At 46.1% G+C, this 105,678-nt stretch overlaps 4 protein-coding genes across 6 annotated transcripts; all 4 read right to left on the reverse strand.

Moving 5' to 3' along the window:
- Window positions 1-13,965: 13,965 nt before the first annotated feature.
- On the reverse strand, window positions 13,966-73,558 carry col12a1b (collagen, type XII, alpha 1b). Its single transcript, XM_067241012.1, has 78 exons — window positions 73,467-73,558; window positions 72,524-72,637; window positions 69,757-69,873; window positions 69,289-69,432; window positions 68,750-68,806; window positions 67,519-67,782; window positions 67,230-67,394; window positions 66,525-66,698; window positions 66,061-66,351; window positions 65,369-65,971; window positions 64,119-64,397; window positions 63,734-64,009; window positions 62,663-62,935; window positions 58,092-58,361; window positions 56,773-57,039; window positions 56,287-56,479; window positions 56,031-56,155; window positions 53,699-53,848; window positions 53,431-53,550; window positions 52,945-53,256; window positions 51,962-52,104; window positions 51,049-51,178; window positions 49,656-49,801; window positions 48,775-48,904; window positions 48,454-48,590; window positions 47,418-47,547; window positions 46,671-46,810; window positions 46,124-46,256; window positions 45,260-45,399; window positions 43,232-43,361; window positions 42,734-42,873; window positions 42,421-42,550; window positions 41,921-42,060; window positions 41,619-41,748; window positions 41,294-41,433; window positions 40,961-41,090; window positions 40,694-40,833; window positions 39,986-40,115; window positions 39,539-39,678; window positions 39,279-39,408; window positions 38,927-39,066; window positions 38,570-38,699; window positions 38,196-38,335; window positions 37,681-37,810; window positions 37,422-37,561; window positions 37,179-37,308; window positions 35,892-36,034; window positions 34,775-34,904; window positions 34,463-34,605; window positions 33,500-33,629; window positions 32,696-32,815; window positions 32,303-32,449; window positions 32,071-32,187; window positions 30,920-31,072; window positions 30,736-30,810; window positions 29,853-29,992; window positions 29,590-29,713; window positions 29,332-29,475; window positions 29,020-29,184; window positions 28,814-28,852; window positions 28,568-28,706; window positions 27,078-27,220; window positions 26,395-26,504; window positions 22,651-22,809; window positions 22,229-22,306; window positions 20,608-20,694; window positions 20,196-20,249; window positions 19,661-19,756; window positions 19,019-19,072; window positions 17,761-17,814; window positions 17,616-17,669; window positions 17,398-17,469; window positions 17,252-17,287; window positions 17,035-17,101; window positions 16,699-16,884; window positions 16,231-16,299; window positions 14,613-14,783; window positions 13,966-14,273 (listed from the first exon to the last, which is right to left on the reverse strand). Exons 2-78 carry the CDS (start codon window positions 72,594-72,596, stop codon window positions 14,263-14,265), a joined length of 11,082 nt encoding a protein of 3,693 aa, XP_067097113.1. The 5' UTR covers window positions 72,597-72,637; window positions 73,467-73,558; the 3' UTR covers window positions 13,966-14,262.
- Window positions 73,559-74,723: 1,165 nt separating this feature from the next.
- Window positions 74,724-76,571, reverse strand: cox7a2b (cytochrome c oxidase subunit 7A2b). The gene is made up of 4 exons (XM_067242040.1): window positions 76,501-76,571; window positions 76,059-76,148; window positions 75,096-75,180; window positions 74,724-74,942 (listed from the first exon to the last, which is right to left on the reverse strand). The coding sequence occupies exons 1-4, from the start codon at window positions 76,516-76,518 to the stop codon at window positions 74,884-74,886; spliced, it is 252 nt and encodes an 83-aa protein (XP_067098141.1). The 5' UTR covers window positions 76,519-76,571; the 3' UTR covers window positions 74,724-74,883.
- Window positions 76,572-76,759: 188 nt separating this feature from the next.
- LOC136947395 (cell cycle control protein 50A-like) lies at window positions 76,760-79,711 on the reverse strand. Its single transcript, XM_067241459.1, has 7 exons — window positions 79,175-79,711; window positions 78,902-79,021; window positions 78,714-78,821; window positions 78,524-78,611; window positions 78,280-78,426; window positions 77,986-78,192; window positions 76,760-77,797 (listed from the first exon to the last, which is right to left on the reverse strand). The coding sequence occupies exons 1-7, from the start codon at window positions 79,415-79,417 to the stop codon at window positions 77,604-77,606; spliced, it is 1,107 nt and encodes a 368-aa protein (XP_067097560.1). The 5' UTR covers window positions 79,418-79,711; the 3' UTR covers window positions 76,760-77,603.
- A 71-nt stretch (window positions 79,712-79,782) lies between these two features.
- Window positions 79,783-103,219, reverse strand: filip1b (filamin A interacting protein 1b). Of its 3 annotated transcripts, XM_067241593.1 has the most exons (8): window positions 102,955-103,219; window positions 95,241-95,525; window positions 93,698-93,871; window positions 93,312-93,490; window positions 85,248-88,059; window positions 84,990-85,054; window positions 84,299-84,356; window positions 79,783-80,728 (listed from the first exon to the last, which is right to left on the reverse strand). In XM_067241593.1, the coding sequence occupies exons 2-8, from the start codon at window positions 95,511-95,513 to the stop codon at window positions 80,708-80,710; spliced, it is 3,582 nt and encodes a 1,193-aa protein (XP_067097694.1). In that variant the 5' UTR covers window positions 95,514-95,525; window positions 102,955-103,219; the 3' UTR covers window positions 79,783-80,707. The 3 variants fall into 3 exon arrangements, with proteins under 3 accessions (XP_067097694.1, XP_067097695.1, XP_067097693.1); XM_067241594.1 differs by lacking the exon at window positions 84,990-85,054; XM_067241592.1 differs by lacking the exons at window positions 79,783-80,728; window positions 84,990-85,054 and having other exon boundaries at window positions 83,509-84,356.
- Between the last annotated feature and the right edge of the window lie 2,459 nt (window positions 103,220-105,678).

The raw sequence follows: 105,678 nt of genomic DNA on the forward strand, positions 1-105,678 counted from the left end.
GCTGTAAATCTTTTTATCTCCTTCTTTTTCTGTTAGATCAGTGGTCTGTGTAAAAAACAGAGGATGTGGTTTGACTGAGTACTCATTACACAGTATTCAAAGAGTGCCAAAAATGTAGATGCGGTAAAAAATAAAACAAGACTAGAAGTGCTAGATAGAATTTAGAACATCTGCTATTGCGGCTCAATTAATAATGTCTGCTTAGAAAAACAGCTGTGTTGTTTTCCGCTGGCATTAAAACTAAACAAATGGGTTGGGCGTGAAAAGCAGCAGTGGAGGTATTCAAACCAAATGTCAGGAGAAGGAAAATCAACAAAAACATTTGGGGATAACTGCACAATACCAGTTTTCGATCAAATGCCAGAAGGATGTGTGCACGGAACCAACGATTGATTGAATACCAATACACAGTCAGAGGTTGATACCAAGATACCATTTGTCTGCCTTCACTTAGAAGAAAGCCAAGCACAAACTCTTGGGAGGTCTGAGGCTTTTGGCAAGACTGTGAGAGAGGAAATTGGGACTATATGGAGGCATTTAGTGTTTTCCTTCTATATTAAGCTGCTAAACGCACATACCAAAAACACAATTTAGTACATGGTGGGCTTTAAAGTGCTTTGTTTGCAGCTTGATAATTTGCTTCCTTGACGACCATATTTTTGTTGAGACAAGATGTCTGACTCTTTGGACGGTGGGAGGGCCGCTAGGAGGCGGAATACTGCAGATCCCAACAAAGATTGCGACACTAAAACACATTGGATGAAAGCCAGTAGACCCCAACGTCCAATGGACGTGTTCAGCTGTGACTCCACGGATGAAGACGTGCAAGTGTGGGACTCCTGCATGAACTCTGTCCTCCTTGGAGAAGACACTGAGTTATTGATAGAATATTCTGGATATTTCTAGGACAATTCCACATGCTCACGTTTAAATAAGAAACTGCACCGTAGCTGACTTGGGGACAGTTGTCTTCTCAACCCACCCGCCTTCGTGACCAGTGTTCAAGGACAATGTGACAGGGCAGCCTGTAAACAATGCCTGCCTATGGGCGGAGAAAGTAACACGACGTATCACGCAAACATGAGTGAAAACAGAGCTGGGGATGCTGTAAGGCTCAATTGTGCCATGTCTGTTATTTCTAATCTGCACAGAGAGAGAGAGAGAGAGAGAGAGAGAGAGAGAGAGAGAGAGAGCCTGCAGGTTCAGATGAAAAGTTTGGATGAAACCAAAGACATCTGCTTAAACCTGTCCCCCCCCCCCGCTCCTCCCCTTCCCTCTCTGCAGTCCCCCTCTCCCCTAAAGGCTGCGTGGTTCAAAGACGAAGACAGCTATTCTTTGGGAGATGGTGTGCGTCTGTTTTGCAGGTTGGCCTGTGTCTGTTTCTACTCCAAAGCATTGACAAACGGGGGATTCTGCCGATGTCAGTGAAAACGGCGCCGTTCGGCCAATATTTATGTTCGGAAGACAACGTTGTAATAATATTGTCCTAAGAGGAGCATCCGTGAAACTAGGATTCTGATATGGGTGTGTTCTGGGGTCAGCGTTTAAAACCTCGTCCCTGGCACTAGCACTCTGATTTCTGCACTCTAAGAAGCACCGCCCTATCGTGCAAGTGAAAGGTTTGTGGCTGCAGGGGTCAATTCCTTCCAAGCTGTTTTAAGAAAATTGATGTGTATGTATTTATTTGCCGGCTTAATGAAAAAGAAGTCCTCTCGACTTTAACAAACAGAAGGTTTAGCACTGCACACGCTACCAATCCCAGCTGTGGATACTTTTGCACAGCTGTCTCCATGTAAGACATTGACGTGTACTTCTTCGAATTAAAACCTTGATCCTTATTTGTGTTTGTATATCATTTATTCTGTGTGCTGTTTATTTATTTTAATCTGTGTATCTGAACCCTGAGTCTGTACTGAAGTTTGAATTGAATTGATATCACTAATGTTGATATGATGAGAGTGTGCCAAGAAGACAAATGTCATACCTCTCATCTATTCCAGGAATCAGCGCTTAGTAATGTTGTGAGTCAGAAAGCTGGTCACTTCTTGTAGTAGTGATTCTCTAATGAGCCTTTGAAAGACTTTCCTCCACTCATGAGTCAACAGACATACTGTTAATTGGGCCCCAGTACAGGATCCCTAGCTACAGGTTCTATGGTTTAGGGTGTAGGTAAGACACAGTACGCTGGAACCTTGGCGTTCAGGGTTAGGATGATCAATGTCCTGAAAAGCCCAAACCATAAAAACGTCTGTCAGATGTTAAGCATATGGTTCTCTCACTAAAGTAAAGAAAATACCTCACCCAAAAGACAGATCAATATGAATCCTACCTTGACTCCAGTGTACTGCTCCAAACTGGATTATTCTTAAGGAAATCATGAAAACAATCTAGATTTTTTATAATACATAAGTTGGAAAATCTATTTTTTTTCTACATGAGTGGATTTTAATAACACACAATGTGTACTTCTATGCAATATTAATATAAATCAAATCAAATATCCACCAGTTTGGTGCTGGTTTTCAGGTACTGCTAATGCTGAGATGGAAAGGCTTGGGTTCCATGCAGCAAAACAAGTAAATGCATTTCAGCAAAATTGTGTTTTCATGGTTTGTTAAATTATGAGGCTGTTAATGGTGTACAGCAGTTCCACATCCCCACTGTGAAATTGTAACAAGTAACAATAACACATGGTGTCATTTGAAGATAGGCTTATCCACAAAGTCTATTGCATGGAAGCTTACAAAACAATAGTAATAAAACAAGCAGAAAGGGATTTTAGCATTGAAAGTGTCTTGCTTGGTCGATGAATCATCCAAACCACTTATCTAAACCGTTTGAAATCCGCCTTATCGTTCTTGAAACATTTCACTTAAGTTTGAACTTTGCTAGAATTGAAAGGAATTCTAATAAAAGTGACAGGAGACCAGATCACATTCTCTAAAATTGTGTCCAGGTTCATAACAACATAACATTTTTCTGTAGAGGCAATGGAGTATAATATGCTACTGATTGCATACATTTACTTTCTCTTTAAAGACACAGAATGAACACATTGGTTTGAATGCATTGGCAGTGGTCTGGTATGGAGGTCTTGGAAAAGCAAGCCTAATGATAAAAAAAACTATCCCTAATCTGGAACTAAACAGAGTTTATGAGGGAAATAAATACGAGGTGCTTACCTTCAGTTTATGTACTGTAACGTCTGTGCAGAGTAATCGCTTAGGAATGCAGTGTTTGAAAATGTTCCATCTACAGGTAAGTACTGTATGTCGAGGCAATAAATGGTAACAGACAAAATACACAGCCATTTAACAATGGAGTGTCTGGTTTTGTATGTGTTTAATATCCACATTTACTCAAGCGGCTGTGTCACCCCTTGATCTGCAGTAAACCTAAACTCATAAAGCTCCGAAACTCCAAACCTCCAAAGAAGAGAGTCCAGAGCCAGTTACTGGTCTTCATTAACTCTTATTGTCTCAGACTGGAAGTATTGTTCTCTCAGATAAATGAAGACATGGGGACAGAAGCACCGTCATCAGGCTCAGAACGGCTACAGTTACCAAAGCTATTAAAGAAGCACAATTACCATCGGCCTGGTCTGCCAGTGTTTCATTTCAGACTCCATTTGATGGATGATTAGGCAGGGGTGATGTTTCATGATTGTGCTCTATAAGATTGACTTCATCAACTCGCCATGTACCCTCCTCCAAACCCCTGTAGACTATGTTACAATTTTTCAAGAGCAGTTTAAGGAATCAGAAGAATCATACAAAAACGACTTGAAAAGTCACATTATTCTTTCCACATAGACGAAAGACAGCTCTCCTGAATAATGTGTTGCTCCAAAGATCTTTTTATCGCTTAACTGCTTGTTGACAGATGCACTTGGCACGTCAAGGCCTAAGTCTTGTCCAGGACAGGAGTATGATTGATTTGGTTTAGGGTTGTGGCAGACTGTTTCCTAAGCTTCTTTCAAACCACTCGGTCTTACAGTACATCTCTGTGAAAATGGACAGGTCACCACTCCCTGTTAAGGCCCTAACCCTCTGGACAGGCTAGTCGGTTTGCTTCTTCAGTAGTGGGCTTGCAAAGCTGAAATTGATGTGGCCCCTTAAGCGCGCTCTCTCTCTCCTTTTTTCTTTCTCACACAAACACACACGCACACTTCTCTCTCTTCTCTCCCTTTCACTCATCCACTCTCTCTCTCTCTCTCTTCTCTCCCTTTCACTCATCCACTCTCTCTCTCTCTCTCTCTCTCTCTCTCTCTCTCAATGTCTCTAATTTACTGTCCTGTGGTTTTCATCGGCAGTTGAACACAGAAATGTGTTAAAAATAAAGAAGTGTCGCTGTGTAATGCCTTTTTGAAATGTATACACAGCTCTGCACGTAAGAAAGTTTGCTATACTGTAGTTTGGCAGAGCATTCTAACATAGTAGTAGCCTTTATCAGGACAAGGTTGTTAGAACATAAGCCATTACCTGTAAAAGGAAATGATTCATGGCTGTCAAGTCCAGGTTGCTACGTGTCACCTGATTGAAAACCATTGAATACTTGAAGGCATATGCAGACTACATCAGGAGCATGGCCATGGCAGGGACATCTCTTTCCCATACTTCCCACAACTGATTTATAGTTTACAGGCTTGGGTTTCCTGCACTAAACCTTAAGCTAGGATAGGGTGCTGATTTGTTTACAGATTGAAATTCAATAAAGATAAAGTTAAAACGTGATCTTACTTTTGGGCTATGGAAGAGGAGCATGTTTAAAGGGGGGATTGTTGAAACATTTCATGCGTGTCTGTCTCTGGTTTAAATGTGCACGCAGGGCTGTGATGTTTAAACCAAAAGTAGAAAGAGGGATATCATTTCTATGGTGTTGTTTACAGACCATGTACGATAGATGCACTGCACGTCATTGAGAACCAGATCATCTCGTTCACCATGCAACTTTTTTTCATTCCTTAGTAAATCAATCATCACAATCAAAGGGTGCTACCATTTATAGATAAGACAGACATTTTTTCACTCACTAAACTTGGAGACAAAACAACATACATGTCTGAAATAAAAACCGACATTGGGAAGGGAGGATTTCTCGAGGGCATTGTAAAAGTCGTTCAGGAATGGAGGCCGAATCCTAAAAATATTGGCTGATGAAGTGGCCCCAGAGATCCTGTAGAGAGAAGATGGCGGTTGAATATCTTGTAATCCCAGGCCTCTGAGGTGACTTCAAGAATTGCAATCAGAGCTTGTCCTGAACTTGCATTGGAGGAACGCTTTTTAGTTCCTATAACCTTTAATGGGGAAAAATGGTTTCTTCCCTGTTATCCTAGAAGTAGGCCAAATAACAGTCAGACATTTTCTTCTCATCCAACTCAATGTCCCATGAATAATGTAATAAAAGAACTAACTTGACAAATTTACAATATATCTGGTCAGGATTTAACTTAGAAATTAATTCAATTTTCCAATGTGATTACTCAAGACCAGAAGGTTCCTCTAAATGATAAAAGAAGGCATAGTTCCCCAATTGTTTCTTGCCATATCAAACTTTCTACAAAGTTTGCATGACGCAAAGGTATTAAAGCAAATGTTCCATTACAGTTCATGTTTGTGTCAACTGACCTCTATCTGCTCCCTGCTTAACATGACCTAACAAGAGTAATTAAGCCTCAATGCTAATACAGTGCTAATGAGGAAAGTGTGTCTTGTGAGAACATTGCTTCAGACCAAAGTCAACTCCAAGATCTACATCAATCAGCCTGTGTCTCTTTTGGGGAGAAAAAGTTGTTCTTTCTTAGTCACTTCGGGAAGTGTTGGAAATGGAACTTCTTCACTCAGAGCTTAAACATGTCAAACTTTGCCTGAAATTAGCCAATGTCATTCTCTCACCATGACAACCCAAGCTGTTGTTAATGTGAAACTCACAGAAGTCTGCGTCCCATGTCTTTTTTGGATGAAGGTCAGAACTCCAGATGAGCCGGGCTGTATCTGCTTGCACTCAGGGGGGAAAGGGAAACACACTAACGGTCTTTTCCAATTCGGCCACTTAAATTAGAACATGCCGAAAAGTGAGTTGCCTGTCTACCATCATTGAAGTTCAGGGAAACAAAGAAAGCTTGGATAACTTGGACATTGGCTAAAGAGGTCCAGTAGGAAATAACTTCCCACAGTAAAAAGAAAAAAAAACTTATTTCTCTCGCAGCTGGTGAAGATTCGCCGGTAGACAGGGAAGCTTGCAGGCTCAGTGTGAGCTTGGTGATGTAGACAGAAGAGCATGATGCCCAGGAGACGCTTGTGAAACGGCTATTACATTAAGTCTGCATTCATTGTATGAAAAATGACCTCACTGTCTCTTTATGCTTTTGAGGGCTTTACAATGATGTCCATCCTTACTGGGCAGGGTTATTTAGCAATTAGTGGTCACAAGAGTGTAACAATCTTAATTGGAAATGACAATTTCCTTATTGGGTGATAATTTCGAACCCAGAAAATTCCTTTATGGAGGATGACTATTCCAGAACTAAAACAACAATCTAATTGAAAAAAAATCCAGTTATTTGCTCACGAATGAGACACTTACCGATACTCTAATTTCTTGGCAAATCATAGGGCCATCTTCGCAAGGCAAGGGGTGCGGATAAATCATTTTCTTTATTGTAAGAAATGTTTTTAACAAACCAGCTCATTGTATGACACACAGATGGCATTCATTTCATTTGTTTGTTTACATGGTGCCCTCTGATGTGGCGGATTTGTTATTATTTACAGAATTAATTTGTATCATTATTTTTAAATAAGGCATTTTTGATTATGACTTGATTCAGTAATGACAAAAGGTTACAAAGGTTTTATGCCGTATCTGGTTTAAAGGTCTGTTAGATGTTACACACTGACTTGGCCCTCAACCTGTACTTAGAAACGACCCTCCCCACACCAGGACAATTGGCTTTTTTCGACAATCTGAAACCACTTTGTACGGCTCATTTCATCATAGTTTAATAGAGTTTATTATTGGTCATTAATATGTTTAATCACAAGGAAACATTTGCTTTGGGTTGGTCTTAATTGGAAATAAATGTCCCTGTAGTGCTGATGAAGGCTAATACTGTCATTTGATAATGATTATAAACTATTGTGGCCTTTAGATAATGTATCAAAGCCTAATAAATGTTAATAAAAAACATCTCAGTTTCACATCTCATCTCAGTAATTCTTTTCCTTGATTGCCACAATTAACTTTAATAGTCGGGTCCTCATTAAACCAATAGAGTAGATATTAATGGATTGAGAACATTCATTTTCCTTGGCCCTCTGAGTAAGCCTGAACAATTGTCAAAAATGACTGAGGCATTCAGATCTACATTTCAAATTAAATTAATTCATAAATCAATCAATGAATATATATTTATTTATAGAGCACAAAGAAGAAGAGTGAATACAAATAATTGACAAGTTGAAAGCATCATTAATTGATTGTCTATGTCGATCTACCCATCAATGTAAACTTTTCTTGTGGTGGGAGTAAGAAGAGTTCCCTTTCGGCTGTTAAAGGGATAGTTCCCAAAAATTCAGAGTTAACTCATGTGTATGTACACTGTCCTCTTCAATGTAGCAAGCTCAATGTTCTAGTTGTAGTATCTCTTTAAGATTGTCTAAGTGCTATTACATAATTCGGATACTGTAAAGGATGAGCTGTTTTCAATTTGCCATTTCATTGGACAACAAGGCCTTTTTGAATGCTCGGGTTGAGAACTATCATCCAAGTATTTTGATCCTATAGTATCAGCTGGCTTTTAAATCACGTTTTATGACCATTGGACAACAGATTTTCACAAGAAAAACTGCAACAGATGTGCCTTCACACAGCTGAGGTGCATTCTTCTCTAGCCATCGACATTAGGCTTGTTACACACACAAACACAAGCCCCACATGCGGTCATCTGCTATGTACCCCACAAACAAACGAGTGTTCCGCCTATGCATTGGTCTTTTCCTCGAGGGACTAAGTAAACACTGACTTTGATTTGCATGTGCGACTCATCCATTACCATGACAGCGATTTAGTTCCAAGACTTACGGTGCCACCTTGAGGGATCGTGACCCCCACACAGAGAGGAGGAGACACGCTTAGGCTGAACAGAGACGTGTTCCAACAGTACGTCCACACCATCCTTGGATTCGAAGACAGTGCATGTGCAGCAGACACAGCCATAGAGAACACAGGGAAGCCTCCATGTCGGATGATGCAGATACAACCTGGCAGAGGTTTCACTGGCTGGTCATCAAAGCAGCGGCGCTGTTGTTTTGTTTTCAAACAAGCTCGTCTGAATCTACAGATGCCGAGCACGGTCTCGTTTTTGTCCGATTCAAATTGCGGACTTCTGAAAGCATGCTGGAGTCGTGCTTTGTACAGTATTGCATCAACAGATCACAGCCACCATTGGTGTAGATTTGTGAACAGTACAAGTTGTTGGGGGGGGGGGGGGGGACCCATCGAATCATAACTGCTTTTTGTGGCTTAACCTCTACAGTGCAAGAACAGCACTCTGGTTAGACCAATGAGGTAAACGTACTGTTGGTACGTGTAGTCTTGGTCAGTGTAGTCTTGAGTGAGAAACGTTTTTGAGAGGAATGAAATAGCAACCCAGATGCTTAGTGTAGACAATGTCTCTCACACTATGTTAAATTGTTGGCTTCTGGTGTCTATGTTCACAATATTTACTATAATGTTGCTGGACGATGGGAACATGATTATATTTAAATCTTCCATCTTGTCAAACATAGACATTCATGAAATATAAGAGTAAATTCTCGAAATGAAAGTTTATATGAGGTCATTATTGAAGTTTATTGCAATGACTTAATGCTTACAAAATATCAAACAGAGTTAGCCTATACTGTAGAAGTATGTTTAAACACAGAGATAATCACAGAGATTGGTTTTTACTTTGTTGTTCAGTACTCATGAGCTAAGCACACACTCCAGCTAACAGTAATGGCCAGTCATTGTGCTATGTCTGTTAAAGATCACAAGTGAGACTTCCCAAAGAAAGCTTTTTATGTGACAGGCATAAGTGGGTCAGCATGCAACTGTGACACTTTGCACACAAACAATCATTCTAAGTAGAAGGGGGGGATTCACTTTTCTCCAGTTCCACGGCAAAGATGCAACATTGAAGCCAGGGTTCTAAAATACAAGAGTGAAACATAGTTTTATTGAAAGACAGTACAATAGCCTCCAAAAGCAATTTACAATCTGTTGTTGTAAGGTTGGCTAAACACAAAAGGAGTGATATATTTTGGGAATTTGGGGAATTTGCTGAGCAATTATTTTGTGCTTATGTTTCTCAATAATAGGACTCTAGAGATATCGTTCAAGCTGTGAGGATAGTTTTTCACGTCTAAAAAACAGTTCAAGCATGTAACATTGTCAATGTTCCATTAATCTATCACATGTGTTTTGGGTACCATAAAATGTACCTGTGTAGGATAAATCTCATAGTGTCATGCAATGAAGTCCTTTAAAAACGTTATTCTTTGGAGAGCTTCAAAGCTGACAGTGCTTCATATTGCACAGACATTGTGTGACCAGAAATAAAACATTGTTTTGTTAACTAGACATGGGCCTACATTATGAAACTCAAACATGATGGATTCAAAGTGCTCAAAGATTGTGTAACAAGAGGTCTGATGATAGAGTTCATCTTATTACTGTGAAAAGTATGTATGAGTATTGGTAATTGCACTATAGAGTTTCCCCTTGGCTTTCTCTGAAAAACATCTGCTTACGTTTTACTGGCACATCTCATTTCAACGTTATTGATGAATTCTTCGATATTAAATATGCATCATAATATTCTTCTAACCAACAATATTGTATGGGATGATGTCATTTATGAGGTGTTTTGTAAGGTACATACTGTTGAAAGGAAACGGGGCAAAATCCTTTTCATTCTTTCTTTTTCTCCCGAGTTTTTATTATGACTCTCTTTCCACTCTTTTCCAGGAAAAGCCCCAGTTAAATCCTGTAAACTCCAGGTGTTCATTCATCAAAAGGGGGAGAGGATACCACCTCCGAAACGCTATCTGCCGTAATCGTTTGTGTCAAGTGTTGACAGAGCAGCTATCAGGTTATGGAGTGTCCGCTCACGGAACACCTCGGGTTGTCCAGACGAGCCCCTCAGCCAGACTCTGCCTGCCTCCCTCTTTCCATGAGGTCACCTCTGGCCACGGAGAATCTTGCGTTTAGAGTTCTGCTAAGTGCCTCAAAAAACCTCAAGACAGAGGATGAGCTTTTATTGCGCTTCACAGCAACTTATAAACACGAGTCTATACTGTGTTGAAAGCTGCTCTCCTGTGGCTCTCCATAGCTTGCCTCGAAACATTAACGTTTTCTTAAAAGCAAGAGGCTGTAATTGCATGAATGAAACATTAGTCACACGCATGCCAACTGAAGAGAGCGAGGCGCTCCATAATGAGCACTGCCGTGTGTGATATGAAGGTGTTCATCAATACTAAGTAGTCCCGTGTGTGTTTTGCAGTGGTGGAGGAGCCGAGGCCCATTAATCAAAGCCTTTCTCCCTGACAAACGAGGCTTCACAATAAAGTGTTTGATTATGTTCCGCAGATGGAAGAGGTGGCGGAGCCAGGCGAGCTGCAGTTGCGGACCCCTGCCTCACAGTCCCGCAGACGGAAACCGTTTGCAAATGTATGGAGGCTCATCCCTCTGTCAGCGGCTACACCACATGTAGCTCCACCCCTTTTTGGACCAGACGGGGCAAATAGCCTCTGACTCTGCGAGTGAACCACCCGCTGGCTGGATGCTAGAGACTGACTCAGACATATTGGACTTTTTCTGTGGCAATATTGTACTAAAGGCATCCTAGTTGTCTGTCAAGTCCCACACACAGAACTTTGACAGGCTTTCAACACGTTGTGACAAACTGTAGGAACCACCCGACCCTTTGAGTGTACCACCTGTATTTGACTCCGAGAGACTGACTCCAAGATATTAGACTTGGAATTCATCATGTGTGCCAATATTAAATATCCTTTCCTTTCTATTATGTCTGACACACAGCACATTGACAGGCTTATGGTGAAAGGATAGTGGTCTGAAAAGGGATGTGACATCCCTTTGATCAGACCTTTATTGACGAGGGGTCAAGAGAAGTGCACACAATATTGGTTTCAGGCCCAATGGTCCTCCATCATCTAAAAGAAGAACAAGGAGAGAGAAAAAACGGACATCTGAAATATTTCAACCAGGGTGTTTTGAATTTGGCCACCATCAAAGAGAGAGTAACTTAATCTGGTTAGCTCTCCTTGAGAGCTCCAGATTACAGTGGGAGTTCAAAGGCAAGGTATCGATAAGAGTTGTACACCCAAAAGAGAAGGATTGTTCCAACCCCTGGGTTATCTTTTTCCAATTTATCTCCAGAATGGTGCCGCTGAAAAATACCAGAACTGTACATAATGTAGATATAGTGTTGGAACAGGAGAAATCCTTATAGGCATCCATGGGCATTGTGTTTTTACTGGCAGTGTGCTTGCACTGTCTGTGTTTTTAAACTGCAAAACAAACATGGTAATTCATTATTTCCCGGGCATGGTTTAATCGGAAAAGAATGCTCTCAATGTCTTTGTGAGGCACACAGCATTAACATTTTCAAATAGGCACCTTCATGTTTCAGTTCGTAGTAGCAACAAGTAGCTGACATGATTCATACTCAGCAGAAATGAACTCATCACTAAGGCAGTCGGACTAACCCGTGTGATGATGAGGTGTTTCCATTAGTACTAAATAAATTGTGACCCGATGATTGGTCTTATACAGATTTGTGAGTCTGACTTGTGTACTTAGCAATTAAGCTTTTTATGTCTGGCTCAGGGGAATGATTCAGGAGGAAACTATCTGAAGGGAAAAAAGAAATGGGTTCGCTGGGTTCTCCATTGTCCACGATGTTAAGAGCCTTGTAAAAGTGAGTACTAGGTAGCATTCTTTATTTTTTTTATTTTTTTTCAGCATACGTCTCAACTGTTGACAAGTGAAGTGTCTTTCCAGACGTTCTTATCTACTCCCAGTCCTCCCCAGCATGTGTCTAGTCCAAGAGCAAATATATTATCATCTGTTAAGTCCATTTCCCCCAAAAACTAAGATCTGGGTGTTGTATTACAACAAAAATACAACACAAGTCAAAATGATGGAATCAAGCCAAGGCACCAGGTTCAAATTTTCAGTAGTTTTATTGAAAAATGCCTCTTTTGTTTCAGAAATAAATAAGAAAATAAGGCTGTGGAATTCACGATCTGCAGTTAAAACATGACGCAGCAATACCATATCCATAGTTTTGCATACAAATTCAAACTGCATTAGATATTGATAAAACAACAATGCCAACAACTATATTCTGATTAAAACATTTACTAAATATACACCACAGACATGCAATTCCACCTTTGGTAAAATCAGCTGTGACTTGATATAGGAAACTGATAAATATTTTGTCTAGAGATAAAAAATGGAAGCCATGTTTAACTGCAGTACTCAATTGGAAACATCTTGGTAGACGCTGAACAATAGGCCATTATTTAAGTTAGAATGAAGGCAAAACTATGAAAAAAATTATAAAAAGACTTGTAGTTATAATCAGACATACTGGATGAAATGGGATTGATAACACATTGGTTTCACGTTGGATATCCCAATACTATGAATTAAACAAACCTTTTCTTTTCTCCAATGCTTACAAAGAGTTGGAATTAGTCAGGAAGAGTGCATTGTCTGACACTGGGAGTGGATGAACAGTTAACGCTGATATGTTACAAGCAAAAGGCACAATAGGAAGAAAGAAAGCAAGATCACAGATTCCTGTGGACTAGTCTAAGCTTTTTGTTTGGTCCCTCTCCCGCCACAAAAGAATGAACTCGCATATGCTCTAAGGTACTTCCTAATAAAGAAGAGGTATCAAACCCCTTTTAAGTGTGAGAATGTGCACGGCCCTTAATTGTATGCATATGTGAACACAGCAACAACAAACAAATCAAGAAAAAAAAGAAAGAACATCCTTTCTTATGATGCTATCCGTTTGGACTCCTTTCTTGATAGTGACCTCTTTCGACGCTCATTTTGTGAGAACTCCTCTTCCTCTTGGATTGGGACTACGTGGGTTTCGGGTTCAGATGGGTATGGGTCTGGTTGGAAATAGTTGTTGGCCAATTGAACATGAATGTATGTTTCACCATGCACAAGATGACCTTTGTAATTACAACCTATCAAACTTGAAAAATATGGCTGAATGGTAATGATAAAACAGATGACACTGATAGAAAGGGTTTGTAAACAGTTCAGTGCATTTTCCATCTCTGTTTGATGCATGTATTACTATGTGAAAAACACTGGTGACATTATTGTGAGGTGGCAACCCATTCAACTATTGAAGAAATGCACACATAAATGCAACCACCAGCCTAGGACAGTGGTGTTCATCCTCTCAACATACAGAGGTGCAGCTGGTATTGGGAGATGAATACTACTACTGCTATAGCATAACACGAGAACTGAGACAAAAAGAAAGCCAACCTTCTGGTTCTTCTACCATGTAAAAACAACAAGGGACAAGGAAACAAGGGAAAACATGTGGTTCTAAATGGCCCTGAGTGGTCTGTGGTCTAACCCTTTTGGGGGAAACAAGGTATGGTCACACTTATGGTATGGTTCCACTCAGAAGGAAAAGAGGCATTCGTGTTGGCATTCAGCAAGCAGTAGGTTACAAGGCACAAGCGTACTACAGGTGTTAAACTAAATTTAGTGGATGTGACTCAAATATCATTTACAAGGCACCATTAGTTTATTTACAGGTAAAAACACCTCAGAGGAAACTAAGTCAACTATGGAAAGAAAGTTGCCGGTGCTGTCGCTGTTGTTGTTTTGTTCCACCTTGTTAGTATTGGTTGTTTGTGTGTTTGTTTTTTACATGCTCCTCCACCCCCATAGAAGGTCTTTTGTTGGTTCTTTGGCGTCAAGATGCAAACAGGCCACTACTTTTGCTGCCATCACCGTTGCTTGTGTGTTCTAGATGCTCTAAGTTGGTGTTAGTACCAGTCCTCTGATGGAGTTTGTTTCAACATAGTTTGTTAATCATTTCCGTGGTGGTTATCCTCAAACAGCTTTAGAGCGTGTGAGCAAGCCTCTCAGTAACAGGAACTTGTCTCAGGAATTCAAAGTGAAAGCATCACAGGCCATTTAGAAAGTTTACTACGGTGAACCTGAAACAGGTCAAACAGGATGTTAGTTTTCCACTCAAGCATCCTTTCCCCCCCCCCCCCTCCAACAAAATGATAATTTGAAATTGTTGATCAATTCGCTGTCACACGTCAAAGTATGTTACGTAACAGCTGGTTATCAAACTATGTTACCTAATAGCTGGTTATCAAACTATGTTACCTAATAGCTGGTTATCAAACTATGTTACCTAATAGCTGGTTATCAAACGATGTTATCTCATACGTTGTTTTCCAGACTACCAATGGCATGCTTTTTCGGCTGTTTTGGTTTTCTTTCATGCTTAAGTGTCATGCAGTCATGCCACCTGTCTGCCTACATACCTCTGTATCCTTGTCCGTTGTAAGGGATGCCGACACACTGAGAGGAATCACAGTAACCAGAGGGGCCAGGGGGCCCCCTAATCCCAGCAAAGCCCTGGCGGCCAGGGGGCCCTCGGGCCCCAGAGGGACCTGCGGGGCCCGGAGGTCCTGTCCGAGACTCGCCTTGTGGGCCTGGGGGAGGAAAAAAACAAACCACAGTTGGACGATTATTGTCACCGCCGTCATAAACATTGTCATCTTAGTCATCACAAATGTCATCCCCCCTCCATAGGATCCCAACAGGAACTGTAAGTGTGGGAACTGGTGACTGGTTTCTGCCACGGTGAGAAAACATTCAATTTAAAAAAGAAAAGGGAAAAACTCCTAGAGTTTGTTGATCCTTTTTCCCCTTTCCCCGTTGTGTCTAGACGTTCATAAAGCCAGCTTGGAAACGTTCCCTCGCCGTGTCGTATGTCCTCCACTAAGCCCTTGGACCATGTGTTGCGAACCAAGCCAAAGACGTCCAGAGGAGGAAGACCCGAGCACACCAGGCAGATTATCCCCTCAACAATGACTCGCCATCTCTAGCCACCCCCTCCTCGGTTTTGACCTTTTCAGGTCTCTGGATAAGGGCGGGCCATGTGTTTCACCGTCTGCTTCTCTTGTTTGAACCAGGGGGCGCTCATGGAAGACTCTGGCTTCAGCTGGGTCACGTGACTGTGTTGCTGTAGGTCTTACGGACCAGCTGGACTGCTGAGTCAGCTAAGCTGCTCGATAGTCCCAGACTGACGTTAGTGTTTGGATGAACTGAACAAGTATCCTGGCTGCAATAGAGGAGTTCATGCCACTGGGCTTCCTGTCAGTCCTGTTCCACAACTCCATTTAGCGAAGAGCACCATTTTGACAAAAGCACTCAGGACACTCGAGTGTTTTGCAGGAAGAGAACCCGTCTGTTAGGGTTACTTCCTATCCTGTCTCTCATCCCAGCTCCGTCTAACTCGAGTTTCAAATGTATTTGTCGGTTGTAACAAGTACGGTTGCGGTTCCATCGGAATCTCCAGGCAATATCCGTGTATCCGATTAGTACATGAAATCTGTGATAACCCTAACCCTCTCTGCTTCACTGGGAGCTCTACATCAGTGTCTGCTCCGCTTAGCTTCCCTCCTCAACCGTTGCTGACCGGAGGCCATGGAGTTCAGAAGTGGCTTACAACAGCGCATTGATGTTCAGCAATTAATGTTCAGTCCGGTTGGGGATATAAATTTGGTTTCAACATCTGTGTGTGTGTGTGTGTGTGTGCGTGTATGTGTGTGTGTGAGCACCTAAAACACAAAAGCAACATAAATCCCCTGGAAAGGCCGGGTGTTTAACACGGGGGACTGTAGAAGGGAGAGCCGGTGGTAATTTATTAAGCACAGCTGCCTGAACACAGCCTCGGGCTCCGCGTCAGAGATGAGCTGGGTCTAGCCTACAGCGCTGGCAGCGGAGGTCTCAAACAGGGATGAGTAGAGAGATCAATTCTGATAGAGCCTGGGTCAAATAATGTGGAGACCCACAACCCTTATCTGGATCGCGGGTACGATACCAAAGGAGAAAGAACAGAGTTTTTTCGGAATGCAACGTTTGCGTCAAACGTACCAGGTGGTCCTCTCTGTCCTCGCTGTCCAGCTCCTGGGGTTCCTCGGTCACCCTTTTCTCCTGCGGAGCCTGCAAGGAAACGCATAATAATTTACAGGCCTGGAAAGGATGAAGAAACTCTACGAATGCCTCTTGTGCCACAAAATAAACCTTTGCTGGCAGCTTGAAAGAAAAAAAATGCAAGCCTCCCAGAGCCACAGAAAATAATGGGAGACATACGGAAAAACACCAAGAGGTGTAGAACCACACAGACAAGGAGGAGAGAGAGAGAGGAGATGAGAAGCTGGAAAACTTCATGGAGCACTTCTATTGATATTTTCAGACAAAAACTCATGTCCAATTTCACGGAAAGAACCATGACACTTCTAGCTATGCCCCACTGATCAACAAATGGGCGAGACCTGCAATGTTCTCCTACAACATACTTCAGATAAGAACAATTGTGGTTGTTGGGCTAGCATACAGTACCTCTCTCTCCCATTAGGCCAGGTTGACCGGGACTTCCAGGGAAGCCGTTCCGGCCCGTTTGTCCTGGTTCTCCACGGGGCCCCTGACCGCCGGAGGGGCCAGGGGGTCCAGGGGGACCTGGGTTGTTTCTGCTGCTGTAACCGTTGGGAATCTGGTTCAGCATTTGATTGACTCGACTCATTTGCCCTGCAACACAAGGAGGAAATTACAATTGAGAAAAGAGAAGATTGTTCTGGAAAGACTGAGCGAGCTCTGTTAGGAGTCTGGTTTTCCAAGCGATTGCCAGAACTACTTCTGCCTGCAGTGCATGAAAAGGAGAAAAAAGGAGGCGCGAACCATTCACTAGCTGCTCGCAGACTTGTCTGGCGATGGACCGCATCATGTTCTGAGGAGCAAAGTCGCCCTGGAAACAAAGAGGTGGTCGTGGTGATGAATATCCAGTTGATGAAAGTTACGTAAAGGAACATCGTAACTTCCTAATGATGGATTCCCAGTACAGTAAACTCTGTATGTTGAGGTTTTAGCTCTTGAAACAAAAGACGAATGTACTTACTCTCTCTCCTTTGTCTCCCTTTGCACCTACGCCCCCCTGTCACAACAGAAAAGGCGAACCAAAAAAACGTTACAATTGGACAGCTTGAACATTGGATGAGTGTGCTGGGTGATTGCATGTGACGGGACCAGCGGGTGACGACTCACGGAGGGTCCAGCGTCCCCAGGTTGTCCGGGTTGGCCTGCAGTCCCAGTGTTTCCAGGAGATCCGGGAGGTCCCTGGATAACAGCAAACACACCAGGCCGCTTAACAATGGCTTCTTGTCATGTATTCCCTGTGTTAGATAGGCTTGGCATCTGATGTGCATTATGGCGGTTCACATTGATTAAGGAAAGACCTCAGGGGATTGTGGGTTTTGACATACCATCGGTCCTGTTTGGCCTCTCGGTCCTGTGGATCCCTCTTTTCCTTGGGGTCCCTGCATGAATAGTTCCAGGGAGTTTAGCACAATACGGAGCTTGTAAAAGTGTAGAGCTCATGATCATTACAACAAAGTATGTTTTACTCACCCTTGGTCCAGCTGGTCCAATTGGGCCTATCGCACCAGCAGGCCCAGGTGGACCCTGGGAAACATAAGAAAAAAAATGCCAATTCAGTGCTGGGAAACCTTTTTTCCCCCTCACTAGCCACATTAACCAAGGTCAACTACCTTTGACCAACGAACTAAAACCAGTTTGTTTCACTAGCAGTTTTCCGCGTGTCAAACAGTAAATCTCCCTTTACTTCTCATTTGCTCCGAAAGCCTGCTCACTTTTTTATTATCAATCCTCTCTCGCCTTTGATGCTTTGGCATAAGATTTACAGGGAACATAATATATTCCAGATCCGTTTTATTGGCTATTATAAACCAGGGCTGCGTATTCTGCAAGTCATTAAATGCATGTTGCTATAGCATCTGCTCCAACATGGTCACCTGCAAGCTACCCACAATTCCCTTGGAGATGGGTAAGCCAAGGCTGGTAAATTGGAATCGATACTCCCAAGATCTTACTCTTACTTATTCATGATGTTGAGGGGCATCAACTCAGAAACATGAACTAAGACCTCTAAATTGGGTTCAGAGAGCACGGCCCTCAGCAAAGCCTATAGCTCGTTTTTTCATCTCAGACCATAAAGGCTGGTGAAGTAAACATATGCCCTTCAATGAGTCTGGAGGGGGGCTTCACAGGGCTCTGCGTTAGTCAGCGTCTGTGTCTATAAACAGATTTAATGGAGACCATCTCTGGTGATCTCTCAAGTACAGAAGTTCCTGATTGGGGACATATGCAAGTGCAATGCTTTTGAGTTCAAAGTAAACAGCGATTGCCTGGAAACCATTGTGCACACTGTTGTCAATGGGACGGTTGTCATTCGGTGCGAACGCGGTTTGAATCACCCACCACAGCGACCGGTTCAGCCACGCCATCAATCATAAAGACATGGTAGGAGAAAGTTAAGAGGCTTAAAACAATATAAAACATTCCTATCTATTTTTCACCAGTTTATCAGCTGAGACAATAACTCCCAGAAATTACTTCAGTACATCCCTCTTATCCCCCCGAATCCCTCTTAACTCCAAGAGCAATTCGACCTGCAACTCGAAACAAAACTCAACCGGGTACTGGTAACGGCTTCTTCACAAGTCCTCCTCAGGGTGATATATGTCGTCTGTGGCCTCGCTACATGGAGGGACGCCAGAGCAGTAGCATAACCCAACGCTGTGAATTATTCCCCTAGTTTCCTGTTCAAAAACCACAAGCCGGGGCTCCCGGCCAAAGAAACACTCACTTTTTGCCCAGGTAGGCCTGAGTCACCAGCCTCTCCCTTCGGCCCGGGTCGACCCTGAGACGGAGAGAGAAGATGGAGGGGGGAAAGGAGGAAAACACAATCAGAGGAGACCCAAATTGTTCTTCTTTTTTTGCACATTTAAATCTCATCAATCTCGCGGTGTCAACCTGATAAAATGTTCAGCCAATATGTCACTGTGTCGGTCCAAGACAAATAGTGACTTTGCAATGTGATACGTGGATCTCGAATGGTAGTGCTCTGTGTTGTGAATTCAGTTTGAGTTTCTCAACTTCAGTTGAGTGCACGCGATGGTGGAAATCCCTGCGAGGATTTATGCTGAAGTATTGAGATGAGGTGGTTTTTGAAAAGCCGTAGCTTTTCTAGTTTATCTCCAGACGTGATGGAACGCAGGCTCAACAAGGCCTCCGCCACAATGACTCCACAGGCCTTGTAAATTCCCGACACGAGAAATGGCCGCTGCGGCCCCTATTTGCTGCGTTGAGGCATGGTGGGATTTGCGTGCGACCGCTGAAAAGTAGCACAGAGGTGCCTGTGGCTGGTGCACGGCAGTGTGTATGTGTGTATGCGAGGACATTTTTTGTTGTTGTTGTTGTTGTAAATATGTGTGTGTATGAGACTCACAATTTCTCCAGGAATAGACATGCCGCTTGGCCCTTGAGGGCCCGGCAGACCCAGAGGTCCTGGTTGTCCCACATCCCCACGCGGCCCCATTGGACCCTACCAGACAACGAAGAGAGACCAGAGATAAGCCATACACATCAATTAGACCTGGAAAGAAGTCAATATTGTTATCTCTCGAACACGGCGGTGCCTCAGAACCGCTACCGGTTGAAATCTCTCGAAACAGACACCAGAGCCTGTGGAATGCATCTGCACTGTCGAACCTCGTTCAATATCAAGAAGGAGACTAACACTCTCTCGGTAAGTGAATTCAGATGGGCTTCTTCCCTTCAAAGCTACTTAGACTGTAAACAGATCTTGGTTTTCATCAAGGGAAGATCGTTTTTACTGGAGACAATATCCACATTCCCCATTCGGTGTCATGCGTCACATTCAACGTCGACGATCGTTTTTACGACTCGACTCATATTTCCTTACTTTAAAAGGTAAACATGCAGAGGGGGGATTGGAGAAAGGAGGTTAGCGAGGGACTCACCACAGCGCCAGAATCTCCTCTTTCACCCCGAGGACCTTTGCTACCGGGTGAGCCCTATCGAGGGAACGAAGAGCATTTGACATCAATTAACTTAATTAAGTGTGTGTGTGTGTGTGCGAGAGAGGGAAAGAGAGAGAGTGAGGGGAAACAGAGAGAGAGAGAGGGGAGACAGAGAAAGAGAGAGACGGAGAAAGAGAGAGGAGAACGACAAGGGAGATCAAATAAAGAGAGGTTGAATGGAAAGACCCAAAGAAACAAAGAAGGGAGAGAACGAGAGAGTGAGAAAGAGGGAGAAATAGAGAGGCAGAAAGGACAGACGGACAGAGATGAGCATCCAGAACAATAACATCCATCGGCTGTCAGAATGGATGACCGACTGGGGGGTTTGGAAGGAGGGTGTTGCGGCCCTTACCACTGGTCCCATGGGGCCTGGGGGTCCTGCGCTGTCTACGGTGCAGGTGCAGGAATTGGGGAGGGAGGGGCACTTGGCCTCATCTCTCTGTGGAGCGTGGACACACACACACACAGAGTAGTGGTGAGCTGAGATAACAGTGAAGATTTGGGACTCAGCCAGAAGTCCTCCTTACATTTCAGAATCCTTTCAAGGGTGACAAGTAACCCTTGCAACAGACACACACAGGAGGTTGGGCTACAGTAAAACAGTCTAGCATTACGATGGTCCACAAGTACAGCTCAAACAGACAAAACAACAGTGTACTGCTGTGTAATGCTCACTCATTAGGAATGGCAAAAAAAGACCCAAAAGACAATAGAACAGCTCAATCTAGACAGCTGTCCTTGCATGCAGTAACTCAGAAGCTGGAGTTGCGATGGAAACACCCACAAGAGTTGAAGCACGGTGAAAGCCTTTGGGTGATCAACACCAGCGATCCTGTCCTGGGTGATCAACACTGGCTATGTCCCCCCATACCGGGTGACATAGCCATGGAACACCAGATTGTGAAAAACAGTGCAAAGCTCAGTGTTGAAAGCGCCCGAGGCTACACTTGTACAGTAAAAAATGAACAAAAAAAAAACGATGAACGGTGTCATTAAGTTGTTGGTGAAGATGTCCTGACAGAATTACATTGTTTGTTTTGGATTTATATAGTGAACCCTGTGTTGGTCTGTGCATCTGACAATGAGGACTTGAACTTGAAACCTATTGGTATTTCTGGTTGGCCTTGGTTTTTCCCAGAACACTTTCCCCTGGCTCCTGACTGCAAGTCTCCAGGCGCTGTTCGAACATGCAGCTGGGCGATATAAACACAATGATTGTCCTTGAACTGTCAAGAGTCTATAATTACATCCAACCAGGTCTATAACTTAATGTGTCCCGAAAACATTCACTTGGACCATTCCAAGTGCTGTCAAATACTGTCAAGAAACAGGTGTCTCAAAGATTTCCTGTCAAATATATAGCCCCAATGACTTTACCCTTTCCTAAATGCCAAAAATGCACATCTAGCTTTTTTATTCTGCTTTGCCTGACATATCGGAGGACATCTGCATAGGGGTATTCAGAGCATGTTGTATGAAATGTTGCTCTCCAATCACTTTGACAGAGCTTGAGTGAAAAATGCTGAGCTCTCGGTCCACACAGAATGTAACTATTGGAAAAGTGGGATTTGTAGTGGGAGAAGTAGAGTTTTTTTTACTGCAGCTGTGATACATGTTACCAATCACAGGACCACTGGCGTCAAGGACAGGGCAACAAATATATTTTTTGTTTTTCCATTGTTCTTCATGTGTCTGGATGATGTGAGCATGTCCTCAAGCAAAGATGTGGGATGGATATGAATTTGTTTACAGCTTTGTCAAGAGATGAGACAAACTGCACCGATTTATCCGGCATGCCAGGCCAGGCCCACACAGGCCCCTCACTGAGAGGCTGGGTCCAGCGGATGCCAGGAGGTTGTTGGATACAGATGAGCGGACATCCTCATGCCCTCCTTGCGCCGACCCTGTCGGGTGGATGGTTAACGTGCTAAGCCCCACCCCTGCAGGACGGCCCGGCGACGTTCCCCTCTTACCATGGAGGGGAGATCACAACATCTGTCTCTGCTAGTCCAGCCCAAAGTGCAGACAATATCGAACATCTGGAGCTGGAACTGTGGAGAGAGAAGAAGAGAAAAAAAAAGGAAACAGGGTTACAGAGGACATGTGTCAATGATACATCCTCCTCACCCCCCACCCTCCCACCACCCCCCCACCCATCCCCAAAACACATTCAAAAGACAAGGCAGGGCAGACTAACCATGAGGCATCAGATAAGAATAATTGCGCTCCAATAAACACGCTCCAATGAGGAGTGCGGGCGTCAGAACGACTCCTAGACGTTCCTGCTTCCCGTCCTCCAGATACACAGAATGCACACGCTCTCTTCACAGAAATACAATTTCATGTCCAGGACATAAACAGCATGAAGCTTTTCCAGTCCCAGGTTTTGACTTACAGTTGCAGATTCGCCTTTGGACCCAATGGACTTGGACATTTTGCCCAGAACTTGATAACCATCAGCAGACGTGTTTCCGGCTTCCTTAATCTCTTTGGTGGCCACCTCTTGACAGTCGAGGTTGAGCTTGACGCTGGTGGGGGAGACCAGGATGTGGACCTGAGAGAAGAGGATGATAGAGACTGATTAATGAGTCGGACTCTCGACTGGGGCTAAGTCTTCTGTCTGCTTTGCATCCTGACGCTCTGCTATTAATTAAATGCTTCTCTCAATCCAACTTTGGCGTGGAAATAGATAGGCTACAGTACAGTATATCCTCTGAGTGGTTGCTCCCGCCAGCTCAGATGGAACGCAGACGATAGTCAGGAGCGCGCACATTGGAGGAAAGTAGACGCACGGAAGGAAGGAAGCGGCTCTAAAAATGGAGAGAGAGAGAGAGAAAAAAGAAACGGCAAGCTCGGCCATGTGGATCAGCTGCAGTTTGGCTCCAAAACACACAGCTCTTCATCCTCTACAAACCTCATTATAGCGCAGTTAGCTGATAATTACATATGATTCATGGCATGTCACATCGTCCACGCTGCTTAGATGGATCTGGTGGTGGATGATAAACGGTAGGAAAAGTCTGGATCGGCTGTGGGGTTAGGCCGCTGGTTTTCGCAACGCTACCCTTCATCTGTTACCTCGTCTTGCGGTGACGGGCGAGAGAGAGAGAGATAGAGAGTGAGAGAGAGAAAGTGAGAGAGAGAGAAAGAGAGAGAGAGAGCGTGCCGCTACAGGAGGATGAGTCTTCCCATCGATCGGTGGCACGGCCGTGTCGGCTGCGTGTAGCCCGTCGAGGCTTGCGCGATTGCCCGTCATCAATCAGACGCTCTCGCTCGCCGCAAAAAGATGAGACGATGACGTCGTGCCCTCAGGCATGCTCCCTCGCGACGAGGGGCAGCGGTCGCGCCGTTCCGTTTGAACCACAGGGATCACGTTCGCTCTCAGAAGGAACATTTTACTGTACAATGTCATGCCCAGACTCTAGGAAACCAACCCTAACCCTAACCGCAAAGAACACTGCGGTCAGCGTCCCAGAAAATGGGAAGGCAGCCGACCACGGGGCTGAGAAGAACAAACTCCTCGCTCTGGACCCGGCGACAGCCGACCAACAGTGAAGCCTTCTCAGCAATTTGTGGAAAGAGCAGGCAGGAGCCCGCCGATGAGGAGATGTTTTTGGTAAATAAGCTAAACATGCACTTTCCTGAAGCAAACACAGAAGACTTGTAAGAGTCGTTCTGCTGGATGGAAATGACTAAATGTGACCGTTTTCCTCTTTTAGACCTCTGAGACAGTGAGACAGTGTCTGACCAACTGGCCGTGATAAACCAAGCAAATGTAGCCAATCCCAGTTTCCTGATAGAATATTCCGTTGGAACATGGCTAACGATAGGTCGAGATGATAGTAACGAACAATACCATGGATGTGTTGTCTACAACAGTAAGGGTGAAGACTGCAGCCACTCTAGGGACATTCAATTGATAAAAGTCATTATCCACACACATATAACGTGGGGTTTTCCCTCCATGAGAGGTCACTTAGAAGACTCCTCAACTCTTTACACCATAACGACAGTCACTACCCACCACCTCTCCTCTCCCCTCCTCCCCTGTCTGAATGTTTTAATTCAATTTTATTCGACTTAGACTTCTGTGCTATCTACCTTGAATATACTACTGTATGGGGGAATCCGATGTTTCCCAGAATGGGTAAAAGAATCAATGATAAAAGGTTCCTGAGACGCATCAAGAACATAACTCAGTCTTTGCTATTCTCAGAATTAGGGGAATAATATAGGACAGGACTTGACGGACACATCTGGCGGATCCCTCACCGACTGATTGGATGGGTTTCTACTCATCTCAATCTATACTCACGGGAGTCTCCACATTCTTTTGAGATCCTGCTGCAGAACTCATCAGATGGACTTTGGCTGCTCTGCTACGGGGATCCGGTAAAAGCTGAGTTGGCTTGGTTGGACAGGAACAAAGGTGGCTAGACTGGATGTTGCTAAGTTGATAGCGCTCACCACATAGCACTTTCATTGTGCTGCCAGGGGTGGCTAAAACAATAAACGGCCACACCAATCAAAATGGAGAGTGAGAGTTTTGGCCGAAGAACACTTGGCTTTGTGTTCGATACTGGTAGAAGGGAGTTGGTTCTGTAACTCACAGAGGAAACCCTCTGCCAGAACAGCACTAGAACTGTCAACCTTGACGCTTTTTGTAAAAATGGCTAGTTTACAAGGCGTGTGCGGGGGGGGGGGGACTCCATCGTGTTCCATTAGTGTGTGTCACAGTGAGATGCGTGACCGACGTTCTATCCCCCATTCAGCGATGGTAAAGATCATGCCGCCTGTCGAGAACCATTGGGGAGAGGTGATATGACACAGAGGCACTGCCAGGAGTTATGGTCTGTAGCTAGAATCCATTTGATCTGGCATGAACTCAAAATCTCACCCAGGTCCATATCGGTACATCCAACCATGCTGGGAGGTAAACCGCAAAACAGATTCACTGCTACTAAGGCAACAGAGTGAATTCCCCTGCGGTCAGCTACCAGAGGCTACAGAGGAGGGACAAGGCTCTGATCCAGACAGCAAAAGTGCAGCGAAGCCAAGGGGAGGAATGGAGGGGAGGAGGAGAAAGAGGCGGAAGGGTGGGAGGAAAGGAGGGAATAGAGCCATGAGAGGGATGAAGGAGAAGGAGGGCGTTTATGGGAGGGAGGGAGAGAGAGAGGAAGAGAGAGAGAGAGAAAGAGAGAGAGGGGGAGAGAGAGAGGAAGAGAGAGAGAAAGAGAGAGGGAGAGAGGGAGAGAGAGAGAGAGAGACAGAGAAAGAGAGGGATGAAGGAGAAGGAGGGCGTTTATGGCAGAGAGAGAGAGAGAGAGAGACAGGAAGAGATAGGGAGATGGGTTGAAAGAGAGAGAGATATAACAAGGTAGAGAGATAGGGGGGGGGGAGATAAAAACAGTTGAAGGGAGGGACACCTCCCTGAGGTTGGCATCCGGCTCCTGTCTGATGTCATTCTTTAACAGCTTGAGGAGTGACCCAATATTTCCAGACAAGCGCTCCAACGAGCGACAGCAGTACATATTTATTGGCCTCCCCCAAAATAACTTATATATTCTTGTGAAAAAGTACCATACTGGTGTACTAGAGCGCTAGTCTTCGCCCATTACGTTTGCACTCCTCCACTTTGTCTTACTTGCTGAAGCAGCTTATCTAGAAACCTACATGAGGGAACTGAACCTCCCATCAGAATTGAACCTTGTGCATCCAACCATGGACCACAACTTCTAACACTCCCTTATTGGCAGTGATGATAGGTCTTGATTTGCACAAAAGACCAAATGTTCCTTCTCTCTCTCTTACCAATAACCCCGATCCCCACTTACTGGAGCCCAGCGTTACAGTACTGTAACACAGTCTTTTACAGCAGTCAGAGACCATCTGTTGCATGTGCCAACAGAACTCTCTGCAGAGCACATGTCCGAAGAGGCGTCGCAAAGCGCACCTTCTGTAATGTACAACACATTTGGAATGCCAGGCATTCTCCATGGGATCTATATATCCTCGGGACATGCAGCGAGAACATTGGAGCCAGATGTGATGGATGTGCCACACCTCCACCTGCCAAGCCCTTCCAGAACATTCTGCGATCCATCCATGCCACCGTCCCTCCGTTTAGGGCCGTATTTACCTTGTGGAAGCTTCCATGGAAGATCCTCTTCACAGGGTCGCTGTCAAACGTGACCCTCTGGATCTCACCACGCGTGTCCTTGTTATAGAACGATACTGTTTGGCTTCCAGCTGGGAAGTGAGGAAAGACACAAAGAGGGAGAGAGATTGAGAGTGGCGGGGTCCAGACACTTCTCTCCCACATTGCATAAATACTTGCTGTCGTGCGAGATCTAAAGTAGAAACAGGACTTGCGTCTTCGCTGTTCGTGTCTGTTTGTGTGTCTGTTTGTGTGTGCGTGCTGGTGGTATGTGTGTGTGTGGAGGGGGGGGGGGTGGTGCACATGGAGAGGGCCCAAGTAGTTATGCTTTGTGAAAGCTGCTCCACAAAACACAGGCAGGGCAACGAGGCGTTGTGAGGCCCCCAGCTGAAGCTAGTTGAAGGCAGGATGCCGGGGCTGGAGGAGGGACTGTGGTTACACTGATGAAGGCCAAAGCAGACCCTCCAGGGCTCTGGATCCTGTTAGGGGGCTATTCACTTGAAATTATGTCTGCACAAAAGGTGCACAGCTGCTTGACATGACTTCTAACCCCGCTCGCCACCCCCCCCCCCCCCCCGCATACAGTACAGTGTCTACCGATTAAAATGACATTTTTAGCTACACATGGACTCCCACACACACATAAACAGAGGAGTATGCCTCACGATTGATGGTGACACCGGTCTCGGGTTTATGGTCCTTGCTCGACACCTGCCAGATGTCGAAGGCCTCGGTGGGCGTGTCCGGCAGCAGGCGGAACATCATGATGATGGTGTAGGAGTGAGGTAGTCCGTCTGGGTGGATCTCCCTGTTCCGACGGCACAACCAACCCCCCCCCCACACACACACAGAATAAGTCAGGTGGAACCTCCGCAAGGCCTGCGCCCTGTCTCGATCTGCCGGTTCCTCTCCCAAAACGTAACTCACGACAGGACATCGTAAATCCATTGACCTACTTTGAAGGGGAGAGCGTCTCTTTGCGAAACATAGCAGAGCAAGACCTTTCTTGTTAACTGCTCCACGGCTCCCCATATGAAACCAGCAATGGGCGATGTTAAAGCTCTGCCTTTATGCACTGTGTCAACTACCCCACAGGGACTCTTTCGGGAGTGCGTTTAGGATTGAGTCAATCCCCAACTTCTATGCACCTGACATCGCTGACCTTCTGAACAACAGGGGCTCTAATGAGCGCTTTGCCGCAACACACACCTGCTCAGCCCTGTGGCACCCAGGCACCAGAGCAGTAAAAATGCTGCAGTCATATCGAGAAACCGAGACCATTTTCAGTCATTTTTTCACGAGACATGTGAACCCCAGCTGCCATGGTTTCATGTCGGGGGTATATCCTTGTAAAACCATGAACATTTCAGACAGTAACCCAATTTAAAAGTAAATATACAGAAATAAACTAATCATGCTTGTCTAAGTTGGGCTGGCAATTGATGTCGTTCAGCACAGTTGCCTGAGGATATTTTAACGACTGTCATTAAGCATGAATTTACAGTAGGTTTAGACAGGGCTTATTCTGCAATTAAACAGACCTTCACTCTATTACCACCCAACAGCAAAGCAGAGACAGGCTTTTCACATATGAAAATGAACGTCATCTTGTAAGTATCAGCAAGCAGACAATTTATTACTCTAAAAAAGAAGAAGAGAAAAAGCAGCTCTGGCTAGCTAAACTAGCTTGGTCAGAGCCTCGCACACTTATATTCCATTTCATAAATTATATCAGTTTCATTCATTAGAGGTTGATCCCATAGTTTGTGACAGCGGTTGGGAAAGCCTTTTGGCTGAGGTGATTTCAATCCTCAGAGTTCCAGACTGCTGATTAAATTAAAAAGAAAATGTAAGCGAAGATATTGTTCTGGTTAATCAGGCCTTTAACATGAAAAGATGGACCGGGGCCCAAGGCAAAAGCACACGGCATAGCGCCACCATTTCAAATACAGCAGATGCTGCCGCGTCACAGACTAAAACCATTGACCGGAGCTCTGTGCTGATTATCGGTCGACCGCCAGATTGCACAGTCCCCTGTGCTTGACTCGGTTTGAAAACATTGAAAAATGGATGTCTCCTAAAGCAATTGGAACATCTCATTGAGAATGAACGTGGACACACTGACCCATCTTTTAGCTTTGGGGTTTAGACTTACGTTGTGGGCTGGTTGAGGAAAGCGTTCTTGTGGAGTCTGTAGGCCGTGTAGCTGTTGAAAGAGCCAGGCTCCATGGACACTCCCTGGATAAAGCCATAGGTCTTCTCTGTCAGGTTAAACGCCTCCAGCATTCTGAAGCCTGCGCGCACATGATCAAACACAGGGTCAGACACCTGATGCTTCCAACGTTGACAGACAGTATGCACTGCGGCTGGTCCCACGGTTGAATCTGGCAAGAGTTCTTACCTGGCGATGTGAATCCATTCAGGTAAATCAATGGACAAGCTACGGAACAATAAATAACAGATGTTAGAAAATACAACAAAACAAAGTCTTAAAGGTTATGAAGACATATGTTTCAGTAAAAGAAATCATCAAAAAAGACGCTTTTAGAGTTCTAAAGAGATATGTCTCTTGGTGAGAGAGCGAGAGCGCGTAAAAAATGCACATACTCGATGTTGCGGTTTCGCAGATGAAAGTCACCAGGTTGTCCTGGATGGTGGCGAAGGCGTCAAAGTCATCCACCACGAAGATGTGTCTGTCACTTGGCTTGCTGCCAATGTTCTGCAGTTCGGCGTAATCCACATCAGCCACTCCGACCACAAACACGCTGTACCCTGGGGGGAAGAACACACGGCCCGCGGAACGGACGCGTCAGTGACAGCTGCTCGGATGCACATCCCATTAGCCGAACGATGTCATCTCCTGCAGAGAGACGGGAGGAACGGAGCGTTTGACGGACAGGTCGGCGTGGTTGGGCTTACCGGCGTGCTGCAGCTTGGCGGCGTTCTTCTTCACCTCGTCTTGGGAGCGGCCGTCCGTGATGGCGACGACCACCTTAGGAACGTTCCTTCTCATGCCGTTGTTCGGGGCGAACACCCTCTCATGGACGTGCTTCAGGGCGACACCTGATTGACGACAACGAAAACCCAGTCAAGCGACGGCACTGGATGCGCGACAGGTGAATTTCGAGACGCAATCATTCAGTGCGAGAGCTGAATTCAGAGTTTCGATTGGCTCACCTGTTTTGGTGTTTCCTCCTTTGTAGCGAATGAGCTGCAGCGCAGCGAGGGCGTTGCCCTTGTCCTGGTAGGAGTTCAGCCTGAACTCTGTCTGAGAGTCATCACTGTACTGCACAAATGACACCTGTTTCCAAAGTCAAGGACACCAGCATTACAAGGAGTTATGGTGTGATTTAACAGTGCACCACCTCTGTCGAGGCAGATCTAGGACTAAAACGAACAATCCTCCAAGTCATTAACCACTATTTTCCCGGACCACGGACCTGCATTCCTGAGGGCCCGATGACATCGAAAGCTCCAATCATGCTGAAGACGAACTGCACCACCTTGCTGAAGCTCTCGTCACCGATGCTCCACGAGCCGTCGATGACGAACACCACGTCTGCCTTGGCACCTTTGCACACTGAAGCAGGAAAACATACCAGTGAACCGCTGTGCACCCCCCCCCCCCCCCCCCAAACCGGAGCCCCAACACCGAGACCAACACACTGAATGGCTCTTCGTAATTAGGGTTGGCATCCTCGCAAATAAAAAGGTCTGCCAGATGACATCATTGAGCTATACATAGCAATTATCGGGTTTAATTGATCACACTTTTTTGGTGGAAATACTAAGAAAACGAGGAACATTTGGTCACCAGAAGGACTGGAAAAGAACTGCCTTTAATGACTTTCTGTAGTACAAAAAGAAGTTGGTAAAATGATGGATAATGTCTGCCTTATGTGCTCGCCGCACGCTTTGAGCTCTCTCCTCCATTCTTTCCTCTTTATTCGAGGTCCATAAACAAGTTTAGCAGACAGACAGTTACGTTTCCTTTCTTAACACCTATGTCAGTATTGCATAAAAAGTGCTCCCACTGAACTGAACTTTTTCAGACTTTTAGCCAAATGTGTAGTTTATTGGAACTCTTTTGGATTATGGTGCCGGACTTCGTAAATTAAGACCCATTTACATGTCAGATTGCAGCTGTGAAACTCGGTCTGCTAAAAGGTGTTAGAGGGCATTTAGCAGACGCTTTCATCCAAAGCGACACACAATTAGGGTCAGAAAAATAATCAAGGGTCAAAAAGTGCACAGCTCCAACAGTCAATGTGCTCTGGTTTCGACCGGCGTGTTGGAGACAGTACTGGTGACGTTGGTCCTTACCAGCCCATCCTGGGGGGATGGTGGGAGGAGGAGGAGGAGTTGGTGGGGTAGTTGGGGACGGGGTAGGCTGGACCACTGAGGGGGGAAGAAGAGAGACCGGAAAAAGTCACCCTCGAGTACATCCGTGCACCTTAACTCATTCTCAGCAGCTCTTTGTCATGCCTTGATCCAAAAGCACACTCACGTGTTCTCTCCTTGATGCTGACCCCGGGGCCCTCCAGGTTGGGAGTCTGGACGAAGACGGCGGCGCTGTAAAGGGCGTCGGGCGAGAGGCCCTCGAAGCAGTAGTGGCTCTGGGCTGCGGTGATGGTGATCTCCTGCTGGCCCTTGCTGGAGGCTAGACAAGGACACAGAATTGGGGAAGTTCACGTGTGAGCTGAGAGCTCGGGGCAGAATGTAAACATGTCTGCTGCTCCGGAGATTTGTCAGTCTTTCACCGTCGTAACGCCATGCAGCTGGACACTTACAGACTTCTAGCTAAGAGACTCCTGGAAAAAGAGATCCAGGACGTGCAGAATATCTTGCTGTGCACGTAACTGAATTTGAAATGTTTGGGGAAAATGTTGAGATTTTCCAAATGTGGCTCTTCTTGTCAGGCTTACCACAACAACCACGACTGTGGCCTTATATGGTTGACTCATCTCTCCATCTTCTTCTTCTGAGTTGGCCTGTATATCATTTGACTTAGCTTTGTTAGCATTCTAATTCCTGAGGAATGTCGGTGAGGACAGCAAACCACAGTTTGAATTCCTCTTGGAGAACAAACATTTTACTTATTACTTATTGTTGACTTCAAAGCGCTGTCTGCTCTTGAAAAGGTTTGCCTACAGTCCTCCCAAACCCCTGTGATTATTTATCTACTGGGATAGTTTTTCCACAGCAGCTGTCTTCTCACACAAGCAAGAGCCTACTTCACTTGGCAACCTGTCACCGCCCGGATGAGTAATAATGACAAGCACAGACAGTATTTAAATACTCCGATAATGCCTCCTGTTTTTTCACGGGCTCCCCAGAGCCAGTGTGCCAATATGAAACAGATGGATTCAAAGCCTCGCGGTAGTTAGGAGGATGTAATCTTTTCAGACAGAGACACAATTAAAAGCTTGGTGGTCGAAACGCTTTCAACAACATCCAGCTCACGCATCCTGCTTCGAAGTGTAAACACGGGGAGGGGAAGGGTTTGGGATAAACAGCGCAGCGGATCGTCTCTGACAGGAACGTGCCAGAAGAAGTAGAGGGGCCAGTAGCTGGATCCTGCACAGGTAGCCACTGTGGTTCGTCAAGACGGAGAGACCCTCAGTGGAACGGACTCGAAGGTGGGAGACGGGGACTCACCGAGCAGAGGGTTGAGCTTGATCCTGTAGGACGTAGCAGCCCGGTGGGGATTCCACTTGATGCAGAACTTGTCGAAGCCCACGTCGTACGTCTCCAGGTTGGTCACGTTGAGGTAGACTGCGGGGGGAAGGGGGGGGGGGGGCGAGAGAGCGCGGAGAGAGACCGCGTCAGACTGGAGCGGACGAAGCGCGCGAGACAGAGGAGACGCGCTTCCGCTCGTTCGGATACGTACGTGTCGTGCCCTGTCCGATGAGAGCCCCGCTCGTGCCGCCCGTGTACTGGGCCGTCACCTTGACGTCGTAGGGGGTGCCTGGGAGCAGGTTCTGCAGGGTGTAGGACGTCACGTCGCCCACAAACACGTCCAGGCTCTCGTCCTTATCTGCAAAGTCAACCAACGCAAATTACGCTTTTCAATAGGGCTCCTATAAATGCACTGTGGTTGAGCTATATTACATGAATAATTATAAACATGCCTCTAAAATAGGAAAACGATAAAAAAAAAACGAAGAAACGATGAGAGATTCAGCTTGACGGAGCTAGTCAGAGGAGGATGTTTCAGGGTTCGAGACAATCCTGTACAGTGGTAGACACATGGCCTGGTGTTAGCGACAGGACATCTCCAAACCTGCGGGCTGGTAGGACAGCCTGTATCCGAGCACGGGCGCCGGCACGGCGTCCCAGGCCACGCGGAAGCGGGTGTACCACTCGTCCGAGACGCGCAGGTTCCTGGGATCCAGCAGGCCCACTGGAACCAAGGTCGGAGTAAAACACACGTCAACACACAATCAGTCACGCTAATTAGCCGGTAATGACATGTAGGGGCATGACCCCTGTTTCCAGGCCTCACACACCCCCTCCCCCCCACCCCCCCCCCTTCCCCCCCCTCCCACCCCCATAGTGAAAGTAGGCATCAGCCGTCGCCTCAGTCGGCTCGTGTGCTTTTGCTGCCGTGGCTGTTTCTCCTCCTGCCTGTGTTTATCAAGGCTATTATGAGTAATGCAAAATGTTTCGATTGGGTTTATTTTTCCACGGTCTTGCGGAGGGAGCCGGGCACTGTGGGTAGCTGCGGTAGCTCCAGGCTCCTTGGTTGGAAGGAGGCCAGCTAAAAACCGCCTGGCAACAGGAGCTGCACTCTCCCAGCCAAGAAATAAAGTTTCTTTTGTTTGTGTAACTCAGACTAATGTTCGCCAGTCACAGAGCTCTGCCGCTCCTTCTACCGTGTTTTCCCAATCCTCCAAACTCTTCAAAACAAATTTGGGTTTGGTTGGCTCAATTATTCATACTGTATGTCTATTGTGAGCTTTTCCCCCCCCCCCCCCATTGTGCAGACTGCCATTGTTCGTTCCAGCTAGCTTAGCCTGGGAAATGTCTCCAAAGGAGAGTATCGTACACTAGAAACGAACTGGTCTGGTCCAAAACGTTTGATTACCTGTGTGTCCGTTTCCATTCAGCGAACCGCCCGGGCCCTCAGCGTAGATGGCCTCCACAGTGATGTTGTAGGGGGTGTCTGGGAGCAGATTCGGGAGCAAGGCGTTGTTCCTGTTCCCGGGGACGAAGGTCTGTGTGACAAAGCACCAAAGAGAGCTCCCCTCGGTCATTAAGTATCACATGCAAACACACAAAGGAAGAAGTGATGACGGAAGCTACTTGCTAATGCTAGCTCCCAGAGTAGTGAATCATCCCTCAGAGGACAATGAGGATCGGTTAAAAGGATGCTTGGTGACCCCACACACAGAGTTATAGCCTCGGTGGGTGACCATGTGTCCAAACGTCAACACGGAGCCATGCCTTCATTTTTCTCTCTTAAGTAGTCTACTCTAAGTCTTCGTGCCCAAGCTCCTTGCTCTGGTGAAAGACAACAGCTGGCCTTCCGCGACTGTTGGTGAAACACGGTGTTTACGACCATTCATAATGCAACACCGTCTCAGAGGCTCTAACTGAGACATGAATTAATCTCACAACTCAGACAAGAATGACAACACATTAAGATCTCAGGATGACTTCATTCAAGATCTTGGCTGGAACGCCACATTGAACATGAGAGCTGATATGAGAGTTAACATTGATACGTCTGATTACTTGTTGCCCGTGGGAGGTCAATGTTTTTGCTACTTGCAATCTTTTTTTGCAATTGTTCTCGATAACATAAACATGAAAGTTTTTCAATAGAGCATATTTGACATCTTTTGTAAAGAAGAGACAGGTTGAGCTTTGCTCCCTTGTGCTCCACAAATAATGTGAATATTACAAAACCTCAGTCATACAGAAATGTCAGCATGTTTAGTACCTTGTTTTGTAAATGCAAACATAGGAACCCTTCAAACTATGTAACCTATCCATCGAAGGGTGTTTTTGTGATGTCTTACAACAGACAATCAGGTGGTGTACTCACAAACTCAGTGATGGGGTCTCCCGTCATGGGGGCGTAGCCTATCTTATACTGCTGCACGGGGCCCTCTGCGTGGTCCCAGCCGATGGTCAGGGTGCTGGTGGTGGCATCGAACACACGCAGGTTCCGAGGGCCACCACGGGGCACTGCGACACACACACAGACGCCACACCGCCCCCCATTAGTTACCCACACACACACCTCTACTGCAGTGGACATGCTGGAGCTAAGAGCCGGGGGGGCACGCTGGTCTGTGTACTGCGTGGGTCGGAGGGTGAAAACCAAGCAGGCACATGATCCAATGGGGACACTCACGGGTCTTGCCGCTGTCTTTCACCGGGTGCCCCTCCCCGTCCGAGTACAGAGCCAGCACGCTGACGGAATAGGGGGTGTCCGGAATGAGCAAGTCCAAGAATGCGTTGTTGATGTTCCCAGGAACCAGGACCTTTTGAGAGGGGTCACGGGGGGGGGGGGGGGGGGGGGTCATAAACATCACCAAAACAACCCGAGAGAATCTCCCTATTCAAATGAACCCTCTGTGGATTACACACCAATCTGGAACTACTAATGTATATAATGAGCTCACTGTTACTCTTTACCGGTGTCATTTTTGATGCATGGGGTTGCCGAAAAAACAACGAAATACTAACAAAGCCTTAGGAGGTTAAATGTTAAACAAAGTCATCCGTTATGGGGGACTGGTAAACAGTTAGTGCTACGATGCGGCTGTTATTACAGAACACACTTTCGGCTTTAATCTCAATGCGGTGTCTAACAACAGCGGGGATTACAGTGTCCGTAACACCACAATCAGCACGACACCCAGCCCCTATTACTTATTGAGGGAGTCATTACATCATGGTAAATACAGCTGCCTCCGGACCCTTCTATCAGGCTTGTTTCCAGACTGAACTGGCCGTGTCGCGACCAAAGGAGCCATGGAGAGGCCATGCAGGTGTAGGACACGTGTATTAAAACAGCCTGCCGTTCTCAAACGGAACGATCCTACATCGAAATGGAATGTGTAATCTTTGGAGTGGGCCCCATTATCCTTTATCTGAGGCCGCGGGACTTCAAACACATCTGACTTTCATCGAGGCTTCCCACAGATGTGCTCGGACATATTTCCCGCCCTTTGGTGCGAAATGGGGCATCCAGAAATAGTCATCTCGAGACAGAAAGTCTTTATTTTTGGGGGTGAATCGACACTGACCCTTCTGGACTACGACGTAACAGACGACTACCACAGGAAACCTTCCGAGATGGAGCCTTCAGAGGAACGCTCCCTCCATTTTGCTGCGTGACTTTCCCGTGAGTGGAGGAAGGAGACTGTACACGACCCCCCTCCCCCCCTCACTCTTGTTCTCCAGCCCCCCGGGGGCTCAAGTTGTGTAATGACAGGCCCCATTTCACAGCGGAGAAAGTGACTTACAGACTCGGCGGGTTTGGCTCCTGTCAGGGGGGCGTAGATGACCCGGTACTGCTGCACCTGCCCCGAGGCGGGCTCCCAGCGCACGTTCAGGCTGTTGGGGGTGGGGTTGTACACCTGGATGTTCTTGGGCGGCGTGCGTGGAACTGCAGGGTCAAGGAGGGTAGGAGAAAGTCAGAGGGGAAAGTGCAAGTGCTACGTACAGCTTCCACTCGACTTAGCCGGGGGGGGAGGGGTCGCAACACAAAGCAGAGACAACTGTGGAATTCACTCCGGGCACACGCAGCTCAAAATGAGAGGGAAGATGCCACTCGAGGAAGGTCAAGGGTAGACGTCCGCTGAGGTGTCTTTCAGCGGGAAACAGCTCAGTAAAAACCAGAAAAGGTACTCACAACTGCTGAGGGAAGCAAAGTGTCCTGTGGCAATGCCATTTTTCTTTTTTTTTATAGCATCTGTGTGGAGAGAAGCTGCACCGTTTTGGGTTTAGGCAAAAGCCTCTTAACTTCCTTTTTAAACTGAAACAGATGTGCATATTCCTCTGGCATTCAGCATGTGTGCTCCATAAAGATAGATGTAGTAGGTAGCATGAGGCTTAGCCACCTTTTTCATAAGAGAAAAAAGCTACAAAGTCTATTTTATCTAAACGAGAAGGAGACTTACTCTATACTATAAACGCCCGCATGTTTCAGAGCCCTAGACTGTATGACGTGTCTTCGGGGAGATCGGTCAGCCATAAATATACGTGCTCATCTGGTCCAGCATCACCACAGGACTTCAGATAACAATGCCAGTAAACGAGTGTCTTAATACAGATGAAATGACAAGGAACTAGTAAGCTCACATAAAAATGTCCCTCCAAACCTTTTCACAGCGTTGCACATAACTGGAACTTTCGATGGAATCATTATGCACCCTCAGCTCTGTAATACTGACATGCTCTGCTGGAATCACAACGTTCCAATTAACTTCCCTGAGATGGATTCTGCTGACTGGGCATGGCAAGCCGTTTGAGCACAAAGAAAACCGTGGCACACAACAGGGTATTACACCACCCTGACACGGGGCAACCAGCTATCCTCTTGGCTGTGTTAAGTCTATCTGGTTTAGGCATTTGATTTGAAGCCTGTTCAATTCTACAGTTGTTTGAGGTTAACCTGAGGGACACTTCCCACAAGGCTGTTTGCGACTTGAGATAGGACTTCAAACTCCAGAGGAAAAAAACATCAAAGACGAAAACATGAAAACATTGAGGGGAGGATTTGAGTCAGAGGCAGCTGTCCAAAAACTTACGGGTCTTTCCGTTATCAGACTGGCGCAGGCCTTCTCCCTCAGGGTAGACCGGTACCACGGTGACCGTGTAGGGCGTGTTCGACAACAGATTCCTCAAGATGGTGCTAGTAGTGCCCCCAGACACTTGTTCCTGTGACCGGACAGGAACGACACATTACTGGACACAGGATGTGCCGACGTGACCAGGTTATAATGAACGGTACAGTGCAGCCGGAGGAGAAGCGACCACAGCGACAGTCTTACCATTTCCTCCGCGCCGCCAGAGGACACCACGTAGAAGAGGCGGTACTGGCGCACGTTCCCCTCGGCGGGCTCCCAGCGCACCTTCAGGGAGCTGGTGGTGGGGTCGGTCACCTTCAGGTTCTTCACCCCGCCCAAGGCCTCTGCCGGGACGAAACGGGAGAGGAGATGAGCTCAGCGAGGAGGTCGTTCAGTGACAGGGAAACACTGAGAGGAGTCACTGTAGAGCTCCGTGCGTTCCGAATGCTGATTCGCCACTTACTCGTCTTTCCGTTTTCCGACTGGCGTTTTCCTTCCAAGTCCGCATACACGGGGACAACCGTCACCTTGTACTCTGTGTCTGGCTGCAGGTTCCTCAGAACGGTGTTGGTGGACATCCCAGAGACTTGGGTCTGGGAGAAAAGAGTTAACCCAATACACAGCATTATAATTCATTTATGATCTACCAGATCCCTGACGACATGCCCGTGTGCAGGCATGTACATTAGTGGATTGTAAATGTCAATGTGTTTTAGGTGTTAGCATAGGCCTAGGTTTAGGGGTGGACAGTAGGGATATGTACCTCCTCCCTACCAGTGGCAAGAGACCAGATCACCAGTAATTAGAGGCAGGGGTATTGCTAGCATGTAAGGTAATGAAATCATGTTTTCTGTCCCCCATCAACGTTCAAACCAAACCCACGCCCTTCGGGTGTTCGGTTTTGAACTCTGCCGTGAATGAGTCCCTCGGGAGTGCCAAAAATCTATTGAACTGCGCCGGACAGAGACTGAGGCGTACCGTCAACTCCGCTCCGCCTGCAGCAGGGACGTAGAGGACGTTGTACTGCCTGACGTCCCCCTCGGCGGGCTCCCAGCGCACTCTCAGGGAGTTGGTGGTGGGGTCGGTCACCTGCAGGTTCTTCACTCCACCCAGCGGCTCTGAAAAAAAGCCCCGATTACATCACTCTCTCGCCCCCCCCTCTCCCAAACGAGCCTGGGCTTAAATAACCTGTCTAGGGAGTACAGCTGAGGACTAGCTGTCCGTCATGTTTGAGCAGCGAGAGCTCTCTGTAGTTACCACTGTGTGGTACGCTTTTAGCAAGTAGAAGCGTGCCGGGTGCGTCGAACACCGTGAGGTTGTTTTGGGTGTGTCGTGGATCTAAGATCACTCACTCGTCTTCCCGTTCTCGGATGCCCGTATGCCCACTACGTCGGGGTAGATGGGCACCACCGACACGTTGTAGACGGTGTTGGCGTCCAGGTTACGCAGCACGGTACTGGTCGTGCCTGCCGACACCACTTCCTGTTCGGGAAGATTGACAGAGCTCTGTCAGAGTTCTACGGTCCAATCGAATGAAACGGACCTGACCTCCAGGGGTGTGTCTAAATACTTCACATGATCAACTCACTGACACAAAATATAAACAATGGACTTTTTCCCCTCTCCAAATGCAAGCCCCACCCATATAAAAAGGGTTTTCCAGTAGGGTAGTACACAGGTAGTTAGCATCGTGGCTGTCAGAGTCCTACCGTTAGCTCCTCCCCTCCTGGCTGAGCGGCGTAGAAGACCTTGTACTCGCGCACATTGCCCACAGCAGGTTCCCAGCGCACGTTCAGGGTGCTGATGGTGGGGTCGATGACCTGCAGGTTCTTCACCCCACCCATGGGCACTGCGGTGGACAAGACAACGTTAGGACGTTTTGCCAGTCGGAAAACGACAAAGAATATGGCTGGGTAGCATTTCTGCAATGATATCCGAGACTCTTGGGTCGACGACTTGTTTTTTTTCGTAACCAAGCACCGTAGACAGACAGTAGACAGACTTTAGGCCGCGTAAGTGAAAGAGCTTTTTGTTTGGTCACCGAACTCGTTTGGAACTCACGTGTCTTTCCGTTCTTGGACTGGGACTTGCCCTCCATCTCGTGGTACACTGGAACCACAGTCACCGTGTACTCCGTGTTGGGCTCCAGGTTCTTCAGAAGCATGGTGGTGGTGGTTCCGCTCACCTGGTCCTGGGCAGAACAGAACAAAACAACCTCAGAAAGCGCTCCGGCTCCAGGCTGTGTCCTGGTCTAGAGGAAAAATCCTGAACACCAGACATTCTCTGGGGCGGTGAGTCTGGTGCTGGCGAGACGGCCTTACCACATCCTGTTCTCCTCCTGCAGCTGGGACCCAGATGACGATGTACTCGCGCACGGTGCCCTCCGCCGGGTCCCAGCGCACGTTCAGAGTGCTGGTGGTGGGCTCCACCACCTGCAGGTTCTTGGCAAAGCCCAGGGGCTCTTATCAGAGGAGAGACACAAAGGGCCTTGTCATTTCATCACCTGTACGGTACATCTATGGTGTACAGTCAGTTGACATGTTTGTTTTTATCACATAAAGAAAATCACACAGCAATACAGTATGATTTGATATTTACTAAACTAGCATGCTGCTTTTTTGCTGTACAGTCATGGTCAAAGGATATATATTGTCAAAATGACTAGTTTGTCGGGAGTTGTCGACCTGAGTTGTTGACACTTTCGACTGGTCATCAACCACGATGTCGGAGGTATTTTTTCATGATATAAAAAAAATTCAAACACTTACTTGTCTTTCCGTCGTCAGAGGAGATGGGTCCATCCCCCTCCGCATACACTGGGATGACAGACACACTGTACACCGTGTTTGGTAGGAGCTTCTGTAGGACTGTCGAGGTGGTGCTCTCTGACACGTGATCCTACAGAGGAGAGGCAGTGTGAGCAACAAGCCTTCTAAAACCACGAAAGGGACCGTTCCAAAATGACAACAGCAAGCAGGGTTGCAAAACAATGTAAAACAAGCAGTCCAATGAATGACTTTCGCCACCTTCAGGGGAGATTATTTTGACGAGTCGTTCGATTGAGAGTGAAAGCAGTGTCGTAGGCCACGGTGAACGCGCCAATTGCAAACAGATAAGTAATGCTTAACGGATTGCATTACACGTTTGCCAGCCAAGTCCCTACCGTCAATTACATTACGATCACGGAGCTGTTCACGCTTTGCTTGCACCCACCCAGGCTGAAAACCCCCTCCCCCCAGATTCCTGTCAAGACTTCCTGTCATCGCCGCGTTCCGCTCCCACAACAGGGTTGACGACACGCCAAGTTGTGTACGCCAGTGGAGGAGTACTGTGTTTCCCCCAGAGGACCAGGAAGCCGTTGGGCCACATGTGGTGCTACGAGTGGGGATGACATAGCCGGCATGTGTGACCACACTACGTTGGTGTTGAGTTGTGTGGAGACAGGAGGGGCGCTGGGGGAGGGGTCGGATTCTCACCACAATCTCCAGGCCCCCCGCGGCAGGAACATAGACCACTTTGTAGCCCTGGACGTTCCCGTCAGCCGCATCCCAGTTCACGGTCAGCGATGTGATGGTGGGGTTGGTCACCTGCAGTTTGCCGACTCCCCCCAAAGGCACTGGGTACGCAAAAAAAAAAGAAAAGAAAAGGAAAGTTCCGGATGGTTTCAGTTTCAAATCTCTCCGGATGTTTCCTCTGTTCTCTATGTAGCTGCTTGGGGCAGGTTTTGGGCGCTACACACTTACATGTCTTCCCGTTCTCTGCCTGGCGTTTGCCCTCCCTGGCTGGGTACACAGGGAGCACGTTCACGGTGTAGAGGGTGTTTGGCTTCAGGTTCCTTAGGACAATGGTGGTGGTGCCTCCAGGAACTTGCTCCTGTTCAACAGCAGGGAGGAAAACTCTCTGTTTAGAGAACCTTGTGCAAATCAAACACTCCAAGTAAGAACAAGTGGAAAGTGTTTGAGAGAGAGAAAGAGGGAGAGAGAGAGAGGTACCTGTTAGAAGAGAAGGAGGGAGATAAAGAGAGGGAGGAAGGAAGAAAGAAAGAAAAGAAAGAAACAACCAGAGTTGAGTCTCACCATTTCCTCAGTGCCGCCTTCAGCCGGGACAAAGAAGATCTTGTACTGGCGCACAGCACCATCAGCTGGGTCCCAGGCCACGTTCAGGGAGGTCATGGTGGGGTCGGTCACCTTTAGATTCTTCACTCCACCCAACGGTCCTGGACAACCACACAAAATTCATTGTGTTATGATCAATGAATTGGCCCTCTGGGTCAATAGGTCTTTTCTAAATGAAAAGTCCAAATGAAAACATACAATAAATAAGAACTAAATGTATTTTATCTAAGGTTTTTCGTTGGTGTCTGAGAGAATGCTTGAGTCCAGGGAGGCCAGCCAGACTTACTGGTCTTCCCGTTCTCTGACATCTGCTTGCCATCTCCTTCTGCGTACACCGGCACCAGGGACACAGTGTAGAGGGTCTCTGGCTGCAAAGCTTTCAGGACCGTGTTGGTTGTGCTCCCAGACACTGACACCTGAAAGTCACAACATTCAGACACCATGAAATAGCCAGCCCACAACTACACACTGTCCCTAACCCGCAAGTACACCCTAATCACATATTTCCATCAAATAACGCATGGATTCACTGGCCTCTAACTACTACCAGCTAAGACAGGCAGCTGACGGTGCTCCTACCAGTCCTACCATTGCATCAGCTCCTCCAGCAGCAGGGACGTAGATGACTTTGTACTCTTTGACCTTCCCCTCGGCGGGCTCCCAGCGCACGTTCAGGGTGGTCATAGTGGGGTTCAGCACCTGCAGGTTCTTCACTGCACCCAGGGGCTCTGGAGAAAACAAACAGGACTTTAGTCTGTGTCTTTCTTCTAGAATCCAGGGTGTTTACCACTGTGCATATTGAGGAATTAGAGCCAAAGGGAGTTAAGTACCATGTTGGGTGAACATGAGTATTATATATCACATGAAAGCCCTCAGTGAGATCCTTTCAGTGCCAAAAGGACACAACTGAAAATATGACCCATATGTTGTAATTAAAAGAAAGGCCCTCGAGATATAGTTGATATAAAGTGATATTTGCTTGTCTAAATGGGACCTCAATCAAATGAACTGAACACGAGCCAAATGTGATTGATCCGTGGTTCGAAGTTGAGAGAATGCTTGAGTCCGGGGAGGCCAGCCAGACTTACTGGTCTTTCCATCCTCTGACATCTGCTTGCCATCTCCTTCTGCGTACACCGGCACCAGGGACACAGTGTAGAGGGTGTCTGGCTGCAAAGCTTTCAGGACCGTGTTGGTTGTGCTCCCAGACACTTGCTCCTGATGGATCACACAAAGTACAGACACTGTGAAATAGCCAAACCCTGTCAATGACATAATAAAAACGTTCAAAAGAACTAACAGCCATATCAACTGTTGACTCATCTTTCCATCAAACGGAGCTCAGGCCTCTAACCACTACCAGCTAAGACAGGCAGCTGACGGTGCTCCTACCAGTCCTACCATTGCCTCAGCTCCTCCAGCAGCAGGGACGTAGATGACTTTGTACTCTTTGACCTTCCCCTCGGCGGGCTCCCAGCGCACGTTCAGGGTGGTCATGGTGGGGTCCAGCACCTGCAGATTCTTGACTCCACCCAGGGGCTCTGGAGAACACAAACGAGACCTGTTTAGCTGCACAGATAACGAGAACTTCACTCTTTAAACCTGGGCTGGGTTTAGCTCAGTGGTAGAACACATGACCATGAGGTCACAGGCTCAAATCCCCCCTGTGCTGTACATTGCTTTGGAGACTTTCATGTGACATGACATATCTAGAATGTTCCAATGTGTGTGCTAGTGGATGCTATATCCTGGCAATAATGTCACAATGCCTGTACAAGTACGGTGGGCTTACTCCACTCTGTGAAGTCTATTGACCGTGACTGACTGAGCGTGTGTGGTGCCAGCTGTGGCCTTGGCTAAGTCTTGTGTCAAGAGATCCTGTCATCGGGGGCCACTTACTGGTCTTTCCTCTGCCCGAGATGTCTTTGCTCTCTCCGCTGGGGTAGACGGCTGCCACGGTAACCGAGTAGGGAGTGTCTGGGATGAGCTTCTGGAGAAGAACACTGTTCTTCTTCCCTCCAACCTGGGTCTGTCAGGGGGGGTTAAGGTGTCAAGAATCTATCAGTCTCCACTTTGTTTTGGGGAAGTCAACGGACCTCTTGCTTCAAAGTAAGAGCGTAATTTGTTTAGGAGAAGTGAGGTTCGGATTACAAGTACTGCAAAGTGGCTTTGACGGTTACGAGATGTTGTCAGCTTGGAGAACTCCCCCCCCACACACACACACGCACCCACACACGCACCCACACACGCACCCACACCTGTCTGAACACACAAGCTTAGTAAAAAGGCCAAGCTTCTTCTCCACTAAGTCAGGGGAGAAGTCATTCAAACATGACAGACGTAAACCCAGAGCTCCTGCATCAGGTTTGGACTTTAACAAAGTGGCGGAGCTAGGAACACGGCTTCGGCTACCTCCTGGTGTGCCGAGGGAAAACTGTTGAAACAGGCTTACTGGATTTCCTCAAATCTGCCAATGTTTTATCACTGCTCCTGCAGCAGTCCAATAGTGAGAGAACTCCCAAAGGCTAGTGCCATTTGATGGCTTCTAGGAGAGAACAATGCCCTTTTACACAGTTTAGTTCATGAATAAAATGTTTGAACAGACCAAGTGGGCCTGTGGGACGTCAGACATCATACACAAACAATGCTTCAGTCTGTAATCCAATTTATGAAACGTATCATGGCGCTTAATAAAAACTAAGCACATAAAGTAAGAAGGCCAAGCTATGAAACCCCATTTAAGTGGCGCTACCCCAAATCTGTTTATTTAATGGAGCACATCAACAGTACATTATGTTGATCCTTTCTTATCCTCTTAAGCTGTTATCACCAGCAGGCCATTCAGTGCCGTCATCTCATGGACAGATATGATATGTAGATTAAATCTAGATTAGTTTAAATCAACAAGGCCATGGACAACGAGGTCGAGACAGCTTTCCACACTCGGCTGGAAGTCGTCATGTCACTAAAACACTCCAAGTGAATCAAAAGGATGACAGGCCTTTCCTGTGGCGTCGTGTTGAGATCACAGCTTCAGAAACAGATACACTGTTTGGAGAACACTTGTCATAACTTTTCACAGACACAATAAAAATGGTAACTGGTGCACTACATTTTGGACATATAACAACATCATCCCAAGACAACATTTTCTTAAGGTATTTCATCCCTGATCACAATCAAGTAACCAGTTTGGAATGTAGTCTTGGCAGCTATGCAGTGATACTCTAGGAATAAAAAAAAATGTTTAGGAGAGACTGTCCAAAGGTCGAACTAACGATGAGAGAGCAGACCGACAGCTTACTATCCCTGACTGTCTGTGATTTGGACATCCAACATGCTTTTTAAAGAGAACTATAAACCAATTCGACCATTTCTACTGAACCGATTTGAAACAGCTTTTATATCGCTCAGCATGGCACGAGGGATATTTCTGGAGGTTGTCTTCTCTTTTATTATTGTAAGATTCCCTGTTACATCACAACGGTTATGAAAGGGTTATCAAACTCACTAGCTTGGGCTTGCCGAGGAATCCCCAAGTTAGAGACCATTACTGTGATAACTAATGTCTCCACTCCCAGCTCAAACAGCTCCAAGAAATTAGGTGGGGAAAGGGGGGGGTGGGGCAGAGAGCGAGAACAATACCACTGCACATTACAAGCGAAGAAAAAGTTTTAAAAAAAACATTACATGATAAAGTCTTAAGAAATCATGTTGGGATTTTAAAGGATTACTGTGTTTGCTTAACTGCAGATTTTTCAGGGCAAGGGGTGGCCCGGTTGGCCATGACAACCAGCTGATAAACACATCTTGTTAACACACTGGACAAATTCCATCAAGTGACTCAGTTAAAGGGACAGTCTAGCCAAATCACAACCCTAACATATCCCCTGCTTGAGACTGGAGCTTGAGACGTCTTGAACTTACCGAGTGAGTCTTGCCTCCGGCCACAGGCTGGTAGGTGAGCTTGTAGTTTTGGACAGGGCCAGGGGCGTGGTCCCACTTCACGGACAGGGTGGTGGTGGTGGCGTTGAACACCTGCAAGTTCTGGGGCGGCCCCGTGGGGGCTACAGACACACAAACACACATGTTTCCAATGAACAAATAGCTCCATGACTTCCTCGTGCAAGGTGACTTGACCGAGCCAGAGGATAGTGGGGGTGGGGGGGGGGGGTCGAGGCATGGGACAGCTGTAACCCTGCCCCTGGATGAAGCTGGATGAAGCGATGATTAGGATGATGAGGTGAGGACACAGTGATGATGTCGTCGGCGACACAACGGAAGGCGAAGAAGCGTGGATGGACCCCCCCCAAAACAATATGTCTATGCACATGCAAACGACCCCATTCACTGGCTGACTGGCGGAGACAGATCATTAACAACACGATGATGAAGGCATGTTACGGCATGAGGGAGATGGAGAGACAACACGATGGATGACGTCATGACAAAATGGTCGACAATGGAGTTTGGCAGGTGGGCCGTCGGTTTAGGTACGTAAATGCACATGCGGATGGGTGGGAGGCAAAGTGAAGTACATCTCCGTCGACACGTTCGTTACCGTCGGCATCACCATTATAATCATCGACGTGGACATTATAATGATGATGTCCTTTGTTCTTCTCAAACAACCTACCCGGTGTAATCATCTTTGACACTGGAAAGAGACGTCGGGAGAACCACACGTTATTCCGGTTCTGCTCGGCGTGTGCGAGCCACAGAGTGAATGTCAAACACTCGAATGTGTGTCGAGGGAGGGGAGGGGGAGGGTGTGGCGCGCGGCCGGCTTACACGTGCGCTGGCTGCCCATCAAGTCTTCGCTCTCCGACTCGTCGGGGTAGATGGCGGTGACGGTGACGTCGTACAGTGTGTCTGGGTCCAGGTTCTCCAGGACGTGGCTGATTTCATCGCTGTTCAGGATGGCCTGGAACGAGAGAGAGAGAGAGAGAGAGAGAGAGGGAGTGAGAGAGGGAGAGAGAGAGAGACAGAGAGAGAGAGAGAGAGAGAGTGAGTGAGGGAGAGAGATAGAGAGAGAGGTAGTCAGATGGCTGAGCGGTGAGGGAGTCGGGCTAGTAATCTGAAGGTTGCCAGTTCGATTCCCGGCCGTGTCAATTGACATTGTGTCCTTGGGCAAGGCACTTCACCCAACTTGCCTCAGGGGGGCATGTCCCTGTACTTACTGTAAGTCGCTCTGGATAAGAGCGTCTGCTAAATGACTAAATGTAAATGTAAATGAGAGAGAGAGAGTGTGAATCGGCGTCATCCGTTTTTTTTGTGTGTGCGTGTGTTTGTGGAACGAGGCCGCGTCGACAAAAGGCTACCGACTCGACGGACGTACATATTGGAAGTTGTTCTCTCCTTTCTTGGTCCAGCCAATGCGGTACAGGGCCACATCGGGGGCCCCGTGTTCCCAGGTGGCCCGGAACGAGGTCTGGGTCACCTCCGAGAACTTGAGGTTTTTGGGCGCCGGAACCACATCTGTTCACATGGATAGGAGAGGAGAGGCAGAGAGGGGGTGATTATGAGGAAGTCCTGAGAGATGAGGCAAAGCTATTTCGTCAGAGGAAGTCTGGTCACCATGTGAGCTCGTCCCGCCGTGTAATCGCCAGAGCGAGGGAGAGTGTATTGAAAACAACATTTCCGCAAGTCATCTGGGATTAATTTCGTGATGGATGATGCCCCATGCGGTGACAGATAACACACAAATACATGCATGAACACACACAGGCAAACAAACAAGCACACGCACGCACACACACAAACGGTTTGCCATGGCCCATGCCAAATTGCAGCAGAATAATGCAGTTTATCCCCTGAGGGATTGGATCCCTCATGTTTGGGCTCGATCCAGGGGGAGAGGTTCAGAAGAGGCAGAAGCCCAGTCAGAGGCAGAAGCCCAGTTATACTGTTGGAATTTGATATATAGTATTGTATCTAGGACAGTTGACAAGAAATGCGTGCAAAGCACATCAATTATTTTGAATTTGAGTTTGCAAACTGTGAGTTTGGGGCTTCCATATTAGCTCGAGCACTCAAAATGTTGCCATCCTTTGTCTAGTCTGTTTAGTTCTGAGTAGTTGTGTACCTGTGATGGCTTGTCCAGGCATGGTGTTCCCTGGTCCTTCGTCATAGACTGGTGTGACAGACAGGTCATACTCAGTTTGAGAGATTAGGCTGGCAAGGTCTAGTGTTGTGATGTCACCATTGACGTCAACCTGCAAGGTGAAAAAAGAAAAGTTTAGCAAGATGAAACTACAATAAAAAGTGTTTGACTTGGAGACATTTTTTTATAAAAGATACAGTATAAAGGCAAAATTAAGAATAATGTTGCAGTGTTTATTGCTTAGCATGGCTAGTTTTACTGCAATGGTGTGTAACTTCATTTTTGTACAATAGCCTAACCACTAAAACCTCACAGTGGAAACAATTTCTTCTCTCAATAACTGAATTTCAGTTTGAAGTCATCACACTCTTTGAGGAAAGCCATTTGTACAGGAGGAAAAAAACTAAGCTAAGAAAAGACTTGCACAAGTCATTCGTTTACATATATATTTATATATTTGTAATTCCAGAGAGTGTTAGGTGGTCGGAAAAAGTTACAACTTCCAGCAGAAAAGTGGTTGAAAAATGTCTCTTTCAGGTTATTTTCCACTTCGACTTCAAGAGAAGCACAGGAAAAGCTCTTTAAAAGCAATATAGGAAGGAAAATCCTCTGGACCCTGAAGACTTTTGAAGATAAATCTGTAGAGGTCTTCTTGGGAGACGGGCCGACTTCAGATGTTCTCCAGGAAGCAGGGCTTCCAGAGGAGGCCTCTGTCCTATCCATCAGCTGCTTTTAGAGTCTTCTTGCAGGGGACCACGGAGACACCTTCGGATGTGTGCTGCCTGCCGTTCCCTACCTTTGACCCTCGCTCCGATCCAAGTGAGATTTGACTGCAGAAGGCGCTGTGATATAGTGGCTGCTCTCTGGAATTTTTATCCCATTAGCCTTCATTTCCCATAAGTCCCAGCTCAACCGCAACATATCTAAAGGTCGGTGCTACAACGGCCTCTGTTGCGTGGAGGTTGCGAGTGACCGTGACAGGGACAGGAAGGAGGAGAGACGGTGACGCGAGTGTTACCTCTTTGAGCTCCCCGTCCTCAGGCTTGTAGGTGATGACGTACTTGAGGACGTTTCCGGGGGAGGCGTCCCAGGTGAGCTTCAAGGTGCTGTGGGTGACATCGGTGACCCTCAGTTTACCCGCCGGTGGTGGCGGCACTGACGGAGCGACGAAGACGGACAGGAACGCCGGGGGAGGGGCAAGAAGAGAGGGAGACGGAGGGGAGAAGGGGAGATTAGCCGCGTCTCGACAGCGATCTTTACCGTGATGTGATACATGAGATCTGGGGGGTCATCGCTAAGGTTAGCGCTGGGTAAGGGACATGCACGGGGGGGAACGTACGGGTGACTCCTTGGTCCATGAGGGGGTCGCTGGCCGCCTCGCCGTGCAGGGCGAACAGGGAGAGGCTGTACGCCGTGTTGGGAACGAGCTGTTGCAGCTGGACATCACTTGCATCTGCCCCGGCTCGAATCTGCACAGCAGGGAAGAGAGGGAAGGAGAGACAGAGAGAGAGAGAGAGAGACAGAGAGAGAGAGAGAGAGAGAGAGAGAGAGAGAGAGAGAGAGAGAGAGAGAGAGAGAGAGAGAGAGAGAGAGAGAAAGAGAGCAGGCCGGACAAAGAGGGAGAAACAGGAATGCAAGACAGGACTTGTCACCAGGACATTTCTGAACACCTGGAGTTCTTCACTAATCCCCAACCGATCCCTGAGCGAGTGTCCTAGAAGAGATCTGCTCAACTTGGACTTCCTTTCAGAAAGCCTATGGAGTCAGCCTGGCCAGCACGACAGAAGCCTTACAGCTCTAAAAGACATAGCATCTGTTCAAATTCTGTTTGGTTAATATCATCTCAATGACTTCATTGGCAAAATAACTTGTACAGGGCCAACATGAGCTAGTCCTTCCCATTACCCTCTGTGTCCAAAGGGTCTGTTTTTTTGTGGACCTTGCCTGAACACCACTGTAAAAGTCCACTTCCTGTGCTCTGTGCAGACATCATCACATTGCCATCTGGAATGAGTAAGGCACCACTAGCGAGGCCCTGGCTAGCCCACCTTATAAACTGGATGTGGAAATGCTGAGCTCGCAAATGGAGGTCCTATTTAACCTCTTCCATGAGCGTGTGTGCGTCTGTGCGTGTGTGCGTGTAGCGAGGACTACGTTCTTGTGCGCGCGGGTGCGTGTGTGTCTGTGTGTGCGTGTAGTGAAGCCTACAGTAGGGCTCACCTCTTTCTCCGTGGTGGGCACAGTTGCGTTGATGGCACTGTACAGCAGCATGTACCCTGTCGCTCCCTCCACTTGCTGCCACCTCACCCTGAACGTGGTCATGGTCGCGTCATACACATTCAGGCTCTTCACCGCTGCCAGGGGCACTGGAGGGCGGGAGCAAAGAGGACCGAAAAGGTTACAGGGTGCCTCGAACTCAAACCATCAAGCGTGCTGTCGTTCGGAAGTTATTCGGAAATAAAAATACGGTCTCATGTTCCCCCAAATCTTTTTGGTTGTTGGTATAAACAGTACCAAACATGTGGCACGCAATTGCTGACGTTTGAGCCCATCGGGGCAGCTTTTCGATTCGATTCTTTTCGATTCTGTTGTAGGTAAGTAGGGTTTTCAACAGCAACATACTTCAGGCTCCACAGACTCTCCACGGACATACCACGCCAGCACACCACACCCAGCCTGTGTTTATGGCTGAGCCACACTGAGAGTTACAAGGCTTCCTCACACAGGAGAATGATGGCCTAGCCCAGTGTTAGTTTAGAAATGACCACAAAAGAAGACCGCAGTGATCTAACGCTTCTGGCGGCGTTTACTTTGCGGACGACCAAACAATAAGTGTCGTTTATGACAGTGAGAAATATTTTACGAGATTACTGTAAAATGTTTAAAGTGACAAATTGAAAAAACTGAACAAAGTCAATGTTAAAATACAAATGAGAAATGAAAGCACTCAGTGCTGTGTACTTAACAGCGTATTAAATTAAGTCCCTTTTCTTGGGAGACACTAATGAGGACAAGAATGAGAGAACCATCAGTTATTCTCAACATCATTAAGCCCTTTCTCTTAATCCCGTTTCCCAGCTTGGCTATCCCATTGACCTAATCATAAGACAAATATATTCAACACTTTGGCAACAACATTTTGGAAAACACGGATGCTAATCAAGACACACAAAATAAATTCTCGGTTCAGTAAACAGCGTGATTTAAGAATAACAAGTAAACAGCGAATAAACAAGTTCCATCCGTACGCTTTAAGCTGGGTAACGAGCATGGCAGCACCGGGCTGTTGTTGATTTACAAATGTCCTGAACCATTTACCACAACAGTGGAATTGCCGAGAGCAGTTTGTTATCCATTTTTACGTTTCTTTTGATCATTGATCCCACCCTCATCCTTGCCCCTTGGGGTTTATCTTGTGCTGTGAGCAAACTCATTTTAATCATCTGTATCAGTGCCTTGTTCTACAATAACTAAACTGAATTGTCTGGAATACCTTGAAGGGAATTCATTTGAAGGTTTAGCCTATGCGAATTAGCAGTAAAGTAAAAGTAAAAAGCATTGGGGAAATACTGGATGCAGCTGGAGGATACGGTCATGCAGTTGAGGTACTTACAGGTGGTTTCGGTTCCCTTCAGTGGCTCGCTGCTCATCTCGCCGACCACGGAATACACGTTGACCAGGTACTCGGTCAGAGCGGACAGCTTGACCAGGACCACGGTGTTCACGGTCCCATCGACGATAATCTGAGCGGATTGAAAAGGACAATCGTGTTACATGTCGTACACTCGAACAGCTATCCCAATGTTGCCATGGAGTTCATTACAAAGCCTGACACATGTGACCTGAAGCCACCCGATGTCCTCTCTCTGCCTCTCCAAGAGTTACAAACTCGTCACGGGATAGTGCTGGAATTACAGCAGGTCGAAATCGAACGACAGAGGAAACCCAAAAGCAAAACAAACGTCTTTCTGCACACTAACTCCTCTCTCCAGGTCAGAGTATTGGCCCAAAGGAGCCAGTCGCATATCAACCAATCGAAAGTGAAATACGATTCATTTGTGTGAATATATGCGTTTTGTATTCGAATGCGAGCGATTTCCACGAGGCGGAACGCATCACCGGCCATGATGCGATCTCCCAGTGGGGGGGCCCTGGCGGCTAGGCACGAAGGCATGGCAACCGGGAGTCTTGAGAGAGAGAGAGAGAGAGAGAGAGAGAGAGAGAGAGAGAGAGAGGGAGAGGCTGCATATAGGGCAGCAACTCCCCCCCCCCCCCCCCAAAAAAAAGCTGCATGGATAGACAGACTGCACGAGCCTGCTGCCAAAATAACCGGATCACCTCTGGCAGGAGAGAACGACAGAGGTCTGAGAAGGAATTCCGATGAAAGCGAGGATCAGGCCGGCCATATCTCCTTCATATCCAAACCAGGTGGGATGAACACATTCACCAATGACGACAGCCGGGAGGGTGAGAGGGAGAGGTCGGGTGGAGGGGAGAAGAAGAGAGGAGCGCAGAGGAGAGCCCACCTGTTCCGTCGGACCTCCAGCAGCCAGCATGTACTCGATGCGATACTGTTCCACCGTGCCGTCAGGTGGCGTCCAGGTGGCACGGAACGAGTGGTGGGTCACCTCAGAGGTCACCAAGTTAGTAGCCGGCTCCAGGCCTCCTCCTAGGGGTAGGGCCACAGGGAACATGAGCTGACATGTCAAGTATTTCACATGCTGAACTCCCCAACCACAAATCTGTCCCCATCACACTAGCTGGTCTGACAGACGGGGGGCTTGTTGCCTGGTGTACATTTCACCGCTTTGACAAAGGGCTTTTTCAGAGAAATATGTTCTCTTGCTGTGTAGTAAATCAATATTGCACTTACTCTTCAAATTAGATTTAAGGACAAGGCACAGTACGTCCAAAGCAAAAGTTTCCATCAACCGTTTGAGTCTGTTGTAACCATATTCAGGCAAGCATATTTATCAAGTCAGTCAGGCCAAATAAAGACAGTCTAAATCATATTCACAAACGTAGGTTTTTCCTTTCAATGTGGCTCGAGTCATGAATATCTTACTGGAATCTTCTTGCTCCTACGCTAATCTGTTTATACCACTGAAGGGCAGTCACAGTATAACTTGTGCTAGGATCAGACGACAATGCCGATTCCGTGGCACTTTCATCCCATGCTGTCAGTGCTGCCTCCACCATCTTTGAGACAAATAGATAACATAAGCTGGACAGCAGCACACTGGTTGCACGGTATTTAGAAGGCTGTCTTAACAGGGGATGGTTGGAGGTCCAAGTCTCTCTCAGAGACAGGGACAGAGAGAGAGTTGCCTACTCCCAAATGTGGCTTGTGACCGATGTTTTGGCCGATCTCACAGTCACTTCACATCAAATGGAAGTCACCTGTCTATAGTGTCTGTAGAGTGTGCGGTAGAATGACACATGGATGGGAATATGAAAACACACATTCACACAGAAAGTGAGCGACCTCCTAGATGTTCGTGTTTGGTACCTGGGCCCTTCACGCTGTTGCACAGGTTGACGGTGAGCTCGTCGACGATGTCCAGGAGGAAGGAGAAGTCGTTCACGTTGTACATGTGGATCTCGTCCGGGTCGGTGGCGATGGACCTCAGCTCGTTCTCGTCAGCGTTTTTCACCCCGATGGCGTACAGCTCGATGTTCTGGTCCCTCAGCCTCTGGGAGTTGGTGACGATCTCATCCTGGGACTTGCCGTCGGTGATGAGGACGCCGATCTTGCGAGCGTCCTCGCGGAGTCCCACGTTGGGCCGGAAGTTGTTCTCGAGGATGTAGTTCAGGGCCATACCTATGAGGGAGAGCTTTACGTGAGGCGTGTTCGTGCAAAGCACATGCTGGCGAAATGATTTGTAGCAAGGATAATATATTTGTGGGAATGAATCGTTTACTTTGGTCTGAAAGCCATAGTCGGTTTAGTCGCAGCCAGTAATAATAGAACTCGAGTTGGTTGTGTCACAGTCACCTGTCATGGTGTTTCCCCCTTTGTAGGGGAGGTTGGCCACAGCGTTCAGCAGGGATTCCCTGGTAGGGTGGGCGTTCAAGTGCCATTCTGTTTTGGGGTCCCCACTATACTGGGCCAGACCTGGAGAGAACAAACAGTGTTGAGTGACGAAAAATCCGATGAAGGCAATTTGTTCAAGCCCAACTTTAAGTACAGTGTGTGTGAAAGGGCTTCAAATCACGCCATGGCAGAAGGCGCAGTGCAGCGTGGAACGTCAAACCAAACGCACCAATCTGGACCCTCTCTGGACGGACGTCGAACACCCCGACCATGCGAGCGATGAAGGAACGGATGGTTTTGAAGTTCAGACGGCCGATACTCCATGAGCCGTCCACCAGGAGGATGATGTCGGCCTTGGCCGTGGACTTGCATTCGGGGCCTGCGAGGTAGGAAGACAGCGAGATGAAAAGCGGGTGCGACATCTTGGACACACCTCGCATGTGTCTGCGTGGGAGGACGTGTGTGTGTCGTGACGATCATGAGCGAACGTGCGCGGAGAGGGGGTGGATGGAGAAGGCGGAAGACAACAAAGAATCGGTTCGACACAAACACAAACACACAGTACCGCCGTTGCCGGTACCACAGTAGCAGAGTCCTACACATTTGACACACTTTATGAATACAAACATTTCAAGCTCCGAGACAACATTTTCTAACAGCACATTGATCCATTCGCGAGGTCATTTGTCAATTCCTCTCGTTTTCTTTGGGGTTTTCTCCTCCACGTCGGTCTTGCTGTACACATCCACAGCCTTCCACGGGCCTTCCGGGCGTTTCTGAGGCTGTCAGGACGATTTGTCCCCGCAGAAACAACAGGCGTGAGCCTCCTGACAGGTGATATACGACGCACCGCTCTGCCAGAGTTATTGCACATTCCTGGGGTGCTCCGTACTTGCCACCCCCTCCTCCCCCCCCCAGACACCTGTGTGGGTGAGAGGGCTATGGTGGGGTTCGTCCGAGGTGCACCAGAGGTGCCGACGCACCCCGCCGGACACCGGAGCTAGGAAATGGAAACGGAAATCTGCCACCGTGCCTGCAATTGAAAACAGGTTAGAAGACAATTGATTTACCCCCATGGGGGTTATTTGCGAGAGGTAGGAAACAGATGAGGAGTGTGAGGGGACAGAGAGGGGATGGATGTTTAGCAGAATGTGTTCGCGGGGCGTTTGGGAGATATACCCCCCCTGATACGCGAAGCCCTCATGAGAACGATGCTGACTCCCTGAGACGTTCATCAGCAAAACCAGATGTCGCACACTAAGACTGTAAAACACCCAGACAAGTAACACAAAGCAGATGACACCGGCTTTGAACGGTCGACGCATCGGATCATGAGAAAGCATCGAAGCAAATGAATCGCAAACGCTAGTGCACATGTGTACACATGAATGGGATTGTAGCTCGTGTCTTTGTTTTGCCTGTTGTTCGGGCAATGCTCCAGTTCCCAAACCTAAGTCATGGCGTTGCTAATACACGGTGTGTAAAACAATATATCTGATATCACGCTATTCCAAAAAGGGGTCTTTTCTCTCTTGCGGCGCTACAGACAAACCACCCGCGCCCGATGCTGCAGTAATTGGACAGTGCAGGCGCCCTGATGGCGTCCGACTGGGTAGTCTCTCAGTTTGCATGCATGTGTGTGGAACCTGTGTGTGTGCGTGTGTGTGTGTGTGTGTGTGGAACATCCTCGCCTGCTCAGTGGGCAGCTAGTCACTGTGTCTGCTCTCCATTACAGCAGGAATTTCTGCCCAGGGTCAGCAGCTCTCTGGGGTCTTATATGAGAAACACAACATTTTCCTAGCCGCGTGCGTCTCTGCGGCAGCGCGGTACGGCTCCCCCTCCCCGGGTTGTAAAACATCTGTAATTGCTTGCAGAGTGGCTAGTTTTCCACAAAGGTCTTCTTTTTTTTTACTTTTGTGTGTGTGTGTGTGGGGGGGGGGGGGGGGGGGGGGGGGGGGTCAACGTTAAAACGGGGAAATATCCATTGTACATTAAAAAGCTTAGACGTCTACAAGATATGGACTGAACGAGTTAACTAAGAGGTTTTTCTTTGCTGCGACACAATTGGGACTGGCGTGTCAGACTACAGAGGGAGGAGGTGTGGATAGTACAAAACTGCCAATGGATGAAGCAGCAACGAAGAAATATTCCTATAAGTGTTAGTCGTAAATGCAACCTAACTGTCAACCTTCTCTCTATGGGCTTGCAAAATGGAACTTCAATTTACACCAGGGCTTCGACCGATGGTGATAAGGAGGACAAGGTTTATCCCAGCCAAGCAGCCCAAAGCCATTAGTACTCGTCATAATCAAGGGCTTTTAAAGCCAATGCAACTGGGATTCGGATTCCATTTGACGGCACATACTTCACTCTTCTGGTGCTAATCAGAGTCATATTGTAGCGCTCTTTTCTATTGGATCCCAGTCTAGGCAGCTCTACACGGTAGGAATCCAAGGGAAGGGGCCAAGCTTTGGTTGGATTGTTTAGTTTGCGTTGTTATGTCTGGGTGCGAGCGTGTGTGCGGCTCAGCTGCGCGAGGCTGTGCCGTCGTCAGGTTTTACCCGTGGGGGCGGGGGCGGGGGCTTCAGGTTCATCAGAGAGAGTGGTCTTCTCCTCTCCGGCCAATGGCATGCTCTGGCCTCCGTCGAACATCCCAAACACTGCCACCGAGTATTTGGTTCCAGCCCTGATGGGGGAAAAAATGGTATTAAAGGAATCATCTGTCGCAATAGCAAATTGTGTGCCGATACTGTTGCACCATATCAGCGTTTTATCTGATCTTTCCGTGGCTAAGGAGGGGAACATGTAAGATCTCACCTGAGCTCCTCTAGGACCACTGTGTTGTCATAGGGGCCGACAACCAACTCTCCCAGGTCAATGTCATTACCGCTGGGGTAGAAGGTGACTTTATAGGCACGCACTTCCCCAGGGGCGGGGTCCCAAGACACCCGGAAACTGGTCTTGGAGGGCTCGGACGTCTGCAGGTTCCTGGGAGCTTTGTACGGTGACACTAAGAAGAGTAATACAGAAGGGACCATATCAATACACAGTTTTGCGTGAGCACATCCAAGTTCAAAACAGGCCGGCGAGTTCGCGGTGACGTCAGCACGCCCGCGTTCCAATCGCTTTCTGGAACCGCGGCGTTAGTCCATTACACAATGTCTCAAACCCAGAGCCACCGTTTCATCGCCCAGGGTCATGCCATCATACATGTGTTGGTAAGGTGCGTGTGTGTGTGTTACATCCCACAGTGTGCCAGTACTCTACTGTCCCCTCGTGGGGTTGAATCATGGACCAACGTACGTGTAGTTCCTACTCCTTGCCTTGCTTTTCCTTCTCCGCGCTTGTAGATGGGGTGCACGGTGATGTCATAAGAGGTCATGGGCTGCAGCTTTTTCAACACGGCGGAGGTGGCTGTGCCGGCGAACTTCGCGACCATTTGTTTCCCGCCGGCGGAGGGCGCGTAGGTCACCCGGTAGTTGACCACCTTGCCCGGCGCGGGCTGCCACGTCACCTTCATGGAGCGCTCGGTCTCGTCTGAGACGCTCAGCGTCTTGGCAGCGTCCGAGGCTGAGGAGAAACAGAATAAGGATTCAACCTGGAGTGGTTGAGGTAGTAGGAGGGTGCATGTTAAACATAACCTTCCCCAACTTTAAGCTCCATAGACCATGTGATGAGCTAGATATATTCAACAGGAGTAGCATGCATGTGAAATGAACGACCCGTTGCCAAGCCATCCCACGGGAAAGGAACATGTTCAGACCACTATAAGGTTTGGGAGGATATTCTTTTATTGGCAAGGGGGGGGGGGAACCCAAACCCAATTGGCTGAGCACGAGTAGGGAAGATTTGAGTTCTCCTGAGGTGAGTTCCCCTCTAAAGTTTGTTTTCTGTCAACAATATGTCTGACTGCCTAGCCAGTGTCAACCAATGCACTGGTTTTCAATATCCACACGTGTCTAGTGAAGCCAGTGCAGAAATGTCCTGTTTGAGAGCATTTTTCCATCAATTTAATTTCCCCATGTGTGGATATGGTAAGATGGAGGATGTTTGGTCATTCTTAGCCAGGGAGTCCTGATTTTACTCCTACGCATCAGTGCTATAGCACATGTCCACCACACATATGCCTCATTTAAAAAAAAACATTTGTCCCTCGACAAGAGTGACGTTATCTCTGAACACACACTGCATCAAGACTGTCATCACCTCTGTTTTCCGCTGCAGACCACAGCTAAGAAAAAAAGGCCGAGTGAAACGGCTGCTTTAAGTCAAGCTTTCCAATGAAACACCAGACACCAAAGACCAAAGACCATCTTCAGAGCATGACAATGGTGAACACATGGGCAGTGATATCAGTTTTCATATTTTTCCCCCCCCAATCATTTTGTCTGGAGAAAATTACAGACATGTAGCAGTTGGTCAGCCTGTTTTCCACTTTCATCGATGAAAATAATGAGCCTTTGACCACTATAATCTGGGATGTCTCTACCTGCACTAGCCTGACCATAGAGCAGAAAACTGCCTGGAACCCTTCGACCACAGAGGAGTGAGTGAAGCTGTGTTTAAACCCCAGGCTTTGGCAACAGCAAACAGGAATCCAAACAAACAAGAAGTAGCCATACCGTCCGTGGTCTCCGTTCCGGTGAGCGGCTCGCCATCGCCACGCCCGTAGGAGGCGAACACCGACACCTGGTAGAGGGTCTCGGGGGTTAGGCCCTCCAGGACGGTGTTGGTCGTGGGCCCGGGTACGGTCTTCTCCCCGGACTCCTCGGAGAACAGGGACCTCCAGCGGACCCTGTACATCTTCACGTTCCCCGGCGCGGCGGTCCAGGAGACGGCGAAGCTAGTGTCGGTCACGTCACTTGTGACGAGGTCTTTCGGGGAGCCCAACTCTAAAACGAGATGAAGAGGACAACACCTGTCTTGGGAGTTTGTGTGAACAATGGATGGAAACACCAACAGATGAATCGACATGAATTGACATGCCGCTCCAATTTTAGAGATGATTAAATATCAAAGAAACGGAGGTTTGTTGTGACTAAAATACCCCGTTCTCTTGCAGCAGCTGAGAGGCCATTCTAAGAGTGTTCTGCTGGCTGACCTAATTATTCGAAATGGAAACTATTAAGTCGGCGTCCAGAGCACGGCATAGTTGAGCACCCTGTCACAGCTATAAACTCGACGGAGGAACACACACAGATGCACACATCTGCACCCTGGCGTCCAGCTCCAACTTCGGAAAACGACGCAGTAAACCTGCCTCCAGTCCATCAGAGGTGAAATGACCGAGTCGGATTACTGGATCTCTTGGAAATCCCCAAAAACCGGGTTAGGTTCCTTTCATTCGGACTGTATATCTGGGATTACGTAAACCTGTGACATATCAGGTGACGTATAGGAGACTCCCTATAAAGTTTCTTAAACATCTGCTCTACACACACTGTGAGGACACAGAAGGGGAGGAGGGGTTGACAGGAGCTGGACTTTTGAGAAAGTGCGGTCATGTTTTCTGACCTCAATCCTGTCCTGCCTGATGAGGCGGCCTCCTCGGAAGCCTGTCTGCCAAAACATATAGATGTGGTTTCATCAAAACTAAACCTGCACTGAATTTCCATGCATATGGATCACATTGCTCTAAAGCACACGCAGAGACCTTGGGCCAAAGCTCTGGGCCTTGTGGAGTTAAATATTTGCAAACAAGGATGAGGATTGGCTATCTTAGTCCAAGACTTTTGTCTCTCTCAGGAGCGAAGAGGAGCAAAGACTGGGCTGAAAAGAACGAATGTTCAATAGCTGTTGTGAAAATCATGATTAATTTCCCTAGGCGAGATCCAGCTAAATTATAGGACTAACAGAGTTGAAACAAAACCTTTTTGTTTAAACCAATTTATATTTGGATACTGGAATGGATATTCCTTAGCAGAATTCCCTGAGTATATTGAGCCCGGTCAAAACAGGACCCCCAGATATTTATTTTAATGCAGTTATCAAATCCTTAGTTTCATCCACCTCACAGGCAGCAGGGTCTTGTTTTTATAAAAGTCGAAAAGCTGAAAAACTGAAATATTGAGTAACTGAAAGCAAATAACTGACACAGCACACTGATAAACCCTGGACCTTTCATGAACTCCTACACGTAGACAAATAGAAGCCCAAAGGAAACACCGTAGACTACAGTAGGAAAAAACATATTTCAAAACTGCCTGAAAAAGATGGGCCGTAGGCATGTGTTTAATTTTATAGATCAACAACTTAGCTGTGTCTGATTTCAGGGCAAGTCTTTCCAAATGTCATGCCAAAAATAATCTATCAAACATTATATTCCTCTGAAGCAACCATTCCAGTCCTGGCTAAAATCTCATTTCCTTAATTTTACAGCACATGTGCTCCTTCCACAAGTCGTCTGCTAGTCTCCACCACAGAGACACAGCAGTGGCCATTAGCTGGGCCCTCTCCACCTCCATTTTTTATCTCTTCAAGGAGCTCTCATTTGCAGGGCGGGGAGTGTGTCTCGGGCCTTTTCAGAATAACAGCCCGCAGACTGCACGTAGGGAATCTGGCAGTCGGCAGACCTGCCTGAAAGTCACTCAAGCCCATTTTTTCCACAGCCCATCATGTGGCAAAACTGAACGAAACCACAATAAATTCAACACCCTCTCCTCTTCGTTTTTGACACACTCCCTCACCTTTTTTCTCTCCTTGTGCCTCCCAATTTTCTCGCTCTGTCCCACAACTTTTCCTCTCAGGCACTGAGTATACTGTAACTTCAGACAATCAGTCAGACTGGTAAGAAACTCTGCCTCCCGTCTACAGCAGGGATTGTTTTACACAGGCCTTTGAAATCTCAAATTGCCTTAAAATTCGGAACGTGTGACAAACTCAGAAACCTTATCCAAAGAAGAAATCTGCCCTGCATTTGCATCTTGTTACAATTAAAACGGGGGGGGGGGGGGGGGGGGGACTGTCTTAAGTTCAATGCTTCAGCTGTATGTTTGAAGTGAAATCCTTTTTTTTGTTGCTTTTTTTCTTCATTGTCTGGACCTGGCTGTTCAGATGAAGGGAGAGGGCAGGTGGCAAGAAGACGTGCACATCGGCCGCCTGGTGCTCCTTGGTCTTAATCACATCCCTGGAGTCAGGAGCATGGCAGATCTTAGACGCTGCCTTTCACTTGCCAGATAGGGGAGGAGGAGGAGGAGGCAGGCCTCTCCGGGACTCCCAGATACAGCTCCACCACCTGAACCACAGGAGCTCTTCAGCCTTTAGCCTGTGCTCCCTCATGTTTCTAGCTGAATTGACTGATTTCCACACTCTTTTATCTCCCTCCTTTCAGCTCCCCCCCCCCCCCCCCCCCCCCCTCCCCCATAGCAAGAGGAAACTGGTCAGTGCTAACTAACGGCTAGTACACTGTACATAACTTGGAGGTAAGGCTTTCCATGTGTCTCTTTAAAGTTCATTATCTCATCCCATTTCATCTTCCTCCCACGTTGTTGTGATTACCGGGGCCACGTCACGCGGAGGTAACGGATTGCATTAGAGGGGGGAGAGACGACCACTCTGCTTCTTCAATTCATCACCTCGATGTGAGAACTGAAGGAGCACGAACTCTGGACAGAAGTGTATCGCAGCTCTGTCACCATCCTGTCCAATTGGAGAATCAATCTGTGTGAAGGAGAGTGTTGCTGGCTAGTCTCTAGAGGCTACAGATAATAGGCCACTACCATAGGCAAGACTAAGCAGGGCTTGGATCCAGGACCCCCAAGGGCAACCAGGCATGCTGCCTGACAAATAATCAAAACACTGACTCCCTGTGCAATATCCTTCTAAATCCCCACAAGCTTAATTCCTTAAACAGTTGTGAAGGACTGTTTGTGAGGAAGCACACTTTCCAAAGATTCTGAAATATATTAATATTCTTTTTTTTATAAACGTCAGCAGGGAATTCACACAAACTGTGGCTTATTTATCTCACTGGTTGAGCCTCCAAGAGGATTTCTGCACAAAGTGTTCTGTCTATGTCAACTTGGTGGAGTGAGTGAAACCAGAGCACGCAGCCCAGCGGAACACTGTGTCTGTGAGCTGCAGCGAAGAGGAGGCCGTCGGCCCTGGAGTTCCCTGGAGAGACTTCAGCTGGGACCGCCCTCCAGACGGCCACCATCCCAGGCCCCGCACCCGGTCACGCCACCAGAACCAGCCAAGGGGGCTGCTGCACTCCCGAAGAATGGGGGAGGTTCTGTCCTGCGCAATGTCCAGCTATTGGACAACGCCATGGAGTTCTACTATGTTCCTGGGAATGTATGGGACCCTCTTCAAAAGGAAAAGAAAAGGCCTTGAGTCTTGAATACTTCTGTGACCAGCGCGTTGCCTTGGGTGGTTTCACTTTGCCCTATCCTGTTGTACGGAGATCGTGGACGAGGCTTTTCAGTTCCAGGCAAGCCCTCACAAGGTAGACGGACAGAGAGATGACTCACTAACGCTCCCTCCCTCCCCCCACACCCCTTCTTCTCTCTTCTAAACTCCCAGCCCCAACACCCAGCTCAAGTCACATTCCTGACCCACCCATGCCCAGTCTTGCTTCCCATTATTTCCACCTCTCAGGTTTTATACAATAGAGTCCCTTGACCAATGTAGTAAAAAAAAAGAGAGAGGTGAATGATGGTGGTTTGGTGTGGTGGGGGATGAGGGATGAGGGGTGATCAAAGCACAATGGAAATTCCGTTTGGACTCCATTGCCTGACACGGGCCTGTGACGGGTTGTGGTAAATGCCACATGACAGACTGGAGGTCCTGGGTTGCATTTCACGAGATGACTCGGTAGCAGTGTTATTGTGGTGTTCTCTGGGGGCAGATGGCTTGACCTCCAGCCAAAACACAATCACTGGACATGATCTGAGCTACGTCTCCAGAGGATCGGAGAAGCCTGCTCGAGCAGTTACAGGAGAACCAGATGGCCTAACTTTTCGTGTTTATTATGGTCTATCTTAAGGTTCCTGCCTTTGAAGCAACCACTTGAGTATTGAAAGGGGGGGTGGGTAACTTGTAAGCTCAGCAAATGAATGGCACGTGAGATAAAGTCGTTGAGTTTGGCGTGTCTGTTTGAAGTGCCGGTCATTCGTTTCGTCACAGACCCAAAGCATGGCATGTCCCTGCTAAGGCTGTCGTGGCACCAGCCGTGAGGACGTCGTTATTCCCTTACCTTCCAGGGTGGTTCCCTGCCCCTCCAGAGGGTTTCCTTGGCCGGACGCGTAGCGGGCGCTGACAGCCAACTCGTACTCGGTGCCGGGCCGCAGGTTCTTCAGGAGGGTGGCGGTGTTCTCCCCCTTCACCGTCACCACCTTCATCTCCCCGCCTGCGACCGGGCGGAACGCCACGCGGTACTGGAGCACGCGGCCCGGCGCCGCCTCCCAGGACAGCTTCATGGTCGACACGGTCTCGTCGAAGACGCGGAGGTCGCGAGGAGACCCCAGAGCTGAAAGGGATAAGGCGGGATTGTTGTCGTTCGTGCTGTTCACGGGGTCAAAGTATGAGTCGATCTACTCAGATGACTAGATATTCCTGGGGGCGAAATCCAAGTGAACTGTATGCCTATTGATACTAATCTGCTGCTATATCTGCTGTTTACATCTGTACTATATGTTGAAGCCAACAAAGAATAGCTCAAAGTTAGCGGCATCGTAAACAAAGCATTACAAAAATCATTGAAAATGAGATTAAAGGAAAAAAAACATAAATTCATAGAGACAGCTGGATGATTGATGCCAAAGAGGCACAAGTTGGGATATGCTCTCCACTTTTAACTACCCTTGAAACAAACAGCTGCTTCATTTAAAGGAGCTGGAATGTCCACAGACACACTAACTGCTCCAAACACAGATAATCACTGCAAAGAATGTGGTTGCCTTAGTGAAGATAATTCACTTTTGTTTGTTTCCGTCCACCTCCCTCTGTGCTTTGGCTTCATCCGTGAAAACTCAAGCTTATCACTGGGCAATATTTCACCACCTATGCTCACACACACACACACACACACGCGCACACACACACAGACCTTACAGTCCCTGGTATGTACCAAAAAATTCCCCCACTAAGCTCAACCCACACTCATGTCTTCCATTGACTCCCTTCCAAATTCTAATGACACAGTAGATGGAGCGGAATATTAGTGTTTGGAATAACAGACATACTGTGTAGGAGGCGGGGGGGGGGGGGGGAGGGCAGACAGAAGATCCATTCCTTGTTAGCGCAGGCTTGGCATCGCCACGGTTACCTTCTTTGGTGGTGCCGTCAATTTGCTTCTCTCCCCCGGGGCCAGACTGGTACTCTGGAGTCACCGTCACCCGGTAGGTGGTTTGAGGAAACAGCTGCTGCAGAACAAGGGTGGTCTCGTCCCCAACGGTTGCGGTCTCCAGCCTGGCGCTGTCCCCCCTAACCGGCTCGTAGGTCAGCAGGTAGCGTACCACTGCCCCAGGAGCGGCAGTCCACGACACGCGGAAGCTGTCTGTGGTCTCCTCAGACACCCTCAGGTGCCCTGCCGATCCTCGTTCTGCACGAGCACAGTGTTGTACACGAGTGAGCATCGACTTTGAACGAAACACTCACCTAACGTTGTTTTTCAACATTGAATCGTAAGAACTGTTCTTAGGCGTACCCACCCTCGAGAGTAGTCTCGAATCCCGTCAGAGGAAGGCTGTCCCCTTTATCATACTGTGCGAAGACGTTGACCTCGTACTTGGTGACGGGGGTGAGGTGAGGAAGCACAGCAGTGAAGGTGTCCCCAGGCACGGACATGGACACAAATTCTCCACCGGCTTCTGCGGCCGGTCTGAACTTGAGCAGGTAGGACTCCACGTTGGTGACGTCGATGTCCCAGGCGGCTCTGAAGCTCCTCGACGACACCTCGGAGAAGGTCAGGGACTTTGGCGCGGCAAGATCTGGAGGGGAACAGAAGAGCAAGCCAAGGTTCATCCTCGATGTCACAATGGAGAGGAGAGGAAGGAGAGGATAATGGATAATGGTTCCTAATGGAGAAATGGGCCAGAGTGAAGCGAAGCCTCACGTGGAGTAAAATGTATGTTTTCAATCAATATTATTAAACAAGAATCAACATTTTGGTAATCCAATGTATAGTCAGTGACACAATTCACTGACAGGGCTGAATACCTTTCAGCGATGTCATTTGGAGTGACTAATATTTCAAATTATTTTTCCACATGCAAGCCCTGTCTCTGCCCCTATGAGGTTGTACATGTGTGTAACACATTGTTACAAAAAAGCTACACTTTAGAAGACAGCGTTGGAAAGTTGTATGATGACACAGACAATTGCAAGCATATGTTGTAAGACTGTGTCTTCTTAGGACACTTTGAAGGTCAGGTGAATCAAAATGTGGTAGGAGTGTGGTCTCAAGACGTTTCTAAAATGGAGATGCTTCATTTTACCGTCCCTAGCTTCACATTCAACTGCAAGCCAAATGGTATGCCTTGTATTCCACTGCGGGAAAATGGTCACGAGTGATAAGCCAGACAAATTGTATACAGCTCAACCAGCACTGACTAGCACTTGTTCTAAAACATACTTTATCAAACTGTTCTGTAAACACCTTAAAGAAAGATCATAGGCTTCTCATAACACACGTGGAGAAATATCCCGTTTGGGAGTTTGGGAGTTTGTGGACACGGACTATATCAACACACACACAAGGCAAGTACTCGGTGAGGGAGTCGGGCTAGTAATCCGAAGGTTGCCAGTTCGATTCCCGGACATGCTAACTGACGTTGTGTCCTTGGGCAAGGCACTTCACCCTACTTGCCTCGGGGGAATGTCCCTGTACTTACTGTAAGTCGCTCTGGATAAGAGCGTCTGCTAAATGACTAAATGTAAATGTACTCAGGGAAGTACTCACTCCTCTGCTTGATGTTGTGAAGTTCCTGTTCGATCCTCAGGCAGATGGACTGGGTGAGCTCGTTGGAGATCCTCTGGAAGGCATCAAAGTCGTCCACGGTGTACACGTGGGTCTCCACCGGGGTGTTGGCGATGGCCTCCAGCTCTGATCGCACGGCATCCTTCACGCCCACCGCAAAGATCTCCACGTCCGTATTCCTCAGCTTCGTGGCCGGGTCCTTGAAAGCGTCGGAAGATTTCCCGTCGGTGATGAGGATGGTCATGTGCGGCACGTTGTCGCGCGCCCCTTTGCTTTTCAAAAACACTTTCTCCCTGACGTAGGTCATGGCCCTGCCCGTGTTTGTGGAGCCGCCGCGGTAAGGGAACGTCCTCACGGCCTTGACCACAGCGCTCAGGTCGTGGTGGGTGTTGAGGAAGAACTCGGTGTGGGGGTCCCTGCTGTACTGGACCAAGCTGATCTGAATCTTGTCTGGACCAATGTCAAAGGTGTTGACCAGCACTTCTAGGAAAGCCCTGACCTTAGCAAAGTTGGATAGTCCTATACTGTACGAACCGTCAACCAGGAGCACAAGATCCGCCTGTACCTCCACTCCGAGTGAACATTCTGGAAGAAGAATGCAGAATTAGCTGTCACGCCACGGGCAAAATCGATCAGAGGATTTGAACTCACTGGATGCTGCACCGGTTACTCACCCAATGAGATCTTGACTGACTCAGTCTTCTGCATGGCCATGGTTGGCTCGCTGGGAGTCAGACCCTTGAGGGCGTACAGGTTGATCTGGTATTCAGTGTCTGGGGAAAGGTCTCTGACCATCACTGAAGTCTGTTTGGGGCCTACATACAGCTCCTGGCGTTTTCTATCAGGCATCATGGGGATGAGTTGCAGCTTGTATCCGGAAACATCTCCAAAGGAAGCGTCCCACGAGACCTTCATTGACTTGGAAGCCACCTCAACAACAAAGAGGTTGGAGGCTGGCTCGACAACTACGAAAAGAACATTCAGGAAATCTTAGAAGACACTCAATTATCAACCCACCTGCGAACATCCTCTGGGTTTGCCTAGCTCAGTTTGCAAACAGTCCACAAGTATCTCCTTGTGGCATACACATGACAAATTCGACTTCTGAATAAAGTAGATACTCAAAAGCACATTTTACCTTCTTCGCCACTGACAAGTGAGTTGAGTTGATCGTCAACGCCTGAACACACATGAGTGATGAGCTCTTTCTGGACATTCTTGACCAGGTTAAAGTCGGCCACATTGTAGACATGGGTCTGGTAGGGGGTTGAAGCAATCCGTTTAAGCTCCTCCTCATCTGCTCCCTTGATCCCTACATTGAATGAAAAAAGAATGAAAATGGTGATGTAAATATCTACGGTTCCCCATTAAAATGGGGAAATGTTCCATACAGTCGTCATCATTCTGATCACACACCAAATTCAGGAGGTTTAATTATTCATAGTTAAGAGACAACACCAATAAACCCAAAACAGTCCTTGTAAAGTCCATGGCGGCTCATAAAAATCCTTCACAATCGGAAATAAACCGATGCATTCTTCTTCACGTCTGAGAGTTATAAATACTGGGTGAAACAAGTGATCTATAAAGACAGGAAATTAAGTACTACTTTTCCACACGTTTCCTCTTTTAAAGATATCCAGCTGGATTTCCTATGTGATAATCCTCACTTTTTCATTGACCAAAGTACCAGAGGCTGGGTTCGTTGTTTTATTTCCCTTTCGGTTGGAAAGTATGACCACATGGGGAGTATCATTGAAACCATTGCAGCAGAGACAGAGGGAAAACCTATGGAGAACCCCGGGGCGTGAGATGCCAGAGGAGTAGAGCTGTGACCACGTACCTAAGACAAAGATCTCTACTCCCATGTTCCTCAGCTTTTTGGCAAAGTTCTCCACGGGGCCCTGAGACCTCCCATCGGTGATGATCATGGCCACTTTGGGGAAGCTTTTCCTGGCCCCGGAAGCCTCTGTGAATGTGTTCTTCAAAAGGTAGTCCATGGATTCACCTATAGGCACAACGTACGACACCTGATCAACGGCCTCTTCGTAATAGAACCAATCAAAGAATGATAGACTTCAAATAACCACATACAGCCTGTAGCCATATTAAGTAGGATGTCTTGTCGGTACCTGTCATGGTGTTTCCACCGTTGTAAGTTAAGGTGTTGATGGCCCGGAGGAGATCTCCACGTTTGTGGTATTGGTTCAGGTTGAACTCGGTTTTGGAGTCAGTGCTGTACTGTACCACGGCCACCCTGGTCTTGTCCTCGCCAATCTCAAAGGCGCCCGCCATGGCTGATATGAAGCTACGGATGGACTTGAAGTTTTCCCTTCCAGCACTCCATGAGCCATCCACCAGAAACACCAGGTCAGTGATGGCACTGAAAGAGCACTCTGGGTGGGAAGGAGAGTGGGGAGGTGGGAAGGAAGGAGGTATGGGGGATAAAAAAGGAGCATAGGTCAATCTACAGTGGAAATGTGGAGTAAGCAAATGCTTTGACCTGAAGACACGTTTCTAGAAGGAACCATGTCCCGTTTCCGTATCCTTATAAGTCCCAAAAGCAAAATCGCTGACCAAAAACAACAACATAAAGAGCGCTGAGGGGGAAATACCTTACAATGAAACAGTGAAAAGAGCCTCTAGAGGCTAAATATGATCCAACATTTTTTCCCCCTTTCCAAAATGCATAATGTTAACGTATGAAGAAAACAGACCCCTTGGCCCTCATCTTCTACACAGGAACTACGGAGATTCTATTCTCTGTTACTCTGTATACACGCCATATCGCTAGATATCACAGTTGAGATGAGGCCCCGTAGTGGAGCTGGTCTTTGGGAAAGCAACAAAAGATTTTAGGAAGTACATTTGCTCAGGATTATTCCCTCTGCTTTCTTTCCCAAATCGTATGATATGGAGGTACTAAACCAGTGAGGTTTTCCCCAGCAACAGCAGCCTACATCATCGGGGGGAGGCCACGGAGCTCTTGTAAACTCGAGTCTGTAATGGTTTCCACTTCTCTCCCTGCCTTCAGGGTTGGGCTTCTATTCAGCTCCCGCACCAGTGGCCTTGACACAGCTTCTAACTCCACACCCTTCACTGTGCGTCCCGACACTGAGCATGTGCAAACTCCCCCATACTGGCGCGATTGACCGGCCTGACCAAGTTAATGATTACCCATTTTTTTCTTCTTCTAGATTTATGTGGTTTTAAAAAATGTATTAGTCTTTACAATGGGGCATTGAATCCGTGGAAACTCCCCTCTGTTGCTGACCACACAGCAATGGAAAGAACACAGAAGCAGTAAGTAGAAATGAAAAACTGGAAAGCTCATAACATAAATCCTGTATGTATTGGACTTACTGACTGCATCTGTGACCAGCGGTTTCCTGGGACCTCCATTTGTACCACTTGATTGGACTGAAACACAAGCAATGGGACAATGCAAACATCAGACACTGGAACACATCATTCTCTACCATGGAAACGGATCATTGTATAGCATTAAGAACAGACTAAACATGTTACTCGGTCTGAGCACAAAAGATTTGTCGATGGTATCAACAACACGTTATTTGATGTGGTCGTCTCGTACAAGATAAAGTCTTGTGGTTTCAGTGAGCAGGCTAAACAAAGCTCTCAGATTGTACGGTAAAATGCCAATCAGTTCCGCCCCGTTGTCCTCTGTAATCTCTAAAGACTCTGAGTTGCTTAGGTTTGTCTAATCAGCCCTGTGTGGGGAAGCCAAAGAAGCCTCCCCACACAGGCAGTTCACATTAAGTTACAACAGACTCCATTTCTGCTAGGACTTGGATGTCGGGGGTTCCCTCTGTGCGGGGAACCATTTACCGTGTTCCTTAGTCATTCCTCTAAATTGTCAACTCCCAAAGTATGTGACTCACTTGTGATCTGGCCAGATAGGGGCAGACTTTCATCTGATCCGTAATATGAGGAGATGGTCACTGTGTAGTCCACGTCTGGAGTCAAATCTGTGATTGACGTCTTGGTAGCAGAGGCAGGGAGGTTTATTTCTCGTGATGGTTCATCTGAACATCAAAAAAGTCAACACCATGTCAGGAATAGGTGACTCGGTTGAAGATGGTTACAGGGTCATTCAGGAAAGCAATGCCAGTATGGCCCCTAATATCAGCCCATCTTCATTTTGATCCTAAGTCACTCAAATGACTGTGGATATACATGCACAGGTCGCAATTTGGCCCAATGAAGCAATACATGTGTTCTTCTGTTTGCAAAGGCATTGGTGAGCCATTTGTTGATTTCAGTCGCTGGGCGGTTGTTAATATGTGTGTGTGTACTGAGTAATGCAGACATGTTGGCTTGAGTGAACCTGCAGCTGTAAGGTCACTCACCTGTGTCTGAGACAACTTGTAGTCGGAAGCCCTCTATCCTACTTGAGGGCAGCCCCCATGTCATTTGCACTGTGTTCTCATTTAAAATCTTAAACCTCAAGTCTGAAGGTGCATCAACTGTGAAAAGAAGAGTCGGCCATGTTAATGCCAACGTTTGTGGAAAAGAGTGTATTGATCAATGAGAAAATGTTGTACAACACAAACAGCACAAGGGTGTACCCAACAATCAACACTTCAGAACTGAAGTTGTCATGTTCATTGTTGGGGCAAACAAGACATGGTGACACATGGTGACACAGCTTAAGGACATTACAGACAGGAGAAGCCATTTTGGATAAAAATGACATTAGTTTGAGCTGTCCCAACAACTCAAGCATGTAGTGAGGGGAAAAAACACTGCGCTCATAAAGTGCCAAAGGCCAAAGTGGTAGAACATGGCTGTCTAAGCATACATAAAAAATGATTTTGTAACTATGTAACATCTTGCATGCTGCCCATGAAGTCAATCCAACGCATGCCATCTAGTTAACTGTTAAATTGACAAAGAGGAACATTGAAACATTTGGCATTGGTTTTTACAATGGAGTCAAGATAGGATACTCGTACATTTGTTGTTTGGATTCACCTATTTCTACAACTGCCATCCATTGCAAACCTCTTAAAAGAATACACCGTCATTGAAGACACGTGTACATCTTTTCTCAAAGAATTGCACACACAGTGAAAGAAAAGAAGTAACACAAGGCACATACAAATTCAGTTTCAAAACCATCACGGGGACTGTTTGCATTGTTTTATAGTCATGCACATGTACATGAAAAGTTGTTGGACACAACTTGTAGCACCGGACATAAGTTTTCATGTACAAGACGGACTACAGAATATTTTGTAATATTTTAAAATGATATTCTTCGGTTGGGAGAGGGGAACATTAGAATCCATGCTGTCTGCTCATGATCTGAAAGTCGAGCTCTGTCATGTCTAGCTTTAAAAGCAACCAGTGTGAATAAGGAATCTACAGTACGTGTACATTCAAATGTATAAAGCAAAACAACACAGTGTATACGTTCAAGATATATATACAATGCACTGTGCTCAAATATACTGCGTTAGTTGGAGGCATACTGTACTAGCTAAATAAAAGAAACCCTAGGAAACGAGAATGAAGGGAGGAAGAATACCATTCTAAAATATTGTTGAAAAGCCATGACTCATATAACCTGAGCAAAGCTTGACCAGTACAGGACAGCAAAAATGAGAACCACCAACCTGTCAAATCAACTCAAGCCCCACGGTCTGCTGCATCCGTTTCCGATTGGGACATTTATGATCGTACAGTTACTACACACATGATCATCACATAGCAGTGCTTCAGGAGTACACGCATACAAACGTGCACACACGTAGCCACAAGGTTTCAGGTGGTTAAACTGTGGCGGTGTGTGCAGGTCTAAAATGCGATCCAGGACAACCAGCTGTAACTCTGTCTTTCAAGCATTTTATTTTTGTCCGTTTGAAACCTGGTCTCAACATGTCAAACACTTTTACAGAAACCTAACCCTAGTACAGAAAATACCACTTTGTCTTAGCTAACACCCCGAAGGGTAAGGTTATAGGCTCTTGTTCATGGGTTATGACTTCTTCTTGTGACCATAACTTAAGTTTAGCTAATACAAAGTCGTTTCTAATATGGGAAAATATGTTTTATATGCAAATCTTTGTTCTGAAGGAACGCTGAAGGGAGTCATATGAGCGTTTTAGCCTGAGAGTCTTTGGAAAATAATGTGAAACTCCTATTTTGTCTTTCCGTTCCATCAGAACAGACAAGGAGAGGAAACTTGGCCACAAGCTCATTTTTTTTTCCAAAATGAAACTAGAGAGGCGCTCAGTTCCTTTTTCCATAGATTTGAGTTCAAAATCATTCATACTTAGAATATTAGAATACTGTTGAAACATCTTGTGTCCTGACAAGTACTAAAAAGCTGTCTGAAGAGATTCATCAGGGTCAGGTTTTGATCAGAGCAATTATATACATAAAAGACTATAGGAGAAGGAGAAGGAATTTGGTTTAGATCTCCCTGTATGCACTTTATCCCACCCAAATGACACAACTGATCAAAGATCAACACTCTGAGATGCCTATTTAGGACCGTAACACAATATAACTTGATATAACTGTACGGTAATTAAATGTTACCTTCCAACGACTTTGATAAATAATTTATGAAGATGTTCAAAACGTTTTTGCAATTTTTATAAAAACATTTGGACGTCTTTTTTCTTTTTCTGTTTACTATTCCACATGGTAGGGCGTACATACTGTAGATGTTGGCAAGTAGAACTGAGTTGTCAGTGTCACATTAAAACACATTACGAACAAGAGCTCCTCCTAGCGAATAAAATAGACCACTGCATCTGGGGAGTGGCCCCGACTGATCTTACTGGGGGCCCAAATACATTGTTAAAACGCACGGTCCCTGAAGGAACGAACAGTTAAGTCTATACAATTACACTCAGAAACAGGATTTGAAGTATAAACTTACATTATTTCTCTCAAACGCAGTACAGAACCAAATCAAAGACAACTTCAAAAGACGTGGTTCGGTGGAAAAAATGGCATACAGACTCATTTATTTCTGCAACATTTATTCGTTTAGAATCTAAAAGACTCCGAGACTGGAGACCTCGATCGAGTTGGCGGAACGGTGTGTTTGAGTGTGAAATTTGAAATGTAATGGGGGGGTTGAGGAAAAGCGGGTAATATTACCTTGGGCCTCGACGGATGATACTAGTAGCACTGCGAGGAGGGCAGTCGCTGCCAGAGACAGCCTTATCTTCATTTTTCTCTCCTTTTTTCTGGCTCAGCAGCACATGAATGAAGCTACAAAAAGAACGAGCAATTACGCACTGGTTTCTTGCCAAACTCTATAACCATTATAAAGACCATATGACATAAGTATATTCTAAAATTATGTTTCACAATAATTATGCATTCATATCTTTACAAATGAAAATGCTAATAGATAAACGTTAACTTTCAGCTCCAGCCGCTGCAGTGGAATTGCCTTTTCACTGTTATGCGCGCCACCTGAGGATGCATCGCTGCAGTCGACCCCCTTAGCCCTGAATATGCTACAACTTGCCTGCGTTTGGCGTCGATAGACAGGTATATAAATCAGTGTGCCAATCTGAGTGCCAATCTGAATGACTTCTCAGAAACGTTCAAAACGTTGTCCAGAGAAAAACTATACGCAATAGGCTACTAAAAAGTTGTCCAGAAAGCTGACTGGTACTAAATCGTCTGAATAGAATGATGCTTGATAACTCTATGATAAACGCAGAACATTATAATATCACTAATCCTAGTATAAAACCAAATGTAGGTGAAAATATTTTTTTAGCAGGTCTACACGTTGAAAGTTAAAAGTTGCAAAAAGCCTTACCAGTTTAATTCATCATTGTCCCCCATTTTAATGATACATTAAAAAACTATGCGTCAATTGTTGATCATTTCTGTAACTAATTTAGCAAACGTTCTAGCCTAACACAACTTTGATGTCCATTTTGTTAAGCGGGGATTTAACAAAAACTAACAATTAACCCTTGGACATTATAGAAATATCGAGAAGAATATCGATTTGGAAAAAGCAAAAACTTTTAAATGATGGATGGTGTGAATGGCATCATATTAGGCTAAAAGCAATACTGACCTGCGGATGTGATATTAAAGTGAAAATAAGAAAGCCTTTCCGGGGATGTAACTTCTGCTTAAAAAATGGAGATAGTACGTTTCACTGAGGAGAAGATCGTCCAGAGAAAAACTCAGAGCTCACTTGTGGAGGTCCCAGATAAGAAGCCTCTTTCCAAATGGGAAGAATCTTTTTACAAACTGCTACTTAATAGGGGGCTGTTCCCAACTCTCCCTTCAGTATCGTAAGCTCTTACGACACACAAGCAAGGAATCCTGCCACGGACTGAAATATGTAACCTTTCAGAGTGTGTGGGGATACACTTTAGGAAACTTTTACATAAATTGTTGCATTCCTTCGCAATGATGCTCTTGTGTGTTCAGCCAGTCGTCTGATCATGACATCTGCTTTGGAACCGAGACAACCAAGAATGTACTCAAAAGCCAGTTAAGTAAGTCAGTACTTAATTGTAGACAACATGAACTTCTAAAAGTGCCAAGTTATTGAAGTAAATGTTTGACCCAAATTTCGAAAGTCCCTTGCAGGAGGAAACATCTTTATATGAATTAGATAGTCAGGCAAAACATTTTTGTAATTGGAACAGACTGCATGATGAGTCGCATAATTGCGGGAGACATCGGATTATGATATAACCAGTCCTACTATTGTTCAGTAGGATCATTAAACAAAACGTTTAAGCCATTAGAATGACATGGGCGCTGTCCATCCAAAATAAAGTAAATTGCTGAGCCTGCATCACATTATCATTACCATTTAAAACGCAGTGCATGACCATTTGTTTGAAAACATAGCCCTCTAGTGACGATAGAGTTAAAATGCATGCGGACAATGTATAGCCAGCCACTGGTTCATTTATGTTGACTTCCGTCAAACGCTATTGCTGATTCTAACGTAATTCATATTTCAACACGTTGTTCATGTTTAAAACACCACTATGTATTTAGCATGTATTTGACTCGTTTATATCAATATAGGATTGTATCAATAATGCGGTGTCATATTCCCATGGAAACCTTTTGAAGATTATTTTTTTTATATATATATAATTTCCTTTGCTCTATGATTTTCCTTTCCATATCCAGAGGCTCATTGAGGATATCCAGATGTAGTCTGCCACAAATGTTTATAGCCTTCATAAGGGGCAGGGTATTTCGGTAAAACCATTATGGAATTCCTACCGTCACTGTCATAATTGCAAAGCTATTTTACCACTGATGGTTAGTAGAATAAATAGACACACACCAAAAAGACCAGAAATGTTAGTAATGAGAGGCTTCTTTAATTTTCCTCAGAGTACAATAAATAAATATTGATCTAACAACTTGTAATGAACGCCATTATAGCATGATACACAGGATGAAGACCAACACCTTTTTACAACACATTGTGAACCGAGGTGGTGAGTGCAGGAGATGGTTTACGCCTTCTTCTGGGGAAATGCTGCTTTAACCAGTTCATACACAACAAGTCCAGTTCCTGCAATGGAGTTCAAAATGTGTTTATATGTATTTACCAATGCAGTTCCATGTCTTCCATAGTTGTGTGTCACTGCTGGGCTAAAACACAACTGTGCAATTACAAAGACTAATCTTATACATGAAACAATGAGTGCAACCACCCTTTACTTACCAACAATAGTCAGTCCAATTGTCGCTCTGTACAGGAGAGCATCTTTGGCTCCTCCCTTCAAGTGAATTGGTATCCCATTGTCCTCCTAGTCAGGATGAATAACAAACCGCTAACTATGGGCACGTGCATATCTCTTTCTTGTTTAAAGATAATTCAAGTGTCCATCTACTCCCTGATTCAGAATCTGAATCAGAATGGGATTTATTCGCCATGAAAGTTTGCACAGACAAGGAATTTGCTTTGGCAGGAAGGTGCATACAATAAACATATAGGGACCTAAAATTTAAATATGTGGACTATCTATACTAAGGGTACATAAACTAGCAGTACTAAGTGGGATTAGAATATAATTAAATATACAATAAAATAAAATATAAGTTGCCGTAAATTACAATATAAAAATACAAAAATACAAATATTACAAAAAATACAAATGTACAAGATACAATTTTGTAATTGAATTCCATTAAACACCTAAAGACGTGGGCATATTATTGCCTTATATGTATATATTTTCATTACACATACAAGCAGTGTTTTAATCAGTGATTACTAAGCATGTGACAATGCAACATGTCCCCTCCAGGTTGTTGCATGAATTGTGTTCTTTGAATAGCCTACTCAAAAGTTAATGACACACACATCATTCTACTGACACACACGTGCATCATGCAAAATGTAATCTGTTAATTCAACACAGTAGGATGCCGTGAGATATACTTATCTGTAGAGCCACAGTACAGTATATAGGATTCGGGATTCATATGCAGACAAACTACAGGGTGGAGATCAGACCAGTTGACTAACCACCAATAAAGGTCTCATGAAGTGATCGGTTTATTACTACAATAGGCAACTTGTAGAAATGACTTAAGAGAGGTATATTCTAGATGAAGGTTTAAAGCGCTCATCCTTAAATGTGGCTACTTCTATTACACTTGAGACTGATGTACGTCACTGTACCTGAAACAACTTTTGTTTCCCAGGGACTTTGTTCTCCACTTCCCTGCGCACGCTACTGCTGAGCGTCCGCCGCGACACCTGCTGGAGTGCCTGTTAATGACAGAAAAAGCATTATTACTAAGCTCCTGACTAATAATGTGAATTAGGACGTAAATGGACACAACTAAAGGTTACTCATATTCAACTAATTTTGGGCCTTCAGTCGCACCGGATTGGATTAACTTGTCAAAAAAATGTGTATCTAGGTAGCATTGCTTGTATAGCTGCGGTACCGGGTCGCTGTTAAGGAAGTCAATGAAGTGTCCTGAAATGACCTCAAAATAGAAGACGCTTGAATTTCTCAAGCGTGTCACAACTGTAATATTCTAAAACTACAAACAAAATGGTCAAGATAACACCATACAGTAAAAATGCCTCAGATTCCCTGCCAATGTAGTCTTACTGAAATGTGCCGGTACATCTTCTGCCGCGATCACAAGGACACTGGTAAAACTCAATTTCCGCCTTTTCTTCTTCGGTGGAGTATTAAGTGACGCGTCACGACTGCAGTGAAAATACAGCCACACATGGGCTGGAGCTGTTTGAAGCGTTGGATAGTGCGCTGCCTGATGTTAGGACTTTTCATAGTGCATTCAATAAAAAAATGACATGGCAACATTTATGAATTGTCTGTGCTTATCCAAAATAAGGGAAAAGTTGAGTAAATTTGAATTTTTATTTGTCAAGCACATTTAACAGACTATCCAGCAAGTTTGTCTACTTCGAGAAGTTTAAATACACACAATAAAATCCATGGCAACTACATAAAGTGCACATTCATTTAAAATATCAAATGTTTTGGTTCCAACATAAATAAATTACATTTATCAGACAGTTAAACATTTTTTGAACCTCTGCATTCTCAACAACTGTAATAACCACTCAAATAAATAAGTGCCATAAACTTAATAAAAATAAATTGTTAGCAGAAAACCTTCAAACGAAGCTTGCATTCTGTTGCAAAAAACTCACCTGCATTGTAAACTGAAAAGAAAAATGAACACCATAAAGGCTATAAAAACTGACATTAACATTGTTACTGACATATGTTGCAATACTACCATCATGAATGTAACTATTGATGCAGTTGCACTTTGCAATTGCAGATTTGCTTAAAGATGAGGAATGTTTCAAAATAAGAAACCATGCTCTATAAATTATAAAAACAAAAATGTTTCAATTTTATCTGGATTAGAATTGCACTATCGGCACTAACATTTGCATATACTTTACACATAGCTGTATTCAAGGTACTGCCAAGACAACAGCTTTTAACAGTAGCAAAATACCTTAAGAAGAATCATGACATTCAGCAATACGCACAAACCTCAAAATTGAAGAACCAGACATGTGGCTGTCCCACAAACTCTGCACATTCGCACAGTGCATCAGTCTTTTTCTCAAATAAACGACAAAGCAAGCCATTCATCTAAACCAAAGCCAGGCATGAAGGACAATAACCTAGTGTGCTGTATTTCTGTCCATGCAACATATCCAGACATGGTCTTAATTTGGGATGTCAGCGCTGTTGTTGCGGTTCCCATATTTGTGGTGGATGATGAGCAGCACCACCCCCAGGAAGAAACACACGGAGCCCACAGTGATGTAAGCGATGCCCAGGAAGGGGTTCTTGCCCCCCATCCAGGAGATGGTGCTCAGGATCATACGCTTCCTCCCCTCGAAGCTAAGGACAGGGTAGTCTGGGATACATTAAGGAGGAAACCCTAGATTTTGAAAATGCAACATCTATCAATTGCTAGGATGATTAAGCTTGCGTTACTTTTATACAAGGCAGTGATGCATTTCTGTTACCAGCAGCTATCACTACTTGGGTCTAAACATCATGGTTCTTTATGTAGGGTGGCTTGAGGCCTCAGAGGAAGGATACTGTAGGTGACTTCCAAGGTGTAGTTTCCCCGAGGAAGAGTTGGGGTCATGTTGTTCTTCTTCTGAATAATACGGTACAGCTTGCGAAAGGTAGGCAAGGCAGCTGTTCGCATCCACACGATAAAGTCCTCATTAATGAATCCATTATTTTCCAGGTCATCGTCAAGCTCATAGACAGGCTTGCGCCAGTTGATTGGCTTGGTTGTGCCTAGAACAGGAAAAGACAAGTCAGCTACTTGCTTCAGATTCACCATCCGTGTTGATATTGTGTTATGCCATCTGCTTGCGTAGTCACCTTGGAAGACAGCTGTCAGGTTGGGGTTATTAGCATCAGGGTTCCTGAATTTCACATGCTTGTCTGTCCACCACGCAATTCCCTTCCTCATCAAAGGGATCTGAACCCTTGTTCCATTAGGGTCAAAGTAAAACAGCTCCAATGTATCTAATATCAAGGTGTCAAAGTAAATGTTGATTAACCAACATGAACCTTCATAATGATGGCCTTTTTATGATAAATACAGAGCACAAAACTGTCTCACCATTGAACATGCTGTTGGCAATAGCTCCACATGGAGCAATGGCCTTGTTTTCATTAAAAGCATAAGGCTCACATTCTTTACTGGGTTTCTGTAAATAATAATACAAATATAGTATTTAAACAGGATTAATCACATAACATATAGTTGGGAGAGAATGAATTTAAACTCCTATATTAAGGAATATTCTTACCGTTAGAGAACCACTGTCTCCATTCAGTTGACTGTCATCCCTAGACTTAACATACCGCCTGTGATTTTGATAGAAGTTTGACAAGCCGTAATACATGAATACGTTGCTCTGTTGAAATAAATACATTTGATTATAATGGTCACAAGAGTTCCACAGATTCAGCACACTCAATACACAATCTCTCTTACCTCAAATGGTTGTTCTAAGGAGAAAGGCAACACGCATGTACAAGGCCTTGAGCTGTTCCAGCTGAAACTTTTGGAGCAATTATAGCAAGGACTGGACATGTCTACCCCAGTGTAATCAATCTGCAAAATACAATTATTATATACAATATATTATAAACCAATACATTTCGAGACTTGCCCTCTTGGGCCCATTAAGAAGAAGCTGAGTAGCTGATCTATTGGTTTAGTTTATGGTGCAACAGGTATTAAAGCAGCTAGTGCTAGCTGGCTTACCTCGAACTCCTTGATGTTGTTGGACGTTACATAGAGGCCAATGCCAATGGGGATGAAGATAAGCCCGATAACAAAAAAGGCAGGAAGAACCGTGCCCGCTGTCAAAATGGGTTGCCATGCGGGCAGCCGTTGCTGTTTGAAGGCTGTGTTATCAGGCTTTTTATTTTTGATAGTTCCTCCACCTGGTCCTGCGATTGTATGCAGACCGTCTTCCTCCTTTGCGTTGTAGCTAGACGCCATCATAACACTGCTGTGCTGCTGGCAACAACTAGGCTACTGCAGCTAGGCTAGCTAAAGTCAGCTGACGAGACGCAGCTACCTAGCTAATTTCTATTTCTGGACTATTTCAGATAGGCTTTTTGGCAGAGTATGATGAATAATATGTTAACTATGCAAACAACAATCTAGATATCCGAATCGAATAAACTCTTGCTATGATAGATAACCATAGACAAACCTACTCATACAGACCAGGAAGTTTCCTACGTTTCCTCTTAAGTTCAACGGCTTGTGACGTCTTCAATAAAAAGCCAGTTACAGTGCATCTTTTTATGATGACTGAAATCAGAACAGAACAAAAATTATTAATGATGACAAAATATGTCACAGTGCTTTATTGGGTCAAACACAATCAGAGATCTGTAGTAAAAGGATGCTCTTTATAATTAAATTGCTTGTCATTGCAATGAGCCACACAGTACAGTAGGCTAAATCATATTCAGTCACAAAAGAAATGCAAGTATGCTTGTTTAATAACTGCTTCAAAAAGTTCAACATTGCAAGATACAAAACATAAATTCATTAATCTCAGGAAAGATGTTGTGCTTGTTCTGTTACCTGCTAGGAACCAAAAATGTCTAAGTACTTTAAGATGCCAGTATATTTAATGGCACCCACACCCTGCACCTCTTCATGAGAAGCACTTTTAAATCAGCATCGTTTAAATCATCAAATCATGTGCAGGGATGATTATAATTGGGAGAAAACGTAACTCTCTGTTTTTACACAACACTATAGTGACAAGAAATATTGTAACAATTGTTAACTACATGTGGGTTCAGTGTTATCACTCCCTATCTTATCTTGATCAATCCATCAAAATGTGTCTCCCTCAAAAGCTGTCAATGTGCTAAATTTGCCCTCAATTTACCCTGAAGAGAATATTGGCTATTTCAATGTCACATACTTTAGTCATTTAAATTTGGCCTATTATAAATTACATCATCTTTTTACACACTGTAGATAATACATATTTAGGGGTTTTATGTGCACTCCTTAACAACTACTCAGTTACATTTGTATACTGTATCTCTCCAGGATAATTTGTCTTAGTTCTCAGTCAAATCCCAACCCAATTCCTGTCAGAAATGTCATAGACACTTCACACACGTCTGCCCCTCAAGACCTCAGCTCAATGTTTTCCCTTACGAGGATGTTGATGACTCTGTGGCAGCACACAATGACAAAAGAGTTGCACTCCAGAGTGGTTGTCAGAGGTGTAGGAAATCCACATCAATGTTCATCTAGGTTCAATCACATAGTGCATAACATTTCCTGTGGGAAAAAAAGTTGTTTAGCACAATGAGTGGCATGTTGTGCCAGAAAGCCAACATAAAAATATAGAAATTCAAATGTTAATGTTTTTATGTTACCTTGAGGGTTGACCAACCGAATTGTACAAGGCAATTTGACAAACAGAGTCAAGCTGAAAACCTTTATCATTGTAGTGGGTGTATTCTCTCAATGTTTAGCATTCTCACAGAAGAAATCATAGTTCAGCTAACTAACCTTTCGCCAAGCCGGGAATTAAAAAGTTACAGATTACATGTCGGAATGTTGCAAGTTAAAAACATGATGTCCTAAGTCAGCACAATGGCATGAAGATGTTCATGAAATTGCTGTATAACTCAGCAGCCAAATGTTTGTTAATAGAAGCAAATGCGTTAATATCAACGCATTTGTAAAAGTTAAGTAAAAGTATTAACAGTTATTGTCTATGGATCCACACTGTGACCCTTGTTGTCATTGTCCAGTAAAATAACGGATGTGATCCTCCATAAATTGAGAGTAGACTGTACCATTATATTTAGGGAGTCAAATGGCTGAGCGGTTAGGGAATCAGGCTATTAATCAGAAGGTTGCCGATTTGATTCTGGCCGAGCAAATTACCTTGTGTCCTTGGGCAAGGTACTTCACCCTACTTGCCTTGGGGGTAATGTCCCTGTACTTTTTGTAAGTCGCTCTGGATAAGAGTGTCTGCTAAATGACTAAATATGTACAAAAAAAAGAAATTGGCTCCGACGGTTTAACCAGGAGTGATGGTTTGAGCCACCAAAATCAACCCCAGGGGGATGATGGCTTACATGTGCAGGATGTAGCTGAAATCAAAGTCAAATATCCGTGTTGTGAGTCTCTGTGTTTCAGCTTTTCACAAATACACAGCCCTGGTTTCCAGATGCTTCTCCCAAGAGAGGGGACTCAACTGAAGCCATCGCCCTTATTATGAACATGCCTTGCTTTGGTCTGCTACCCATCTCTCTCCATCTGCACTGCTTTGTTGGCTATCCAGGGATGCCCTCCCTTGAACCCTGACATCAGTGAGTCTTTCTTATTTGCCTCATTTGACTGATTATGTAAACCTTTGTTCATCCATTCTAGCTCATTAGGATAGTGGGATACGTTTTGCATCGGTCATTTGTTATCAGTTTAGATTGGAAGGTTGCTTACAGATTTAAGTATTTCTTAATTACTCAGAGGCCATGTTTAATCAAGTCTTAACAATGAGAGCATCAGCACCTTGAGTGGAATTTTTCTATCTGGACCTGGATCTGTTTAGTTTTGTGATCTCAGGATATCCTACCACATCCTTGTTTAATTATGGTTTTGATTATGGTCCATCTGTGGAAAAAAGTCAATGAGGTGACCAGTGGTCAATCAATAGATCCCTTGGATGTTTATGTGAAGTTCTCCATTTCAAAATGATTGGTTATTTATTGTACATAATGCCTACATGCCTACAAATGTAAATGTAAATAAAATGACTAAATGTACATACTGTATTGCTGACCTATTCCAAACAGAGGAATACGTTTTTTATTTGCTCTCAATCTTTGCACGTTTATATAGTTATGTCAACATCTGTCCATGTGAGGGAGCTGTTTATTTATAAATAGAGACATTCTTCTAGTGCCTTTACAGTATTTGAGATGCTTTTGAAGCAAGCAATTTCTTATATTTTCTGCATTCATGTTTTGGTTTAGGAAACGAAAAGGGTCAGGAGAAGAGGGAAGATGGGAGGTACTTAAAGGGGGCAGTGTTGGAAGTGATTATAGCTGAATGAGACTCCTACAATATTCTTTTTTCAGTGTGTGTATCTGGAGAGATGAGATGAGTGGAAGAGAAAGGAGGCCATCAGGAGAGCAAAAAAAGCAGTAGGCAGTGAGAGAAACAGAGAATTGGTACAAGAGAGACAGGCCAACAGTTACATGACTTCATGCCATCATTTTGTCACAGCCCTTTTCCCTTTTGTACAGTTTTCATCTATTTAACAAGCTGTTAAACGCAATTAAGGATTGGAGTATCAAGGATTGAATAAAAGGATTGAATAAAAACCTGTGTCTCTATGTAAAAAGGCCATACTTGAATGATCATAATGTAAATAATATTTTGTCTGTTTATTTTACTTATTAATTTATTTTACAAGTCTCTGTTTGGTCTATATCCTACCAAAAATACCAAAGTGAATATAAAATGTCATGCCTGACACCCAAATGTGCTGCCCTCAACTATACATTGTGTCACATGCTGTGGTGGGTCGTCAGGAAGTCCATCAATCAAATCCTTTACAGCCGGGCTAGATCATATCAGGAATCTGGGCCAATACATGATCTGTCTCCTTCTGTTTCCACTCTGGGAATCTCTCCTATACTCTCTCCGTAAAGTTCTCTGACTCACTGAGAAAAAGGATTTGCCATAAGCAAAATTAACAACTTTGCAATCAAGGGTCGTTTTGAAGTACTAACACTAAGAGAAACAACTGTATTAGTTTGAAATTCAACCCAGGTAACGTCTGTGTCCGTGGCTTTGATATTTGCAAGAATAATTCCCCTTAAAAATTAGACGGACAACTTTTTATATACAATCTGATTTGTGGCTTATACATCTCATGCAAGCCGGATGATGACATTACGGGTCATGTTCGTCATTTGTTTGGGCTGTTCTGCAGATGAGTCACCGAAAACAGAAAAGGTATTACTAGATGGAGGCTTCCTACTGTAATGTTTACTCACCTACAGTACATACACTATAGTGCATGCTTTGCATGACATGAAACTTTACTTCACTGACCTTTTGGCATCTGCAACCTTTTTACATCAATGGTGTACGGATATCCAGAAGTCTTATGTTGTGTTTCAAAGAAAAAGTTTATTTTAATGGTGCAACAAATACGTGTGGAAGATAAATGATCAAATTGGCTTTTATACACACATTTCAGGGAGATTTGGTATCCGGAAACCTCCATGAGTCAGGGTGAAATATACATGGTATTGGCAAAATGAATCATGAAACAAAAATGTCTACTCACAGTGTGAAAATCCTGATGAGAATTAGTCTGATTGTGTCAATTAAAACAAAAAAAGCATTGCATTCAGGCACATGAAAACATGCAATGGAAACGCTTTTGTGTCACTCTGACAGCTTGAAAAACACATGGATAAACAGGACAAACATATATTTCAAAATACAATGTGCGGACAAAGCAATATCATTGTTTTTACAGGAAGAATGCTCACTGAATCTGTCTATATATATATAGTATATATAAAGCTACAGTATGCTGTGTCTTAAATCGTAAAGATGTCCTGCAGTGTGTCTGTGCAGATAAGCATTTTGTATGTGCCCTGTCTGTTTTTGGAAGAAGACAGGATAAGCGGGGAATCATGTGGAGTCCTGGGAGGTGTGTTTCCATGGCAGCGTGTGGCTCTCAGCTCTTCCCTCCCCCCGAGGAGACAGATCTGCAGACTGCAGACTTCCTCACTTCTATTTTCATTGACTGGCTCTCTGCTCGTGACTCTAACCTGGTAACCGTGGACATACCCAGAACAGCCTTCCCCGTTTTCATACCTTTTGACACAGGGATTCGTGTGGCCGCGGCCCGAGTTGACTGCACATCCGAACCGGGCTGAAATAAATCATACAACATGCACACTGAGACAAAAATCAAACATCGTCATCAATTAACATCCTCCTTTAAAATGTACTGTAAGTGCATTTTTGGGCGCACTGAATTGAAGCAAGAAAGCTACAGTATAGGAAATCGCATACATTCCATGATAGAAATAAACTTCATTTACGGCAGTTTGGGATGACAAGGGGTGGCCATCTTGGATATTGTAAATCTAAAACGTCATTGTGTGTCGTCATATTTATAGCCATAATCGTGTTTTTAAGGAATGTCACCATGCTGAATATAGCTTTGAACATTTTAAATACAGTGTCTGTTACATTAAACAAAGAATTGGGCAAGTGTGTTTTTAAAGCTGTGCCAAATAGGTTAGAAATTTTGTTAAACTGTGTGATGTTCATTTCTGCTTTTCTACTCCTAATGTGAAGGTTTGCCCACTTTAGTAAAACATCCAAATTGGTCATCACTGGTCCATTTTTAGTGAAAGGGGAGGAACAACATGGTCAGTGGGTGCCAGTACAGTGTTTGTGTTTCCACACAAGACCCTTTGAATGGCCCTTCTACCGTCAATCAGCAATTCATTCCAGTGTTAGTATTATTCACAGGGAATGTATTCAATTGTTTATATACCTTGATAGAGTGCTATCTAGGGAGCACACACCACCTGATATCATTTTGAAACATTTCAGAAGCAACTGAAATATAGAAGATTGGAGAACATTTAGATATTTCTGTCTAAAAGGTCACAAATATTTGAATCAAACTGTAAACTTGACCCCAGTGCATCATTTCATAGTTTTACTATGAAATTGACAACTCAGCTAACATACTGAGAGGACAGAATACGAGAATGATTGTGCGATGAAACGGATCACGTATGATACTCACCACTGACTGTGTTGGTCTGGAGGGTGCTGAGGTGATGGGGGTGATGGTGATGCTGCTCGTCACCTTGCTGGGGGTGGTCTTTCCCGGGGTGGCGTTCGGGTGGCGTGGCGAGCGAAGCACCGTCCCTGTGGCGGTGTCTTTGCTTTCCGTGCTCACGGTCAGGGGCCTGACGGTGACCATGGGACTGCTGTTGCTGCCTCCCTCTGCAGACCGCTTGATCTGCGGGCCCAGGTGGATGTGGATCTTGTTGTCCTCAGTGGTGGTGATGATGTTCGCGTTGGAGTTGTATTTCCTGACAGGAGCCGGCACTGTCTGCTTGTCTGGGGTCACCTTGAACACGGCGTGGCCGGTTGTCATCTCCTGGGCCCCCGGTGAGGCTGCCTCAGACACTGGGGTGGTGCTGACCGTGATGATGGAGACGGGGGAGAAGGCACCGCTGTCTGAGGAGGCGCTCCGACGCTCCTCGGGGGATTTGGCCCTGGAGATGGTGGTTATGGTGACCGGGGACTTGGCCCTTTCGGGATCCCCGAAGCTTTCGCCGGCCCTGCTCTTGGAGGACATGGTGGTGGGCTTGGGGACAATGGTGATCCGCGGTTTCTGCAGGCCGAGGGTGGGGATGATGGTGGTGCTGGAGAAGAAGTCCTCGGCTCGAGGACTGGTGATCTCCAAGGTGGCCGTGCTGTTCTTGTGGTCGGGGGTTACTCGGATGCGCAGAGGCTGGCCAGGTTTTTGCGACATGGTCACCTCGGGGGGACGAAGGAAGGACTCCTCGTTGTCCAGAGAGGTCACCTTGTCGGGGCCGGTCTGAGTTACGGTGATCGCCTCCTTCTTTTTCATCCAGGGGATCCAGGATTTTCTCATGCTCAGCTCCGTGGCAGCGGGCGGGTAACGCTCCAGAACGGTGGGCTTCTTCCGACCCTTCTGCCTCAGGTTGCTCATAATGTGGTTCTCCTCCAGGACCGACTTCCTGATGAACACCGCGGGGGTTTCCTCTTCGACAGGCTCACTGGTCACCAGGTCTGTTTGCACAGCAGCAGAGGTGACCGGCACGTCCACCATCCTCCTGCCGTTCATGCTGGGCCTCAAGGCACGACTGTAACGCTTGGTGGCCTCCAGCTCCTTGGCGAGGCTCGCCACTTCCTGGATCATGCTCTTCTTCTTGTCCTCCTCCTCGATGAACCTCTGCTGGAGAACAGAGTAGTCCACTTGCAGCTGGGAGAGCTGGTCCTCCTTGTTCATCAGCTCGTGGATCTTCTCCTTCAGGGCTTGGACGTCTGCCTGAAGGTCTCTGGTCTTGGCCTCCTCCATCTTGCATCGCGTTCTCAGCTCAGTCTCCTGACTGACGGCCTCCCCTTTCTCTATGGCCTTGTTCCTGGCAATGTGACCCTTCATCTCCTCCAGCAACTGAGAAAGGGCATTGGCCTTGTCCTGCTCCATTCGGAACTTCTTCTCCAGGAGGTCGTACTCGTCCTCCGTCTTCATCAGATCACCTTCCACCACCTCGAGTTGCTTGAGGCGGTTTTTGAGTCTCTCAACTTCCAGAGTCAGCTCCTTGATTTTGTTGTCCTCGTCGGGGTGTCTGTAGTTGTCCTGGTTGGCCCTGGTTGTTCTCGATTCCCTCTCCGCCTCCTCCAGGCCGTCCATGCGCTTTTTCATTGCGCTCACCTTGCATGTCAGATCCCTGCACTTTTCCTCTTCACTTGCGAGTTTTGTTTTCAGTTCGTCCTTCTCTCTAGTCGAGCTTGTCACTTTGATCTCCATCTCCGATTTCAGTTTGAGGAGCTTTTTGCTCTCCTCAATGAGCTTCTCTGTGACCTCCATGACCTTGCCTTGCTCCGTTTTGAACATCTTACTCAGATCGTCACTTCTTTGCTCCTCCTGTTTGATTCTCTCCGCCATGTTCTTCCTCTCGTCCACCAGTATCACTGTGAAGGACTTGAGCTTCATCAGGTCATCCTTCAGGCCCATTTCCACCTTCTCGAGTCTCGACTCCGAACCCTCCAAGTCTCTCACACGACTTTTCACCGCCTCCATCTCAATAGCCAGATCTTTCGCCACGTTCTTTTCTCTTTCCAGGTTTATATGAAGCTGTGAACATTCGGTTTTACTCTTGTCAAAAGTGCTCTCCAGTTTCTCCAGATGGACCATTCTCTTCTGCAGTTTGTCCACCTCCAGCCTCAGCTCCTTGCCATGGCTCTCCTCGTCCTGCAGTCTCTTTCTCAGTTCCCTGCAAAGGCTCTCCGTCTTGGTGATCTCCTCGTCTTTTCCCTCCATTTCCACAAGCCTCTTACGGAGGCTCTCCAGCTCCGCCATGAGGCTGGATTTCCCGCATTCCCCCTTGCTCATCTTGTCTCTCAGCTCCTGGTGGTCTTCTTCCGACTTCTGCAGAGCTCGGTTGCTCTCCTCCAGCTCCTCGATCCTGTGGCCCAGGCCTGCCAGCTTCAGGCGGAGCTGGCGGCTCTGGGACTCCTGGTTGGCCAGCTTGGCGGTCATCTCCTCATGCTCCTGGGAAAACTTGGCGGCCTTGTGCTCCAACTCCACCTCGAGCTTGAGGACCTTCTGGCTGTCTTCCTGGGCCGTGCCGGTCGCGGCGGTCAGGCGCTGCTCCCGCTCCTGCAGCTTCTGGCTGAGGTCCTGGACCTTGTTGCTCTGCAGGTCGATCTGCTCGATGTGGAGCTGCCGTTCGTCCACCAGCATCAGGGCAAAGGACTTCAGTCGGACCAGCTCCTCTTGGACCTTCTCTAGCCTTCGGCTGTGGTCCTTGTCTTTACGAGCCTGGTACGCCTTTTCCTGCTCCAGCAGCCTTTTTAATCTGAGAGAAAGAGAAAGGGAAGGAGAGTGAGCAACAGAGAGAGAGAGAAACAGACAGAGCGAGAGAGAGAGAGAGAGAGAGAGAGAGAGAGAGAGAGAGAGAGAGAGAGAAATAGAGTAATCGAGAGAGACAGGGACAGATCGAATGAGAAATATGTGAGTGAAATGGTGGAAAACGCCGGCGTTATCAATTCAGCAGTTCCACTTCTGCCGTTACTCCGGCAACATTAACAAATCAATTGCCTCTTGCATCTGCTAACACTGTCATTCTATGTTCAATTTTCGTGCACTATCATTACTCATGTCCTGCACACGGACGCTAAAGTGAACGAGGCAGTGGAGTGTCGTCCCGGACGCTCCCGGAGAAGTCTGACCAGACTCTGAATGAGAGCATCCCCCCCTTAGAACCCTGTGGGCAGTGGCAGCCTGAGTGGGAGGCAGGCGAGCAGAAGAAATGGCCCAGGCATGATAGGAGAGAGGGAACAAAGGAGGGAGGCAGATTAAATCCTGAACCCTCGTGATTCTCACCAACAGGGGTCCCGCTCGCTGACCTGCGCACCGAGCCGGTGATGCGATGTGACCGCAAGGTGCCACATCACAGACGCACTACCGTGGAAGGGTAATGACAAAGCGAGCGGGCCTCAAACAGGGGGACGCTGCCACCTGTTTGTGCGATTGGACCTTGATGGAGTCACATGAGTAAATGTTTAACTAAGCTCTGCGGGAGTCTTGCTGCGGATCCCGATGTGCGAGTGCTCCCAGGGAGATTGTAACAGGTCGTTTCCATGTGGAAGCCACACACACACACACACACAAACCACATCAGAAACCCCTATGCATAATCAGCAACACAGAACTGCACGGCACTTGTCTTTGGTTTCCAAAACCTTGCTTTGCATTACAAACAAATGCTCCCTGCATAGCACACAGAGAAACAGCCACTCGAACAATAGTCATGATAGCAACCCGACTGTGCCTTGTTTGCCCATAGTTTTCAAAGGCTTCAGTCTGGTCTGAAACTGTCTAAAACTTACCCAGTAGACACGATGCAGGGCAGGTACCTCCATGCCTAGTGTGTTTTGAATTGTGCAGGAGAGCCGGATGGCTAAGACTCTCACAAGGTCCGAGAGGGCCCCCACTCCACAGGGAATTAGCCATCACATTCCAAACATGTCATCAATGGACAATGAAATGTGAATGTTGTGTAAAACCAACACTGCTCCAGTAGCTGGTGATGTCATCCGTCCCATATAAGGCATATAATGGTGGTGCCCTTGTTTGGACACAGAGGAGGAGGGGTTCAAGGCAGAGGGGAAGGCTTCTCACACTAAATCTCCCCTCTTTCTCTTCCTTTTCCCTTTCTTCTCCCCGGTGCGTGAAAACGTGGTCGTCGCAGGAAAAGTCAGAAGGTTTTCAAGAGCCTTTTAAACACAGGTACACAAGTAAACGTACTGTCAGATAGAATCGCTTCCTCTCCTTCAACTCACTCTGTTGTCTGGCCTGACCCAATTGTCTTGTTCGTCTTGCAGCTGACAGTGTTTCCATAGAAACTGGGCAACAATGCAAAGGGATAGTTTGGTTTAGGAGAGTACAATACCAGACTGGAGCTACTTTCCTGTTCCTAGATAGTAGACAGCAGATAGAATCAATAAGATCAAATGTCACCTGTGTATGTTCTCATGAGGCTCCATTGGCGAAATCACAGAATACGTACTTTATTTCTCACCAAAGTGGTTTCAAACATGTACAGTGTGTAGATGCTAAAAACCCAGTGAATGTGCTGTAGAGGACACCAAATGTTGGGGAAAAGTTTCAAATATTGCCATGTGTGACACCCTCATTAAGCTTCAGCTCCCAAGACGTTTCTCCAGAGAAACAACACTTGTGGTCTTGTGAATCTAGAATAATCCGGAATGCCACACGGGTGATGTCACTGGGAGGACTAATCGTAAAACTTGCGTCACAAGGTCCAGAGTGGCCTTCACACAGAGAATGCTGCTGATTAACAGCAATGCGGATAAACTGTTGCATGATAGCTCACAGCATGTACAGTATTAATGGTCTGTGCAGTGTTTCACATATATAGTCGTTCATGAGCACTATCAGCCTTCTTCAATGTATCCAGTGAAACCTGGTTGTGAGACAAAGCATTAATTAGATCCAGTGCTATGCTAAGACATGGTGTTTACTCATTCCTTACTGCAGGGTCTGATGTTTGAGTACGCTGGTATGACCTTTCCCCTCAACTAGCGTGGCATTATAAAGTAACTTCTATAGCAGATGACCTGAATGTTTCCTTGTGGTCATTGCTATTCATAGCTCCACTGATGACAGAGGCCTGTCAGCGATGGGAGGGACGCGTGGGACAAGATAAACACACGGCACCTTTGCTTAAACCCACTTAGGCTGCTAATGTCAAACCAGTTACAGTCGCCATAGCCACATTTCTGTATATTCTTCTCAAGGGCAATATGTTCGCCCCAACGGGAGCTAACCCTGTGTTACCAAGAGATGGTACCCAAAACAGATATTCCCGCAATATCATGTTCACACCACACAGATAAACAGTTTATAGACCTCACAGAGAGACTGGCAGTGAGGGAGGTTCTGCGATGGTCTCTGAAGTGTAAACAGAGAACATCTTATTACCCTGGCAGAGTTCCCCTCTGTGACCTGGCATCCTTTCACAGGTGCCTGGGATGACATCACCCACCGTGTGTCTCTGAGATGATTCCACCCTGGAGGAATGTGTTATCACACGCTGTTGAGAGACACCAGCAGGGAGGGGAGGGAGGGAGGGAGGGAGGGAGGGAGGGAGGGAGGGAGGGAGGGAGGGAGGGAGGGAGGGAGGGAGGGAGGGAGTAGGATGGGGTTCAACCTAAAAGAGCTCGAAAGTGTGTGTGTTGGGTGTATACATGGTACGTCTATGGTAGAATATTGTTAAGATGTCTCTTGAAATAAGCTGTGAAAGACTTGAAATAAGATGGCGGAGAAACATGACCTGATAAAAGCACACTGACAGCAGTTGCAATCCATGAAGAGATAAAGTCTTCATTAGCATGGGCTCCCTATAAACAGGGCTTAGAATAACAGTCACCTGGTGTTATCCCTTGCCAGCCAAGACAGTATAAATAAAATAACACATTTCACATGGTCTTATGAACATTATCAATAGAATTTTAATCAAGAGAAACTTAAACTGAATGTATGCGGTCAACCCTAATCCCCAAATAAATACTGTCATCTTCAGACCTATCAAACTAACCGTGAAACCTCTGTAAGTGTGTTAAGTCGTCCACTCAAGCAAGTCTCTCGCTGCAAACATCCCGACCTCCGCAACACCCCAGCGCAACGTGACTCCGACTGAGCCCACCCGACACGGTCACTTCCTTAATTCACTCCTGTGCTACACCACCGAGGAGAACATTGGACCACCGTTTCACTGGCCTGTCTGACGTGTACAATAAAGTCTTTGAAGTTGGAGAGAGTGTGGTCTGCAGCTGGGCCTGCCCAGGCTTGGCCCTGGCGTTTGTTTCCTGCTCGCCCCCCTGTCATCTCCTTGCCTGTTCTCCTTCTTCTCACCCTCTCTGTCTCTCGGCACGGGAATACATTTTTCACCGCAGGCCGAGAGCTGCGAATGGATGATCCCTCCTCGAGCGTGTTGATGGCTTGAACGCTTCGAGCGGCACAGGCTCAAGCACGGAATTGAGGAACTCTTTGATGCAGACTGATTGTAAAGATTTGAATGCAGCAGTATATACAGTATGCGATATTCACGTGTAGTATTCCAGTGTTGCAGATGCAGAGCATATTGTTATGTGCCATTCATTATTATAAACATTGCAAGCGGGTGGCCTTTTCCTAATGTAGAACATTGATTGCTTTGGTTTCTAAACCATGACCACGGAACTCCATGTCGGTGAATAAATAAGATCCAGACATTTTGCCAAGCACAACATCCTCAACAAGCGTGCAACCTCACTGTCAAAACACCCCAAAATATTTAGCTGTTGCAGCCAAACAACTCTTGGCCTCTCTGGTATATGCTTAGAGTAGACTTGGCCATGCGAAGCACTGTACAGATGGATTGGGTGCTGATACGTCGTGTCTATCTGACCGATCCCCAATCTGGGTCTAATCTGATTGGCCTGCGTGCCTCAGGTGATGTCATGAACGTCATCTGATTTGTTCAGACTTGCTGCTCTTTGGAGGGGCAGGAAGTGTGTTGTCTGTGGCACTGCCTGCTGCTCAGATTGACATCTGGATTCCAGCTCCTATATGAGCCTCACAAATTCCACCTGGGCTCATCGTGCTGGTATTGAGTCTGTTTTTCCTTCTTTCTTTTTTTTGGTCCTGACCTATTCACATACTTCCTCAGTGCCTCAGTCGAATAAAGGTGTTCGTCAGATGGCCTTCACTGTATAAATGGGCTGTATGATGGAGAAAAGACAACTTGGGAAAGATGCGTTAAGTGGAAATAAGCCTGTCCAGATTTCGAAAGGCCGTAACAAAGTCGTGTATATGTGATTCTGCCACAGTACAGTGAATCTAAGAAGCGGTATTCTTAAACTCCAGCACGCCGCTGGAGGGTTTAGCCGCTGTGCTCGCATCGCCATTCCATGCGAGTGCCATTGTAAGGGCTCCATCTACACTATCCGCATGACCCCCGCCTGGTGTGTCCGCTTTCATTGTCCGGGTCCATTCAGCGCTCCCTGGAGCTCGGCCTCCGTCAGCCCTAATCATCGGTGGCTGGCAGGGCCCCTCGGGACCTCACTTCCCTGTGTGTCCTACACGCTACGCCTGTGGCCTGCCAAGCTCCCTTTGGGCCCCTGCGTCTCATGTGGCTTCCACTGCGGGGTCTCTGTGGGCTTCCCAGAAACAGTGGGTATAGCAGGCAGTGGCAGGACGTATCACAGGGTATGATAGGAGATTCCGACCCCCCCTGCTCCCCCCCCCCCACACACCATTGACCCCCCCCGACCCCTTGCCACCCTCCTATCTTCCATCCTGCCCTACAGTGTGCGCTCCTCCTGCGCCCCTCATGTGCCTCTCGTGCGCAGAACATGACGGGGACACGCTGTCCTTTGTCACTTGTTTGAGTATTGGAAAAATAGCTCTCCCTCTCCCTCTCCCTCTCTCTCTCTCTCTCTCTCTCTCTATCCCTCTCCCTCTCCCTCTCCCTCTCCCTCTCTCTCTCTCTCTCTCTCTCTCTCTCCCTCTCCCTCCCCGCGCGGCGCGGGGTGCTCCTCTCACCTCTCCCTCTCCTGCTCCAGCAGGTTGGTGAAGTCGTCGCTCTTGTTCATGAAGTCGGCATGCTTGCGCTTCTCCCCGTCCAGCTCGTTAACCGTGCGCCGGTGGCACTTCTCCGCCATCAGCAGCTGCTCCAGCATGCGCCGGTACGTCTCCCTCTGCTTCTCCTCCAGCCGGTCGAGCTGGCAGGAGAGAGACACGCGGAGGAGGAGGAGGAGGGAGTCAAGGGGCCCAGTGGTCACGTTCAGCTCATGCACAGTACACTGCGGTTCACGGAGAGTCCATTTTTGAAACTCTTGATCGAAGTCGGGGCCGATTACAGTTGTATTTCATATCGTTGAAATACAGCATAACCACATCAGAGTGGTTTAAATACAGCAGACGCTCACCTCAGCCATGGGTGTGTCGTAGACGTCGTCCAGAGCTGTCGTGTTGGTGGTCAGCAGGCTGTCTCTCTGCAGGGCCAGGAGGGGCTTGGAGGGGAGCGCAGAGCCGTAGTGAGCCTCCAGGGCTTCTGGTCGCGGACGCTCCGACTTCAACATGTGGATGATGTCTTCTCGTGCCTGAGGAAGGAAGGAACAGTGGGAAGAGTTGGGAAGAGTTCCCCGTGTGACGCGACACGGTGCTTCAAAACAGTAAAACACTGCTGACACATTAAGCTTGAACTCTGTAGTTTTACTCTTTATATTTGTCAGTTATAATTCAATTTCAATGTGTGGGGTTTTGTTTGGTTGGGGGTTTTAGATGTTTGATGTATCCAGGATTGTCCACTGGGTGGGGTGAGAATAAAAAACAACATTAAATAACCACAAGGGAGTGCTGTTCTCCCCAGATGGTCGCCCTGACAGGTCCTCTTTCATACTTTCAATTCTCATAACACGCATTCCTGCATAGGGATGGAGGAGACTACAAGAGTTCCTGTTATTACTCTCCTCGAAATTTGACAGACAGTTTAGTCTTTATCCCTGTTATCGTCATTTAGAATATCATTTGCAAGTCATTTCGATACCATGAACATCACCATTCTTCTGTTGAATGGTCTTTCAGAGCATGCCGGCGCATTATGTTGACCTTTTCACTCATGATGTTTTTGCGTCTCTAGTGCTAATGGAAAGCGATCTCGTGTACACACCCAAGCAGATCAACCATGGAAAGCGGGATAGGGTGGGGGGGGCATGGATACCGACGACATTCTGTCCCTGGAGGATGGTTTATAAATGGAACTCCATTAGAAAGTAATCATCAGGCTTATTGCTGGGCAGCAGTTAGGTCTGTTTCCTGAGTCCACCCTGAACCATCTGTGGGGGGGCACCATAGAGGCATTGTGAGCAGTATCCTGAACCAAACTCTATTTTTTCCTTTCATATTATTTGGGAACGTATTTAAGTATGTGTACCTGAGTTGTCAGCTGGGTGGGGTTCGAATTTTGGAGATGAGACCGTAGTGCCAGGCCAAACTTTAGCAAGCACAGGTTGAGTATTTGAAGGGATGTAAACAGTGTTTTGGCTGAGGTGTGGACCAGGCCTCTTATCGGCTGCCATAAGTATCAGTGAGACTGAGTATGTGGCTCAGGTCACAGCAACATGTCAACCCTGACACACAGAGGGTGAGACTCCACCCTGCCAAGTATGACCCTGGCCCGGTGTTAGCACAGCTCTGTGAAGACCAGGGCTAGGCTGCTCCAAAGAAGACTCAGTCATCTTTTGTTTTGCAGCCAAAATAGACCTCTCCTGCAGCTATATGTTTTGATTTAACACATTTTGGTCAGGTTAGGGTTAGGAAGTTGTGAAGCGAATGAATTTTTTTAATTAATGAATTTGGGTGTCAAAACATTACTATAGTTTCTCTATGGAAGCTGTTTTAGAGAAAGTACTAGAACCTACCGGAACAGCTTTGGGGAAGCCACACTTGGACATCACCATGGAGACTCACCTGAACCTCTCCCTCCATCACACCCAGCAGGCGGAGAAGGTCTTCTTTGGAGAGATCTATCAGTCCGGATTTTCTCCCTGAGTTTTTCGGAGGGGTTTTCCCCGTCGCTGACACGGCCGTCTTCCCCTCTCTTTCACCTGGCTGACCCTTCATCTTGCTCTTCATCTGCTCCGGTGTGTTCTCCTTTTCCTCTCGGATGAAGGTTTTGGTGGGCGGGGCCACGTTGATGTGTTCGTCCTCTGGACCTTCCATCGCACTGGTCCTTGACCTCATTCTCTCCTGGCGCTGCAGGAATGGGTACACAACCATGGTAAATGATTTTAAAGATACTAAATTCCACATCTAGAAGTCTACAGTCCATAAAAATCTTCGGGATTGATTCGCTGTTGGCTCACTCAACAATGTGTCAACAATGAGTATTATCGCTTTGGATTGGGCTATTTTCGACCACTGGGATGTGATATCAATGCTCTCTCTGATGCTTGTGCTCGAGGATCATGTTTTGTTTACAAGGCCAGAGCCATCTGTGTTATTATCCCTGGAGAGAGAGGCAATAATCTGAAAATATTCACTGCCACAAAATATGCCAGGAGGTATTTCTGGAATGAAAATTGGTCAGCTATGGGTTTTCTACTGGACATATAAATATTTGGATTGATTTGCTGGTAGTGCTAATGAAAAGAAAGACGTTTGACGACGAAAAGTGTTCGCTTTTGTGATGCATTCGATCTCAGGACTTCTCAGGACAACAACAGAAATGTGTCTCGTTCAAAGCTTCCCTGTGGGAACAGAACATCTCACTAGTGGCAGGGTGTGGGTCCCAAGGCCAAAGGCGCACACAAGATCATCTCTCACGGAACCTGTGAACATGTGGAATTAACTAGAACATGTTGTACAGACCATTTCGAAACTCACTATTGTGAAACTCCAACCATGTACTCCACTCAGTATATGGGAATAAACGAACATGTATATTAGGTGTAATGTTCATGAGGGAAATATGTGCGGTGCTATCCAAAAGTGGGCCTGCAGTACTTCATGGGTAAGTGTGACTATGTTGAGAGGGTCAGTGTAAGGACACGTGGACTTCATGCTCATAATCAAAGAGCAGGAACACGGTTTGACAGGCGAGCACTCCCGCCCCCCTGCTGTTCCACCTCAGAACCATAGTTTCCATCGCCCCGAAGAGCCAGAACCGTGCCTTCCATCGTATCACATCGGGGGAGCGCAATGCCTGACTGCCTTTGGACATTGATCAAAGACCCATGTGTGTGTGGGGGGGCGGGGGGGGGGGGGGGGGGGGGGGGGGTAAACGTGTGGTAAAAGTGGGGATCACAAGCCACAGCTTTGACAGATGGGCAATTACATTTTGTCATTAGATGAGGAACAATTAGCCCCGCGTACGGATGTGTGACTCAGAAGAGCACCTCGACTGTGATGACACGGACAGCTGTCTCCCAGACCCAAACACAGGGGGAAATCCACATCCTTGGAGGTACAGTGTGGGGTTCCTCAGGAAAGGAACATGAGGCAATAGGATCTGAATGGAGCCAGAGTTGCTCAAGGTTGTTCCTCTGACGAAAGCAGCGGGTGACTCAGACTGAGAGAATCCTGGCAGCCATATAGTAGCAGCCACTTCAGAGCTGGGTGTTATTAATAGTTGTTTCAGGGGAGTAGCCAAGCCCTCATGGGTATAACCGAAGAGCTGTCTTCATTTTGAGTGTCAGTTTGATTTGAACCAAAAGCAAAGACTTGTGTGTAGGAAAATAAAACCGAGACAAGCCTGAAGTTACAGCAGTCACAATATTACACACTTTGTTTACATAAAAGCTCGGTATCAAATAACTATAACGCCCTCTGGGGAAGCGGTGGCCATATTTATTGTGTTATTGTAATGAAACGGTGCTGTGGTGGGAGGTAACTCTCTCTGTTTATTCTGCTCCATCTGCAAAAGATCGGCAGTCAGTACAGATGATTCCATGGGCAATTACGTTGTTTCACACGATGACCTTAGCAGCATTAAGCAGTGATGAAGTGCAGCTCAAACACTCATGGGCGATTAAACAGCTCAGTCCTCACGATCACACAGCAGATATTTATGGAGATGCTAGACCGGTCTCCCTGATTTACACTAGAGCCTTGCTAAAACCTGGGACAGCTGTGGCTTGAGGGTGATACACGAGTTCTCGGCCCGTGAATCCAGGGTCACCGGGTAAATAAGGGATGGACCCCCACACCCCTAACCCCCTATATTTGAGCCGGACCTTGGGCAGAATGGCCTGCATGCACAGCTGTCTGCAAGTGAAATTTCTCTGTGTATTTTTAGGGGCTGTCCACTGGTGCTGGTTTGATCCATGAGAGGAAACTCAAAGGCTATCAATTTATATGTCATCAGCGTTCTAACAGATGCCAATTCTTTAATTGAACTGCACAGCTGTAGGTCCCTCACTGGCCAGATACCGTCTTGTAAATAACCCATCACTGCTCCTTGTCAGGCAGCCTCTAAAGAGAACGTTTGCCCACTAGAATTGCTTCCCAGCATTCCCTGTGCATGTTTTAAAGAGGTATTCAAAAACCTCTGATATTCAAAGACACCCGTTTATATTTAGAAGTAAAATGGGGGGTTATTGATAGCCTCCTCCATGCAAACATTCCTTCCTGGGCATAACAGTGCAGCTAATCTGGGGAACCATGGCTGGTGTGAGTCGGTTCAGCCGTCACATTTGTAATTGACATGCCCGGTATTAAGATCTGAAAGGGTGACCAGACCACATCCTAGCTTCATGCGGCAATGGTTCCATTCTCTTACAGTGCAGAAGTACATGGTGTGGTGAGAAGAAGAATGCTAAGTGCTCGGCTAAGTTTAACGTGTCAGCTCTCAGCACTTTCCGTTCCCGTCGTCAGACAAGTCATTTGAAATGCGTAGGATCAATTTGTAACTCCACCGCTGCACGTGAGATGGTTTTATGTGGTGTATGGGAGAGGCAAAGGCCCCCCTCAGGGCATGTCTTGCAGTCTCGTCTACTTAGCACCGGTTGAAAAAAAAAAAGAAGAAAAAAAAGGTTCTGACAGGTGGTGGCAGCTGTCCAAATTCCGCAACAAGATATTGTCGCTCAATGTGAAATGTCTTGGTGAAATGTCTTTCACATAGAATTCAATTCAGCCACGGGAAGACTCAAATGTGACTAAAAAAGGCATGGGAGAAAATAAATTGATTTGTTTTGAGGACCCGAGGGTCCAGCTGACTTTGCTACAATAACTCACTGTTGCAGGAAAAGGGAACAGCAAAATCCAGACAGCAAAATATTGGGCCACCTATTTAAGTTAGGCCTACTGCTGTTTCGTTTTACACATTCAGTTTGTGGTGATGATGTTTTGGGTCAAAATCCTTTCCTCAACACATCACCTCTTCTGGGAAATATCAATCCACCCAGCCTTTTACTTGCTACAGATTGTACTTTTGGAAGTGTTGTCTTGTATAATGTTGACAATGTACAGATGTCAACTTTAACCGTTTCCAACTGTCAACTTCAACGATTTCATAAATCAAACATTATGTGTAGTGCAGTGGTAACCTTGGCAACCCTTTGTGGGGTGGAATTGTATGTCACGACAGAACTTAATACAGCTTTGCACTTCATTTAACAGACGATTACACATAAATGCACTTGGGGACCGCATCTCCCCATGTAGTATTCGCGAGCGCAGCTGCCACTGTCAGTAAGCAGCAAGGCTGGAGGAGAGCGAAAACATTGGGGCTCACAACTAAAACAAAGCTCCTCACTTCCGAGCTTGGTTACAGTCCGCTGACACTCGGTGAGAGAGGTACAGTCTGAGCGCCGGTCCCACACACCTCTGACAGTGTGTGATTAGCCACAGTGTATTGTGTTCCGTCTCCCACCAAGGGGGAACGCTGACCGTCAGGGGTGAGCAGACGGTCAGACAGGCTTTCCAGTATCTCATCGCTGTGTAGAACTCACATTCAGATTTGAGGCAGCACTTCCTCCACGACTCCTGCTGTAGCTAGCTAGCCACGTTGCAATCCGAGTCCCAGACAACCTTGCAACCAGACGAGGTCAATGAGTCAAATGGCTGATTGGAGTGTTAAGACAAGACTGTGAAACTCTGTGCCAGCAGGATATGTCTGTCTCAAGTGCAGAGAAGACAAAAGTTGCCACTTTGCTTGAGAGAACCAAACTATCGAGGCATCTTTATTTAAGTACATATTTAACACACCGGTTTTCCAGTGTGCTGGAAAAAACTGGACTTCTTCCTATCAACTACAGTGCACCAACATGCACCCAAGTGTGTCTAGTACCGTACCAGCACACTATCAATATCAAACATTCATGCCAAATGCTGACACAGACTGTACAGTTGAGACAGGCATACCCCTTGCAGAGCTTGTCTGGTTACAGTCTGTTGTATTTTATGAAGATGCAAATATAAATTTCCCTTATCTCGTCACTGTCCAACACATGCACGTTCTCATCCAAATAATCTCGATAGCTTTCAACACAAGTATTAATTCTACTCAAATAACATCTCCAGACATAGGCTCATTTGAAATCTCACTCAGGGGTTTTGCCTACCCATCCAATTATTACACTAGTATATAAGAAACACATTTTATTCATTATTTATTCTTCATGTTGAATTTGAATCATTACTTTTGACTGTAGAAAACACTTAGACCTTCCTTTATCTTGGTGAGTCCTGTATACACAGGAAGTCTTTTGTGGACACCAGTGCCTCCACGTCTAACTTGATAGACCATGTCCTCTGACCATGTGACATCTCATCGTTACCTGCCTCCTTAGAAGGGGATGTCACAGTCATAAAGTACAGATGAGTGGGCAGCAGATCCCTGTAAAGGCTTGGATGAAAATAGAAATCCGAAACGTGGCCAGGTTCAAAGTAACCCTCAGCTAGAAACCAGGTCAGGGGTCTCAGTGAGCACAGATAGAGAATTTCAGAATCTGACTGGAACAAGGATATGCTCACTTAATATGAAATGCATCACATGCAGCTTAAATGGAAATGTCTTCCAAATGTCTGGCATTACAGTGGCAATGTGTGCCCAGCGACAAAAACTGTCAAAAATATATTTCACATTTAGGAAACGAAGGACTATCAATATACTAAACTGTTATTGCTTTACCGTATGTCAATAGCAGCACAGCATGTTTTGAATAGAGAAATTTGGGTGGGCCATAGTTTCACTATTCTCAATCAAATTAAATTCCCCAGTCCAGGTCATTCTGCACCAGGAATGCCTAGGCAGCAGAAATGGCAGGGTTTTATCTTCATATTTTCTCAGTGTGCCTAATCAGCATAAACGGGTCCAGTGAGCTGACATCACAGGCCAGATGTACTGTAGTTCTCCAGCAGGCCACTTTCACATGCCTTTCAGATGGGATGAGGATGAAGTCACTTCCCTCATAAACGGAGAGGCGAGAGAGACAGTGGAGGAACAGAGAGGGGAGAGAGAAAGAGAAGTTTGTGTGAGTGATTGAGACAGCTCGAGAAGTAGGAGAAAGAGTGGGAGGTGGTGAGGGGCGAGGAAAGGTAGTGTGTGTGTGTGTGTGTGTGTGGTGTGTGGGGTTAGCTGTTGACTTTTACTGAATTGTTACTTATTTATTTTATTCCGTTTTCAGGCCATTTCCAGGTGCGGTAGCTAAGCTAAGGAGCTAAGCTAAGGAACGTTCAGATGATTGGAGGATGAATTCTTCCTGTAATGACTTCCTGCTATAGTCTCTATTAGTTACCAACTATACACCTGACCGCATCGTCCTGCTCTTCATCCTTATCTTCCTCCTCTTCCTCCTTTTCCTCTACCTCCTGTCTGTGAGCAAGGGAGATGACCTCACTTTAAGGCTGACTGACTGACGATGTCGGATGGTCCAGCGCTAATGCTTTCTTTTTTATACCTCGGTCAGCTGTTGTGAAGACACACCCTTGTGGGAAATGAAAGCATCAACAACACGTGGTCCTCCCACTCTGCCTCTGAGACGGATTCAGTCCCAGAGTCGCCTCCACGCAATGTTACTGGTGCTGCACTCATGAGCTTTGACAGGGATGGCCAGTAAGTCATAATAGTTTCATTGTTAAGCACACTGGGTGACCAAAGCCCCATAAACAACAACCCCCCCCCCCCCCCCCCCTCCACACACACACACACACCACCTCTGGTTACTCTTCTGCGGCCATAGGAATGCTGGTGTTATTCTAAAAGCCAAACACAAAGAGTTGCTTCCCTCACTCTTAAGATTGCTGAGCTGAATTGGTGAAGCGTTCTCATGGTTCACCGTCTTATCTGTTTGGGCTTCTGGCTGCTGCTGAAGTCATGACACAGGCACAAACTAAAGCAGATGATTTAAAGAAGAACACTGCCAACAAACTTACAAGAGCACAGGGGAATGCAGTATGAAATGTGGAGTTACGGGCTGGAGGGGAAGATGCTTATACAGCCAGAAATATTTTGATGCGTGTACATAATAACCCGTAAGTCTCCAGCTTAGCGGTGATATGGGGCTGACAGCACACTCCATTAAAATCATAATGAAGATTAAGGAAGGGCAGTAAAATTGTCCAACTGTAAAGCCCTCGTCATTACCCTCTAAGAAATCATGGGTTCAACTGCCTTAAAGTATAGTATGTTGGCATTATCAAATAGTCACACAGTCGAACTGTGTGACATTTGAGGTCAAATATGTGTTTTATGACATCATGATAGGTTTTCTTGTCAGCGTTTCCTGATCCAGCAGTTTGTTTAACCAAGATGCACCAATCAAAATGGTTCCAGAAATATTTTTTTCCTCCCAGTTGAAAATCCAATTTAAAATAACATGAAAAACTGTGGAAAATCTACTGATGGAAGGTTTTTTTGGTCTCCAGAGATCAAGGTGCATGGAACAATGGCTGCCACTATGTCAACATAGTGGTGCGGCCACCTCTATTAACTATGTCCCCTCAAACACAGACGTCTCTCATGGGCCCTCTCATAAAAAATGGAATCCCTTGGGAAAAGTACGTACAATATTTATCTTGTGTTTGGAAAACTCTACTTAAAACCAAAAAACCTCATTTACTGGGATTAAAAAAGTTCCAGATATGAGTCCAAGTATATGAGTTAAGTATATCAGTAAAATCTCTTATAAAAACAAAACAAACAACAAAAACCCCCAGCTCAGTTCCAGTTCAACTGGAAATCACCTAGATTTATTACTATTCTGCTGCGTCATTTTTCACCACTAGCCATTAGGCCCACTGCATTTCAACCATCCTCTGGAGAGAGAGAGCTCAAATATTATTCTGGTAGAAGATGTAATCAATGAATGCCTTCCCATGTACCATTTCCTGAGCTGAGCTTGAACAGGACATTAGACCAGCACTGTCGCTAACGCTCAATCACAGCCCACTGATTCACAGTGTGTCTCGTCCATTTGTGAGTCAACATCCACACACATGGACTAGTGGGTGTTGTTGTTTGGTACTGTATCTTCCATTAGAATTGAGATATATATTTACAGCATCATAGCCAAATAAATAAACTGGATGTCTGTGGAATTGTTACTAGGTCAATAATATAGGTTTATCACAGGACTTCATCTATTGGGCATGTAGGATTAGACCATGTATGTACAGTACATCTAGTGTATTTGAAGCAGATATGAAAAGTTAGTTAAAGGCAGAAATCGGAATCATTTCTTACCTGCTCTCAGCAATCCCAAATCGTAAGCGTGTAAATATTTCAGTCACTAAGTCACTACTCTCAGAGTATAAACTGCCTGACTTTTGTTAGTGTATGACAAGCTCAGGCACCATCACTACTGAAGTTTCACAAAAGTATATCTTATTCCTCCTCTCTTCTAACTTATCCCTCAGTCTGTGTCCTTTTCTTCCTCTATGTCAGGGTCACAGGAAGAGAAGAACAAGATAAACAACCAGCTTTGTCCTCTCCCAAGTTTGGGCCAGCAGTCTTCTTCACACACTGAGAGGATGAGTGAAAGGGTGAGTGAGCGAGCAAGCAAAGAGAAGAGTGAGTGAGTGGGCAAGACCAGGAGAGAGGGGAGAGTGAGAGGCAGAGGGAAAGGCTGAGATAGGAGGGGGGGGGGGGGCAGGAAGAGAAAGAAAGAGAGAGAGAGATAGAGAATGAGAAAGAGTGCAAAAGCGAGAGGATACAAAGCAGTACAGTGGTGAGTAGGTGGTGGGCAGCTGTCACCTCTTTCAATAGCCACTTCTGTTTGAAAAGTCAGTCCTTCCTTCAATTGGGGATATCCAGGCTGGGATAATGAAGCAGATAGTGAAAGAAGTGAAGCTAGCCTGGTATGTCAGGGAGACCTTCTCCTCTCTTTTCCCTTTTGTTCCCAGGCAGAGGAGTGTAGACCAGTGCAGTGACTGGGCTAAATTTAACTAGTGTTCTCATTCACTCATGGCTGTTAGCAGCTGAGCACATGGAGGGAGTCAGTTCCAAGCCCCTCTGACAGTTGAACACAACCATTCTCCGGCAGGGGAAGTCCAGCCTGACCACTCCCGTCAGAGGCAGGGATAGCACTCTCTCACTCTCTGCCCGGTCAAGTGACATTAACCTTCGCCTTTCTCTGAGACAAGGCCAAGTTGTGGGGTACGGTAGATTAAATGGGATCACCAACCTCAACCATTAAGGGTTGAATAAGTGGGTCGAACTGAATTAACCCGCACTCAAGTGACGTGTTAAATCGCTTGAATGTCAAATGACTTGCCTGTATTGACGTATGTAGTTCAGCCTAGTGTATGTTTGTTGCCCACCAACACAGTCATAAAACAGTAACTGCTCTTTTTAGAAATTCAAAAAGCACACCTCATGTAAATTTCAACAATACAAATGATTTACAAACCATACACTTGACATGCCATTTCATTCCTTATTTAATAGTACAAGGAAATGTACATTATATGTCTGGAAAGCCCCACAGTATACCAAGTGTGATATTGCAGTGTGACAGCCATGTGTCGTGGGTCCTTTTAATAAACAAAACATTACTGGTCAATCTCCACACACCCAGATGAAGTCATATAGCTGAGGAGATGTTGTTGAGGAGATGTTGTTTCACATGAGGGGTCATTTGATATGTTCAGCCCATAAAGTGGTGGTGGTCCTCACATTGTGCTTCAGTGTTTTACTTGTGGTTAACATGAGTCACCTGCGACCACATTTAGGCTATAGATAGAATTGTGCTTTTTGAAATTAGTCACCATTGAAATCCTAATGTTTATTGTGAAACTTAAATATAAATAAATTCTTGTAACATTGCAGCTAAGGTTTCAATGTAACAGAGAAAGTAAACTACTGTATAAATATGAAATAGTAGGTTAGGTTTGACTGAATTTTGCATACTACCATGGTAACAGTGATCTGTATTCTGTCTGACTATCCCCTGCTCAGGCAGAAATACAATATCATCTCATTACAGACATAATTGAGTCAAGTCCTCTCCTTCTCTCTGCCTCCTTTTCTAATGCCCCAAGATGTTTATCATAGTCGGATCATGTTTGGGTAATTCATTTGACTTTACTCTGCAAGGAAGACTGGTCAAGCCATAAGTAACTTTTCACTCATAGAAGTTGTTTGAGTCGGAAAAAACTACAATGATTTTCATGAATTCCTTCTTCTTTCTTTTTTTCTTCATCAGGCTGATTGAGACATATTGTCGATGTGTTCCATTAAAAGACACTGGACCACATATTTAATTTGATATGGCCTTTAAAGACTTATCCACCATTCATTCAGGGAGATAAACAGAAATGGAAAGCTGTCTGCCACATAGCAGTAAGGCCTATTTCAGGAGGTGTTTAATGAGCTTTTAAAAACAAGGTCCATGTTTTATGGCAAGGAAAACAAAAACAACATTGGATGGACTGTACTAAATTCTACTCATTTGGCTGTGGTACAACACCGGTTTTAGATAACCCATTCTTTGCATAGGACATCAAGCTCACAATGACCTTTTACCTTGGGCTACTTCATCTTGGGTTAGGGTTATTTTGTATTGCCCAAAAACATCAAGTGCCAAACACGAAACACTGGACTAAAACTTAAGGTTTCCATGGTGTGTAATATTGCTGTCTAGAGTAAGTTTGATTTTCACCACACATTATGACAGTCAGGAAATCCTTCATGAGCTTTTAGACTCAAAGAACACAATGTGATGTGTGTTCAAGAAGCCCCCTTCTGTGACTGGGCTGGACATTGCAGACACGACTTCCAATAAGACGCAATGATTTAAATGCGTGCAGAATTAAATAAAGCTTTAAACATCACACTCACCCAAAACTAAATTAAGCAATCCATCCAATGCAATGTAAAAGAACACAGCTACAATTGTTCAGTAGACGTGTTGTGTACCGCCATCTAGCAGCTGTTTCGTGTAACTAAAGAGTAACGCTGCATAGAATA

This window comes from Osmerus mordax, chromosome 8 (genome assembly GCF_038355195.1).
Source record: "Osmerus mordax isolate fOsmMor3 chromosome 8, fOsmMor3.pri, whole genome shotgun sequence".
NCBI classification, from domain to species: domain Eukaryota; kingdom Metazoa; phylum Chordata; class Actinopteri; order Osmeriformes; family Osmeridae; genus Osmerus; species Osmerus mordax.

What these genes read in the sequence shown, in the direction of transcription:
- filip1b (XM_067241592.1), bottom strand. Translation starts at nt 95,513, where the DNA reads ATGAGGTCAAGGACCAGTGCGATGGAAGGTCCAGAGGACGAACACATC. An exon ending in TGATGGAGGGAGAGGTTCAG is followed by an intron (nt 93,872 to 95,240) that starts GTGAGTCTCCAT and finishes TTCCTTCCTCAG; the next exon opens with GCACGAGAAGACATCATCCA. An exon ending in ACGACACACCCATGGCTGAG is followed by an intron (nt 93,491 to 93,697) that starts GTGAGCGTCTGC and finishes CTCTCCTGCCAG; the next exon opens with CTCGACCGGCTGGAGGAGAA.
- LOC136947395 (XM_067241459.1), bottom strand. Translation starts at nt 79,417, where the DNA reads ATGATGGCGTCTAGCTACAACGCAAAGGAGGAAGACGGTCTGCATACA. An exon ending in CCTTAGAACAACCATTTGAG is followed by an intron (nt 78,822 to 78,901) that starts GTAAGAGAGATT and finishes TTATTTCAACAG; the next exon opens with AGCAACGTATTCATGTATTA. An exon ending in TGCCAACAGCATGTTCAATG is followed by an intron (nt 78,427 to 78,523) that starts GTGAGACAGTTT and finishes CCTTGATATTAG; the next exon opens with ATACATTGGAGCTGTTTTAC.
- cox7a2b (XM_067242040.1), bottom strand. An exon ending in GGAAACAAAAGTTGTTTCAG is followed by an intron (nt 75,181 to 76,058) that starts GTACAGTGACGT and finishes CATCCTGACTAG; the next exon opens with GAGGACAATGGGATACCAAT. An exon ending in AATTGGACTGACTATTGTTG is followed by an intron (nt 74,943 to 75,095) that starts GTAAGTAAAGGG and finishes ACTCCATTGCAG; the next exon opens with GAACTGGACTTGTTGTGTAT.
- col12a1b (XM_067241012.1), bottom strand. Translation starts at nt 72,596, where the DNA reads ATGAAGATAAGGCTGTCTCTGGCAGCGACTGCCCTCCTCGCAGTGCTA. An exon ending in ACTTGTCAGTGGCGAAGAAG is followed by an intron (nt 66,352 to 66,524) that starts GTAAAATGTGCT and finishes TTCTTTTCGTAG; the next exon opens with TTGTCGAGCCAGCCTCCAAC. An exon ending in AGGACAGAGAGGACCACCTG is followed by an intron (nt 14,784 to 16,230) that starts GTACGTTTGACG and finishes TTCCTCCCCCAG; the next exon opens with GCCCACAAGGCGAGTCTCGG.